At 41.0% G+C, this 143611-nt stretch overlaps 9 protein-coding genes, 2 long non-coding RNA genes and 1 other non-coding gene across 23 annotated transcripts in view; 4 read left to right on the top strand and 8 right to left on the bottom strand.

Annotated features, from left to right (window-relative positions):
* Window positions 1-3931, top strand: part of eya4 (EYA transcriptional coactivator and phosphatase 4) — a 45224-nt gene extending 41293 nt beyond the window's left edge. For 4 of the 10 annotated variants that reach the window (XM_069158310.1, XM_069158308.1, XM_069158307.1 and 1 more), the window contains 2 exons: window positions 1210-1490; window positions 2964-3931. In XM_069158310.1, coding sequence (XP_069014411.1) covers window positions 1210-1490; window positions 2964-3044 — 362 coding nt within the window. In that variant the 3' untranslated portion in view covers window positions 3045-3931. The remainder of the gene's footprint in view (window positions 1-1209; window positions 1491-2963) is intronic. The other 6 variants (XM_069158313.1, XM_069158315.1, XM_069158311.1 and 3 more) reach the window with 3 other exon arrangements.
* Window positions 3932-4481: 550 nt separating this feature from the next.
* rps12 (ribosomal protein S12) lies at window positions 4482-8124 on the bottom strand. Its single transcript, XM_069158317.1, has 6 exons — window positions 8063-8124; window positions 7892-7938; window positions 6573-6689; window positions 6274-6376; window positions 5787-5888; window positions 4482-4569 (listed from the first exon to the last, which is right to left on the bottom strand). The coding sequence occupies exons 2-6, from the start codon at window positions 7903-7905 to the stop codon at window positions 4507-4509; spliced, it is 399 nt and encodes a 132-aa protein (XP_069014418.1). The 5' UTR covers window positions 7906-7938; window positions 8063-8124; the 3' UTR covers window positions 4482-4506.
* On the bottom strand, window positions 6091-6173 carry LOC138203777 (small nucleolar RNA SNORD100). Its single transcript, XR_011178742.1, has one exon. It is a non-coding gene; the product is annotated as a small nucleolar RNA SNORD100 (small nucleolar RNA).
* A 2813-nt stretch (window positions 8125-10937) lies between the features above and the next one.
* LOC138203448 (scavenger receptor cysteine-rich domain-containing protein DMBT1-like) lies at window positions 10938-20043 on the bottom strand. The gene is made up of 13 exons (XM_069158304.1): window positions 19830-20043; window positions 19397-19711; window positions 18996-19286; window positions 17639-17953; window positions 17160-17459; window positions 15810-16118; window positions 15329-15643; window positions 13623-13931; window positions 13225-13518; window positions 12769-13104; window positions 12557-12664; window positions 11830-11914; window positions 10938-11731 (listed from the first exon to the last, which is right to left on the bottom strand). The coding sequence occupies exons 1-13, from the start codon at window positions 19960-19962 to the stop codon at window positions 11581-11583; spliced, it is 3261 nt and encodes a 1086-aa protein (XP_069014405.1). The 5' UTR covers window positions 19963-20043; the 3' UTR covers window positions 10938-11580.
* Window positions 20044-21835: 1792 nt separating this feature from the next.
* LOC138203450 (uncharacterized) lies at window positions 21836-22789 on the bottom strand. Its single transcript, XR_011178717.1, has 3 exons — window positions 22636-22789; window positions 22362-22439; window positions 21836-22016 (listed from the first exon to the last, which is right to left on the bottom strand). It is a non-coding gene; the product is annotated as an uncharacterized lncRNA (long non-coding RNA).
* A 4448-nt stretch (window positions 22790-27237) lies between these two features.
* On the bottom strand, window positions 27238-34521 carry sh3bgrl2 (SH3 domain binding glutamate-rich protein like 2). Its single transcript, XM_069158305.1, has 4 exons — window positions 34268-34521; window positions 30052-30237; window positions 28918-28998; window positions 27238-27782 (listed from the first exon to the last, which is right to left on the bottom strand). The coding sequence occupies exons 1-4, from the start codon at window positions 34310-34312 to the stop codon at window positions 27768-27770; spliced, it is 327 nt and encodes a 108-aa protein (XP_069014406.1). The 5' UTR covers window positions 34313-34521; the 3' UTR covers window positions 27238-27767.
* Window positions 34522-36161: 1640 nt separating this feature from the next.
* On the top strand, window positions 36162-44608 carry lca5 (lebercilin LCA5). Its single transcript, XM_069158303.1, has 9 exons — window positions 36162-36542; window positions 38744-39153; window positions 39546-39787; window positions 39969-40274; window positions 40691-40828; window positions 40956-41052; window positions 41311-41450; window positions 41553-41733; window positions 41839-44608. Exons 2-9 carry the CDS (start codon window positions 38766-38768, stop codon window positions 42744-42746), a joined length of 2400 nt encoding a protein of 799 aa, XP_069014404.1. The 5' UTR covers window positions 36162-36542; window positions 38744-38765; the 3' UTR covers window positions 42747-44608.
* On the bottom strand, window positions 39138-39573 carry LOC138203447 (uncharacterized). The gene is made up of 2 exons (XR_011178716.1): window positions 39505-39573; window positions 39138-39242 (listed from the first exon to the last, which is right to left on the bottom strand). It is a non-coding gene; the product is annotated as an uncharacterized lncRNA (long non-coding RNA).
* A 154-nt stretch (window positions 44609-44762) lies between the features above and the next one.
* Window positions 44763-52491, top strand: fam167ab (family with sequence similarity 167 member Ab). Of its 2 annotated transcripts, none has more exons than XM_069158301.1 (3): window positions 44763-44889; window positions 48949-49505; window positions 50774-52491. In XM_069158301.1, exons 2-3 carry the CDS (start codon window positions 49137-49139, stop codon window positions 51035-51037), a joined length of 633 nt encoding a protein of 210 aa, XP_069014402.1. In that variant the 5' UTR covers window positions 44763-44889; window positions 48949-49136; the 3' UTR covers window positions 51038-52491. The 2 variants fall into 2 exon arrangements, with proteins under 2 accessions (XP_069014402.1, XP_069014403.1); XM_069158302.1 differs by having other exon boundaries at window positions 44763-44929.
* A 3790-nt stretch (window positions 52492-56281) lies between these two features.
* Window positions 56282-65428, bottom strand: ccm2 (CCM2 scaffold protein). 2 transcript variants are annotated; one of them, XM_069158298.1, is made up of 10 exons: window positions 65071-65428; window positions 61032-61208; window positions 60540-60623; window positions 60141-60324; window positions 59871-60007; window positions 59520-59655; window positions 59016-59073; window positions 58748-58883; window positions 58489-58627; window positions 56282-58023 (listed from the first exon to the last, which is right to left on the bottom strand). In XM_069158298.1, the coding sequence occupies exons 1-10, from the start codon at window positions 65098-65100 to the stop codon at window positions 57719-57721; spliced, it is 1386 nt and encodes a 461-aa protein (XP_069014399.1). In that variant the 5' UTR covers window positions 65101-65428; the 3' UTR covers window positions 56282-57718. The 2 variants fall into 2 exon arrangements, with proteins under 2 accessions (XP_069014399.1, XP_069014400.1); XM_069158299.1 differs by lacking the exon at window positions 65071-65428 and adding an exon at window positions 61916-62024.
* Window positions 65429-69137: 3709 nt separating this feature from the next.
* On the bottom strand, window positions 69138-122648 carry xkr6b (XK, Kell blood group complex subunit-related family, member 6b). The gene is made up of 3 exons (XM_069158297.1): window positions 121702-122648; window positions 74874-75070; window positions 69138-74095 (listed from the first exon to the last, which is right to left on the bottom strand). The coding sequence occupies exons 1-3, from the start codon at window positions 122262-122264 to the stop codon at window positions 73125-73127; spliced, it is 1731 nt and encodes a 576-aa protein (XP_069014398.1). The 5' UTR covers window positions 122265-122648; the 3' UTR covers window positions 69138-73124.
* Window positions 122649-130652: 8004 nt separating this feature from the next.
* Window positions 130653-142015, top strand: mtmr9 (myotubularin related protein 9). Its single transcript, XM_069158294.1, has 11 exons — window positions 130653-130739; window positions 131126-131310; window positions 131831-131939; window positions 132114-132239; window positions 132385-132558; window positions 132713-132930; window positions 133165-133326; window positions 133439-133580; window positions 133848-134068; window positions 134485-134636; window positions 139659-142015. The coding sequence occupies exons 2-11, from the start codon at window positions 131129-131131 to the stop codon at window positions 139820-139822; spliced, it is 1650 nt and encodes a 549-aa protein (XP_069014395.1). The 5' UTR covers window positions 130653-130739; window positions 131126-131128; the 3' UTR covers window positions 139823-142015.
* Window positions 142016-143611: the final 1596 nt, after the last annotated feature.

The raw sequence follows: 143611 nt of genomic DNA, 5'->3' as shown, positions 1-143611 counted from the left end.
CGTGAAAGAGAGCGGGATGGAGAGAGGGCCTCGATCGGCCACAGCCCGTAGAGACGAGCCTGTCAGGCCGATAGGAGATGGATTCTGAGATTGCTCAAATCTTCTCAAGCCAATGAAGTATAGTCACGTAAAATGAAATCAGTATTTCAAAAAAAAAAATGTCATGGATTAAACAGTTGAAAAGACAACCTGAAGTGACATCACATCAGACCACATGCAATCGTCTATACACAGTTGAAATTAATGAATTTAAATTCACTTGAATTAGTTTAATTAATTGATTAATCCAAGAAGTAACTACTATTATTTCTACCATTTATGAACTATTACAGTTATAGCTGCTGTACAACAGTGAGGGGAAATAATGGCCGTGTTAAAGGACAGCATTTCTCTCGAGATGGCGCTACGGATGGCTGCCTCGGTGTGTCGGTGCACGTTGCTTTGCCTTTTTAGTTTTTGACTGTTGTGCACCACTGCACCAAGACAGATTCCTTGTCCGTGAAAAGTTTCTTGGCAATAATAATAATAATAATAATAATAATGAATGAATAATAATTCAATTGTGTTCACAAGTAAGCACAGCAGTGGGGATATAGGTTATAGAGAGCAAAAACATTTTAGGAAAGAAAAACCCAAGCCAAGTCTGTGTGTGTGTCCCCGTGTGGTTTGTGAGCTTTTCTTACACACAGTTCAGCCCCACAGGCTTGATTTAAATAGACATAACAATGTGGTAACCTTGACAACCTCGCAATAACATTTAGGACACTCATGGTTGAGGTCAGATGCCTTATCCTATACACTCCCAGATACATTATTTAAATGGAAATACTGGTTTAAGCAAAGGACATGATGTGTATATGAAATATGCAGTGTGACATCTGCCATTACTCACAATCACATCTGCTGTTCAGGTTGTTGTGGCAACCACATTGATTGTGTTTCTCTGAATTGAAGTACCTCTCGGGATGCGCCATGTGGGTGTCAGGATTAATCAGATTGAGCGATCTGTTGTGGGAAAATGGTCTTTCTAAATGTGTGCGCGTGTGTGTGTGTGCGTGTGTGTGTGTGCGCGCGTGTGTGTGTGTGTGTGTGTGTGTGTGTGTGTGTGTTCACCTTACCTCGATGCACACAGCTCTGCCTCTCCCTGTGTTTTTATCTCCATCTAAACAACAAAGGAAAAACCTGTGAAAGCCATTTGTTTGTCTCCAGGCAAGGAGAGCTGTTTTGAGCGTATAGTCTCCCGCTTTGGCACTAACATTACATATGTTGTGATTGGCGATGGAAAGGATGAAGAGCATGCCGCCAGCCAGGTAAACAAACGCCTTCTAAACTTTGACCCCTCTGACCTTGTGACCCTCCTTCCTCCCCTTGTTTATTTGTTTTTTGCAGGAAAAGAGAGTTGCTTTGAACGCATAATGCAAAGGTTTGGCAGGAAAGTAGTGTATGTTGTAATTGGGGATGGTGTGGAAGAGGAGCAGGCGGCCAAAAAGGTAATGGACCCGCAACCTCACCGTGACCCTCCCCCCCCGCCTACTCCGCGCAGTGTGAGCTCTGATTGGACGAAGCCTGCCTTTCTTTGCTGTTGCAGTTTTGTGTTGGTTGTTCACTTTTTAATTTCCAGCTTTTTGTTTTCCTTTTTACGACGTGAAAGAAAACTTTTGATTGTAAATGTCAGACTGAAAATTTGAGGCTTGGTTGATATAATATACCAAATTTGTAAGCCACATGCAGCTAATTTCTCAAAATGAAACTGGTTCATTTGGGTCATTCGTTCCTAATCAGAATTTAAGTGACATCACCTTTTCATATAAATAAATGGCTGACCAAATGTACACAGCTTTGAACGATCTTATTTGTTTAAAGCAACAATGCTGTTTGTTGTCCGGTAATGTGATGTCTTATTATACTTCTCAGAGAAACGTTGAGTTAAATTAACGAGAGATTATTTGTTTTACTCTAAAGTTTATTACACTAGGATCTATTTGTTTAAGAACACAAATCCTCTCTTCTCCACCTTTTGGGTTTCATTCATGATACGAGGTGCTGGGATTTTTATGAAACAATGGCTCGACATTTTGGCAAATACTCTTGTTTGCGTTCTTATTGAGAGTTAGATAAGAAGACTGATACTACTCTGATGTCTCTCTTATGTAAGGCAGCAGCCGGGTAACTTAGCTTAGCATGAAGATCAAAAAACACGGGGAAATAGCGAGTCTGGCTCTGTTTCAAAGTAAAAAGAAAATCACTCGTGCAGCGTTTCTAAAACTCATGAACACAATACATCTCACGGAGTTTGAACAAAAAAAACCAACGTGTGAGAGCAATTGGATGTTTTATGTCAGCTAAACGCGTTTACTCTGGTCGCTTCATTGTGACGTCTTGTTGCCCTTCTTAAAACTGCAAAGTTGTTTTACACGCAAGTGCCACTCAAACAAGATATTACATGATAATGAATGATCTTTGGTAGATTTTTTTTTTTATACCTTTTGACAGAGCCAGGCCAGCTGTTTAGCCCATATAGTTTCACATTAACTAAACAGAGTTAGAGAACATCTTTTTCAGGTTCCGTTATGTGCAATAAGCAGCTGGGAAACATGAGACCCGTTGTCATTATCCCATTAGGTGCCACATAAATGTGGGGAATACAGCAGGGACAGTTTTGCCTTTTCCTACTTTAATTGCTAAGCTTAAGTTCACAGGCTGCTGAATGTAGACTTCTATTGACAGGCAGACATCAGAGCGATATCACTCTTCTCCTCTTAACATGAACCTCTGAACAAAAGCGAACAAGCGTACGTCCCAAAATGACAAACCTCTTCCTTTAAGCCTTAGACTTGCATGGATTTTGTTTGCGGTGCTATTGCAAAGCAAGCTACTGTAGTGTAGCTTGCATCACTTTAGGTGGTGGTGTGCAACTATTACAACAGTACATGTGGTTTTAATCCTGTGTGTCCACTCCACAGCACAACATGCCTTTCTGGAGGATATCCAGTCACTCTGACCTGCTGGCATTACACCAAGCACTGGAGTTTGAGTACCTGTAACTATTATAGCAATATGGACTCATGCAACGTTACCATGGACAGCCAGGCAGCCCCCTTCTTTTGTATCACTATTTAAGAACAAAACACACTACACTGCAACTGTTTCTGTGATTTTTTTTTTTTTTTTCCCTGTCTTGTTTTTTTTGAATGTCTGGACTTACAAACTCTTAACGGTCTTAAGAAACAAAGAGGTAGAGAAAAGGACAGAGGGTTCAGGAATAACTGCAACTACCCAACGCACCCCCCCGCCCCGCTCAGCCCTCCTCGTCCTGATGCTGGGGACAAACCTCTGTGAAAACCCAGTCTACTGTCCATGCAGCTGTGGCAGACTGAAACTGTCCAAGGCAAAAGACCTCCCCTTCTCCCGGGAGGATGTTTCTCTCCTTGATGTCTGGTGTTTGTGGTCCGAGCACCCAGGTTACACTGAGGACTGGCTGGTCACCTGGGATGAACCATCCTCAACCGAAGCATTAATTTGAAGGGCTTCTCTGTACAGACAGCATTATGTATACTGGGATAATGTTTTTGTTTTTTTTAAGTGTTTTCTTCCTGGTGGTATAATAATCACAACACAACAATGCAGTCTGTGGTAGAAATTTGTGTAAATTATTTACATTAAACTTAAAGGACAGTGGTGGATGTTGGGGGGTTTTTTTTGTCAAGGGAAGGAAATTAATTTTGGGGATCTTGATTTTTTTTTTTTTTTCCTCTGGATTTTTGTATTTGTTTGTTTCTTTCTGGGTGGGGGGGGAGGTTGAAGATGTGCATCATGATGTGTTGTGCCTTAATGTGTTTGAATGTCTTTTCTTTATTCAGAATTGTCTATGTATGTAGATATAAAGGAGAAAACCTACCCAAATGACCTATGCATCTTCTTCCATAATGTGTTTCAATGAAATCCTGAATACAATTTGCAAAAGCATTCTAATGTCGTGTCACGTTGGCATCAACAACAGCAATCTGATGACAAAACTTCAAACCTACTTTTCATTATGGCATCAGATACCCCATAATTTGGACTGAATTTATATGCCGTCCCTTCACTGGCACAAATGTTCCCTTCGTGGTTTATACTTCATATCCATCAACTGATTCCCTGCACAAGCAGGAAGGCTTGTTGTACACATGCCGAAATATCACGTCAGACCAGACAAAACTTTTTCACGGAGACGCTTGATTTGTCACTATCGGTATTACATGGGCGTATTTACGATGGCTCAGTTCTATTGTGCGTCCCAGTAAGAAATGACTGAACAAGCATGCAACCGCAGGACCTCCCTTTAGTGAAATGCAGCCTTCATGAATACACCTTTGTTTTCCTTACAATGGTGATTCGAAATGACTGCTGTGGAAAAAAGGTCTGTTGGCCTGATTTGACAAAACTCACTCTTGATCTAAATATCAGATCAACGGTAAAGCAACACCGGAGGCAAGAACTTTGTTTCCACGTTTTATTGACACCTCATTTCTTGGCTTTGAAGTATTCCTCAATGACATCCTTGGCTTGAGATTCCTTGCCATAATCCTGTGGGCAGAAAAACACAGTTAAAGAGTCTGACTGCTACGTCGGCGTGGCACATAAAGGTTATCGCAGATACACCTGCATCGGAGTACGTCGGCAAACGAGTAACAAGAAATTTCAAAAATGGAAAGAAAACTAGGTGGGCAAAAGGGCTCTTAAATACAACCACAATCCATCTGCAATTATTAGACAATAGACACTATTACAAAACTAGGACTAAATAAAAAAAAAAAAAATAACTCCAAAACGTACAACTAACAAAATAAATACACTTATGTCAGCAATAACACATGTTTGCCATCAATATTGTGTTAAACAAAAATTCATTCTCATTCTTCAGTCTGTAAATAGCAACTCAGGTTCTGTAAAAAAAAAAAATATTCTTAATATATTAAAAGATACATTCATATTATCGTGAATGATTCTGCAAACTTTTCAGACAAAGTATGTTGGTATGTACGAGGTTATCTAGAAACTCATGTCAGTCTATCTGCAGGGAACAATATCCAATAATTTAACCAATATCAACCTTAATGTAGCCGTCAAGCTTTGGTTCATAAGACGAGCAGCTTCCCAACACTCACCAACCAGTTCACTGCATTAACAACAACTAATCTCAAACTCCAGACTTTCATGTCAAATTTCCACTGAGATGCTTTTAAATTTAGAGAACTTTGTGTTCATAATGTGTGCCGGCATCCCATACAATTTCTACATCTGCTTGTTCTTAGTTGCAGTAACTGTATGGATATGCTGCTCTGACAGTGGAACAGTTCCAACCTCTGACTCCATCGTTTTGTGGCTACACCACTGTAAAAAAAACAACAACAACAAGAGGAAACAGGCTGGACATCTCGAGCATCATTTTTCTTTCACACAGACTGACAGCACAACAGAGTTATTAAAGTATCGATCGCAATGCTCGCAGAAACCGTGTTTCTGTATGTAGCCATTCTCAGGGACCCCAGACACCACAGGTAGGTGAAGGGGCTCGTACTCGGGCTGTAATCTCGCCAGGAATTAACACCAGTTGCATGGCACGAGGCACAGCAGCTGCACTTGACTGGCAAATCCGTTCCAAACTCTCAACTGTGTGCTCAGCATTGTCAAATATCCCACTGAATTTTAAGAGTTACTCTACGCTAGTTTTCCTTTAGGTCATTTTTTTTCATTTTTTTTTTTAATTTTTAATTGGCACAAAGAAAACAAGCATTATTTACCTTGACCACGACGCAGCTGCAGCCCACCACCTTGCGGGGTTTTCCCTCACGGTCGATCTTGCACAGTCCGACCCACTCGCCGAGCTTCTTGTTGTCATCAACCTGCAACAGTTAAAAAAAAAAAAAAAAAAAAAGTGTTGCAACCTTGGACATCAATATGCCATGCAAGTTTCAGAAAGGACCCATTTAGAAATGATCATTATTTCATTTTTTATATATACTTATAACATCACACATTGGTCCTGATAAACACAGGTTTGACTCAAGGTATTGGCTTAAAACGGTGGCAGTGTGCGTACACGACTGGATCTCAGACAGAAATTGGGTAACAGTGGCAATCTCCTCACAGTGTTCAGTAGAGGGAGCCAAACTATCATCAGCGATACAGCAGTACACAGCATCATGCTACCATCATCTCCACCGTTCACGCACACCAGTGTCATAACAGCTGACCCTGAATCAGTGTGGTGTTGGACCAGTTCATTACCTTGATCAGGTTGATCTGATGCTCAGCGCAGAGAGCCTCCACCAGCTTGACGTACATGGGCTCGTCGCAGTTGGCGGCAAGGACGCAGAGATGAGCCTGACGCCTGCGAAAGAGCACTGAAGTAAGTCGCAGTAAAAAAATAAAATAAATTTTTTAAAAAAAGGCTTAAACAACGTCACACGGACGGAATTTATGCGTCAACGACCGGCTTCCACATTACTGGTCAGTAGAGGAATACATCACAGATGAGGAGAAGACAAAACACTTTTATTTTTCCTTTTCTTTTCTTTTAAACTTACTTGTCCAGGGCTTTAGCAGCCTCACGGATACCACGGGCAAGGCCGTCGTGGATGAGTGCGGTCTTGAGCACTTCGGGGAGAGCAGTGTTGACATCCATCACACCTCCAGCAGCAATGCTATCGAACAACATTTAAAAGACACAATAAAGCTCAATACTTTTTCAGAAAATGGGCACGATGAATTAATCATCCCGGTTGAGCTTCCGGCATGTCGGCTCAGTAGAGCGAAGGGGTATCCCGACAAAAGCATGCAAATCATCATTCACGCGTCAGAGCGAGGAGGCCTACAACTCAACTTCCAATTCCTTCACAAGTGCGACGCTGCTCCAGCACTTCAGTAAAACCGTGTTTACGCGATAAGCTTCACGTCCAACAAGCCAACTGCATGACGGTGGATCAAAAAAAAAAAAAGGGGGCACTGTCTGGTTGTACCTGAACAGTGAACACTGCTGTGATGCAAAGGGAAGCGTCAAACTTTTGGGTTAAACTCGGGGAACAATGATCCCACAGGAGTGTTTACAGTTGCAGGTCAAGAGGGGCAGAAAGTCACTATCCAAAAAAAACAAAAACGCAATCAAACACCGCCTCCTCATGCTGCCACAGATTCATCTCCCAGCACACGTTTGATTCACGCCTTCTGCTGAACTTCCAGGTTGATGGAGAAACCCCTGACACACAAAAAGGCACGAAACCGGCGTGCTGATGTTGATCAAGCAATAAAACTTTGAATACTTCATCGTCTGCGTTATTGTTTGCCCCCTTTCCCATCGCACATCATGGTTTTGAAACGTGTTGGTCCAAACTCATATTTCCATTTATTTTAAAAAATAAATAAATAAATAAATAAAAAAAACTGTTAAATTAAGTATGTTGCTGAAGAATTAAAAAAAAAGGGAAACACTTCTGATCAAAAACTGTCTTAACTTTAGTCATTTACATTCATTTTCCTGGATCCGGCAACACTCCTCGTTGGGTTTATTCTGCATTAAGAAAACCAATTAAAAGTTTTGATCCAGTATTAAGACTTTTTTTTGTTTGTTTTTTCCCCCTTTTTTGCTGTCCACAAATTATATTATAATCTTTTTCCTGGAAATCTCTCCACTCTTTCACGTGCACTGCATCTCGGCTAAATTAGCCACTTAGCTCGCGTAAAATAACGTTGGTGACGATTATTTTTACGCACCGACCAACAACCTTAAAAACGTTACACGACCGGTATTTTTCAAATTGCAAAAGTCTTGGTGCCGTTTAATTGGTTTGAAACGATAATAATAATAAAAAAATAAATAAAAAAATAAAAAAAGAAGCGTTACGCTCACCCTTCCTCGGCCATCGTAGATTTTGGATGGATGGTGGACTTAAAGTTCTGTAATAAAGAAGAGACACGGAGGGGGAGTTATTATCCGCTGCAAACGACTCACTCGGGTGAAATTTGAAGTGAAGATGTTTGATAAATCGTGCGGATTGTGCGATGAGTTGAGGAGACGCACCCGACTCTACTCTCAAGCAGCGGGTAAAGAGGACGTCACAGGCCCGCGACATTGGTTTCATACCGATGGACCCTCCCTCCCCCGTCTGCGCCCGTCTGCGCCCGTGCTAGTGGCGTCCGATGTGCTGCCTGTTGTCGTTTTTAAATTGCCAGATTAGGTTTAGGTTAGGTAGTTACTTTATTAATCCCCGAGGGGAAATTTTTTTTCAATACGATGATAATAATAGAATAATAGAAAAGCAATAAAATAGCAGCAAAAAAATATAAAATATAAAATGCACAGTATATCCAACTGTGAATGTATATTACTGATGACACGAGCTGTCTTTCAAATGCTATTGGCAACCCGCAAATAGATAAACAAGAAACTTACACACACAAAAAAAAAGAAAAATATGAAGCATTAACTGACAAACTGAATCAACACTAAAAAAATTAAATTAAATAAAAAAAAAAAAAATAGGGAATCAAAACCCAAATTTGCAATTCTTGAATTATTGAATTATTGAAGAAATTTCCCCTCGGGGATTAATAAAGTGTATAAAATCAAAAAAATCAAAAAAAATAAGTAAATTACAAGTTTTGCCAAAATATTCAGCTGTTCGTGATAAATGCTGCTTTGTCCCTACATTGAAATCCAAATTTTCCATTTTTCGATATAAAAAAAACTTGTCAATTACTAACCCGAACATTTTAGTGGAATCAACAATTCTAAATGAGTTTACAAAAAGTCGTGCAATATGTTAGTTCATTGCATCAAAGAGTTGGTTTCCATAGTTCGTTAATTCATTGTTTGTATTAGCTCCTTTAAAATGTTTTTTTTTTTTTTTTTTTTTTTTTACGTGTTTTAACAGCTGGCTTTATCATCCATTCTGTCAAATCTTCATCTGAAAAGTAACTAGTAACTAAATAAGAGTATTTCCCCTTTGAAATGTAGCCTAGTGGAGCGAAAGTATCAAATGTAGCATCAAATGGAAATAAGTAGTCAAGTAAGTAGCCCACCTCAACATTGACTGCTGCTCTGCTGCTCCAATGTGGAATAATAATTTAAAAAAAAAAAGAAAAACAGAAGCAATTACTATATAGTCTACTAATTAAATGAGTAACAAACCAGATTCAAACTGCTTTCATACATTTTATTTCGATAATACAAACTTTTCAGATGTGCAACTCCAACAATCCTGCCTTTTCATGATGGAACAAGTAGTAAAACATTTACAGTCCGTGAAGCCGAATTTGCATTCTCTCTGAGTCGGATAGATCAGACATGAGTGAGTAATTTCTCATCAAACAGAGGTGGGAATATAACCTCATCTTTTAAAAATCGAATTGTTGTTTATGCAGATATTGCGTTGAGCGTAGTGATGGGGTTGAGCGTCCTTACAGCTGGTCGCTGTTCATTTTAGATTTTGAGGAAGTCCTCTAATTGTCCCATCTCAACGGCATTTTCAAATGCAGTGATGTCCTGCAAGCAAAAGGGTGTGAATCGGGGGTTTGGGGTAGAGAGACAGAAAAAAGAGAAAGGGAATGAGAACACATCTATTTTACAGATATCTTTTTAACATATTTTATAATACGTTGTTGGGTCTTACAACGAAGCATGCCTTCATACCTGTTCAAGAAAAAAATAAAGTCAAACTGTGCACACCGTTGCATATATTGGTGGCATCTGGGGTTGCCATTTAAAACAAGTGGGCGGTATATTAAACTATAAATAGTTATTTTATCCCTTTGTCTACGGGTTTTGTTTCTGTGACAAGGACAGTAACCATGTAAATGGTTTACAATCACTCATAAGTCAAAATATTGCAAAGATGGCACACTGTTGAAACACCTTGGCATTACTTCTGCAGGTTATTGTTTGAGACTTACTCCACAGTAGGTGTCTCCATTGCATATTTGTGGGGGCAGCGCAGTCGGGTTTCCTGCCCTCTTTCTCATTAAATCCTTGGCTTCAGAACTCTGACAAATGTCCACAGTTTCAAAGGGGATATTCTTGGAGGTCAGGACAGAAATGATTCTATTTTGATTTGTTTTCATCTGGAAGAAAACAGCATGTCATCAGTTAATGGTTGTTATGAATATTAGATTCATATGTAACTCTTTGATTTGCCAACCAAGCTCTATTTTGCAATGAAATTTGCTTAACTGTCTACAATGAGCAGCAAGATTGTTTACAGAATTACATTGTAAATTGTGAATACTTCACAGTTAAACAGAAGACATGACGTGCCAAATTCAACATACCTCACAAGATTTTGTTCAGTGTAACAATTGCCAACAACTAAAAAGAACGAGACAAGGAAGAGTTCATACTTTACCTCGAGAGAGCCGCTGACGCTGGAAAAAAACACAATCAGTGACATACCCGCTGTCTTAACTTTAACAACCTCACACAGACTTACAGAGAGAAGTGGAGAGACAGAGAATGTTTCAGTATCCTGAATGCAGGTATGTGCTGCTGGATTGCAGCAACAACAGACAAGGTGAGCAGGTTTGGGCAAAGCTTGGCTGATTCCAGTCGTGGCTTGTCTGTCAAATTGTGAAACTTCTCTCACACACACACACACACACACACACACACACACACACACACACACACACACACATGCAGGCACACACAATAACTTGGTACTTTTGCTGGTACTATCCTGAAGCACAGCAGTAGTTGATTTGAGTATTTCCAGTTCATGGAACTTTATACAGTAAGTCTACTCGATCACAGTTTAGAAGGAAACGTTCTTATTTTTACCCCAAAGCAGATCTTTTCACAAAAGTAAGCGTGGGTGTATAAATGATCACATAAATTAGTTAAATTTAACTCCAAAAAATGCTTAAGAGACAGGCGTAAATTGGGTCAAAAACTCTGCTGAATGAAAGGTTTTGTAAGAAATAAAAATTTATTGATCAAAAGTCACAAACATCAAAAAAGCAAATAATCATGCAATACAAAGACAATGTAAAAATCAATCTATCCTGATCAGTATGTTCTATCAGGTGCTTGAGCCTGAGCTCTGTGATTGGCAGAAAATCCCAGAAATATAAAAATGACTGCGGCGATATGTATGAAAAAAAGTGTCAAACATTAGACATCATGCAGAGTATGTTATTAAAAAATTACATTTCAATTCTTGCAAACATTTGAATTTATATTAAAGTAAATAATGCCACATCTATTTGAGAAAATGTAAAGTCTGTAAATTTTTGAATTATTTATTTTAAAAGAGACGTAAAAACACACTTAACACAGCTCCCTCATGTCATAATGCTCTCTTTTAAAGCAACTGAACACCAGCTGAAAGTCTGATCTGCAAAAACCTCTCACTTGGCTGCTGTGATGTAGAAGTGTTCTGCAGAGTGTGTCGGCACGACATGACATCACTGTTTGTGTGGTTTCCACGTGAAAAATTAACTTTCCAACAGAGAGTAGTGAAATGCTGCTTTTCAGCCTGGTGCTGTGTTACTCTTTAAATCTCATACAATCACATGACTGAGGCCGGTCCTCAAGTCATGTTGTTATCATGAAAGAACGAGAGGTTCAAGCTCGTAACACACTCTCCCAGCCAGGTCTTCAGGGACTCGCTCTACAGTGTTATCAGAGTCAACCTCAGCATTTGTGTCCTTTGGGCTCGGACTGCGTTCAGGCTCATAAATTTGGTTACTGCGGTCTCTGAAGGAGATAAGAAGAGTGACAATTCCAATTACATTAACAGAGGATGTCTTCCAACTTGTCAGATCTTAAAACACGTTCTCGTTTTTTTTCTCTACCGTGCATCGAGTGCTCCATTGCTTCTGTCTTCTGTATCTTGTTTTATTGTGCCTCCAAACCGGTTACTAAACTGAACCATGACACCTGAAAAGTGAGCGTAACATCACCATGACATCAGCAGTCATTCCTCCAAACTTTGAAAATGAATCAAATACAAGTAAGGTCCAGAGCAACCAGACACAACATAGACAAATCACCATGTTGATGTATTGAATGTGTTAGTCACAGTTGCGAGCAGACATGGAGCAACATTAGCATTCATTTGCATTTAGGTGTTTCAGTGTCACTTCACACTCCTTTTAGATATATTTGGCTCACCAACTCTTATCTACGCGAGACAGGAAATGTCTTTAGCTCCTAAATGCTTCACTATGTTAACAAGGCAGTCACCCACTTTGTCTGCCGTATGATGCTGTGCAAATAATGTTCAGAGGATTTACTCGAGAAAGAACCAAAGCAACAATGTTACAGGCTGTAAAACCCAAACAATTAGCTGAAAGATTCACCAACACTCAATTCAATGATGATCCGTGGTTCACATTTTTGCTGTGTTCCAAATGGAGTACTTGCGTACTAACACTCACTATTTTGAGTGCATTAGTGGATTCACACTGTCAAGTGAAAACACGTAGTGCACTATAAGTACCCGGATGTTAAATATTGATCAATGGAAGCAAATTATATGACATTTAAAAGGGGGATATTGCATAAAACTTTGTGTCTTACCAGAGCCGCGCCATCTCCTTCTCCAGAGCAGGAAACCTACACCCAAAAGGAGTAGCAACACGACTAGCACACCCACAACAGCTCCGACAACTGAATAGGATGAGGCTGCTGTAGGGATTAAAAGACCACATAGAGTTAATGAAGAAGAAAAACTACCATAATAACCATGAAAATGAAAATAATGGCTTCTTTTCTTCTTCTCGGGGTCTTACGGATGACGGTGACTTGGAGTGTCTTCGAGGGAACGGAGTACAAGGACATCGAGGAGATGTTGAGGCCGTAGACGCAGCTATACTCTCCTTGCTGTCCATAATCTATTGCAGGGAATTCGAAAAATGCCAAGTAAAAGATGGAGTGGCCAAACGCTGACTTTATTTCAGTGGTGCTGACGTTGGACTTTGTCAGATAGAAGAAACCTCCAGGGTATCTGGAGTGAGTAGAGCAAGTGATGGAGAAGGTGTTCCCCTGGGTGACCGACACTTTGTCAGGAGAGTAGATCACCATCGCATGAGGCGATGACAGGGAGATGCTGGGCTTCTCCAGTTTCACTGCAGAGTAAAGGAAGATTTTCACAAACTCAGATAGACATTAAAACCTCACTGTAATCTATGTAGTCAGATTCCCATAAATTATACACAACTAGAGAAACAAGGTAGGAAGTTATTGACCTATGACAGAAAGCTCAGCAATGTTTCCTTGAGGATAGTAGATGATGTTATTGGACAGTTTCTTTTGATATTCGCAGAAGTACGACCCCTTTTGGTTGAAGTCCACTTCAGGGAAGGTAAAGGTTGCTGCTTCGTGTTCAGAGAATTTCTCCATTTCAAATGACCCTTGACTCTTTTTCAGGATGAACGTCCCACCCAAATGTTCTGTTACTACAGTGCAGGTGATATCAACTTTGTCACCCCAGTTTACCTCAGGAGCAGGACTTATCTTGATCTGGGGCTTCATTAGAGCACCTGAAGCATATAAGAAATTGCAGTAAATGGGTTGTGAAATAAGATCCAATACAGCTTCATTAGAGGAAATGGGATTAAGGTTCAAAATAAGCCGGGCCTCTTACCCAAACAGATAACACCAGCATCTTCACCGTGCCCACAGTTGTTCTCTCCAAAAGATGGATGCTCGCAATGAGACAGAGCCGGCTCCAGCCCTGTACACTGCACGTTATCCAGCCATATTGGACCACCGCCTCGACCAAAGTGGGCACTTGTAGGGGCTGAAACCGCATGGCCGCAACCTATTTGCCTACATACCACATCGGCATTGTTTATTTCCCATTCATCATCACACACTGTTCCCCACTGGCCTTTATAGAAGATCTCCACTCTGCCAGAGCATTCATTGGTGCCGCTCACCAACCGAACCTGTGCTGCATATGGAAACACAAATGTTGAGTTCAAATGCAAAGGACAGTCCTTGACACAAATATTGACACACAATTATAAAAGGATTTAAACCTATTTGTGTACATGTGTGCATTTCATATTGATACACACAAATCACATTAATACCCACTCTGTCAAGTTAAGACACAATTTAAATGCATCATTCACATTTCATATCCACACTTTCGTCATGCAAATTAACATTAATTGGGAAGTTTGCTTATTTGCATTTAACTGAGTTAGATTTGAAAATCAATACCAGTCACATGTCTGTAATAGAAAGAAAACCTAAGGAGAGACAGCTTGCCTCACTGTCCAAAAGTACAAAAAAAAAAAATTCCTCACAGCACCCCATACAGACCACTAATGACCATTTAATTTTGTATTACTTTATTGTAGCTGTTTTACACTATCTTCTGTTTTATGCTAAGCTATGCCAACTAGTTAGTGGCACCTGATACTTATGTATCTTAAAGGTAGTTTATAACCTACATCGGCGTAGCCTGACACATACCTTACCAGAAATGTAACGTTGCGCCGATGCTGACCACAAAAACTGTGATTAATCCACTTGGTCCAAAATATTTACATTTAGCATTGCATTTTCTCATCTACGTTTCAGTGGCAGGACGAGCGCAGAAAATTCACCCTCCATCTGTTTCATTCGATTCGAAGGTCGTACGCACCACCTCCTATGACCTCTCTTTTCTTCATCGCAGGTTGCAATTTAAGTAAAAGTAACTGTTCAACATTTATTAGCTCCAACTTCAAACATGATCCACTCAGTTTCAGTCGCAGTTGCTAGAAGTACACAAAGACTCTCAATCTCACTTCCCCGCTCCATTTGTAGATGAGCACGTACACCACAAAAAATATACAAGTAAATGAGCACAGGAAACGGGAGAAAAGCAGTTTAAGTAACAAGCATTGAGAAAATGAGAACTTTTTTTCTCACTGCGCCTCATTTTAATGCTCTATGTTTCCGTGTTTAATGCTCTGCGTTTGAACAAAGTCCAGTGAATTTGTAGGCTAATTCACAACTTGAACAACCGTCAGGATCCCTTTGGGTTCGCGATTATTTAATTGTTCTATCACGTCTCCGCTGCTTGGATCAGTGAATATTAAATCCGCCTCAAAGGTCTGAGTGCTATTGATTTTCTCATGTGACTCTCAACAACAAACAACTGTTTTTTTCTAAAAAAAAAAATTCTAACTACTCTTTTGAGTAGGAATTTGCCCCTAATCAAATAAATTAATTGTAGGAATTTTCTGCTTCATTGTTTTTCTTGGTTTTATTGTGTGCAAACAGACTTCACAATGAAACAAATGCTAATGATATCTGCGTGTGACAATTTTGAACACATAATCTAACTGGTTTTACCTGCACAGACAGCCCCAGTGTCACGTTCATGCCCGCACGTTGCTGTTCTGAAGCCTCCGAGTGAGCATTGCTGGAGAAAGGTCACGTTGTTAAAACATGAATCACTGGCCTCCACGACTGACCCACTGCCTTGACCAAAGTGGGCACCACTGAGGGCATTCACGGCATGTCCACACTCCAGTATATCACACACCACCTCAGCTTTATTTAGTGTCCAGTCTGCGTCACACACTGTATGCCACGTATCGCCATGACGGACTTCGACTCTTCCCGCGCACTCGTCCTTGCCGTTATTCAAGCGGACCGCCAAGCTTCCTGTGAAGTCAAAGAAACTAAAAATGTAGCCACAGATTGTAAACTCATAAGAATCTATATTGTACTGAGAATATTTCCGCTGCTATGAGGAATTGTATAAATTAAAAGTTACCAACAACACACAGAAGAGTATCTGTTGACATTTGTTGTATATGCTTTTTCTTACCTGTGCAGACAACACCAGCAATTGAGGTGGCGTTGCAAATTCTGTCTGTAAATGGTCTTTGTGGGCACTGATTGAGTGTAGACTCCAGTCCATTGCATTCAGTGTTTTCAATCCAGGTCTGCACTGTGCCATGGCCATACTCAGGCAATGTGGTAATCTTATGAGCACCACCACAGTCCAGCTGTCTGCACACCACAACCGCATCATTAATGTCCCAGGATTCACCACAAACAGTCCCCCACTGGCCTTTATCGTAATACTCCACTCTTCCAACACAGCGATTGGGGCCACCTGCTAACTTCACATTTCCTGCAAATGACAGTTGTTTTATTAATATACTTGGAATTCAACCAAGCCCTCCTGCAAATATCTTTTTTTAAGAAAGGTGTGTATATTCTTGGCATTTGTTTGATTTTTTTTTTTTACTTATTTGGGCAAAATTCCTGTTCCCTTAAAAAGAAAATTAAAGATGTATTAATTTTCCTGCCATAGTAGTCTCCTCTTCATTAGTATTCTCCAGAATGGGTGAATTTTTGGTACAATGACTCACAATGCTCCCAATTCACAATTTATCAGGCCATTAAATGGCTGTTATCATAACAGTTCTCATCACTCCCATAGTTACGCTTCAATTTTGAGACTTAACTTGCGTAATGTACTTGTAAATCGTGATCTTTTCCTGAACTCCTGAAAGCCTTCGAGCTTTGGCGGCTAAACCTAACCACAACTGTGTCACAACATCAACAACATGTTTATTGTTATTACCATTATTGCTAAGATCTGGTTACCCTGCTGGTACTCTTTTATACATGTCATTGATGACAGTCTTTATGACCAGGAAGGTGGAGGACAGCCCTCAATGCCATGTCAATGGTCCCAATAGCAATAACAGCCAATTACGGGGATGATAACATTCAAAGCAGGTGGACACTATTGGTAATGTAATTTGATTGGTGCAATAACTGTGAGGCCTGGTATTAAATATGATATTGTTTCAGTTCCAACTGGAACAGTGGCCTCCAGCTCGTGCTAACATTGTTAATATTCTTCTACCAAGTTCACTCTGTATTATGAGTGCTGAAGTTATTGGACTTTTTAGCTTCCAATATCTAAGTGAAATACAAACTCAATAGCTCAGTGTCAAATGTCATAAAGGGAAAGATGCTTTTAAACAAAAATCAACACCATTGGTGCTGATGCTTGTTCAAAAGGGAGGGAATCAGTATTCAGTGGCTTTATGGTAGGGCTGGAAACAGCATCCAATGTAAGCCCCATCATTTCAAAGAAGATATTAATGATTTTCTTTTCTTTCGAAGAATGCACAGATTGCCGTTTAATGTTGAGTGTTACCTGAACATTGGACAGATGCCTCCTCAATGTGATCGTGGCTGTTCCTCACATGGTCTATCAGTGTGCACTGTGTAAGAGAGCTCTCTCTACCAGTACAACTGATCCTATATCCTCTGAGATCGCCACTTTGACCAAATGATCCTGAGTTCTGGAGAGCATCTCCACAATTCATCTCCCTGCACACCACTGCAGCTTCAGTTATTCCCCAGTTAACATTAAATGCAGGTGACCATTGGATCCCATGATGTAGCTCTACCCTGCCTGAGCACTGGTCAGTCCCATTGATCAGTCTGAGGGTAGCTAGAAAGAAAAGTAAAGAGAATTGGCAATTAGTTTGTGTTTGGATATGTCTGTAAAAAAATATATATATATGTGATAATATAGCTGGTATAACTGTACTGTAACATTTTAGTTCTTAACAATAATCAGCAACAAATGTAAGAATAAATGACTAAACATAGTAATAAATGAGATTATACCTGAACAAACCACACCGGCATCTTCGCTGTGGCCACAGTTGTTTTCTCCAAAGGTGGGTCGTGTGCAGTGATGAAGGGACGTCTCATTACCGCGACAGTTGACATCATCCAGCCAGATGTGTCCTTCGCCTTCACCAAAAAAAGCGGAATTTTTGGCTGTCTGAGCGGTTCCACAGTCCATGGCACTGCACACCACCTGAGCATCTTTGATGTCCCACTCATCATCACACACTGTTCCCCACTGCCCGTCATGCAGAACCTCCACTCTGCCAGAGCATCGATCAGTGCCGTTAACAAGCCTTAGTGGGGGATTACCTGAGGAGAGGTAAAAGCACTAAACCTTGAGTAAAAAAATGTTATATTATGGTTAAGAATTTATATTCCCAACTGTTAAATGTATCTTATTAGTTTGTTAAGAATACAAGAACTACATTCATAGTGTGCAAAAACAACAAGATGCCTGAACACAAACAGGTGGAACAAGACATTAGCTGCAAAAAGACATATCTGTAGTTAAACATAATAAAAGAAAAACAACTGATCATCATTAAATGCTGTGAGCAGATATGCTGGCCACACTCAATATGAAGAGAAAACAAAGCTTTTTCAGGCCTATTTACATATTTCCAATATTCTTATTCTGTATTCCAATATTCTGTTGATGTCGATATTTATTAGAATCCTGTTTGATTTTGTGCTTCACTATTTAAACCTGCATCAACATATTTGTTTAGGCCACTGGGGGACAATCTTGGAACAAAGCACTGACATGAACTTGTATGTGGATTTGACAATTTGTTAACATTCAGATTTGCATATTCAGCAGACAGAGAAACATTAGCATTCGTTTCAAGTCAGTGTTTCTATCCACCTGATAAATGTGTCCAGTATGTCCTCTTTTGACCTCTGCTTTTGATTGCTGCTTGCGCCTGAGGGAAATGTCTGGCTCATTAGTAGCTAAATATCCACTACATTCAGCCTCTATACCACCAACTTTGTGGGCCATTTAGTGCATGGCAGGAGGTGTGTAGTGTGTTTGTAGAGCATGTTTTGCTGAAAACTAACATGTTTTGAAGCAAAGAAAATTACAATATATGAGCAAGTAGAGTGAATTAAAAACCCTGAAAATCCAAACTATGACATTAAAGACCATTTAACGCTCAATAAAACTAATTCTATGTGGTTTCATCACTTCATCCACCACCTTTTACATGTCACCCTGTAGTTTGATCTATTGTTATCATGTGAATATTTATTATAGACCTTTAGGGTGAAGAATTCATACGGTAAGTCACTCTTGTTCTTAATGACCATGTAAACTTTGCTATTGTAGTTTAAACTGATTATTTTGTCTTACCTGCACATGAAAGAGAAACACCTCCACATCTCCCTGGATGTTCTTCCAGTGCACACTGGCTGATTGAGCTGACGTTACCAGAGCATCTACTTAAAAACCCTCTCAGTCCAGTATCACCAAAACTGAAAATGTCTTGGTTTTTCTTCGGCTGTCCACAACTGAGTTCCTTACACACAACTCGAGCCTCTTTATCGCCCCAGTTATTATCACAGATCCTCCCCCAATTTCCGTTGTGGAAGACCTCCACTCTGCCAGAGCAGCTGTCAGTCCCATTGATCAGTCGGACTGTCTCTGGAAAACAAGCAGTTGCAGAAAAAAGGCATCGTGTTTAGAGTGGTCTCCAACAGAATTTCAAGTACTTGCAAAAATTGCACCAACAAACAGAGCAGGGCATGTGTTACCTGAACATATGACACCAGCATCTTCACTGTGGTCACAGTCGTGTTCTCCAAAACCTCGATGCGGGCACTCAGAGAGGGACTTCTCATGACCGGTGCACTCAATGTCATCCAGCCAAACGTGCTCCTCACCTCTGCCAAAGAAGGCCTTGTACTTGACAGAGAGGGCATTGCCACAGTTCATCTCTCTGCATGTGACAGCTGCTTCCTGTATCCCCCATCTGTCATCACAAACCGTCCCCCACTGTCCATCATGGTAGACTTCCACTCGACCAGAACACCGATTATTGCCATTAATCAGCCGAATGGGTTTACTGTCTGAGAAATTAAAAACATCAAGGGCTTGTTCTTCCGCCAGTCAAGAAGAAAACAGTCTAACAATGTTAATTGCATCACAAATTACTGATGTCATAGTTTGCGTGCATGTATGACTTACTTGTACAAATAACAGAAGCATCAACACAGCTTTCTTTGAGTTCTTGAACCGTACACTGGGACACAGAGCTCTCATTTCCAAAACAGTTGGTTTTGATTCCAGTCAGATCCTGTGCTTCTCCAAAATTAAGCATTACAGCCTGTTTTAAAGGAATACCACAGCTGATCTCTCGGCACACCACGTCAGCCTCTTCCTCGCCCCAGTCACTGCTGCAAGCTCGTTTCCAGTGGCCTTCGGAGTAGATCTCCACCCGGCCGGTACAACGATTGCTTCCGTTGACAAGCCGCACATGTTCTGCAAATAAAGTAGATCGAAAATGAAATCATGTCAAACCAGAATTACCACCTTGCGGTTGTATGTTTCCCCCAACCAGTCAAGTTCCAGTTTACATGTTGTGAAAACTTTGAAGGAATCCATGTGTCCAAACACTGGAACAATACATGTGATTGACAATAGACAATGCTTTAAATATTTGTAAGATGTGGATGTTTCACACATTTTAAACCTGACAGCACAGAAGATCGATACAATCAGCACTCCCTCTCTGTTTCTGAATTATGGTGTTGAATAATGGCAAGAAAAGCGTTTTTGAAGAACATTATAATATCAAAGTGAAGTTGACCTTTTGGAAATAAAATGTCATCACTTCATCATATTTTATATATTAGACATTAAAGTGAAATTTATAAAGAAAGCTAGTGAATCATGTTTTTTGTGAGTTTGTGTAGAAAGAAAAAAAACACTGTTGTACTTTGTACTTTACATTTGCTGCACTGTGCTGACCTTGCTGCCGTACTGCTGCAGCAGTACTACCACCACAGCGATCATCTTTTAAGTAGACAACAAATTGTAAACTGACAATCTCCCGGTTTTGGAACCCAATATAATGACAATTTAAGATAAATGCTGAGACAGCTGCTTTTGTCCTCAGTTGAAGTTCCCCTTTGTTTCTCTTGACAGTTCCACATTTCATCCCAGTTTTTGATTTAAACTGGGGAAGAGAGTTGCAATGCAAGGTTTTGTTATTCTGCTCAATTTATGACTCTGTGACCGCAGATTACCAACAAGCTGAAATTCAATGAGAAGGCTCAATATTTTGTGAAATCATTTCCGGAAACATATAAGAAGGCTTCTTTCAGTGGTCAGTGTTATGCTGGGTTCTGCTTTCCTACTGAAAACTGCAAGCCCTTAAAGGGAGAGCTGACGAGGAAGACTGGGAACGGGTAGAAACAGCTAGCCTGACTGTCTGAATGTGACAAATCCCACCTTCAAGCAACTGTATATCTCACTGTTTAAAATCGTTGTTGTTTTTTTGTTTTGTTTGTTTAATCCTTACCAAAAAAAATCTGAAATTGTTTACACTGTAATATTTCTCTGTTTCAGCTCCTCCCCTCTGGGAGGTGCTACAGAGCACTGTGTGCCAAGACCACCAGAAGCAAGAACAGTTTTTATCCGCAGGCTGTCACTCTGCTAGACACTTAACATTCTGATATTTATTATTCTAATATATACAATACATGTAACAGTTGTCATCTTAACCATTGTATCTTGTCAAGAAAGCATGTAATAAATGTCAAACTATTTCTTTAATGTATAATGTGTGCTATTTGATGAAGTTTGTGAAGTAAATCACACATAAGTAAAAGAAAAACTCAGGCTCACCTGAACACACAACCCCGGCATCTTCACCATGACCACAGTTATTCACGCCGAGTGGTCTATGTGGGCACTTGAAAATGGAGGACTCGTGCCCACTACATTGCACATCATCCAACCAGATGTTGTCCTTTCCCTCTCCAAAGAAGGCACCTTTTTTGGCCTCAACGACAGTTCCACAGTCCAGTTCTCGACACACCACATCAGCATTGGCCAGGCTCCAGAGGTCATCACACACGGTTCCCCAGCTGTCTCCGTGGAAGACCTCCACTCTGCCGGAGCAACGCGAAGGCCCGACGACCTGAATTTTCTCACATTCTGGAAATGAACAAAACAAACAAAAGTACAAACGTTGCAGGCTGCATATCCTTGAGCTAAATAACAAAAGCCTCCACTTTTTTTTTTTTTTTTTTTTTTTTTTTTTTTAATGAGATCATTGTGTAGAAACATATTCATAAATATTGCAAAGGTTTCAGGCATGAACAATTAATAGAACTTACTGACCTGTAAGAGGCAACAGACTCAGCAGACCTACAGCAGAAACATAGTAAAATGCTCCAGTTAAGCCTCATATCACGGAGATTTATCAAGAACATTTAAAACAACATTCTCCAATAAATACACAACAGCAAGTGTTCTGATTTGTCAAATCTATTGTAAAAAAGGAACTGAGGAAGAACCCAAATTGTGTACAATTGATCAAAAAATGAATATTTAATACTTTCAATATTAAAATATTACTTTAATTAAAAATGCAAGACTTTCACTTCTCCTTTCTCTCATGATTTTGAGAGTATGCAACCAAACTATATGACGATATACTGCACTGGAGACAAAAAAGTCCACAAGAAGTCAAACTGAAAAATAGAAACTCACCTATTGACAAGTGAAAAGCAAAATGTAGTTTTGCAGCAGGAATGAAGATCATACTGTTTCTTGAAAGTAGGTAAAATGCTGTCCAGGTACAGTAAAAATGAAAAAAAAAAAAAAAAAAATAACAACACAGAAAAGATTGTTATTTTTCATTGGAAAATAGTTTTACTTCTCCGTACAGAGTCATCTGAATTTCAAAGAGAAAGATATGCTTTGATTTTTAGAAGCAAATAAGTATTTCTTTTAAAACAAGAAAGTGATTAAGTACCCTTCTTACCGTTTAAATCCACAAAGTCTGGGCAGGTATTAAAAAGAGTTTACAATAAAAACTTGATCATATCTGAAATATCCAAAAGGTAGAAGCCCCATCTACAGATCCAGTAATTGTTATGAATAAAAGGGACTGCCTGGACTTGGACTGCAAACTGGACACATGTTGACATTTTGATCAATCATTAAAGACAGAGGGTGAAGGCAGATTTAATTTTGTTTTACACAATACCGACTTTTGGGGGGGAAAAAAAGATCCGATTTTTAACACCAAAACACACCAACATTTAACATAATGCTGGTCAGCAGGTGTGTATGATAGTAACAGTGATTTATGGACACTAACAGATCAGCTGGAACATGTAGATCAAAAGGAGGTTGTTGTGAGCAAATATTAAAAGGGGAACTTGTCCTTTTAAGTTGAATTTGTACAGCCATACAGCCAATTCCCCCCTTTTGTATTAATTCTGGAAAGAAGTATGGACTAACCACACAAACAGACAACTTTGCTGCTGAACTGTTGCATCTCCACAACATCAGATATGCTGATTTTGTTTTGTCGCAGACACTTTTACAGAATTATTTGTCATTTTGTATGAATGCTCAAATTTGAAAAAGTAAATCGTTCCTAGTTCAACTCCATTATAAATATGTGATTTGCTTTGCAGTACACCTAAAATCTTATGGCAGTAGCATTGTCATTTCATCCCATCCTGACAACATGGGCATAGTCAAATGAGATTTTTCAGTAAATCGTACACATAAATCTCGTTCATATTTTTGGCATTTTGTACTCATATTGTGAACCTTGGAACCGGAATTACATTACAAAACATTTAGACTTTATTGTCAATTCTGTAAATCTGTGCATTTCTTATTCATAAGAAATCTCATGTAAGGTTTGATGCAACAAACTTTAAATGGGTTATTTAAGCACAGAGTTATACAATTTTACAAAAAAATTGTCTTACCTTAAAAATGGATGGATGTAGCTTAATGCTCGTTAGAATGACAGATGTTTTTTCCCGTAAACGTTTTCTGCTTTATATTTCATTATGTCACTGGAACTGGTGATGAAATCCATTTCCTGTTGAAAAACTGTGTTTCAGCTACTTTTGTATTTAATCAGTTCCTGTTATGGGCCTTAAAATATTTGAATGCTGTACCTTTGAAGGCATATTTTATTTATAGAAAGTATGATAAGTGTCCCACAAATGTAAAGCAGTAGGATGCAAAATCAGCAATATCATTAAATAATCAGTGTTCATACTTTTAGAGAGTTTATTGGAATTATTATACATCATTTTATGTTTTTAACCAAGACTAGTTAGCAAACTACCAAGTGTGTTAATGTGTATTTCATTATTAATCAGAGGATGTGTATTGTAGTCTCATCAAAAATGATGCCAATTGATTTTGTCTACTAATTAATCAAAACTAAAATATTACAGGGAGCTGTTTGATTGGACAGCCACCAACTCACAAGCAGCCTGCAGTGAGGGGCCATGACTCAGCCTTGTTCAACAATAAAGTGTTGGTGCCACAAATATCGTAAAACAGTGCTTCTAGACTGTACAAAAGCAGCACCGCCAGACACTCTGTGATTTAGTAGAATAGTAATAGACCTAGTGACCCCAGTCTTCCAATCTATCAGTATTCTCCATTAGACAGAACTGGAGAACACTGAGGTTTGGGAAGGACAGCAGGTTAAGCACATATTGATGTCTGGGTAAATCATTACAGGCTTGGAGATATGCATCGTCCTCTGATGGGAAGTGACATTACAACTCGTGGGGTAAGGGGGCACTGTGAGTGGCCTAACAAACAGGGTGATCATGTCACAAACAGGATAATGGCCTGACAAGTTGAAAAGACAGGTAGCCTATATACAGCAATAGATCAAAGGTGACTCATATTAGAAGTTCAGCGTCTGTTGGTTGTGTAACTGTACTGCGAACACCACGACAGCGACAGAGCAGGAACTGAGTTATCAAGTTGTTGACTCATGTTCTGATCACTTCTGGCCTCCTGAAGTAAACTTATGTCCTTGCTATAAAAAAATAAAAATAAATCACAGTGCTGGAACACCTGACACAATAAAAAGCCTTTACATAAAGCATGTGATTTCAGCTTCTTTGATTGACACTGTTGAGGCAAAGTTTCACACTCCAGAAGCTTTTTGGAGAGCAAATAACAAAGATGGTGACCATTGAAGTTCAAAACATCTCCATTTTAATCTTCAGTATGGTATAAATAGCCAGGACTTTAACCTGCTGGATTTAAAGTCGTGGGTACACAAGCTTTAATGCTGTACATAGAAAAGTCACTATGCAGCCACTCATGTCAGACTATAGGGACTTGCGGGCGTACAAACATTGATTCACCTGCGGACACAATTCAGTTTTTCCAAAAAGAACTCTTAAATATTTCCCTAAGCTGTAGAAAATGTTATTCTTCAACAAATCTACAAATACATTATTATTTGCGTCATCCTTTCCATACACTATTTCTTCCCCTCTGATTCACTTGTTGATGTTTAAGGTCAAGGGACGCTTGAAACCTCACGAAACGTGTCACATACATCCGGCTTGGTGAGACGATACAGCTGATGTGTTTTGCGAGTGGGCGTGGTCAAACGGCTCACCTGCGCCCCCTAGACTGCAGCTCCGGCACCGAGTTTCACCTACATGCACCAAATTTGTTGGACCTGTGTATCACACCGAGATGTACCGAAAAATGTCTCGGCATCGTGAATTTGTTTTCGTCGATCACTTCATCACAGCAGTCCTGCCCTGAAGACACCTGATTGTAATATTCCGTCATAGTCGTAGCGCCCCCTGCTGGACACAGAAAACGAGACAAAAATAGTAACTTTAAGCGGGGATACGCGGCCCTTCGTGCACTGCACGTCGGGGAGACGGCTTCGGGGAGGTGGCGCGCAGAGTGCGAGGGCCGGTTACCACTGCTTTCAGTTTTAATTGTCAATCTGTTTCGTTTATTCATAAATACTTTATATTCTAACGTACTTGTAAAAACGAGTTCATTTTTCTATTGCTTTTGAGTGAAAATGACTTACTAAATATTTGCACATGAAAAAATACACAGCCAACTGAACTTAAAATATTGGACTCTGCATTGCTGTGCAAAACAAACCCACAAAGTAATGTGTTATTGAGAATAATTCTAAAGAGCCTGTTACAAACACAATTAACCAAAGAGTCACACACAAGTAGGCAAAACATAAAGTATATTTAGTAATTTTGTTGTCCAACAGACTTATTTGTATCAATTCATAAAAAATTACAAAAAAAAGGAGAAAACAAATCAGAAAATATGGTGTCAGTGTCATCAGTGATGAAAACACAAAACTATCTAAAGTATTTGACTTGTGTGAAAATTAAGCATCCTTTCACACAATGACACAACGTGTAGAGAAGAATGGTTTGCAAAGGTGTATCTGTTCATGTGTGTTCTCCGTGTGTAAACATAGAGGAATTACTCAATCACCCATCCATGATAATTTAATAGGGAAGAGAGCCAGATAGACAAAACGCTTAGTGGTGGTGTTTGGGAGAGTGAATGAAGAATACAGACTTAGGGACAAGACAGGAGAAAGAGTTGGACCTAGTCTATGTTCATTTTATAAAACACACAGAGAGCAGTCTGCTCACATATTAGCATCGGTTTATTTGGAAACACACAGAGAAGAGGAGGCAGATGCTGTGGATGCAGGGTTTAGCGATTTGCCACTTGATTATCTCTGAGCAATATTTTATCTCTTAGATCCACTAGTCAGATAATATTAATATGAAGTGCACTGATAGTTAATGTGACCCTGATGGCAAACATGCTTTGTCTATCTCAAGTCTTGATTGGAGGATAAAGCTGGGGGTCATGCGGCCAACAAATCCCACTTAAAAAACCAGACAAGTGCTACCCCTGCTGCCAGACTGTGATATGCAGTTTTATAAAAACACACCAGTGAGCCACATCACTGCACTGAGTGACATGTTCCTACAGTATAAAGAAACCTGGGCACTGTACTGTGGTTTGACAGTCCCACATTTATCCTGCTGCTGTCAATACTCAATAGAGCACCGAGTGTGTGCGTTAATCTATGGCTTAAAATAGGCCACGCAGATGCACTACTTCTGTTTGAATTATGTTCGCTAAAAACAACTGTGATTAAGTGTATACTGAACAGCCCAAGAGCTCAATGTCACAAGCAGGGTGGGGTGGTCAGAAGGTGTTGATAGGAAGTCATGGCTATTTCTAGTTTTATTTAATGGGATTTATTGAATATAAGACAAACAAATTAGAATGAGTTATGATGTATTGGAGGGAGTTACTACAAACTAAACTTGAACGCAGGCAATGATATTCAGCATGATTATTTATTCTTCAGTTGTTTTAGAAATCATAGCATTTGGTCTCATCTTCTTTGAGGTCAGCTGCAGTGTCACTCCCACACACACAAACACTCCCACAGCCGGGCATAATGGTAAAGGTTGTTTCAGGTTGTGTTAAGTGCCCCCTCTCTGGTCCCCTTCACTTAACCGAACCTTCATTAACAACTGCTGTTAATGCTGTTTATGCTGCTAAGGCATGCGCGCACACACACACACACACACACACACACACACACACACACACACACACACACACACACACACACAGACAATACGGGTGTGTATTCAGGTGACATGTGCTGCACTGCTGCACCTGACTGTTTCTCCCTCCATCCACTGCATTTAGATTGTTCAAAGGGCTCTATTGATCTGCTACGTGGTCTTCTGGTTTGCGCTGAATTTATGCTACTGCATTTTTGAAACAGTGTTCAGTGTCACAGTGTGTTAAACATAAAAAGGAAACACAAATTAAACCATCATACAGTTAATTCCTGCTTTCCGTGATCATCTCTGAGGTTTGTTGAGAGTCTCACACTTCTGGGAGATTCAGTGATGGTGGAATGTTGTTTAAGGAGTTCTTTATAGTCAGGGGAAGTCAAACAGGGAAAAGATCCACGTGGGCCGGTGTTTGGCAAAACGATGGTGCTGTAGAAGCTGTATCATGGGAAAGGAGGTGACGCAAACTTAGACCTCTTCAGGTTTCCTGGATGACACATGCCAACAGTTTGATCTATGACTCTGAATCCTGAAAAGGGTTAGGAAAAACAATTGTGCAAAAGTTAGTATTTATCTATTAATTTTATTTATTCAAGAAATGAAACTTGTATCCTTGAGAAAACGCTTCTTATATTTTCTATACCAAAAATGTTATACTGTATAGCCAGAAATCCCTGCTCAACATGAAACTCTGGAGCATTTCCAGACTGAATGTTTCTTCAATATCCTGTCAGAGCAATCAAATCACTTCTAACCGAGTTATCCAATGAAGCTCTAGAGGAGGAACAGAAAGGGATGTGACTGGGGGGGAACCTCAACTAAATACTCTTTAGTCATGGTTGGAAATAGACCCCTTTGATATTCAATCACTAAATGCTTTCTGTAATTTTGCATTCTTTCAAAATCACCACTGTAGTGACTTGTATTATAATGCATCATATGAGTTTCCTTGATAATCTAAGTACTAAAAATCAAGTCTTCATTGGTTGAGGTAGGAACTATGATTATAAAAATTCTAAGAGGATCTTTGGGAGACGCATCAGATTAATCTTTGACATTTGTGAAATAGATTGCGGGTAGGATGCAATGCCACTGAATAAAGATATATGGGATTTGATGTTTTAATCCGACTTCTCTTTTTCCGACCTCCCAAAAAAGCTGACATGCATGAAATACGGATAGATCATGAATCAAATATGTCAAAATGCTGACGGAAAGAAGAGCTGCTGATCAAGCACTGAGTCAGAGAGTAGTGTTTAGCTTTGGAGGAAGTTGAGAGTGATTGCAAACCATGTTTTTTTTTTAATTTTTTCATTTTTTATTTCACTTTATTAATCCCCGAGGGGAAATTTCTTTGCTACAGCAGGGGGGTTCTCAGGGGGGAGCTGCTGCAACAGGCTGCCACTAGCGCGGCGCCAGGTAACCTGACCTGAGGTGCATGTTTTTGGATGATGGGAGGAAGCCGGAGAACCCACACAAGCAGAGGGAGAATATGCAAACTCCGCAAAGAAAGGCCCAGGACCGGATTCGAACCCGGAACCTTTTTGCTGTGAGGCGACAATGCTAACCACTGCACCACTGTGCCACCCATGTTGGTATTTTGATTTACAGTGTACATAGAGAGCAGTGTATTTCAGTGTTTATGTGTGTGTAAATTCACTTACCTTCACAGAGGGTTGTGAACAGAGCCCAAGGAATGCAAACACAGTGTTGTTTTCTTTTGACTGGAAGAAGTCCTCATAGTCCTGCAGGGTGGGAAAGAAAGAAATGAGGATGTTGAGTGTTATACAATCTCTACAAGTGTGAAGCATGGTTGTAAACGTCGCTGCCAAATAGGCCTTCCAGTGCTGCTTTTAATATCATTTAATGACGGTGACATTTCAGAGTAATGTTGGATTACCTTGGCCAGTGAGAGTGACGGCAGGCCGATCAGATAATCTGCCCTCCCACCCCCCATGAAACTGGATTACGACAGGATTACGCAGTAGCATGCACTCTCAGCGGAGTACACAAACTGACTGATGGGATTCATTCACCAACAAAGGTAGCTTTACCTTACATGACTTATGTTGTTTAACCCTAACCCTTACATTAATGTGAACCATTGGTATAGCAATCTTGGACATTCACAATCATCCACGTGTTTAACGAGTCACTTTAAAATAGTTTTCAGGTTCTTATCCTGTGTTTTATCTTGTTATATGGAAAATATACAGTCTGTTTGTTTTTGTATCTCCACTTATATCATCACTTTACACCCCTTTACTTTTCCGGTAAAATGTAAAGAACCATATTGAAAACCCATAAAAAACATTTGAAGTGAGCCCTTTATTCGCATTAACAGCAGCTCTAAGAACTGACTCTTCAGCTCTGTATTGCTCCATATTTGCAAAACCACACCCATTTTTGAGTGAGCCAATGAAGGATCTGATTTTATATATCTCTTGTAACTAAACCATGTGTAAATACCGTTTCAATTGACTTTAAAGGTATCGTTTAAAGGTTTTAACTGCTAAAGTCACTGCGGATCAGTATTTTGATGAGGGAATCCGTGTATTATTTGTATCTGATGTTCCATCAGCTCCTGTGTGATCATTTTTAATATTGTACAAATGCAGGAGGATTCATTGGGCAAACAAAAATTATGAAAATATGATGTAAAATGATGTGAAAAATAATGGCATTCAAATAAGGTCTTGGTAAATGTTTAGCAATGTATTCAAAATGTGTGTGTGTGTGTGTGTGTGTGTGTGTGGGCATGGGCAATTATAAATATTATTAAATGATATCTATCATACACCACAGTATTGATCCTCATTGAAGATCTGTGGAGGCAGTGGGTTGCCTTTCTCTGGGTGCTTGTCCTTAGGTATGTTGCGGTACATCCAGAGCCTCTGCTCCTCCAGCATGGTAATGTCTATTGCCTGGAAGCTGATTCGATTGGCCTCCAGGAAACCCACCACTGACTGTTGATGCTTCTTTACCTGGACAGAACAAAAGTGAATAAGAGAAAAAAAAGAGGGTAGAAGAAGGTTAGAAAATAAGGGGAGGATAAAAATGTATGACAAGGATACAGCACTTTATAATAAGCAAAAGTGAACAAATGCACTACACCCAACACCCCCCAGTGGCATAATTGCATATTGCCTTTATGTATGCATATGTATATCCTTGTGTACATAAAGTACAGGTGGACACAACTGTATGTGTGTGTATATAATCCCTACCATCTCTGTGCACTGCTCCTAGCCGGCTGGGCATTTAATACACTCCTGCAATGACAAATTGTAAACTGACACCTATCAGACCAAGAGGGGTTTTCTCTCCCACTCACCCACACGCATGTAGTGTACTGTATGCATTGATCGCACATCCACTCTGTGGGTAATAGGGACATTAAGAAGGATTACTGATTAGCAAAGGAGTTTAGGATTGTAACCTGGAGGCTGACATTCTTCACTACAGTATGCTTCTAACCTTATCTTTCATCAAAACAGTTACTAGACTACAGGGCAGGCTATAGGCAGCAATTAGAAATAATTATTTATCAATGAAAACTCTTTAATAAGTTGGGAAAAAAAACAAAAAAACTACAGGAATGTATGCAAGAGAATACCCTCTTCTTGAGAGTATGGAGCAGACTTTGCCTTTTGTGGTCTCGGATGGATGCAAGCAGCTCCCTACAGTATTGACCTGTGTGTGACTTGGACTGCATGACAGTGTTTGTGAATTTTGTGGGAAAGCAAAGTCTGAGGATAATTTTAGAAGCCAGAAAACTCCCACACTAGGTCATAAACATAAACATCAGATAGAGAGAGACAGGCCAACTGTCTTAGACCTGCAACTGTCAGTGTTTCTGTCTTCTCCTCTTTGCCCTGATGGTCTGCAGTTTTAAACCATTGTTGTGCCATTTTTTTTAATCTATCTTTCGATCTTATATTGCGTATAACGTGTGATTATTCAAAGCTTGTTTATAGCAGTTATTAATTTAATATTCAATAACAGCATCAAACATCATGTAAACATGCTTTTTATTCACAGCATCCAATTTGTTGCAATCATTCATTCTCTTTTGTCTCCATTTGAATTATCTATGCAAAGGTGACTTGAATTCTACCAAAATGCATGAGGAGCATCATTAACATCACAAAAGGCTAATTAAATAATACAATTTGGCGGCAAGACAGTGTGAATAAATAATAAAAAATAATTGGGCTTTCCCGAGACTAAATGTTATCATCTATAATCCGGTTCCTAATAAACATTTTCTAGAAATTCTGTCTTTGAAGCAGAAGATGAAAAGTAGCAAAATAAAAGTGTATGTGTGTGTGTGTGTGTGTGTGTGTGTGTGTGTGTGTGTGTGTGTATATATACATGGGCATTATTTTAGGAAGACTGGAAGGCACACTGATGCTATTGTTCTACATAAAAAGACAGTGAAGCATTGTCCTGGATATTCAGTTATAGACACAAACCCAAACTAGACTGCAAGTAATCTGTTGTCTACCTCTAAAAGCTTCCCTGTGTGTGATCATAAAACAACTTTGTGTGGACTGTCGAACCCCACAAGAAGATAAATGATAGTTACAGAGTGTCTTAAAAGAGACAAATGGCTGTTTTGTTCTGGTCAAAAGGTTAAAACTCCATATAGTCACTGGTAGTAGTTTATACTGTGCGTCACAGTGCTGGTGAACGGCATAAAAGATACGGTCGTCCTCTGAGGTGAAAGGCAGGCAGCATGGGTCTGAATAATGAACGAGGTGCCCACTGTGAGTGAGAGTGTGTTTCAGGAGGGAAGGATGAGTTCAGATTTTGTGCGTGTGTGTGTGTGTGTGTGCAGGATTTAAATGTGTTGTTTTCTTGTTAAGAAACATAAGTAGGAGGTTAAGTGTGATTTCCCCTCTCAATTTACCCCAATAAACTACTTTCAACCTGCACTACACATTCCTTGTCAAGACAATGGGATCATTATGTCTTCTCAGAACCATCATTTCACCATTTATTGGATCAGATGATGTGAAGATATGTCACTGTGACCATTTTTAAATGAATAAAACTTAAATTCAAAACACAAATCACTAAATGTAAACACCACACACATACTGAAGAGAGGGGGATAACCTCGTTTGCACTCATTGTGGGCGGATCATTTCCGCCCCACTAACCTACTGACGATAAACCGTGAACTGCTCCTTTTTTATGGGGACATGTCGTCCACTACTTCTTTGAGTGTGTCTTTTCCTGTTTACATATCCCTGCATTTGTGTGTTATCCAGAGTTCATCTCCTGACTTCAGGCTTTCATGTCGTCTTCCTGCATTTCCGTTTAACCCGTCTACAACTATAATATGTCATAATTCTCGCCTTTATGTGCGTACATCTACGGTATGTCACATTCAATCAGCTGAAGGGTCCAGTCTCACCTTTCTTCTTCATTCAATCACTTGTAACTCAAATCAGAAGCATTCAGAGTAAATTACATTCACATGAGCTCAACACTCACTTAGCTGACCTAAATGGTGGACCTACTCAAGCGTGCATGACTGTACTTTGTGTGTCAGTGTGAGAAAGAGAGTCTGTGTTTTTCAAATGTATGTGTCCTAGGGTTAAAAATAACTCCTTTCTAAACACTTGGAGATTGGGCTGCTCTCTTCTTGACCCAGAGCATGTTAAAATAAATATATTACTCATTTGTTCCATTACATAATTCTTTGAGCATTCATGCAGGAGTGTTGTTTGATGATTTGCTGCTCACGCTCAGCATCAGCTGGGCTTTCTCCATAGTATGTGTGGTTTACCAAGAGGCACAACAGGACTAGAGCTGCAACTAACAGTTCTTTTGTTATAATAGATAATGAAAAAAACTGTTAGTTGCAGCTCTTGTCCTGTAACTATAATCAATAGTTTTTGATCCATTCATTTTTAGAAAATAGTGAAAAATGGAAATCGCAATGTCTAAGAACCAAAAGTGATGTCGTTGAATCTGTTTTTTTTTTTTAGCCCAACCAACATTCTTCATCACAAGCATCTTTAATTTGTGATATAAAAACAGCAAATGGGCAAGGCTATCACATTTGAGATGCTGAAATCACAGCATTTTAATGATTTAGATTATCAGCTGGTCAGTTAATTATTTCAGAAGACTACCAATCAAGTGTCCAGACATAAAGCGTTTTGTGTTTAGATCAAGCCCAGCTGCTGTTCAGCAGTTGTAGGGACTCTTCCTAGATGTTTAGCACACATGAGAATAAGATTCCTCCAAAGAAGTGAAGAAGCATATTGTTCCTCAGGTCTACCCGTCCTTGATAATGCTTTCAAAATAAAACAAAAAACTTGCTTGAGGCTTGAACAATGCCCCGAAAGCTTGAAACTCTAACAATGCCTTAATTGCTTTTTTTTTTTTTTTTTTTTTTGGAGTATACGCCGATGAGTGTTTAGTAGCCATCCATCTCCTCCTCAATTTCCTGGTCACACACATGTGATCTAAAGGCTGTTTGGGCATCCTTCATTATTGTTGTTAAGACTGTGTAAATCACATAAAACTCGATTATTGCCTATTATAATTGTGAAGACTAATATCGGCCTACTGTTGTTTGTGTTATTCTGCCTCGTACATCCTAATTCCGAAGGGATGCAATTTGACCGTATTTGTACTATGTTCTGAATACAGGAGGGAGTTGTAAAAAAAAATTAAAAAAAAAAATATGTAAAAGAATTTATAAATTTATATAAAAAAAAATTCTTTAAATGCAGCAAAGATAAATTCAACAGGCTAAAATGACACGTGCACTGCCTAGACCACAGAAGAAGACGAAGTCTATCAAATAAAAAATAAAAACATGCATGAGCAATCTTCCCACCTGTCTGAATGATGCTGGTTAATTTTCCTGCTTGTCAAGGCGAAAACAGGCGCACTCGTAAGTCCGGTTGCATAATTACATCAAGGTTTTCTAACCGCCTCCAATCTTTATCAGAAACAGTCAGCAAGTTTTATGACACATTTGCAAACACTCACCGCGATAGAGCCAGTTGAGGAGGCGATATACAGCTTGATGACCATTTTAATCCCAAATTGATGTCAGGCAGTCGACAAAACAAACTGCTCGGTCGCAGCAGCAGCAGCAGCGCCTCGCTTGTGTCTCGAAAGACGGTTAAATAACTTCAATCTGGTCGATGTGCTTCAAACGAGAGAAGATACGCGGCTCCACTATTTAAACGGAGCCATGATAATATAACAGCGTGCGCTCCTGCTCTGCTGACTGTGGTACTTAAAGCCCGTCAACACACACATGCAACACTCCTCACAGGAACGATACACTTCCGTCGTAACTTTCAAAATAAATAATTAGTCAAACGACATGGATTCTCTCCAGAGGAATTGATACCGCTTTATATATATATTGCATTTTGAAATTGTGGGCAAATTTCAGATCTAAATTAATATTGGCTACAGTTTTAAGTATATAAACCGATTGTGTTCCCACACACAACCATGTACAAATATTATTGAACCTACTGAAGACATAAAGTTTGAATTATAATCTGGTTTCAGGATCCCAAGCATTTTAATAGCACAAGTTCGGCTACCCGTTTATTTTGAAAGGCATACTAGCCTACTTCCTACATCTAATTTGTTTAGGATTATGTTCGGGAACTTGACAGTTATATTCCCAAAATAGTTTCAGGTAGCTGCATTATAAATAGGAAAATGTAGATCTCGAGATTGTAGTAGCTTTCTGGGAATCAATTCGATTTTTGTTCGGTTTGTGACTGAACAGCATACTATATTACCGGTTTAAATTAAATTAGGGACTGTCTCAGTCTGTTTGTGGATACGCTTTACTTTAGAGATGGGGCATTTTGAGCCTTTCCATTTGTTTTCATGTGTAGTACGACAACGACATTAATAAAAAAAAATCTAGCCGTGCATTTCACCAGCTTTGAGTATTTTATTCATATTTGGATGCAAATAGAGATCATGAATATCTAAACTTTTCTTTTTAATACCATAAAAAAATTTGAGGATATTTTATTTTGCAATACATGCTGCTGCCAATCAAATAAATGACAAAGTTTGCATATATATATAGGATTCAAAACATATATAATTGAAAGCGTCTTATGTGGTTTCTTATGCTGTGCATATAAGTGTGCTTTATATATATGCAAACTTTGTCATTTTATTTTATTGGCAGCAGCATGTATTGCAAAATAAAATATCATAAATAAATAAAATAAAATATCCTCAAATTTATATATATATATATATATATATATATATATATATATATATATATATATATATAATAATACACAACCCGCTGAGATGTGCGGTTGGTTTCAGCCAACACATTTCGTTGTCTTCACCAGTCAGCTGCTCTTGACAACAACAATACACCTGTCAACAGCACAAGGCCTACTTTAATCCAATCATAGTAAGCATCTCTTTTCTATATTTGTATATATATATATATAAATTTGAGGATATGGTGCTCTGCATTTTATTTTGCAATACATGCTGCTGCCAATAAAATAAAATGACAAAGTTTGCATATATATATATAAATTTGAGGATATGGTGCTCTGCATTTTATTTTGCAATACATGCTGCTGCCAATAAAATAAAATGACAAAGTTTGCATATATATATATACACACACACACACTTATATGCACAGCATAAGAAACCACATAAGAAGCTTTCAATTATACATGTTTTGAATCCTACACAAACATTAAACAAATGTGTGGTGCCAGTATATTCTTCTTTATCAATATATATACAACAATAATATGTATTGACACAAGCATGTTTTTTTTTTCTTCTTCTTCACAACACGTACAACAGCGCCACTCTGGTGGTATACCGGTATTGCAGGGAGTGCTGCGGTTGCCATGGTACAGCGTCAGCGGCGACACTCCAGCCTCGAGGCGTGGACGGGAAGAAAAGGTAGCAGGACGCCCCTGACCCAGCAGGACTCATTTTTGCGTCCGCTTTGACGTGTCAGTGCGGATAATCACAGGACAGCGCATTGTAAAACGACAGCCGTGACTGTTTACTTCCAAAAAAAAAAAAAAAAAAAAGGGCGGACGACTACGCGCTTTGTTTCTAATGGTTGCTAAGTTAGGTAAAAAAAAAAAAAAAAATTCAAGCTAGCTCGCGAGCTATTGAAGCTATGTTGCTCAAAGTAGCCGGTCGGGTCCAAACAAGCAGCTGGAAACGACGACAAAGTTTACGGGGAACCGAGCAGCACCGGCGATGCGTTTAAAGCCAGCGTGAAAACGGACGGGTCGGTAAACGCTAAAACACAAGTCCACCTGTTGATTGATAGTCGTCTGTTGCTAGGCTAGCTGTCACTCACCCAGCCACGTTAGCTTCCTCGAGACACTTGCTGATATTTGTACACTGAATTACTTCTCTTATCTCTTAAATATACATATATATATATATATTTTATAATACACGACCCGGTTGGTTCCAGCCAACACATTTCGTTGTCTTCACCAGTCAGCTGTTCTTGACAACAACAACAATACACCTGTCAACAGCACGCGGCCTACTTTAATCCAATCAGGAAGCCGCTTCAGTAAACATCTCTTTTCCAGATTTGTTTTCACTGCAGAGCTATTTTACTTTAGATGTGATTTAGTGTCGTTTAGTTGTTTTTTTTTTTTTTTTCACAATAATCACCTTTTTTTTTTTTATATCGTCAAAGGTTTGTGGTTTTGTTTTTTTAGCATCAAAAAGTTTACTTTGATTGTAAAGTCTCTGTTGTTGTAAATCTATTCCTGTTTGTAGGTGTTAGGTTAGGTATTTACTTTATTAATCCCCGAGAGGAAATTTTTTTCGCTACAGCAGCATACAGAAGCAATAAGATAATAATAGAATAATAGAAAAGCAATAAAATAGCAGTAAAATAGCAGTAAAAAAATATAAATATAAAATGCACAGTATATACAGTACATTATATATCCATATATATTATATACAAACAACCAAGAAACACAGTCAACAGTGTTATTGTTGTGTGATGGATTTTGCCAGAGGTGAGTTATTGTACAGTCTTATTGTGGTCGGCAGGAATGATCTCCTGTATCAGGAATGATCTCCTGTATCAGGAACGATCTCCTGTATCAGGAACGATCTCCTGTATCAGGAACGATCTCCTGTATCAGGAATGATCTCCTGTATCAGGAGTGATCCCCTGTATCAGGAATGATCTCCTGTATCAGGAACGATCTCCTGTATCAGGAATGATCTCCTGTATCAGGAGTGATCCCCTGTATCAGGAATGATCTCCTGTATCAGGAACGATCTCCTGTATCAGGAATGATCTCCTGTATCAGGAGTGATCCCCTGTATCAGGAGTGATCCCCTGTATCAGGAATGATCTCCTGTATCAGGAACGATCTCCTGTATCAGGAGTGATCTCCTGTATCAGGAGTGATCCCCTGTATCAGGAATGATCTCCTGTATCAGGAACGATCTCCTGTATCAGGAGTGATCTCCTGTATCAGGAGTGATCTCCTGTATCAGGAATGATCTCCTGTATCTGTCCTTGTGACAGCGGAGCTGGAGGAGTCTTTTGGAGAAAGTGCTCCTCTGTCCCTGCAGCAGGTGGTGGAGAGGCTGGACAGGATTATCCAATATGGACAATAGTTTGTTCAGCGTCCTCCTCTCCACCACCTTTTCCAGACTATCCAGATTGTAGCCGATGATGGAGCCGGCCTTCTTCACCAGTTTGTTAAGTCTGTTGGTGTCGCCGGCTCCAATGTGTTGCTGTTCATTACGATGGGTAAAACAGGAATATAACAAAGCTTGCAAATGTTTATGAGTGCAGATCATGTGTTCATGATAGCGGACCCTGTTTGACCCATAATGATTGTAATAATTGTAAGTATTCTAGAAAGATATGTAATATTGTCGAAAGATAAATACAGAATGGGGCACCCTAAATATTAAATATGCAACACATACTTACTTAAAGTTCTACAAGATTATATGTCTATATTCTGTGAGTATACATGTGCATCTTACTGCAGTGAAAGGGAATTATCTAACTCTGTAGTAAGTCACCGGGGCAGACGGTGGCAGTATAGCAGTTTATTTTTTTAATTTTTTTTTTGCAGGAGCAGTGGTGTGGAATAGTGATATCATACTTCATTCAGTCTCATGGAAAATTCCACCTCCTGTGTTGTTGCTTAGTGACCAAGACATAAAATACAGAAAGCCTGAGAGAAACCAATCGGCCTCGCTTTTTTCTAACTGTTTTGGATGAATTTAAAGATTTTTATACTTGTTGGATAATAAAAAAAAAATCAGACAGTTTACCGTGTTTTTTTAAATATTAGTCTTCAAAATCAGTTTAAGGGAAATCGTGTACTGATAAGACTTTGTTAATGTTGAATTGTAACTCTGAAAAAAAAAAAAAATCCTGATGTAATTCAAAGTCTGTTCTGTTTCTCTCCCCGTCTTTATTTTTGAATTCAGCACGGCCTCTTAAAGTGACAACATGGAATGTGAAAACAGAACTGACCCGCATGAAGACAACCGGGATCTAAGTCGCCAGTCCCTCCGGAGCGCCAAGAAAGATTCTCGATCGTCATCCGTGCAGAAACACAAAAAGACATTTCGAGACAAGATCCACAATGAGGATGAAAAAGAGGTCAGTGTCGAGAGCAGATCAAAAACGAGGACATGGCATTCGGATCCAGATCGGGACCGGATGTCAGATGGAGAGGGAAGGAGAAACAGTAAGTCATTTTACTCCGAGGATTATGAGAACGAGTCTCCTTCGGAGCGCTCATTTTCATCATACTCGCGGTCCCGGACTCCATCTCCTTCCCCACGAAGAGGTGTGCGGGGAAAGAGGATTTCAAGCAGCTCTCTCCACAAGACAGGTAAATAAATGAAACGTAATACTCACCAGTTAACTTCACTCAACTGTCCAGGTGATGGCAGTGTTAGGCAGATTTTAACATGGGGATTTCTGCAGAAAGAAAAAAAAAATATATACAGTACTCGTATTAAAATCCGATTTTTATGAGCACTATTGTTGCATATACATTGATAAGCACAAAACACTTTCATCTGGATTTTGTAGTTCTGCCCCAGCACCCCGGCCGCGTTCTTACGATTCAAATTTGGTTTTGATGAGCCTTTAGCCACAATCAGTATTTCTACTCGTTGTGTGTCGCTGTATGTGTCCATGTTTTTAGGTAATGACCTGTAAAAGTAAGTGTTGTCGTTACCTTTTAAATTGTTTCTCCACAATGTGTTTCTCTCCCTTCAGGTGTTCTGGGGCGCCGGGGTGTGCCTCGCCCACAGCGTCCAGGCGGCCTGGCCCTGATCCAGCACCATCGCAGGGGAGTGCGTTCACAAAGCAAGGAGTCCTCACCAACCAAAGAGCTGGACCTGGTGACCAAGCGCATGCTTTCGGCCCGCCTGCTAAAGATCAACGAGTTGCGTAATGCTCTTGCCGAGCTGCAGCAGCGCACTGATGAACTGCACAAGGAAAATCGAATTCTCAGACAGGTAGGCCCGACTCTCCACTTATGTTCGGGTTCAATGTTCAATGTTCAGAGTTCCGACGACAGCAAACACGCACACCTTCGCAGGAAAATCAGCCACAACCTTCGACCTTGAGAATATTTCCTTCCTGATCACCCTCAACACTTTCTGCAGTTAAGAAGTGCATTCCTTTTGCGTACCGCAGCTTCAGATGCGTCAAGAGAGAGCCCTGAAGCGCTACGACGACACGGAGAGCGAGATCTCCCAGCTTCTGTCGCGCCACGCCAACGAGATGCACGTGCTGCGCGAGCGACTCAAGCGGACGCAGGAGCGGGAACGGGCGGCCGAGCGGCGGTGGAAGGACAGCGAGGAGCAGCTGCAGCGAACTCAAGCGACCAACACACGGCTAAAGAAAGTGGTCGACCGACGAGAGTTAGGAGCCAGAGACGAGCTGAGCCGCAGCCTAGAGGAAGAGAAGACCCGGACCCAAGAGGCAGAACGCAAGATTAAGGTAAATTTATCACGGAGGACCCGTTTACCAATTTATTTTTTTTGTCGTAACTGCATTTGTTAACAGGCGGTGCGCTGCGACGCTACAAGAATGCAGGAAACGCTCAAAGAAACGTCATTAAGCTGGAGTTACAGTTGAGAAAGTTGTTCAGTGTGAGTGTCGACAGCAAAACTGGAAACACACACTTTTGGCTCCTGTGTAGCAAATGAGAAGCTTCCGGTTCCCAAGTTTTTACAGTCATTTTGCAGGTAACACGACACACTTTAATCAGGCCCGCGTTCAGGTAACACGCATCGACCTCCCTCTTCCGCGAAACAAATGAAATGGTAATTTGCTTTCATTCATTTCATCTATCCCGAGTCTTGGTTTCACTTTCCCCAACGGAACGGTGTTCGTGCGTGTGCGTGTCTTTGAAGGAGCTGGAGCGGAGCGTGGAGCTGAGCAGCAGCAGCTACCAGAGGCAGCTGGTCGCAGAGAAGAAGAAGACCATCAGCGCCCAGGAGGAGATCAGGAGTCTGCAGGAAGAGCTGGAACGACTGACCAATAAACTCAAGGTGCGTAATACACCACATCACGGCCGGTTTGAAAAGCAGATCGCTGATTATATGACTTTTTTATTTTTTTATTTTATGACTTTTTTTTTTTTTAATTTGGTTAATTTCTTCTGTTTTATTTTCTCAGGAGAAGGAGAGAGAACTTGATGCTAGAAATATTTATGCGAACCGCATGGTGAAACCCTGTGCAAGAAAAGATGCTGACAGTGGCACAAAGCGGAAAGGTACGACCTAATTGTCGATTGCTAAAAGCTTATTTGTGCAATTATCTGGAAATAATAAACTCCCGATTTCAGTTACGTCGCGACGAATCGCTGAATGCAATCCTTTGCGTTTGCAGTTGTACAAGCTTAAAGAGCTGGGAGTCAGTGGCGACGGTTCCCGGGAAAAATCACAAGAGAAGCACAGTTGGTGACGCGTCAGGAGCAGGACTCCTAAAAGTGACTCTTAATTTATGCACCTGTTTTTTGTGTAACATATAGTCCCCAGCAGGAACAGCACCAAGGCAGTGCAGACTGAAGGCAGGAGGTCGAGTCTGGATTTCCCCACGCCGCCACCCGCCGTCGCCGATGGCAACGAATGCAGCGAACGGGCGAATACCGACGGATACCTGTCACTCAAGGTGAAGTGTCTGCACTAAACTTCTCCCCAACATCCACACCGCTCCTACCCGCTGCCGTTCAACTTCTTTCACCTGTTTCACTCGATCAATTTCTGCCAACAGGAGCCCGACAGAGTGGACAGACAGACAGAGACGGAAGACAGGCCTCAAAACATGGAAGAGCAGAAGAGGAGGGAGAAAGAGAGAGACCGGGAGAAAGAGTTGGTGAAGGAGAAAGAGGAGAAACAGCAACTCAACCAGGAGCTGAATGTCCTCGAAGAGAAGACAAAGAGACAAAGAGACGGTAATGACAAGCCGAAGACAAGACACTATATATTCATCCAATAAGAAGCATATGAAAACAATAACAGTGACTTTTACTGAAATCTGACACGCACTTTGTCCACAGGTTTGGAGAAACAAAAGGACGAAGAGGACAGAAAGAGGACGAGTTACCTGTTTAGCCAGAAGGAGGAAGAGAGCTACAGGAAGCGTGGTCATGTCCAGGAAGAAGTGGGGAGGTGGAACCAGGAAACTCTGACCAATCAGCGAGCAGCGGAAGAGGCCCGTCGCAAAAAAGAACATTTGCTGGCGAAGATGCGAGAAATAGACCGTAAAAACCAGGGAACCCAGGACTCCGAGTTTGTGGAGTCAAGTCCCTCCGAGTCCAGTAAGGTTACCACTGACCAGTCTTCTCCACGTCCTGCCGAGCAGAGGAACCGCGACTCGATTTTCGGCCTCACGGAATCAGAGGAGTCGGGCGGTTTGCGTGCCGGCAGTAGAGAAGACGGAAGGAGGAGACCGGGCATCGAGGGTGGAGCAGGTCCAGCGGGGGCGGGGAGGAGAGCACCGCGGTCGCAAATCCCCAGCGACGACTTGGCATTTGGAGGTTACGCGCCCTCGTTCGGACACTCGGCTTCCCGTGCCTCCTCCGGCTTCCCTCCGTCTCCGCCTAAAGAAGACAGGGACTCTGCATTGGAAGCGACAGGGGTTCTCGATCTCAGAGGAGGGAAGACAGAGCCGGATAAGGGGTCAGAGAAAGGAGCGGGGAAGGACAAGAAGTCCAGCCTCATGCAGCAGCTCTTTGGCGCCGCACCTGCTGCCGACAGCACGAGCACCCTCAATAAAATGGAGGTCCTAAACGGGCCTCCGACCGCCAACGGGGTGCGCTCAAGAAGGGAAGGACTGCTCAGCTTTAGCTCAGGGTCGTCCACTCCTCCAGCGTCCTCCGTTAACACCTTACATGTTGCAGACAGCAGACCCGCCATCCGGGCCATCGCGTCATTTGATGATGACATAGAGGAACTGACTTTATAAAGTTTAAGATTGCAGATAGTCAGGCAATCACTTCTGCTATTACAACTATTGATTACCCATTAAAGAAAAAATATATAATCAGAAGAGTCAAACATTGAAGGGAAGAAACTTTCTGGAACGTATCCAAAATACCACAGGACGTTATGAACTGTCTTTAACGTTTTATCTCACGGGAAACTTGGAACTGAAGTTATTTCCAACGATTCCGGGCGCCGTCGAGTCGACAGATGGACGACAAAGATGGGTGTCGCTGTTGCCGACGCCGATTAGGAGCTGGTTTTGGACTTTTAAGACGGCGGCTTCTACAGAATTCACTTGCACTTTGTTCGATTTCAGGAGGTTTGTGTCGTTGCCTTCCAGTTCTTTTCTGGCACAATATAACTGGCAGTTAATTTAGCTAATCGAAGCAAAGACCAAATGCGTACCGGGAGACGGTCACGTTGAGCAGTTTTTTGGATACAGCTCACATTACATTGCATTTTTAGCACTTAGCCAGGTTTTGTATAGTTTATGAATGCCGTTACTATCGGTTGCTTTATGAGCCCTACATTTTTTTTTTTGAGTATCTTTATGTGGGCAAGATTCATTTTGTAAAGTTTGCGCATGCTATTTTTTTTTTTTTTTTCATCAAATTTTAGAGTTCACGCCATAATAATGTACCACCGAGTGATATGACAATCACAGTGTGCGTAGAGGGCTTGTGGAATGTCTGACAATTACATAAAATGAGTTACGTTTCAACTTCCTAAAACATTTGTGTTCCTGCAGGGTTAAAGTTATGAATATTAAGAGGAATGTATGATTAAAAAGTCATCCACTACATGGATAAATTTCAATGTCTTGTTAAAAACAGAAGGGCAAGGAGTTTTATTGACACTTAAGTTGTATATATATGTGTGTATTTATGTATCCAAACCTTTGTTTGAGGACACAAACGTTATTATTATGTATTATTACATTTGTAGGCGATGTTACAACCACTGTCCCTAAGTGCTACATGAAGACCGCATGCTGTATTAAGTTGGAGGAAGTACGTGTGGACTTCAACACGGTAGTCGTGGTGTTTATAATGGCCTATGTTTTTCCACTATCGAACTTTACCACCATCTAGTGGACTTTAAGATGCATGACATTTAAGTGGGCCAATATCGCGCAAAGTTAATGATAGTGACAAATATTTTGTGGATCCGCCCCGTGATTCAGATCCACTTCAAAACATGAGTGGGTCCTTCCTCAGTTCACGCTATCGTCCACTAAGTTTCATTAAAAACAAAAATCCGGTTGGTAGTTTTTCTGTAATTCTGCAGACAAACGAACAAACCGCACCGAAAACAAAACCTACTTGACAGACGTAATAATAAAAGTATCAGGAGACTACAGTGGTTTGTGTCCTGCACTAATATGCCTCATGTGATGGTTGCCTATAGCACTATCGCCCAGCAAGACAATCAGCACTAAAACAAACTATCACAGTCCGTATTGAAGCGAACTAACAAAATGCCCTAATTGTAATGTTTATTTATTTACCGAGTCCTTATTAATTTACATTTCACGACTCAAAACTTTCTTACTCTTACAGCAACTCTTAATGTGGCACCAAGCTGTTCCTGCTCCGAATCAATAAGATGTAAAATAAATCACATTTAATTTACATTTTGACATATTTTTTTTATTTATTCTGGTGGAATTCAGAATACTGATTTTGGTATGAAATGTGTAACCAATAAAAAAAAAAATGTGTGTTTAGTCGGCCTGCATGTGAGGTTTTTTTTTTTTACATTTTGTACTCATCCAGTGGTATTGTTTCCAAAAAAAAAAAAAAAAAAAAATCTGTTGAATGACAATAAATATTTCCAAGATAATGCCTTGTTTTTAAACTGTGGCGCACTCGCACCGATATTCATGCAGCGGGAAGTCTTGATAGGGATTCCTGGGACGTCTCCAAGCAACCGGAACCTGACGCAAACACCACCCCACCCACCCCACCCTCCCACCCCGGTAGGTTTCTGCTCAAAAACAAGTGGACCGCGGAGCAGCAGAGAGGAGGATCATGTCAGAGCGACGGAGGGAGCGGAGCTGCACTGATCGGGCTGCAAAGATTCGCGATGGCACGTTGGACCGCCGCGGGGAGATTTCTTCCAAGGTAATGGGAGCCCGAGGCAGCTTCTTCCACACGATAACCGGTAACGAGTCACCTTGCAGCACGCTGTCACAAATGCAAGAAAAGCTCACGCGTACTAATAATATGCGGACTCACCATTAGACTCGATTCGCCCCGTGCTGTAATGTTTTACGAGTTCAACTCCAGCGTGAACGTGTCGGCTTTTATATTTACAGTACAAAAAAAAAAATTAAAAAAAAAAATGAAAGCCTATTTTCTGAGGAAACCAGTGAGAGCCACATGTCTTGCCTTAATGCTGAGGGGAAACTCAGTGCAGTGGGGGGGGGGGGGGATTAAGTATTCAGATCCTTTACTTCAGTAAAAGTACATGTGTAGATACTCAAAGAAAAAAAGTCCTGCTTGAAAAACCAAGGAGGTAGACGAGTATTAGCAGAAGAATTAAGTATTTGAATAAAAGTAGGATACTGTTTTTTTTTATTTTTTATCCCTCTGACTGATATTATATGACATCGTTAGATTATTATTACTTTGTTTAAGCAGCATGTTACTGTTGTAGCTGCTGCAGGTAGAGCCAGTTTGAACTGTATTATATCCCGTTTTATATCCAGGGACAGCGGATACATGTTGATAGAGGGTTGTCAGATGATTACTGGGACAGGAAAGAAGAAAAAACGAATTTGTGATTCAAAAATCTGTTTTCAGTTTTCTGACTTGGGAGAATTTTCTTAAAATTCCTGATTAAGATATTGCGTCATATTAATATTTAGGTGAAATTAAACTGAGAAGTTTAGTGTGTGTGTGTGTGGGGGGGGGGGGGGGGGGGAATAACTCTTCGGTGGAGACGTTGACAAGTAATAATCATCTGAAATGTGACCTCGACTACACTGCTGTTTTCAAGATGCCTGAAGCCAAAAAGGTTGGAAACTTTTGACAATGTGTCATATTTTAAAAGCTTGTTATCCAATCTCTGTTATCAATGGCGTCAAATCTTCATGTGAAAAGTAACTGAAGTTGTAAAATAAATGTAGTGGGGCAGGAAGTACAATATCTTCCTGTAAAATGTGAAGTGGAAGAACAAAGTCGCATAAATGGAAAGGTAAATTGTACTTGAGCAGTATTTTTTGGGTAAATGTACTTTATTACTTTCCACCCCGCCACAAAAAGGGTTCATTCCTCAAATACAGGTTCAAAAAAAAGTTAGTAAATTCTTCAAATGAATGTCTTCTATTCCCGCATTCTTTCAACAATTTAAGTCTTTCGACAATACGATTTTAATTTGTGCCACTGCAATATTTAGTGTTGATTCTTTCCTCCCATAAAAAAAAAGATGAAACGAGAGAAGGATGTTTGAGCCTTCCTTACGTTGACTTGATAGTGTACTCTGTGTACTACAGATGACCTACCTCACGTGTAGATATAACATGTCAGGTTGTATCACAGTGAGGCCTGCTTAAGTTCGGAAGTTGAGTTTAGATACGATGACGTTATCTGAATTCATCCCTTCTTTTCTGAATTCAGTTACTGGTTCGTTTGCGGCTGCTTAATGCTGTAAATGTGGCGCACTTTGAATGTCAGACTGTTTCATTAAGCTTCTGTTGCCACAACGAAAAGAATCCAATAAGCTGCAGCGACTGGGTGTTTACCTCCCATGAACAGCGTCTGTGTTAACATGAGCCGGGCGATGTGGATCATGCTTATGTTTCGCACAGTATAGCGGCACTGAAATTCAAAACCCCTGAACGGAACCGACCTACGGGCGGGTTTGTGTTATAGATCGAAGCCCGATGAGCAACTCTGCGGTCGTGTTTATGTAGACGTGACTGCATGTTCCAGATAGGGGAGCCAGACTTCCTAACCTTTTCAAGCCAGACCTGGTTTTGGCAAATCACAGTCCAACACCACAAGTTGAATTTTATTGATGTGGCAACTGGGGAGGAATGTCTGGGTGATGCCTGATGTCTGTCAGGCCTTTAAGGATAACGGGGATTGGTGGCCTCTTTTTTGACAGTATTTTTTATGTGGCCAGGCTGCATTTGATATTCAGGATGTGAAATTTGGCTTCCTGAAGAGGCAGACTTCCTGCTGGTCTATTCAAAAGTGTCTGGGTTCCCCAGCTCAGCCAGCAAAGATGGGTTTGAGTTTTTTTTTTTTTTTTTTTTTGCTATGCTGTTAAACCCTTTATTTCTATATAACTATGACCACAGCTCGTTATATAATATTTGCATGCGTGCACGCACTTTCCAGCATCCTTTCAAACCGTCTCGTTCTGCAGTTGCTATTCACACTCTATCACTTCCTTACTGTACACACATGGTCTTTACAGAGTCTTTAAAAATGCATGCCTCCCGCTTTCATATTCTCTCCTGTAACAGTTAAATCTCCAGAGACGCATCGATTCCTCTAGTGAATAAGAAGATCATCCATTCCCCGCGCAGGCATTTGTAAGTCAGCTATTCTGCAAAGCCAGAGGTCTATTTTACCTCGCAAAACAGCCCAACCTATCATTAGATACAAGGGCAGGGACTTCACCACTGGTCTGCTGTGCCCATTATGGAATAACTGAGGGCTAACCACTTATTGAGTGCTTAAAGACTTTGTAAGAGGACACGGAGCAGAAAGGCTGGTTTTGCTGCCGTTGCCCATTACCAGTGTGTGTTTGCTACATTATTTAAGAGGCTGTACTAACCATTTAGTCCGTGACTTTTATTTCCTAAGTAGTGTTTACAGTGGCACTCTAGACCCTCTGAGTGTTTCTGAACTGCTCGGACTGAGATTTGGATGTCGTATTCAGGGAGTGGAGGTATTCTGCGGTGTTTTGTCAGTCTGTACACCACTACTGGTGCAGACTGAACTATATTTTTACTGGTCGTGATCACTAAAGGATAAGTACTTATCCTGAAATATGTTAATATCTACTAGATGGATCAAATTTGGTTCGACAAAAAGAGGTGGTCTGGGTTCCGGATCAAACGGAACCGTAGTTCGGTTCGTTTGCAGTGTGAAAACACTTTAGGACCAATCACAGGAAGTTGAGGCAGCTTATCGTTCCCCATTAAAAAAAATACAAGAAAAAAAAAAAATCGAAGATGTATTAAACATGAGCCATAGTAGCAAATGGAGAGAGAAGTATTTAACTGTATTGCATGGAAAAATTGAAATGGAGAAGTCTACGACCTTTTTCTGAGGAAAATAGCTGTTCCTTATTTTTTATTTTGTTTTTTTTTCATGCAAATGGGAAAAACACGTTTGATTCACACCGTCAAACAAACCAATCAATGGCCAGTCTAGAGACAAAGGTACGTCATGCGGAGTACTTGTAACGTGAAAATAAAACCAACTGGGTCAAATGTTCATGCTGTGAAGCTTGGTTTGGACCTCGGACCAGACTTTCAGGTGTGAAAACGGCCTAATATGGTAAACATCGTATCTGATAAACATCGGCATGTTGACATTGTCAACGAGCACGCTGAGCAAGCCGACTTAAGACTCCTTCTCTTGTTAATTGCTGCCTGGAGGACAAAATGCACAGAATTAAATAGAAAGTGTAGAACTGAGTATACCCATGTCTAATGAGGAATATACTTAAATATGCCCACAGTGCTCTGGATCCATTAAAGTCATTCCTGAAACATCATCTTTAATATCGTGTATATTTTAGATGTATATAGAAGGGTTTCTGCTGTGCTCTACGTCCCAGTGGTCTGTCGCCTCAGGTTGGTAACGCCAATAATCCCTGTGGATAGGAAGTGGAAAATTGCTGATTTATTAACAGTGCCTGTGTCGTTGCTATGGAAACAATTTGTTTCCGTTAAATTAAATCACGGGAGGGGGGGGGGGGGTCCTTGCAGTGTACTGACCCTTTAATATTTGATATTTGAGAAGCCAAACGCTTGATCTGAATCAGTTTACAGAAATAAGGAGAAGGGGTACAGATGTTTTGTCTTTCAGGGAAGTAATCTGATACGATACTCAAACCGAGGCCTTTCTGTCAATTGTCCCATAAGTTTATGTCTCTTTAAGATAGTTAACAGTAATGTTGTCAGCAAACGCTTCATTACCTGCATCTTTTCTCCTTTGCAGTTCTAAAGATGATCTACCTTTGAAACATCAGTGATCCATAAAAAGATCCTTTAAAGGCCGACTCTCCTGAGTGGATGGAAACACATGACTATGGACATTTATAACAACAAAAGAGGCCTTCTTCGATGCAGACCAGATACTTTCATTTTGACACATTTTTTTAGGAGCTTTTTGCATTTAGCAGATAAATGATGGCCGCACCCTCAGCTCCACAGATCGTGGTGGACAGGGCAAATGGCCTGGATGAGGCAGACTGTGAGGAAAGTGTAGATTTGCCTACAGATGACCATCTCACGACCTTGAAGGCCCTGACGGAGAAATTAAGACTGGAGACCAGGAGGCCTTCTTATCTGGAGTGGAAAGCTCGACTGGAGGCAGAACGCTTCAGGGAGGCCGAACCGGGAAAAGACCCGATCCAAGTGGAGCCGGAGGGGAAACTGGTCACGGCCAAAGAGACCGTGGTGAGCTCAGACGGGATTCAGTGCAAGCTGCCATCAGGGGTGCTGAAGGGATTCGAAAACATCGACGAAGCTCTCACTTGGCTCCGAAGAGAACTGGTGAGGCACCGCTTAAATTCTTCATATCGCTTTTCTCATGTATTTGTTTTGGCTGCTTCGTATTTGAAGTGTTGTTCAGCACTTGAGATTAAAAAAAAAAAAAAAGAAACTTCATGCTACTTGGCTAATTAGAATTTAACAATCCACAATGTTCAATTACTGGCCCAAGAATCCCTCGTACGAGTGAGCGATATTGATTGCGACTCAAGCAACAACGTCAGACCAGTTTCTGCCGGTGTAATCATTTTTACTCTGCACACTCAGCCGCGCTTCATAAACTGGGACTGGGCGCACAAAGACGCAGTGACAGAAGCGGACTCGCACTCGCACAGTATGTGGCCGCAAATATTCTGCACAAAGACGGACGAGAGAGATGACTGTGATCTTTGCGCAGACGATTGGACACGGACAGCCGACAAAACCGATCATCCTGATTTAAAAAAAAAAAAAGTGTTTTTGGATATCCCACCGAGTTTTCTTTGTAGATTTTGTAACGCAATCAGCACACGAGGTCCATCTAGGCCAGAGGTTCCCAAACTTTTCAGTCCCCTTAGCATTGAGCAGCTCGTCTGACCTCTTGGACCTTATTTCAAAGTTCCCCTCAGTCCACTCACTGAAATTAACAGCCGAGGAGTCCGAATCGGACCGTAAACCCAGCAGTGGTTATCCTGTGTCGGATGTGAAGGAGACGTCCCCCTTCGTGACTAAACACGGGCACATTTTATTTGTAAAATGTTACAAATTCTATGATTAACAATTAATTTGACACAATTTGAACATGATGTGTATATGTAACAAACATTGTTTGTAATAAAATGACTTTTTATTTTGGGGACTTCGGTCTGTTTGGCCTTTCTGCAAGGCTCCGTGGACCACCAGGTGGAGCGCTGCGTGCCACCAGTGGTACGCGCACCACAGTTTGGGAATCGCTGATCTATGCTGCGTAATATTTTTTTTGCTGGAATTGAATTGTCTGGCGAATAAAATGATGATTTCTGGAAAAGTTGATATTTTTAGAAAAATGCCGCTGTCATACGTGTCCTTTCAAAAAAATAAAGCTGGTGCCAGCAGTCAGTCATCCCAGCAGAAAGACCGAAAACAGTGAAACGACTCGCGTGGTTTTGTTCAAAGATAACAAACTCTACCGACACTTGAGTTTTGGTGTCGACTGAACAAACGAGATGCGCGTGAAATGACTTTGTTTCCTGCCTTTATGCCGTGCTGCTCCCCCGTTTATTTCCCCTTCGTCTCCATCTTCTCTTACGCAGACCGATATGCGCCTGCAGGACCAGCAGCTGGCGAGGCAGCTCATGCGGCTCCGCAGCGACATCAACAAGCTGAAGATCGAGCAGACGTGCCACCTGCACCGGCGGATGCTCAACGACGCCACCTTTGGCCTGGAGGAGCGGGACGAGCTGTCCGACCTGCTGTGCGAATGCCCCGTGACCCCGGGCCTCGGCCTCTCGGCCCCGCTGAGACTCATCGGCGTCACCAAGATGAACATTAACTCCCGCCGCTTCTCGCTCTGCTAGTGGCAACGATCAGGCAAACAAAAATCCTGAACACGCACACACAAAAAAAATAAATAAATAAACTTTAATATTTACTTTGCTCCAGTGCCAACACGCCAGCCGCGGCCATATATCAGACAGTGGTGAAATGAACCACATCGTTGGGAGAAAGATGTACAGTCCCTATAATCAAAGAGAGATTTAGGTCATGTATTTTACTTACGAAGAAGGTTTTGACTTTAGTCCATATATAGTGTTTTTGCTCCTAAACTTAAAGTGGCAGCTAAATACAGCAACATCTGTCTTAAAACCGCAGCACACTTCAGACCTTTAGGCCATCGTGACTTGAAACGGAGTACTTGCAGTTTTTACACTCACGTCAAGCAGTTTCTGTTGACTCTTCATCAGCTTTATCATGACCGATGACCTGATGTATTTCCATCTACATTCTCAGACTGACGCCAAAATTGATCACAGATATTTAATCATATTTTGACAACATACACTAGAAACTCTACTCTGTATGAAGCTTCCGGTGACGGTCAAGAATGGTCTTTGTTCCATATCCTGAATGTTAACACGAGTGTTTGCGCTTTCAAAAAGATGCCTTAATAGTGATTCAAATTGGATACTGTATACGCAATATATATATATATCTTTGATTTAGACTCAATGTAGAGAGCTTTGTTTTTGTAAAATATGATGGCAATGATGTATTATTTCTAATGAGTGTCAAACTGCACTTAGTTTCAGAACTCGTCATGGTTTCTCGTCCTTTGCTAAACTTCTCTAACTGAGGCTGTCTTGCACAGTCCTGAGCTTTGCCTTTTGCCGTAACAGTAAACATTTAAGATGCCATTGTCTGTTTGAAACAATAACATGTTTTTGTTTTATGGATAAACACTGAATTATAACTCCTCCAGACCTCCGTGAGCTCCCAGTAACGTGATTATGTGGATCTTGTTATGGCCCTTCTCCTTGTTGTGTTTGGAGTTGCGGCTATAATTGGATGTACTGTATCATTGGAGGCAACATTGTCTTTCCAAGAAATTGGGTTTGCATCTGAAGAATAAGCATTTGAAATTTGAGGCCACACAGAGGGAAGCTGAAGATGCCCCCTCCTAATGGGCCAGACATACTACAATACAAAATCCCAGATCCTCACACACACCTCGACAGAAGACTTATTAAAAACCACTTCTGAAATGAGGAGAATTACTGCTCCTATTGTTCCAACGTGATATGATTTACTCTCTGTACAAACACAATCCTTGGCCTTTGTCTCTCTTAACGCTGTCTCCTGAGCAATGAGGGTATTAACGCCTGGCAAGATATCAACTGCTTTGTCGACTTGGCACTAAACCTTATAATCAACTAGTACATACCTGAAAACTGGTTTGTTTAAAAAAATATATATATTACATTTTAAATGGCTCATTTGTATGTTTTTACACAAATAAATAAATCGATCAAGATATCAGATTCGTGACTTTTTCGGCCTCTAAATTGCTGCTATCACAACAAATTCTTACGAGTGGCTCTATATTTACTCGTTACTCAAACCCGGGATAAGAAGGAGTCTTTTTATCGGTATACTTTGTGTTAAAGTGCTAACTGAAGCACAGGCAGATCTGCAACGAAGATGCTTAAAGACACTGAACCTGTGATTTACTGGGAGGTAGGAGGCTGTTTACATCGTCGACGCTTTCAGGCTATTAAAGCACGACGAGATACTGTCGTGGCTTTTCAAGGCTGGAGGCTTCATTAAAGAAAATATCCTGCTGTACATTACAGTATTCACACCTGCTCTTACTTTTGAAAGAACTGTTTCAGGATTTCTTGTCATAGCAGACGTACAGTACTTTAACAGGAATATTTGGACATTTTGGAAAGTTGCTAATTTGCTCTTTAACAGACATTTAGATGGGAAGATATCGTTGTCACACTCGTCCCGTCAACAAGCTACGGCCAGCATCCAGTTAGCTTAGCTTAGCATAAAGTCAAGAAAAAAAAAAAAGAAAAAAAAAAGGGGGGGGGGGGGGATCTCCACTGCTATCAGTCTCCTTACTCCCCACAAAATGTCAAATTATTTCATTAAGGCCAATGAAATGAATATTCCCCTCTTTCTTAAAAAAAAGAGACCTCTGCAAAATAGCCGTTATCTACACACACGGCAGAGGAGCAGTTTCGGGGTACATGTGAGGACAGGACTTTTGGGGAGGGAGGGGGGGGGGGGGGGTCACGAGCATTTGCATGCGAGAGTCAAGTGTACGCCGTTCGCTGCCTGAAGTGGCATGTTTTGCTGAGCCTGAGATTTTCATGCATGAGCTCCAGCTTTATTTGGGCTTATTGCTGCTGAAAGCCGCAACTCTCTTTCCGTGAACGGCTGCCAAAGGGGCCATCGCAAACACTTTCTAACAAGTTGGTGCTGACCAAGATGGTCTCATTACAAGAGTTTAAAAAAATAAAATAAAATATTGAAATAAAATGCTGTAAACACAAGTTTGCGAATGGAAAAAACAACCTACTTTGTGATTGTTAAGACTCCAGCTCTGCCCAGAAGCTTTCCCCGGAGTTCACCATCTTATTAATTTCATGCCTAAACCAGCTCATTAGCATGACAAAATGACGGGCATAAAAGCAGGCGAGATCTACTTGACAGGCATAAAAAAAAAATCAGGCACTACATCAGCAGCTGAAGCATGGAGACGAGATATTGTACGCGCGTTGTGAAAATAAGGCCACGAAAGTTAAATAATATGTTGGTTTTGGGGGAATTTGGTTCCCAATTATGAGAAATAATGCTGTGTCTGTACTCTACAGAGATTTTTATGAACACTGAGGACCAGAAGCTTCACCACTGGAAATGTAAGCTGCCATCTCGTTCCAGGAATATAACAGATGTGACACCGCAGAGAGAGAGCGAGAGAGACACTTCTCACCATGACGAAGCTGCAAACTCAAGCATGAATAGCTGACAGAAAACTCACCAAGGTGAACCACGGGGTGAAGACGGGCGAGAATATCCCAGACTGCATCTCAAGCCGAGCTTTTTGCGTAGGAGTGTCTCGGCACATCTCATCTCGAGGATTCACCTTGAGGACGAGACGTTTAAACACCACAGCCCACAGAAGAACACAACAAACACACAAAGAGGGTTGAAAGACGGTCTTTCGTTTGATGGGTTACTCACCATTCTGGTTTTTTTTTTTCTTTCTCCGATGTGATGAAAGAATTTCCCACTCTGTCATTTGTGACACTTTCCAGAGCAAAAATGTTGCTTCACCACTTCAGTATCGATTCACTAGAAATCGTATTAGACTATTGCTATTTTGAATGGTGTGGAAATAAGAACTGCAGCAGGCAGTTCTGACGGAGAAACGAGACGGACAGCAGACTTCTGGGGCTTTAAGTTTGAGCACACGATGAAACCCCCTGAAGTGTCGACTCCGATTCTCACTGTGCCGGGTGTTGGGAAATAGATTTACAGGTTTGAGGAACACTTTAACCAGCCCTTGAACACATCTTAAACATGTCCATGAGTGGAAGAAAAAAAAAAAAAAAAAAAATACCAGCTTTTACACCGTAGTGTGGAAAATATATTTTGGGAAAAGCTCCTTCCAGGCAGATTCTTTTTGAATTCGGTGTTATGTTGTGAACTCGAGACCTGGAAGTGAATCACAGGTTACTGGGTTCCCTCTCAAATCTACTTGGCACAAGTTACCTTCTATTACGTGCAATGGCCGTGACCCGGGTTGGGACGCCCTAAGAAGAAATACAGATATAAATAAATGGATGAATACCAAAATGGATAAATACATGCAAAAATACATAAAGAGACCGAAACTTAGAAATACAAAATTAGCCTAAATAAGCTAATGCATACACTCAACGCAGTAGTTTATGTCCTTTTTTTCACAACTAACATATTTTCCTCTATACATTAAATTATTTGTATTCATACTCAAGTGGTTTTGTGGAAGTTCCTACTGGTCCATTCAGGTTCAGGTTAAATTAACCTCGACCAGTAACTACAGCTAACAAAGCCGAGGCTGGTTCTCGTAGCATCATTTGACTTTATTCCTGCGAAACTTTCACAAAACTCAAAAAATAACCTATAGATTTTTTTTTTTTTTTTTTAAGGACTAATCTATCTGAATGGGCCTGTCGCAGCCTTTTACGTTGAATTCACTCATCTTACAGTAACGTCCACCTCATTTTTCAATGTGAAGCATGCAAGGTGATGGAGGCACTGCAGGGGCTCTGGTCGTTTGTTGTACGGATAATTGGCAAACTCTTAAGAAACAGCATGGGATCTTCTAATGACTTAATTGGACCAACTGATCTATTTAATAATTACTTGCTGCAAATGAGACGCTGCACTGAGTAATTCTCAGTTCAGTCTGAAATTGGATTAAGAAGAGAGTTTACAAGAGGCCACGTAGGATTCCTTCAAGCACTGAGAAAACACGGTTCAATTATACTGAAGTCATGTCAAGAACAATCAAGTTTCTCTTCTGTAGCAAAACAGTGAGGCTACATTTTGACAAACGGGCACGGCTAAGCAGCCATAGTGTGTTACAGTGTGACGAGGGGAAAAAAAAACCAAAACAGAGCACTCGGGTTATCTCATTCTTCTGTTTAAAGCAGACAGCGTCTCAAGCCGAAGAAGTCACCCGAGCCCGGGTGTAGTGTTCCACTCAGCCCTCCAATACCTCCGCTGCAATCCCACAACCCAGACAACGGACCGATTCCAGTTTGTTTCGTATTCGTACTCACCCCGAGATAAAGCATCTAAAAGTAGATCTGTGAGGAACGTGGGAGGAAAACCCCGCTGAGGGGCTTCGGAGAGCGGAATGTGCTCGACTCGACCCCGTCCTGCCCAATTTCCCATCCCCAAGACTCACAAAACTAATCCCTCACTTTAAGGGCCTTCATCAGCATCCAGCGTGATTGCTTTGATGAAACTCGGAATGAAGGTCCGCGGCAGCTTAGGTGCATCCGAGCAAATGATCGGTCAGAGGATCATAATCAGATTACAAAACCTCCACCTCGTGTGTCAGTTTTGCTGAATGAAAGTCAAATTGAATGAGGAGGTTAATCTCACTTCAAGCTGGGCACCGGTGAATGCCGATAATGCAGCGGACAGCGTGTACGGGATTAGACCATCGTTTCCTATGTGACACCGGGATGCTTGTAATTTTGCAATATCAACATCCATCAGTTTAAATTATGTGTTATTTAATAACCATGATTTGCTGAACAACTGTAGTAACAGTCTGTAATTAGCTGTCTGTGTCTGACAGACAGTTGGCAGCAGTACTGCAGTGTAAAGGCACATTGACAAATAAATGTGATGTCACAAGACGCAACAAGATGACCTGCATGAGAAGACCAAATATCAAAAATCATAAATTTACATCAGCCGTCAACTAACCGGCTTTGTCACATACAGTCCTCATTCAATTGCTTTAAATGAATGAGAATGTGTTTTTACAGCATTTCCTTGGTCAGTTTGAATAAGGCAAATATATATAGATATATATATCTATATATAAATGAGTAAAAACTGATAACAAATGATAAAGTAGTACACAAATCTTACAGAAAAACAAAATGATATATGTAGCAAAATGTTACACTCTCACAGCAACGCACATTGGTGTGAAATAAAAGATGAAAACCAAAGTTCTCCTGGTGGATGAAGCTGATCGATCTATAGAAATACAGAAGCACAAACCACTACGGCCTCAGTCTCAACCTTGTAAAACATGCACACAGTCCTCTCCACAGTCTTTGAGGCTATTCAAAGAGAAATACTCTGAAAGACTGCCGAGTTCTGCTACATAGCTGATAGCAGTGGCAGATACTGCCAATAAACGAGTACAAAACCAAACAGCGGTTTTTTTTCTAAATAAATCGCGACTGTGAATCTGTGTGAAATGCAAAACAAGCCAACTAACTGCATGTCATCTACAGGGACTGCGTAAGTGCATTTGTTGAATTAATAGTTGCAAGCTGAGGTTTCCTTGAGTTTGTAGGGACTATGGGATGTCCTCTTGACAATTAGAGGAAATACAATTAAAGGGATAGTTTGGATTTTTTTTTGAAGTATGAAGTCATTTTCCATAGTCGCTGCAGTAGAGGAGGGTCGCCATGTCCCCAGTATGGAGAAGCTGGCAGCTGTCAAGGATGGAAGCCAAGTAATGTACTGCTCTGTATTAGTTTAAGTATATGCCATGTTTAGAATATTTTCACTGCTTTATCTTGCCGTCAGACAGCTCTTTCTGATGGGGAACTGAAGCCATTACATCTCTCTCTTCAAACCCACCAGACTCCCCTGACAAAATCAGTCATTTTACCTCAGAGCACTGGAGTTTCTGGTGCTACTGCCTCGATCGGTTACGTTTGTTTGCATCATTGCGTGTCTTTCATGGGGCTTTAACAGGTTTGTTCAGTTCCAAATATACACCTGCTTTCCAAATATGCCGACCCCCATCCACTGCAGGTAATACACTATTGATAAGAACCTCATACAAACCCATTTAAGCAACAAAAAAAAACAACTATCCCTTTAACCAAATCTTAGGTCAGTGCTAAGGACCACCTTCATCTGATCCATTCAGCTCACACCTAGTGCTCATTTGAGGAGTGGCCATCAGTTCATGTCTTCAGCTCTTCTACCTCCCTTTGTTCCCCACGTCAGGGTGTCACTCCCTCCTGGTCCATACTACAGCCCAGGGCTTCAATGTCATTGCTGATATTGGTGATCATCCGGTCCCACTCGTCCCCCTCGGAGGCCTCCTGGCCTTCGTCCGAGGCCGTGCTGTCTCCGCTTCCTCCCGCCGCTCCGTTGCCGTTGGTGGTGGAATCGGAGGCGGAGCTGGCTGTGCGCCTGTAGCGACCAAAGCTGTCGGTGATGATGCCTCGGCCGTCCTTCACACCGATTGTCTCGAGGAAATTCTCAAAGTGCTGGCTGTCCTTCTCTGGTATGAAGGGACGCAGGCCTGCAGGGGAACGGAAAAGCTTAACTCATGCACACTTTGGCACTCATCACCAGGATGAAGCTGAATTTTATAGTCAATTTAAATGATCATTAACTGTTACATTTGTCTTTTTAAGCACATAGTAACGGGCACTCACTTGACATCTGGTTATATTGACATAAATCTGTAATTGATGACAGTTTGAAGTTGGAATTTGACTCATTTAGTATTTTCTGTGCTCTTTTGCAGGATGTACTAAATAAAAGAAAAAGCCCGGGCCACATTTTTCATCGATTAGTTCTTAGTGGATTCACGCACTCGGACAAAGCATTATAATCTGGAAGAGTGTCTGCTTCAATTAACACCATTTCTATGATATAAAAAAACAAACAGCATACTGATCTTTCTCTCTGACCGAACGTTGTGCTTGGTGATGGAGACGGAGCGACACGTAGTTATGAAAGAAAGGTGAAAGAGGGGCTGTACCAAGTAGGAGGAATTTCCTGCTGTCACCATAGAGTTGTCGCAGATTAATGCAGAACTCGTGAATGGAGGCCCCGTTTCGGTATTCATGGAGCAGAGTAGCGAACTGCTGGATCTCCTGTGATGACAGCTTTGTCCGCAGCTCGAAGGGGAAGAAAAAGATATTGAAAAATCAAAAAGGAGACTCAATAGAACTTAAAAGGAATTTGTCTGAGAAAAGCTTTCACTAGTTTCATTCACACAAAACAGAAACGTTATATACTGTGGTCATGTAGTCCTGCAACAGCTCAGCAGCTGTGGTACTGAGCTCTCCTTCGCTCGCGGTCTTCGTCTGAGGAGAAGCCGGGGTGGAAGCGGGCGGAGAGTTTCCACCCGTCTCCGAAGTCACCTGGAAAGGACTGAGAGAACCCACCCGTTGGAAATCACAAACAAAAACTGAACCACTTTCAGAGATTAGTCTGAATACGTCTTCGTCACTGAACTTGAAATGAAAACATATTGTTGAGGTAGGACTTGAACTGAGTACTTACAATGTGCTGGCATCCACTTCAAATGCCTCTTTGACATCCACTTTGCTTGAAGAGTCATCTTCAAAAATTGACAAATATTTACAGGTCCATAAGCAGTGCTGGAATTCCACTACGTTTGGCAGTAACTAATTACTTTTTTTTTTTAAATAAATAACGCAATTGCAATTACTGAAATTGAGGCAAGTTTGTTATTTGCTCCTTTTGTCTTGTGTGTAAATAGTAATAGACAGCTGCAGACAAATGCAGTTCACTCCTCCAATTCCCTGCCTGCCCCCGACCGCGGTGAAGCTGCTTGCACTGTGCTGCGGTGCGGTTAAGATTCCAAGTGGTCGGCAAGTACCGAGTGACACCGGACGGAGACCTCCGCACGCACCTTGACGCCATGTCTGTCCGCCCGTGGAGCGCGACGGACAGACAGACACGAGACCCTCGGCAGGGAAAAACTCACGAATAATCGGTAGAGTTTGTTTTGCTCCAGAGAGCAATTTAGCTTGGTTTCCTTACCACTGTACAGAGAAAGGTGTCTGGTGGGTGTAGTTGCGCCATCAAAAATGGCTCTGTCCAAGAAGTCGATGGTTGATTCGGTGTAAACAATCTGAAAGACCTGGCTCAGCAAAAGACACAACTCCTCTGCTGCCGCCTAAAAGACAAAAGAAAAAGTTAGCAATTAACAAGGGATTTTTGGAACCGACATAAAAGCATGAGGAATCTCTGGCCTGAAGTTGATTCAGGTTACATTCTGAGACTCATCAGCATTGCGGTACGGCTCAGAGCCAACATCGAAATCTATGATGTAAAGCGCCGCCGCTCTAGCTAAAAATATGCTTGCTGTTAGCATTACATGCTAAATATTACCTTATTATCAACAGCCAGCACCAGCAGACAGCAGACCTCCACCAGCACAGCTCCACTCTCTGACAAGGAGCTCAGAGTTTGGGACTTATTGAGATCAGGACACGAGCTGGGACAGGGAGAGCCCCCTGACTCCTGGGCTGAAAAACAAAGGGAAACACATGCAGCTAAATTAGTCACTTGGTACTTCAGCAATGAAATAAATTCTGAAACTTCACCTTAATATCTCAACTGTCACAGGGACGTGTGTGTGTGTGTGTGGTTTTTTTGTACCTGTTTTTATCACCACAAGGTGCAATGAATCATCCCTGATGTAGGAGACGGCAGCGATATCATGGATAGGCACTCTCAGGATGATGTCTTCTCCATCACGCCACACAAGCTTGATGTTGTATGCCGACAAGCTCACCACTGCATCCTGCTCTGACGTCAGCTGGCCTGCCAACTGATGGGACTTCTGGAAACCGGAGCGTTATTTACTCGTACCAGTTGGTTTCAGCTTGAAACGATTTAATGTAAACATCCTTCATTTGTCGTGTCAGTAAATGTAGAAATGATCTAATTTTGACGGATGGTGTAATTTCAAACACATTTTTAAAAGAATGATGAAGACAGAGAGACGGTGAATACAACTGACAGGATGAGGTTAAATCCTCTGACTCGGATACTTACTCTTGCATTGTCAATGAGCTGCAGGACTTCTGTCCTACTTGACGGGTTCAAGTATCCTGGAACTGATGTCAGCTGCCCCAAATACTGCACGGGACAGAACGTGTACACACTTTTTTATTACAGAGAGCTGTAGAAAAGTCCAAACGATAAAACAGGACCTGATATGTCAGAGATCAAAAGATTTAGAGCTGCAACGATTCGTCAATTAATCAGCCGTTCAAAAAATGAAGTGGAAGCTCAAGATAAGAATTTGCTGCTTTACCTCTCCATATCAAGGATTATTTGCTTTATGCTTGTTGGTCAGACCAAATAAGAAATTTAATGAGTGCTTCATGGACCGTTTTGGAAGCTCATAAAATATAATCATTGATGGATTAATTAATAATCACAGCAATCGTAAAATTTAAGACTTCCAGCATTTCCTCACAATTGAATAGTACTGAAACATGAGTATATGGGCAGGGGCCTTGCATGTCTATGAGTCACGCTCACTTTGACTTCCTTCTCGATGTAGTCGTTCAGCAGGATGTCAGGGTCGATGCGGTGGTCAGGCTGAGAGAGTGAGAAGGTGCGGAGGGCCCTGCGCTCTGTGGCTTTCTCCTGGGCCTTCTTGTCCCTCCCCTTCTCCCCTTTCAGGAAGACTCGCTTGAACGGAGACACGATACCAGGCTATTGAACAAAAGATGAAGAGAGCGGGGGATGAGAGGAATATGGAGATTCGTGTCCGTGTTGTAGTCCATCAGTAACTCGTGTTTCTATTGTCAGGCTGCCTTGCTCGGTTTGTGTGGATTCACACGTCGTGGCACGCTACGTTCTGTAAATTATAAACTTGCATCAAACTGATTTTCTGCAACTCCAATGTAGGCATAACGAACTATTTTATCCATAATATGTAATTGAAATAAGCCTGCAACAAATGCAGCAAAAGTATTAATGTAACCTCAAAAGAAGAACATGAAACATCTGTTGACAGCGCTGCCTGCATGCCTTGTAATTTCTGCTGACTCTGCTTGCCCTCTCTGTGCTGGGAGCTGCAGAGTAAGACGCAGCCCTCCGTGTTACTCACTACGAGTTCCTCAAATATCAACATTTGCATACTCTACATTTTGCAATAACGCTGTAAAATATGGAGAATCATGCCTCTAGATCGTAACCATGAACATCAACAATAAAACAACAACCAGGAAAAATAGAAAATAGAAAAACAAAAAAGTTGTTTTGCGTTTACTTTACTTCATTACTCTATCAACTCTTCGCTCTCCTCACTTGGTAAACTAGCAGCAAGAATAACCGACAGAAACCCTGACATGCAAAAGTCTCAGCGCGAAAAAGAAAAACAGCCTGTATCTGGATTGAAAGCATTTTCAACACCGTACCTCGTTGTCCATGAACCCACGCCGCTGGAGGACCGGCCTACTCGACAGCGAGTTCACAGCCTGAGCGCCTGATGCTGCAACGCTGTCTACACTAGTCACCTGTTGCCTGCACTCACGCACGGTGACAGCTGCCGACTGGCGAGAGAGACGCAAGGCTCAAACAACGAAGCTGCGTATGCGAGGGGTGTGACTCCGACCACCAGCGGAAGGAAAGTGTCTTCGACTTCATATTTGAGCGCAAGAACAGGAACAGGCACCCGCCGCAACTTCCTGTGATGACACGTGCAATCGGTGCTTTGAGTGCCGAGACGCTTCTCTGCAACGGACTTCTCGTGTTGTTGAGAAAAGAAGGAAAAAAAAAAACCGCTCGGCAGATGGTGAACGCAGGCGGGACTGCAAATGTGATACATATTACTTTTCCTCCGCACCTTCACATTGATGCAAATTGCTTCTCTCCGGTCTCTCGGGACTCTGCGACTCAAAAGTCTGTACGCATCACTGCAAAACCAAAAGAAACACAAGGACCTTGTATATTCAACTGCGCTTACCGCAGCTGTCACCTCTGCAATGCTGACTGCTAAAGACATACTTTCTGGTTTCAGACACTACATGATAAAGGTTTATGGAACAACTTTTATTGCAATCGTGAAATCAGTCAAGAAGATTAATGAGCATCATCTAGACGTTTGCCAGCGACAACAGGATGTAAATAAAGTTACCTTTTAATGATCCATACTTCTCAGTAGTTATATTAACTCTTCGGCTCACAGCTGAGCATCCATAAAAATCCCTGGTTAAGAAGAAGCACCCATGTTGAATAACTGGTTATGGACCAAAAGGTGCATCTGACTCTTGAATCTGGTTCCTGCCTGATGTGCTGACATTTGATCCGACTTTAAACTCCATAGAACAGCGCGACCTGTAGGACCAGTGCATTATTCAACAGTTCCCCACTACTGAAGACAAGCACATTAACATTTTAGGGCTATTGCTGGTGAAACGCGAGACCAGAGCTACCACCGCTGACCCCAGTGAATGGCCACACGATAACGTACCTTTCCCCCCCCCCCCCCCCCTAACAAAAGCCTGTTTACAAAGAAGTTAAGTGAGGAAGCTGTATGGCTTCTTTGTGCTGTGATGGCTGGGCAGACATCAACAAGTGCGGGTTGAGTTTCAAACTTTCTCACATGAAAGAACATCGAAAGAAAATGTAGAGCTGCTGTAAGAAAAGATAAAACACTGCGGTGAACCATATTCAGTAAGAACAATCCAGTCCTACACATAATAAGCATTTCATAGTCATGAAATGACCTATTCACAGTGAAGTAAGTATGCAATACTTAAATTTGCATGTGGAGTATCTGTCCTCCGATGTGAAAGAACGATGACCGTGTTTTCCACAGCTGCCCTGATTTAAAAAGCTCCGATCTTTCCCGGCCAACCCAGAAATAAGCTGCAGCACCTCTCTGACATCAAGCTGTTCTCCATTCATGATTTGGTTGCATTTGTAAGATCTTACTGTTCCAACTGGGCTGAAATAAAGTCACTATAATGTGTGTGCGCGCACGACGACAGCAATCACTCTGCTATGTTCCTGTAAGACGAGACTTTAGTTGTAAAACACCTGCCTATTTCACCAATTTCTGACAAGGATGAGGCATGTCACTCTATTATGTTTTATGAAGGGACGCGAGATATCCAAACAGTGAGTCTAAAATACATCTGGAACCAAATGCTATCCACTGTCAGCACCAAGTGGCCCAAATGAGAACTGCGTGCACAACAGGGGCGACGTCCCTCGAGTAGGCAGTAGGGAGGAAAGCGAAAAGGCAAAGCAATTATCTGCCATGTGCCTTTACCATGAAGATCTGGCTCCGCATCAAATGGGAGCAGTATCCTGTATGTGGGAGAGAGAGGCCGGGTTGGTTGGCACAACCTAAGTGCTTATTCCCTTCAGCGTGACTGACACCGATAGCCGCTGCCTCCGGCGTGCTTTCATTACCTTTTTGGTGAGAACTGAGGAACACCAGCATCAACCTCACTGTTTGAAATCCAACATTGGGAAACATATTAACCTAATTAATAACACAACACTGGTGGAAGAAGTATCCCAAGTCCTTTACTAAAGCACAAGTTACAAATACCACAAGTTAAAGAACGGCCATCAAAATATTACTCAAGTATTATCTGCAAAATGTGCATAAAATATCAAAAGTAAAAGTACACAACATGCAGTGCATTCTAACTGTATGTGTTTTACTATGATATATATATATATGATGTTTTTGGATTAATACCAGTGCTGCATTAAATGTACATTTTAGTGCCGTATTTATTTAAAGGTTGCAATTATTTTTTTAACAACTTCATATACTGTTGGTGAACGTAATTCATAGTAATGCATTTATATTCCACAAGATTATCACGTTTGTCTCGTTTCTCCAGAAAAAAACATTTCCCAGCTGGTTCAAGAGGGTTTGAGAAATAATCAATTGAGGCGTAAAAAGTAAGAATTATTCCAATTAGTATTACAATTATTTAATTATTATGAAAAACGAGAAACCAACGCTGTCTGCGGACTAAAAGAACCAAAGTACATTTGCCTCCGAGATTCAGTGGAGTGGAAGTATTACGTTGCATCAGATACGAATACTTAAAGTACAAAATACCTCAACTTTGTATAAATATACCTCTTTTTTTTTATATTTTTTTAATCCGACTAATGATGCACAAATTGCCGGAATACATTTTCACAGCGGACACGAACCACTTTGTAATGAGCGGACGAAGCAAACAGCGCAAAAGTTGATATTATAAAACAACGAAATTAAAAAAATAAAATAAGAAATAGATTAAAAAAAAACAAAAAACATCCCGAATTTTTAATCCTCAATGGAAACGTTTCAAACTTGCTTTAAACACGTCACTCCTTCAGTCAATCTGTCTGCGCTTAACCTCTATTAATATTTATACAGTACGTTTTGTATTTTAATCACTTTATTGGTTCGATTCTTTGTAGAAATGACAGAAAAATCGACGAACTGAGGGCAAACTTTGCTTCACATTTGGCTGCTTGACCCAGAGTCAGCTAGCGGCTAGCGAGTTAGCACGAAGTCGGCTTGCTGGGGGAAAAGTGTGTCATTTCCACGACTTACCTTCTTTACTTTTTTCACATCATCCTCCATTTCTACGTAAGGATTCTCTTCTTCATATTCCGTTTCAGCTCGGAGATATCCAGGTTTAAGGCGACTTTGCCGGAAGCTTTTTTTTTTTTTTTTCTAGCCTAGCCTAGTGATGCCCGACTTTGAGCTGACAGCAAAACGCCATCCTTAAAAAAAAAAAATCTTCCCTTCTTACCGTGAAAATGAAAACAAACAAAACAAAAACAAACAAAAAAAAGCCAGTGGGGGAAAAATAGGAGGTTCCACGTGGGAGTTTAAAACAAGGAGTGCAATAGTCTGGAAAGGAGACAAACTCGGACAAAACAGTCAAAACTTTTCAATCGTGCCGCCATTTTGGGCGTCGAGCTGCGGTGACCCAGCATGCTTTGCTTCGGCAGAAACCAAAACAGGCAGCAAGCAGCTGATTTACACGGTGGAGACGAAGCAGCGTGGAAAAAAAAAAACCCTGTGGTCTCTGCTGCCACTGCAGGTGAACACTTTCAAGTTGGTAATTTAAATAGGAAAATAATTTAGTTTAAAAAAAAAAAAACAGGGTCTCAATTCAGAAATCATTAAAAAATCATTTGGCTTTTGCCTTTGTGAATATATAAGTGTTTTCATTATTTAACTTTTTTTTTTTATTATTTTTTTTACTACTTTTATTGCTTTATTTGTTTTGTTTGCTTGCAGGGTCCTTCAGCTTACCCTTGGTAATAGCTTATTTTATTTAAAAGACCTTAAAATCTTGATACTTATTATTCTTATTCTATTATTTCTATTGTTATCTTATTGCTTCTGTATGCTGCTGTAGCGAAAAAAATTTCCTCTCGGGGATTAAAAAAGTAAATACCTACCTACCTACTTCAGCATTGGTTTTCCTTTTGGGAACTCTTTGTTCATTCTTAATAATGCACCAGATTTGTAATCCGATTTGTATAAACCTTTGATCAGTCAGTAACAGTCAGATTGGCAAAGATGATTTAGTCACAGTTTCCCTCACTGCTCCATTTTAATAAGTCGTGGATACTGTACAACAAGTTTTAAGTGTCTTTAAAAACAATATCTCGATGACTCACTGTTTACGGTTACTGTTTTCTGTCTGTTTTTATCAGATCAAGACTGTGGACAGACAGTTAAGACGGCAACAGAGAAAGAGGCCGGTGAGACAAGTGTGGAAACATGCACACAGCAGGACGACATGGAAGTGATGAGCAGTCACAGACCAAATCGACTGCACGAGTGTCAGCTAGTGAAGGGTAAGTTCTGCTCAGACATAGTAACTGCATCACTATTTACTTTTTAATAATGTCTCGGTTATCTGTCTCTATTTTCTTAATAAAGCAGGTGTGTCTGCAGGCGTAGAAAATAACTTGTGATAAGATAATTGCAGTTTTTTTGCCATATCAGACACAAGTCTGCAGAGTAGTTTTATAATGGGGATCTTTAAAGGTTTGCGTTCAAATATAAAAAATACACCTGAATAACTGAAAATTGCAATAAGGGGGCATCATGGGCATGGTGAAATACGGTGAAGCAGGATCTGAAAAAGTATTACATTTAGTTATATATTTTGATTTGTGGGGTCTTATTTTAATGTCAATTTCTAAAAAAAAAAATATTTTTAAAAACTATATCAATAAAATGATATATGTACATATAACATTTTAAATTGTAATTAGTGGTAATGGTTGAAGGAAATTATTGGCACCCATAAGCCATATTAAAAGGTAATTTATTTTTGCCTGCCTAGCCTTTTCTCAGGTTGATTGTCATCTCTCTCTTTTTTTTTTTTTTTTTTTTTTTGCTGTTTGGGTGGGACAACTTAGACCTTCACATTTTCTATAATTACACAAGTTTGTTTACATTTCATACGGTAATTCTACTGAACAGCTTTGTGGGTGTGCAGGGCTTAGACGAGCTAAGATGTACTAATCACAAGCTATTGGGTCCTATTCAAAAACGCCTTTCTCTTTGTTACGCTAGCAGGGAACATTATACATCACTTCTTACACCTTTGAAGGTGATAAATTGCAGTCACTCTCCTCTGTCAAAAATGTGAGACGGGCATGTACATACACTACTGATATATTGCACTTTCAAATACTATATTTATTTTTCTCTTCTGGGATGAACAGTCTGATATATGAATCTACAGTAAGGCTTAACATTACATTTTCAGCATAATATTTCTCTTTTCATCTAAAAACCAAAACATACAAAAAGAACTTCAGCACCATATGTTATTAATAATACTCATATTGTTCCCAAAAATAGGGCGTAAGTACAATACTGGACATCAGTTTTGCTTTTTTAAAGAACGGGGATTCCATGAAACAATGTACTTACATTTTATATTTAACAACAACAAAGAAATCATTCCTAATAGGTTCTCAGTCACAACATAGGTTGCATGAGTCCACTTTCAGTAAGATGCTACATTTTGTAGCAAAATTTGATTACTAACATTGTGCCAACTTTTGGAATACCCCAGATAAATCATATAGCCTAGGGAGTATCCTGATAGTTTTGTGAAATACACCAACAAGCTAACACAATCTATAAATTGACTGAATATAAACAAAGCAATATTTCCCCACACCTTTGATAACAATTCTGAAAATCAGCAGCAATTAATATGACAACCATAGTCGCTTCATTGGAATATCAAATCCATTTTTAAACAAAATAGTACAGCCAATTCTACAAGAACAACAAAAATAGATACACACAGATTAAGGACATATAGATGACAGGAATTTACAACACAGCAATCACGTTCTATATATATATATTATTTTTTTTTTACCCAAATTCCAGTAGCAGAAGTACATTTGTGCTCCTGTGCGTTTGCTAAAAAGATGCATTTTGTCATCTGCCAGTTTCATTCTCTCAGAAAAAAAAAAATCCTAGTGCAAATTAAATCAAAACAAAAGCATACTGTATGCTCAAACCAGGATAATAAACTAAGTGAGTAAGAGTAGAGTAACTGTTGTTTTTTTTTTGAGCAGATTGGAAAATCAAAATGGCACCATTGAGAGTTGAGTTCTGCTGTAAACTGTGTGGATTTGAGCTGTGCTGGCTGTAGAGCACTCGGAGACTGCTAGTTTGTGGGATGCAGGCTCACTCAGTCAACCGGAAGGCTATGCTCTCAGAAAGCCAAAAAAAGTGGACTCTGTGGCCCACAGTCATAGCACCTTTTAAATGCATTTATTCAGCACCAGGTTAGAAACAAAAGAAGAGAGGAAAGTAAAAGAAGAAAATGCACCATTTTATCATTTGAACATACCGCCCCTGTGGTCAAACAGATGGTCATGACACAAAGGTAGAGACTTAAACCAGGTCTAACACTACAATGGCCTGCTGCTACACATTAATGCAGAAATCGGAGGGTTTGTTGTGCAGTTGAGAGCACTTCCATGCTAAATGTTGAGGGTCACCTCACGATGAGTTCTAAAGGCATGCTGGGAGGTGGTAGAAAGACCGGGAAATGAGGTTATTCAAAAATGAATCCGCTATCGGGCCTGTTTCGTCATTTTACCGTAAGAAAAATGCAACGTAAGGGATTTTTTTTTTTGCGCATTTTGACGCCAACTTCTTCCACGTTGTATTCAAACCGCAGGCATTATTGTTTTGGCTAGAGGATGTATTGTTCACACGAGACACAAACGACACTGAAAGTTTACGTCTTGGCACTACAAATCATTCATAATTGCAAGACAGAAGAAGATGTAAAGGCATAGACAAAAGTACAAAACAATCATCGACCAAATCGTTCAGCATCGTGGCTGGCATCTGCAATGACTCTCCATCAAACAGTCCAAGACTAACGCTTTTGAGCTCAGTCTAAACTGCTAATTATGAGCTTCTGAATCAACTGGGGTTGTAGTGACTCAGCTTTACTCGGACGTTGTAAAGCTGAGCAACCCTACGTTCAAGTACAGAAGACGTTCATTATTACCTTACTTTTTCTCCTGTGTCTCTGACAGATCTAATAACCGGGTTTCGCACAGCACCCGTCACTTGGTTCTGTCACACTGTGAAGTTCACTGTAAACAGTGCCGTCCTGTAGATGACATCTTGGATGAAACTGTAAGACTAAAAAGCATCGTCGACTGAGGTGTTGTAAGCTGACAGACTCGAGAACTTGGCTTGATCTGGTTAGGGGGACACAGACGGGAAGAAATATTGTTTGGTGTTGTCATCATCTCGGTGAGTGTGCTGGCACATGAAACTGAGTAAAGAAAGACATTGGCGTGGTTGTTTGCGGACCTGGCTGCCATGGCTGGATCGAAGCACCCTAAGTAACAAGGCACAACAAGGACTGAGAAGAACAAGCTTGCTGTTCATGCTCTTGCTGTGTGTCGTGGCTGTCGAGGGATGTGGAGTTGGGCAGGTAACCTGGCAGAAACAATTCTCTGCAGGGGGTTTCTTTGTGACCTTGTTTATGGTATTACGTGTGGCAGTCTAACACTATACACTATAGAAGCTGCTTCCACTTAAACTTTAGTGTAGCTTAGCTCTTGAGACCCGTGTATAATTAAAAGAAAACAAGGAAAATATATAAAAACGTAAAACTCTCTTATTATCTGGCTTCTAGCTAATCATTGTTACTAGTTACAGAATGTGGCAAAATGGTGATTGTTCTGTAGAAATACGTAAAATATACTGCATGTTTCATAAAAATCCAAACTACATAGACTCTTTGAAGACGATTCAAATCAATTCGTTTAATTAACTGCTATTCTAATGACAGTTACGCAATCATAAATATTCTGCGTTATACAGCATTAAGCACCACTAAATAAAATGCAGCCCAGTTGTACATAATTTTGTTCATGAAGCTATGCAATACCATTGTTCCACACACACACACACAAAAATGAATGAATCACAGTGTATTTGCACCTGATTTGGACGTGTGTCCGTGTCTGGAAAAAGGTCAGCAGTGTTTAGAAAGGATGCGCTATACGCCAGGCAGCCAACTACCACAAAAAAACTGCCTGTTAATACGAATGAAGAACCATTCCCAAGAAAACAAAATGTGCAAACCATAATTTTGTGGTACAGTCCCAGCCGAGGAGTGGTCCAGGATGCAATATGTTAAGGAAAAAATGGAGACCCTTGAGGACATGCCTGGGGATGAGAACTGCATTGAGACACCCCTGAGTCAGCTGGTTCAGTGGTCTTGTTTCTTGGTCCTGAGGAACCCCTGTATTGGCTGTTTTGCTTAGTTTTTTCTTAGTTTAACAATACTTATTAATCATTATTCACTCAACGACTAACTATTAACATGGCTGTTCATTCACTACAACATAGAGGAACTATTCTGGCTACTATGGTAAACAATGAACAAGTTGGTTGTTTGCATACACATGTATATCTATACATATGGTGTGTGGGATGTTTGCTCCACCCTAGCTGACCCAACAGTTCTCAATTACTCAGGGCTGAACATCGCTTTTAAGCTGAAGGGTGGCAGACCCTGGATGTTGAAGCTCTTGGTTATGGCAGTGTACCTCATTGCATGTTCTCATGTCAGGATCTCCGTTTGTTCAGCCTCAACCCTTTTGTTCAGTTACCAGAGAGTGTTTCGTCAGGAGTGTACCAAGGCCCGGCACCGTAGAGATGTGGGAAGAGGGCAGAGCAGCAACCAGGGATGGAGCCGAACAATCGGCAAGAGAACAGAACCGTGGGAAAGGGCTGAGGGGACACACACACACACACACACACACACACACACACACACACACACACACACACACACACACACACACACACACACACACACACACACACACACGGACAAGCATGTGTACACTGCAACAACCATGCAAGCAGATAACAAGTCATACTGTAGATCGTACAGTGCATGCTAAGAGGTAAACACTGGCCTCTCTGACACAAGCACACAAGGAATCAGATGTAACTCCAGTCAGGCCCTTTAGCAAGATCTGTCCTCATGTTCTTTTCCAACCCTGGCAAAAGCCCTCTTTCACCTTTAGCCTAGACTTGCATGGCGTCTGCATTTTACAGTACGATGTTATCAGGCATGTGAGGCCACAGCTAAGCAGGCAGCCAGTGAGCCAGGCAAAAGGAATCTCTGTGTTGTGCAGGGCTCTTGGTCATCCCTTGTTGAGTGCATTTGTACTAATGCCTCATACTGAAGTCATGCCAAACACTACAATGTAAAAAACACACGTTATATATTCTGATGACTCATTGCGTAAATAGATAAAATTGGAGTATGAAATGCATTCATTTTTCTCATGGATTGTTCTATAGCCCTCTCTGGAAATTTTAGTCAAGCTCCTTTGACTGAGAAGGCATGTTTTTATATTTTCTTTCCTTTTTTTCCTTTTGTTTTCTGGAGTGAATACAGTGGTCGTATCTTGGGTATCGGTGGTGGAGAGCTCCCGCAGATTCAGCTGGGAGATGTATATCAGTGTGTAATTGCTGCACAGCAGGCCATAGATGGCACACATTTTAGACGGACTCATTCAACTGGTTCAAGGGGGGCAAATAAACTGGAAAGACAGTACTGTATGATACGATTTGGCTTTGTTTCAACTGCGCCAGCAGTTGCCAGAGCAGTCGTCCTGTACTCGTATATAAGAGTATCACCGCTTTGAGGGCACACTGATGTTAAGGAATATACCTTTTAACACTGCAATGTTTTGTTATGTAGAAAAGTGTGTGTTCTGGCAAAATACAGTTATGTCAATGACTATAAATGTGATCACAAATTCGCACTGAAGTATAATAGCATAGAAATACTTCTCAGATTTGTCCCTTTTTTTCAAGAACTTATTACAAGGTCTTTGCACCCAATAAGTATTCATGAATCTAAAAGATTTTTGGTAAGAAAAAAAATAGGGAGGTTGAAAAAGGGGGAACTTTCTAGGATTCAAAAGGGAATGGTGGAGGATTCCTTGCAGGCTGTCTTTGCACCTAAAAAAGTGCATGTTAACACATATTTGTACCCTTCTACATATTCTTAAATATTTATAAAAGTCTTTGGAATGTTTTTAATATGATTCTCGACTTACCAATTTCAAAAGGTTGTGCTCATTTCTACTACATTCCTTTCATTGTGTTTTCTCTCTCAAGTGGTTGTCTTAATATTTTGTGCTGACACAACTACGATGGGCAAAGTCATTCAGTAAGGCGTGCTGTCACAGTTTGCCTCCACTGGAGGGCAGTCTGCACTGTAAAAATGGAATATAAGGGTGAAACTGATTGAAGGTCAGTGTGCTTCTTTTCTCTTCCGAACATGTTGCAGTTTCGATTTAGGATTATTGAACAAAAATAGTACAGCCAGGACACTCTTGAGCCATGCGAGCTCACAGAAGGAAAATTGATTCTGAATTGCTTCTCTTGGACACATCTTTGATTGTGTCCATTATATAATTTACAGTATCGGGATAGAAATTTCAGTGCTTTTTTTTTACATTTACGGGCTAAGGACTACGTAAACATTATCATATATATATCAATGATTTACATAAAGAATGGCAGTAAATGTTGGGGTGTGCAAAGACCTGCCTCCTCTGAGACTCTCCTCCAACATTCCCATCAGGCTTTGCGCCAGTCCCATGTCACAGGGACATACAATATGCCCTTCACAAGTATTCACAGGTTCAATCACCAATACAGCATAATGCATTAAACACATTTCATAATGAAACATTCATATGTTATCTACACACTCATACAGAACCGTCCTCTATCTGTGTAGAGGGATTTATATGAGACGTCTGTATATATCTTGTAAGATACTGTAGGTTCATAATTTTATCTCTGTACTTTATGCTTTTTTTTCCAAAAATAAACCATGACTGTGTGTTTAGACTGTCTTAACAGATTTTTCGGCTGACAAAACACACATCTCCTGCAGGAAAATGTAATGATCATAGAGGAGAGAAGGAGAGAGCTGAATGCAGAATGGAAAGAGATAAAATCTGGAGAGGAGGAAGAGTAGAAATGAAAGAAAAGAAACACATGTGCATCCTTGTGTATAAGAGGTGGTGACAGAGCTGTGGGAGATGCTTTCAGAAGGAGGATTCGTACTGCAGGAGTTCATAAAGAAGCGGACCGTCCCTATACCTGATGCCCACCGCGTTAGGGCTAATGTACTGCAGCACATTTATGGTCCTGCGCAGGCGCCGATCCACAAAGTGTGCATCCCAGGCTGGGTAGCGTTTTCTGGGCATGTCTATCTTGATGAGCGGACCTTCGGGCTGGATGGGCCTACCGGCTGCATCTACAGGTTCTGTGGACCTCACCTGGAAAACAGGAAGACAGGTGTCCGTGGCTGTTTCATCTGACTCCATGTGTTCCCCTGCCAGACCCCGTGTGGGGGTGGCCTGGGAACCACGGGGCCCTGGAGTGGGAGCCATAGGCTCAGCTTCAGGGGGTAATGGAAGGCCCCACAGCAGCTCAGCACAGCAGGAGCTGGCTAGCACCCTCAGTCGGGGGCCCTTGGGGTGTAGGACCCCGTAATAGAGAACCATACAGACCACACCTGAGGCAAAGCACAGGAAGACGCCACAGAGGGCTAAAGAGGCATAGGCGTCAGTGGTGTCTGGGTCACGGTACGCATACCAAAGGGAGCTGAGGATGGCGTTTTCTAACAGTACTACTGTGTAATAGGCCACCATTCTGTACCGCGTCCGGCCCTCTCGTACATTGAACCAACAGAAGACATAGACCACGCCCACCACCATATTGAACAGTACCTCCTCCCATTTGGACATGCAGAAGTCGGTGCCGCCATGGATGACCCAGAAAGCCATGGCACACCAGTGGACTACCACAAAAATGCCAAAGTAGATGTGGAAAACAGAAGCAAATAGGGCAAAAGAGAGCACCCGCGAAGAGATGGTGAAAAGGCGCCAGAACAGATGCACCAGGGCACCTCGGTAACTCATGCTCTTCTTGTCGTCACGCGAATCCCGCAGGAGTTTGTGGTAAGAGGCTAGCACCCAGGCCAGGGACAGGAGGGAGGACATGGCAGAAAGACCTGCGAATACAGACAGAGAAAGAAACAATAGAAACAGAGAAGGACCAAGAAGGGCAAAAATGAAAGATACAAAGACATCTGATAAATGGTTCTAAGAACATCTGAAAGTGAAAGAAAAGATCAAGTTTGATCTTTACGTACAAAGCACAACCCAAAGAATGTTTTTTTTTTTTTTATCTTGACCTGGCTGCTGTTCCATTTACAGTAAACAGCAATTTTTTTTCAGCCAAAGCAATCCGTCGCATTTTTGAAAGTCATATTATGACGGAGATCATCACACGTCAGCCAGTCGACAGCCTCCATTTAGTGCCCCAATTCGGTTTCCTTAAGACATGTATAATAGTAGAGACAGCAGAAATGTCAGAGGAGTAACCTGCTGCATGAAAAATGATAGAGGATTATCTGCAGAGCAGCAACATGGTGCCTCTCAGCAAATGTATTGATGGCATTTCTATAGACACCCCGACCGAGAGGGGTATCACTTGTTATGATTGAATTGCCTTCCTTGGGGGAATGTATTGCATGAGGAGGCTGGAATTGTAAAAGAGGTTTCAATAACAAGAGTGATGAATGTTGGTAAGTGGATACAATGGAGGAGAACGTTGCAGTCAGTGAATAAAGTGATATGAGAACTTCACAGAAAAGCAAGCTGTAGAATATGGAAGCACCTCATGTGACACCCACAGCTCAAGTGTGACAATGTAAAAAAAAAAATGACAGCAGGATGTGTTGAACTACATGCAAAGAGTTGCTCGTAGAGCCTTCGGGAGCCCCTTACACTGCAGCCACTCCGCCTTGTTGCTCTGGATCATGATGCAGAGCTGCAGCACCAGCTGAGGGGCGCTTTCTAAGAAGGTCTCCAGCAGTCGCAGCATGTTGACATCGGCATACTCATACATCATAGCCCAGTAAAAGCGCCGTTGGTTCTCCTTCTGCCGGTGGCTTTGTATGCCAAGGTACATGGTGCGGATGTACCTGCAGACAGAGAGATAGGACAGAGAATTAGACAGGTCCAACATCTTTGTGTCTTTAACCATGGCCACAATAACATTAATACAACAGACAGTGAGGTTTTGTTACCCACAGAAGTGTACACTGTAAAGTCACTTATCACGAGTTTTGACAACACTAGATGGCATTCTTAGCTACATTTCTAATACACAGAGAGCATATCCAACGGCACTGGTAGGCGTGTGTTGGAGTATTTGTCGAATAATAAATAACTTATTACTTGATTACATTTCAATTTTAAAGAACTTTCCTCAACACAAACAACTCACTCGCAAAGCAGGAAGTTGTAGGGTTAAAACCACAATAAAACACAGGGGGGGGGCAAGAAAGTACCTAACACCAATGTAAATACAAATGAGAAAAATATTTAAACTGTGAGACTGGAAGAAAAAAAAAACATACCCAAATCTAAATAAACCCCACCTCTTTCTACTTTCTAATAACCTTTAGCACACGGTAAATCATACCCATCTGCATCTATCAGTGAGTTCTGAATTATTTAAAGTACATTTTCAGATGATTCAAGTCAATAAAGTTGACTTTAGTGGTACAAACATTTTGAGGATCTGGCAAAAATGAGTGGATTTTGAGTGATAAAACTGCTACAATGGAATAGAAATAGTTGAATCCAAACAGAAGTATGACTTGTAGTATGTAAGAAAGCTGGAACAGAAAATCCCACCTCTTCCTCTGCCAGATTCAGTCTACATCCATCTCACAAAGTCTCCTAATCAAAAGAAGTGTTTCCCTGTTTCCCTGAGCACAAAGCTACTTACTACTTGCGTGTCTCGGAAACTCCACAAACTGACACTGCCTTGAGTAAAACAGCAATGAGAAAAACTTCACTGGTATGACCTGATTAAAAAAAAACGTTTTACAATCATCTCTCTGGCCTCTGAGGGTGTGGTTATTGGACTTATTAGACGATTTATATAGTAAATAAGGCAATAATCATCCACTTAAGTGCATCACATGACTCATACGGACAAGCTGGTGCAATGACTATTTTCCTGAGGGAAGGGGTTTCATAACGGTGAAGGGATTCTGGTGAAGCCAGAGAGATGGTAGGTAATGCAGCCGAGAAGTGGCGGCTAATTGAATCCCGCTCATGTTGCAATCAAAGCCGCACCACTTCTTTTTTCTTTTAAAGGATAAGGCTCCGAAAGTCATTGCGTACTGATGAACTAAAAACGTAAGATGTTCAGGGCTGAGCTATAGCTAATTAAGATAATGATCTCCTTAGGGTATGGATTTGTTTTGAAATGTAATGCTGCAGTTTGAGCTGCCAATTACCATGCACAGAAGAAGGCAAGTAAACAATGACGAGAAAAATGTTTAGCAGATCGAAGATTTGGGCAGGAACGTCACAACAGCTTAGAAATCCCCCCCGTAAAAATATCAATCTGTCCGACAAAAGAAAATCAAAACACAACATAATGAAGTACAACAGCAGTGCGGCTGGTTTTTAATGCTGTGCAGCCCATAAACAAATTTTAACCCCTTAAATGAGTTAACCCAGTTTTGGCAGTAGAGAAAACGGTCACTGGAATCATATATGATAGTTATAGTAGTTTAATGTTATCTCAACAGTGACTTCAACTACTGCACACTGGGTGGTAGCTACTGTTGAGATAACATTAAACTACTACTACTGCAGCTGCAGGGTCTATCTGCCTGAGCTGGCAGAGTGGCCAAATAAATCCAGCACTTGATGTGAAGGCAGTCAGGCGAAGACAATAGTGTAGCAAGGACAGAAAGAGACTAGACAGTAGCACTCCTCAAAACAAATTGAGAGGCGAAAGATCTAAATCCAGTTCCTAACAGTGAGACATGAAATTCACTGCAGCAGAACAAACAAAACCAAAAAAATGCTTATGAGTGGTTTTCAACATAATTAGCTTTTGCATTGGCTGTTGGGTGTGAGATTACTGTTTAATTTCAAATGAGGTGGAGAACAGTGCACTGTAAAGAATGCATTGTCAAGTCACTTATTGTTTTGACTGAGCATTAAGTGTTAACCAGCTCCTATTTACCATACAATTACAATTAATGCACTAGACTTTCAATTAATCGTGACTAAACATGGGAACATAATACACATGTGGTACATAATAACATACATGTTTACTGGAGCTCATGATAATTAATGGCCTTTCCATGGGCTATTGTTTTCCTGGAATGATAAATACATGATGAATATAATTACCCTGCAACATGAGAACATGGTGAGACATTAATTTTGATTTGACATATTTCCTCTGATCTGAAGAAAATTTATTTATGGTGGATATTTTGCATAATTATTATTTACAATATAATTTGTTCGTATGGAGAGGTTCAAAACTAAATAAGAGATATCAAAGCACAAACTAGGAAGCTAAATTGGATTTGTCTGGATTTTTTTTCACCTTCTGCTTCCCTTTTCTTTTTCTGACACAGCTGGCAACCCTCTGCACGGTCCAGTCAGTCAATTAGTTTCATTAAAACTGGGAAACAAACTGAGGAAATTAAACAATGGGGTGCCAAAACTTCCACACACAGTTACTCTAGCTACAATATCACATTAAAGCCTTGAGAAACTAGACATGGTGCATTTTAGTAGTTGAGCTTTCACGTCAGAAGTGTAAAAGAATTCATGTTAAAATTTGGTTGACAAATGCAGAAAAACAATGTTTTGTCATGGAATGTAGAGTACACAAAGTTTTTGTCAGTCTAAGGTCTATTGTGTTAACACTTTGATGGTTATATTCTCTTCTACTGGAGTTGAGGCTGCTAATGCGTAGAGTAATCAAAATCAGAGAAATGACTGGCCAGGAGAAGAAATTTCGGAGCGCACGGTCGGCGTTTTTTTTTTTTTTTTCTCAGGACAGTGGACAAGGGGAACAAGAGAGGGGGCAAGATGGACAAAAGTTTTTTGGGATCAATGGCTCTGGGCTGTAAGAGGCACTATTATATCCAGAGGTAAAGGCTGGCATTCGGTGACATTTTCAGTCAGACTGGTAAATGTCAGCTGGAACAAGTCAACCCCACTCCCTCACTAATGACATGCCACAGAGACCTATGCAGGCCCTTTGTCTCCAAGCCCCGGTTTCCATTAGTCTGCGTTCCACTGGTACATCTCACTGGTTTGTAGTGCCTCTGTCAGAAACTGTAATCTTCATGGCCTCCGTCGCTGTCCCGCTTTGAAGAAACTAGATTCCACAGCCATGTTCGAAGCTTTGAGAAGCTGTACTTTGGCACAGCGGTGCTTCGAGCTAAGTGCTAATGGCAGCATGCCAACACGCTCCCCCTGATAAAGCTAACAAACTGATGCTAAGCACGTTTACCACCATCACCACCTCAGTTTAGCATAGTAGCAGGCTGACTTTTCTTAATTAGCATTTTCTTTTTCTTTTTTTTTGTTGACCTAATTGCATTAGATGAAACCACAAATACGGTGATGCTCGAGGAAAAGTCAGAGAATCCCCAAAGTCAACAGGGTAAATTAGCTAAGAACCATAAATATAAACAATTCTGTTACAATCCATCTAGATTTTGAGATACCAGAGAGAGATTAGAGATAACACAACTGATGATGGAAAGTCAGTGGATTAACGATGGGATTTATTCTCCTGTCATCATAAATATCAGTACTAAATCTAGAAGCAATCCATCTGACAGTTGTTGCAACATTTCAGTAAGAACCAATAATGTGGTAAAGGGTTATTTCACAGCTCTGTAATTTAGATTTTGTTTATTAAACAATGTAATTTGTTACTATACCTGTAAGACAAAAGAGACAATCTTCTGTTATTATTCAAAGAATAAACAACAATAAAAACAAATAAATATTCACTTAACTTTATATTGACATTTTTAATTCAAATGTTCATATATGTTTTACCAAATGACATCTTAGTGATCTGCACTTACAGTATAGAGCGCCTTTTCACCTCAGCAGTCTAAAAGCACTTTACAATTTCCATGCCAGGTTCTCGCCTGCCATCGGCAACAACTTGGGATTCAGAATCTTCCCGAGGACACTTCGGCATGTGGACAACCAAATGATTAGCAGACAACCCGCTCTACCATCTGAGCCACAGCCGCCCACCGTAAAATCGGACAAGCACTGCCAAACCTAATACAGTAGCGGGGTTGGAAGAAAAGTTATTAAATATTTGTACAACATTGTACAAATTTCATGGCAACCTGTCCAGCAGTCGGTGAGATATTTCACTTTTTCCATAAATCTTTGATTTGGTGGACCAACCAACAGCCCGGCAATGTCACTCTTTGAGCCACGCTGCAAATAGTTAAAAAATGTCTTGGATGCTACACCAAGGTATGGACGCCTGGTCTGATATTTCCTGACCACTAGCAGTATTAGTCAATGCTTGAGCTCATCATTTCTTTTATACTTCCTGTTATGCAATAATTCATACTTCAGCTCAAACCTTAAATAAGAGCTGTCATTTACTCACATATGCCCCTTCCCTCTCTGATAAATACACTTTGTTAGTTCATATTTCCTTAGTTTCAGCAAAAAAAACTTGTACAGTTAAACACTGTGGGTTTCAGTGCTGTCAGAAAAATCGGAGCTCACTTCATCACGTCTGCAACACACACGGGCGCATTCCTTCACAAGAATCTCACACACATCCTGCGATTGTGATACACACTGTTAACACTCCCACTGAGCCTTTTCAGATGTAGTAACACAAATGGCTTCCGAAAAAAACAAGCATACACACACACACACACACACACACACACACACACACACACACACACACACACACACACACACACACACAAACACACAAACACACGTCCTGTACAGATACACACATGAACGCAGAAACATGCCAGCGCTGTAGGTAATAGGGGATTTCCTTTCTATTTCAGACACATTTGTCAGATGGATCCCCGGCTCTGTCATTCCCACCTCGCCTCCCACCCTCGCTCCACTTAGGCTGTGGTCTCCTCCTCGATGCTCCTCTCTCCCCACTTCCCTTTTAGCTCCATAGCTCCTCTACCGGGCTCCTCATGAATTATTTGTGGCGAGATCATAGCGATCACTCATGGCTCGTTAAGCAGCGTATGCACGGCCTAACAGCTCGACGCGGTGCCGGGGTCATGTTCCAAGCCCAGCCGTCTGCCATAGCTGTCACAGTCCACAGTCCACCATTAACCCCCCCCCCCCCCACCACACACACACACACACACACACACACACTCCTCCATCACCACACAAGACACTACACACGCATGTAATCACAAACAAGTTTGCCTGCATCCTAAATTGACCAATTGAAGAAAGAGATGTGGTGTAAAGCCAATATATGAAACTGTAATAACAATGTTTGCATGAGTAGACATCTTGAGATCGAAGCACGAGCTGCAGTGAGCGACAGTTGGGAATGACAAACACACACCATGTGGAAGACTTGGCTACGTTGTCCCTTCCTCTCCTCCAAAGTCATTGACCGGTGAGTCATCCAACCACCCTTCCACTAATCCCTTGAGTGGGTGGTTAGAAGGATCACACACACACACACACACACACACACACACACACACACACACACACACACACACACACACACATACACACACACACCTAGCCAAGTTTAACAGCATCTGTCTTCTATGTCATGCTCGTGGGAAGACTCAGCAGCTCAGACCACATTCATATCTTGTCATAAGCTGATTCATAAGAAGATCACAAGTACTATTACAGCAGCACGAAGCAGAGTTTATGCATCATCTGTAACAGGTAGAATCTCGTAGAATACTGTGCATGGGGGACATATAACATATGCAAGGCCTGGGGCTTTATTAAAAGTGTGTGTGTGTGTGTGTGTGTGTGTGTGTGTGTGTGTGTGTGTGTGTGTGTGTGTGTGTGTGTGTGTGTGTGTGTGTGTGTGTAAGGTGGAGGCAATGCCAGCTGCAATGAGTCACACCCTGAGTCACTCCGAGGGGCTGCACATCGACTCTCAATGAGGTTTAAACCTCCTTTATCAGGGAGATTTACATTTCTATCCCTCTTTTGCCGGGTATCTTTACTTCTCCGTGTCTGTCTCCCTTTTCATAACTCTCCCCAACAAACCGCCTTCCTCCGAGGTCAGAATTCAATTTCTGTGTGTGCCAATTTTTCTCCTTTTTTCAATGCGGATTTTTCTGAAGGAAGTGGCATGGGGTGTGTTTGGGAGAGGAGGGGGGCACTTACAGTAGGCACTGCCTCCTTCTTGCCCAGTTACATTATATCAGCAATTCTATTCATCATGAATTCAACTTCTTATGTTGTCCAAGAGTATTGTTTGAAAAAATACTGAAACCTTTTGACAAAGCAATTACATTACATTACATTAATGCAAACTCCATAAAACAGAGCAAAACACCTTGCAACAATCAGTTAATAACTAGATGATTGACAGAAAATAATTCGGCAGCTACTGTAATAAATGATCAATTGTTGAAGTCATTTTTTTGAGCCGAAATTCCAAACATTTGATATTTTTAGCCTCTCAAAGTTGAGGATTTGCTCATTTTCCATGTTTTATACTGTAGTAAATTTAATAATTTGGGGTTTTGGACAGTTCATGGACAAAATGAAAGATTTGATGGCATCACCTTATGCTATTTCAAATTTTAATGGTTATTTTTTTGATAATTTATAATGTTTTACTGTCTAAAGATAATGTTCAAGGATACCAGTGTATATTACGGTCACTGTAAAATGTGGAAAACTGACATGATAAAGATCCATTATTTCTCAATTCTTCTCAACCTGGTGCTATCAGACCTAAATTCACTGCATGAATATATGGATTTGGCCACACCCGACAGGAAAATGTTTCCAGTCATCGCATCCACATTGGCGTAGACCTTGGATTAATTTTGAAACTACTGAAGCAGCCTTTAACTAATCAGCAAAACTTAGCGAAACTCCACCAATTAAAACTATCAATCAAAAAGAAAAACACGCCCGACTTCAACATCATCGCTCCTGGTTGCTGATTGGTCCAACCTTTAAAGTGGCTGAGCAAACTACAAAAAGGATTCCAGACTATAATTACAGCATAGAAAACTGAAGCCATGAGCAACTCTCTCAAGTCTGTCTGTTTCAAATACTGCGCCTTTCAGTAGGTTTCCTTCTTTTAGTGGGAATAGCCAGAATTAGGAAGTAGCAATCAAAGTAGAGAAATAAAGACATAATCTTCTTCTCTTCATGATCGTGTGTAGCCTTTTTGCAAACACTTACATACTGTTTGTAAGTGCAACAACAAGTCCTGTTGTTGCTTTCTGTCAAGGTGTGATGAGGAATTTTTTTTTTATTTTTTTTTTTTTTATTTTTTTTTTATCTCCCACAGCTCAGTTGCCTCACTCAGATGGCAGCAATGGGAACACACAGATTGCTGTACGTACAGTATATAGGAATGGCTAATTGCTTTTATAGCGAACCTTGATTTTTAAAGGAAAACATCATCTTTTCACTCAGCCGTAGTGAGGTCAGCAGCACGGGTCAGCTGAAGAGAAACTGGCAGGGATTGGTCAAGGGCACTTCAGGAGGCAGGATCACGAATCAGTGTTCTTTTACTCTTTTCAGTGAATGAAAGCAACGTTGATGCCAGTGTGGTGTTATTCATCAGAGGCCAATTCGTACAATGCCACAGAAAACATTGGTGCATACAAAAATGTGAATATATATATGGGATTGTTTTTAAGGATTTCTGCACTTTCCGGAAACACTTTGTGGCTCAGTGGGCTTCAACTTTAACAGCACACCACTGATCCTACATCAGATATGTCCTTATCCTCCTTATGGCGGTGAATAGCCCTGGATGAAAGGCTGGCTGAGTCTAGATCTAAGTCCCACAGGCGAGTCACTCACATACAAACACACAACGATGTGCGACCAGCGCCTTTGGGCGATTCCTACACCGGGAGCTGCTGGAATGTTGAAAGGAGAACAGGTTGACATGATGCAAGCTGAAAGCGATGGGGAGCGGCAGGCGGAGATGAGAGATGCTGTGTCAACTCTGTTTTGCCCTGTCAGCTCTCGGAGTTCATAATGATTAACCAACGCTGACGTCTTGACTAAATATTATCACTGTAATTATAACACGTCAAACATACACACCATTTTATTTGGTCTGATTCTGATTCATTATGGACTTTTTGCTTTTCAAATGAATTCATTTGAGTTAATCTGAACTGGCTTTATCCAGCTGGGTTTAATCTTGAAACTGGAGACAAGACAGGTGGCGTTCACATCCAATCATTCAGACTGGTGGGATAAAAAAAAAAAATTCAATCAGCTTTCTAGTTGCCGTTCTGACTCAGAGATATCAAAAGGTAACCATAAAAAATATAATAAAATAAATAACCAACTCAATAGCATCCCAACGCAGGTATGACACCCATTGGTTCAGTAGCAGACACCGTGTGAGTGTCACATTTTGCTTCGACTCTGCGTGAAAAGGCGGGTGCTTTACGTATACGCATCGAAAACCAGGTGGTTAAGGTTAGAAAGAAATTATGGTTTAGGTTAAAATAATTAATTTCCCGTAAGTATTGTTACGTACGTCATGAAAATGACCTAATGTGAGATAAATTCTGTGCATAATGTTGCTTAAAATATATTATTTTTTTTTTAGCTTTCTCACTGACTGGAACACCAGTCTCCCGGGTAAAAGACCTGCGTTTGTTGCACCCTCTTTACTTCTGTATTCTTTGCACTTTGTCACATGACCTACATCACAAGACTTCCTTCTTCAACCCTGACCACACATACATGTACTTTTTAGGCAAGGCAAAACCTGACACTGACATGTTATTCTCAGACTCAGATGTTAAAGAAAACGGATTTTGTTTCGCAAACAAATGTCGCAACATTTGATGCCACGCATCTTTTTGATGAACGGCAACATCAGAAAGCTTCCTCGTCTCTCTTCTCTGTCTGTGCAGATAGCAACCACCACGTATATTAGCTTTCCTCTGGGCTGTACCCTTTCTCTTTTCAAAACTGCATAGTCAGTTATTAGTCACTATTAGCAACGATCCTCAGGTACCCCAACTCATTGAGCTGTGATCATGTGACTATGTGTGACCACTAAGATGAAAGAAAAGCAGGGAGGAGAGGAGGGGAAAATGAAAACGAGAGGGAAAGATATAAGGTGCACGTTTGACAGCGGAGGATGGAGAAAAGAGAGGAATAGGAAAGATAAGAAAACGGCGAGAGGAAGGAGAGCACACAAGACAAAGAAATGAGGTCCACGAGTCACATGATCAAGGCCTCTCTGCCTTCAGATGGATGACACCCAGAGATCCGGGCTGATTGAAGATAATTTCAGCGCGTTCTCCAATAATGGACTGAAGCATGATACGGATAAGGATGTGCAGATTCGGTATCGGTGCTAAGCCTTGCCTTTCAGATACAAACGGCCATTGATCACTTCAGCTGAGCATTAGCAGCTATCAACAGCTCTGGGGCTGCGCTATCCAATATCCAAATGGGTAATCAGATGACGGGGAAGCTTAATTAAGTGATTGATTTGATTCAACACTTAAAATTAAAAGTATATAATGCAGCTCGGACCAATATCATCAAATGGAGATGGAAAGTATACACCACACCTGCAATCACCTCAGTCTGGATTTGAAATCTGAGAGGTTTAAGAAGGAGATCCCACTTGTGACATTTCACCAAAATCTTACTACAGACATGTTTACAGCCTTTTCTCATTCAAAATTTCAACAGGCAGCGTGGCAATCAGTCTCAAGTTAGTTTATGACTAATTAGCTGAAGGTCAGCGGGAGAATTTTCAGCTCTTCTGCCTAAAAGTAACTTGATTTTTGAAAAATGAGCTGCTGCCAATTAATCAGCAACTGTTTCAGCTCCAAAACGCTTTTCGAAAATTTTTATGTTGAACAATTTCAGGATTTTGCCGCTAATAAGATCCGCTCTCACTCTCCATATTCATTAGTATAGATTTGAGTGTTTTTAAGGACTGAGCTTTGTGATTTGTTGTTTGCTTTTTAAAGCTTAAAGCTGCAGTAACATTTCTGAATTACCCTCTGAAACACGGCATGTTGCGGCTAGTTTCACATCTTTATATCGAATGAAGAATTCTAAACCGTAGTGCGCGCATACGCACACAAGCACACACACACACACACACACACACACACACACACACACACACACACACACACACCATGCTGCTATATGACTCCTTCCATTACTGAGAAAAATGTGTCCCTCTGAGCTTAAATATTAGGAGAGGAGCTTCTTACAGTAACAGCAATTTGTCTCGCTGCTACCTTAAAATGCTTTTTTTTTTTTTTTTTTTTTTTGGGAGAGAAATACCCTGACAGCCTAAAGTGAAATCCTCTTTGTCTCTTCCTGTCCTGCCGTCTGTCTTTCACTCTCTGTCTCCCCACCCCTCCTGCACTGTTTTGTGGCTGCTCTTCAACTAGAGGAAGGGCGAGATTATGTACGGATTAAGAAGAAAAGGCTTGACCCACTTGCTTTTCAAAGAGTACCAAACCAAAAAAGGGCCATGTGGAGGCTGGCTTTCACTCTGCGTCAGCACTTCTGTTGTAATGTGCGAGACACTTGAAGCTCATGTTTATTGCTCTTAAGACTATAATTAGCAGGCCTGGCTTATGGTGTTTAAATGCTTCCCTGACTTACTGACTGATTGAAAGTTCTCTGTGTAAATCTCCTTTGTGACTGCTCAGTTTTTTACTACCCCCCCAAACAAAAAAAATCCTAATCACCTCCACAGCACAATTTTTTTTTTTTTTTTTTTTTTTTCAAGGTTTGATGGTTTTGCTTGCAGGTTAGGTGGCATTTTACATTTTTCAAGCCCCGAAGATAACACGAGAATGGAGGCGAGAGCCAAGTCAGCACACAAGGAGGAAGGGGGAGGAAGGAGGATGGGAGGGGGGTCGGTCGGAGATAGAGAGGAGAGGCAGTGGAGATAACCGCCAAGAAAGTGGAGGAGAGCAGGCAAGAGGAGGAGAGAATAGAGAGAATGACAGTGTGATGTAGTGACAGAGGAAGTGGGAGAAGGCGAGAGAGGCAGGGAAAGTGGCGAGACAGAGACACAAGGAAAAGCTACTGGGAAGTGAGAGGAGAGTGAGAGGAAGGGGAGTGAGATAGAATGAGACCCAGGAGGTAAACTAATCACCGAGCACGCAATGCAATTTTCTGGCTGTGTGCCTCCACCCCACCGTACTCCTCCCTCCTTTGCGCTCCTTCCATCCCTCCATTCACCCCCCCCTCCCCCCTCTCCCCCCTCTCCCACACACACACACACACACACACACACACGTCTCGGGGGCGCTTTTTACTATTCCGCTCACACACACTGTCTCTCGCTCCTCTATCTATCAGACTGTACCATTTCACTGCTCCCCTCTTCTCTTTAGTACCGCTCTGTAATCCCCCTCTGGCTCCCAAAAATGGATCGAGCCACTCTGGCCATTAACATTTAAAAAAATATATAAGCTGTAAATGAAGGAAGAGGGAGTTTTAATGGAGAGGTTTGGGTGACCCTGTATAATTTTCAATATGTAGTGCTGAATAAGGTTTTTTTTTTTAGGTTTTTTTTAGGGGTTTTCATACGGCTCTGTGATGGGGTTTGCGTGTGACAAGGTGAATGATGGGAAAATACAACTACAGTCAGTGAGAGTGTGTGTGTGTGTGGGGGGGGGGGAAATAATAAAACGGCATCTGTCTTTTCGCATCTGTGCATGCGTGTGCGTAGCGTGCGTTTCCCCCTTAGGTGAAGGCATTTAAGAAACGTTTGATAAGGTTTGAAAGTGTGTTGAGTCTTTCTCCCGAGAGCGTCGGCGGCGCCTGCCTGCCTGCCTCACTGTTTTGCAGCGCCTTGATGATGATGATAGATGTTCACTCCAGACATGCAAATAAAGGAGGCGGCTCCCCAGAACTGCGCACATGCTCTTACTCTCAAACGCACGCACAGGCAAACACGCACACGCACGCGGGCGCACGCGCACACACACACACACACCAGCACATGTGTAACTATGATCAAGTCATCCATTGATATATTAATCTTCCTCTTTAGGGAATATACCCCCGGGAAAATGCAGAAAGCTCCCACACAAAGCAGTCTCCAAAAAAAAAAGAAATGCCCTATTTTCACAGGCGCAGCGACTGGAGAGGAAGATTAGTCACATAACACGCTCATTTGAAAGATAGAAACCTTTCTCTCAGCGAAAGGTGCGAAGGTATGAGAGGAAAGCGAGGTCTGGCTCATTATTGACATGCAGTATGTCACCTCATCCATCATAAGTGACACTGCTGCCGCACCACCGAGGCTTATGGAGACACACAACTAGACAAACACACACACGCACGCAGACACACACACAAAAAAAAAAAAAAAAATGCAGAGGGACGCACAGACTACAGGATCAATTTCAGCAACGTTATCAAATTGTCACTCTTGCACAACAGTATCGCTGCGCACATCGTCTCTGTCTGGCTCACACAACAAACAAACAAAAAAAAGCAGCGCGCGTACGCGCACAAATTAAGCTTTAGCACAGATGTCAGCCCCTAAAGCACATCATGGACACTACTCATGCATAAAACACTCATAAATGCTCACGCATACACTCGTGCGCACACAATCACATTTCTACAGCAGACTTCACACCATCGCACTGTGCCAATACGGGAAAGCCCCGAGCCCTGTGCTAACCTGAGGGGATCCAAATGACACAAAGCATACGTGTGAGCCCCCAACTGCCAGTCACTGACAGGCCCGCTGAGCAGGACTTGTTGTGACAGATCAAAATATCAGCCGGGCAGGCGCCGGGAAGGAGAAAGACAGGCAGACGATGAAAGAGAAAGCACATTGCGTGGCCATCGGAACAACTAATCCTGAGATATTTTAGCAATACCGGGGTGGTTTGAGGTCACAGACGGGTACTATTGCAGCCGGGCTGCTCAGCAGGCTGGGATATATAGTTACTGACGGTGAGGGAGAAAAAAAAAAAAAAATGAATAGTCATCATCCTTCAGGAACACACAAACACTCTGGCAGAGCTGTGTTGGGGGTTTGGGAGGGGGGGAATACCGCTCCTGCACATTGCAGCATTTTCACCCCCATAAACAGCTTCCTCCCACCACCCAAACACCGGCTAACACAATATGATATAAATCCTCTGACACAGTAGCCGAGATTCACGGTGTCAGCTCTTAAAAATGCACACACACATGCAAACACACACAGGGGAGCAGACATAACACACGCGTAACTAGAGTGAGAAGTCCTGGGTCTGCTTCACCTTTCTGGGCTGGGGGGATGGTTAGATGGACGGCAGGAGGGAAAAGAGATGGGGGGGGGGGGATCGATAGAGGTATCCTGAGAACCCTTCCTTATATCCATGAATCTATGCAGGGTAGACCGGATGCTGACAGGGCAAAGCCCCCCCCATCCAGACACAGGAGCTAGTCCTCCGAAGGGTCCTTCAATCAGGCCACGGACTGACTGGCTGTTGGAGCAGATGCAAAAATCCCCTGCCATCAATAACAGCAGTGTGTGTACGGTATGGTCGCAGCTACGTCTTCTTGTCTGTGTCTTAAGGCTAAAAAGGAGAGGGCAGCGGCGTGTGATAAGATACACACTGTGTGTTGGAAGAAAAAGAAAACAGCAAAAATACTGTACTTCGTATCACGTGTTGACAATATGACAAGAGGGATGTGTGTTATTTTATGGAATAGCTTAAAGACAGTGTTGTTTGTAACCTCACCGGGATGTCAAAAAAAAAAATACACCGACATGTCTGACAGGTGCAAAGCGTGTATATTTGTAGTGTAAACAAAATGCTGGATCGTGAGCTGGCGTTGAATTTAAAGCTGTATTTCAGGAGAAGCTGAGGATATTAAACACTTCTCTTTCTTTAATTATGATGTTAAAGTCATAAACCTTCACCGGGCAAGATTCAATTGTCAATACAACACTGGCACCGTAGATACAGACCTCGGGAGGCCATCACTCACAGTACGCCAGTAACATGACATCTGTTTAAATGAAGGTCAATGAGTTCTTCCTGTTGTAAACACCTGTCATCACTACTTTGTGTGCAAGGCCTTTTCTGAAGTGTTTCAGCGACAGCATTTGACAGTTCTTCCACCGTTTCTGTGCTTAAAACATCTTTCATTTATTTATTTGATTTACTGTTTAAAAGTGACATGCGGCAACCAAATCTGGCTACAAGGTGAATGTATGTCAGTCATTGAACAGCAGATAACAACTAAGAATGGGAGAGGTTTTTATGAATATTTGAATAGTCATTCAAATCGATTAGTGTATGTGACTTAAGCTTTTCCCTATTTCCGTGTTTTTATTGGTACCTGGTTGGAACGAGTTACTCCCATCAGAAGGTGGAGGTAATGCACATAAAAGCCGTCTGCCAGCCGCCATTAAACAACGTATGGATGCTTCCAGGCTCCGGAGCTTTCCAGGTAAAACTGTGGAAGATTACATGCCACGCTGCGAACAGCAGAAACGACTTAAGCCATCAGAAAGTTCTGTGTGGAACTCCTTCAAAAAAATAAATGAAGATAAGATGCAGTGCAAACTCTGCGGGTGAAGCCAGCAGATCATCAGTCTACTGCAGTTATACACAGTCTTTAGAAAGTGAAGCACTGAACCACGATCCAGCCAGTGCTTGATTAATAGTCGAATAGTTCAGAGCGATTTTCGAATAGTATTTTTGTTTGAAATGCTCATAACTACTAACAACTAACAGCAGGGACAGTAGACTGAGAGGGTGAACTTGTCGACCCTAAAACCAAAACATTGGCCGAATATGCGAAAAAAAAAAGATGCAGAATTAGTGCTAAGTCTCTGTGGATTCATCACTGTGAATGATATGTGATATCTTTCCCATAGTTATTTGATCTATTATTCATGTAAATTAGCATTCCAAGGCCATTCATGAACTTGATGGCTAGGTGTGCCCTCTCTTCTCCCCTACACTGATTTAAATACTCAAAAGTCAGGATATATTGCTCAGCTATGATGTCCCAAAGTCACTGTAACTGCCACAACACTTAACAGGGCAGTTTCCACCCCCTCCAATTGTACAGATGTTCCATCTGAACAGACTAATGTTACACTGTTAAACCTGAGTGGAACCATGTTTCTCTCCATTAAAGCTTGTTCCACGCCATGTGAAACACAGGTCGGCCATTACCGCCGCAGAGCACTTTAAAGTTCAGGGGTGGACAGAGAGAGATAGGATGAAAGAAGAGAGGGTCTGCGGTTGTTTAGACGAGAGCTGAAATGAGGTTGTGTGTTTGTGTGTGTGTTTGTGTGTGTGTGTGTGTCTATGTTTGTGTATTTATCTGTGTGTTTGCCTCTAGTGTGGCTGGGAAAGTGAATGAGAAGCTGCCATAATACTTGGATATTATATCACGTCTATAGCTAAATGTATACATTATCATATCAGCATTACTTCTCGTAATTGGCTGCAATTAACATTATGAATTAACCAATAATATGACATCCAAAATTAAATATAGAAGCTTCATAATGAATTTATTTTACAAATTAAAGGCTCCTGATAATGTTATAATTGTAGTTGCCTTGGTGCACCATTTACATGTTTTTGTAACACAAAAGTTAAGCTTTAGTTTTACCATCAGGTACATGTGGTATATAAATAGCAACAGTATATTTGAACAACAATTTAAAGTTTATTTGAGATACGAAATGGCATGAACAGACAGAGAAAGAGAGATTGAGGGAGCGTCGGCGAGAGCTGCTGACTCCTGGGAGTTGCTAAGTGATGGTAACTGGAGTCCAACATGTTGCAGTCTGGGAAGTCTCCTGATGAATAGGAGGGAGAGAGAGGGCAGCGGAGGAGGGATGGGAAGGAAGGCAGGAGAAAACCTAGCCGTGTGATGTACGGGCACCGCGCCAAGGCGTCCATTTCATTCACAAAACCCCCGAGCATGTCCAACCTGAGGCTGAACAATCTGCTCCTACTCAGCCCAGGGGAGAAAGGAGAGGAAGCTCTCCCCCCTCCTCCTCCTCCTCCTCCTCCTGCTGCTCCTCCTTGTTTGCTTTCATCTTATTCCCTCCCTCCTTTGTTTTTTTCCCCCTATTTTTGTTGTTGTCATTAGGCCTTCCCCTGCTTTTATTTTCTTATTATGCAGCATCTCTTTGGATGTTCCAACTAGACCTACCAGCCAAACTCATGTTGCTTTGGGAATCCCTGGCTCAGTTTAATGATGTCTTTTCCAAGTCTGAAATGAGTCGTTTGGCAAGAAACGCAATGCATTTCTTATGTCTTTCATCTTTAATTGAGAGGAAATAAAATGCTAACTGTACCTGAACACTGACCATCAGCCACACACTTGTACTATCAGGGCCAAGTAACTGCAGTAATTAACTGAACCAAAGTGGTCTACGTGCCAATATTGCATCCTACTAAAGTTACAGTAGAAAGTAGAAGTAGAAAATGTGGTTTCATTTTTTTTTCATAAAAAGCATTTAGTCTGACATGAAGCTTCTCAACTCACCCTGACCCTCGGGTAATTTGAGTCAGAGGAGCTGCTTCAGTTTTTCGGGTCATCGTTTTGGAGAAGAAAAAAAACCCAACAACAACTGCATATGCAAAAAAAGATGAGTCAGTAAAAGATGATCAGAACTTGGACAGTTCTGTGCAGCTCTCTCTCCACTTTACGAAGCACGCAGGGAGCCTGGAACCAGCAAAAGAGAGGAACTAGAAACCCTGACGCCGAGTCAAAATGTGAAAAACTTTACTGTTCATAGTTCAGAATTCGTGTCAAGAGCGCATTGGAAATTCTCATTACACACCCAAACAGTCACAGGTGCAGCCCACACGCTGCAGTGATATTTGCTATGACTCATGACTGTTGTGTGTTTATGTACATGTCTTTTGGTGTGTAGGAGTATGATTTCTGAAAAAAAAAATTTCTGTCCTCATATGAACTTTTGTGCCTGCATGCATATTCTGTTCAGACCACAAGTACTCACACAATTACACATCATTTGTGTGCTTTAAGCTTTGTGCTTCAAGAAATATGTAAGTGTCCATTTACTTTTGAGCATTTGCATTTCAGGCACTGTGCGTTAAGAGAACTATCTCCCACACAGTTCTTTCTATTTTCATGCAAACCTGCTCAAATTACAGCTGACACTTGGCACTTTAATGTAGTATGTATTATTTTAGTTCAAACTGAATGTGCTGAAGCGTAGAGCCTGAAGCGCAAATAAATGTAGAACTGTCCAAATACTTATAATCTGGGCTGTCTGTATGGATTTTTCATTTACAAGCTAAGAATTCTGCAGATCGCATCACAGGATAAGAAGTTAAGGGTGCACAGCCAACTGCAGTAAAAAAAAAAATAAAAAAAAACACGAAACAAAAAAAGACCTCGGGATGTAAACAAGGGACATTTTGTTATGGAGTATGATTTTGAGTCCAAAACAGCAGTTGGAGCATGACTTTAGGAGCAGGGGAGAGAGGAAGATCAGGAGGAGGAGGAGGAGAGGCAGAAAAAGTAGGACAGAGATGTGTGGGCTTGGCTCTGGAAGGACGATGGCTCTAATCAGGACTGAGCAGCTGCTATTACTCCAGCACTCTCTCAGGGAGGGAAGGCAAAACCATACTCATGCTTTAACATCAGGGAGGAAAATCTAAATGACGCAGAATCCTGTTAAGAAGCAGCGCATAGCCTTTGAAAAATCAGGAGTTGAATTTGGAGTTTCTCCTGTCGTGCTATATAAACGTTGTGATAGCTTAGTAGAATGCATCTGCAGATAAAAATGATCAACGTGGACCTAATGAAAAACCTTCTATGAACTTTACTGATTTGACTGTCTCTTTCAACAAAAAAGCAATAACTGTCACTCAGTGAACCCCCGTCAACTCAGGCCTGTTAAGTTCTACAGTTTTCTCGCCATGTTGAACCATTGTGCATGCGGCTATTAGTCAGTCCCCCAAAGACTTTGTTTTGTGATTGTTGCGATTAAAAATGCTTTCAAGTGATTTTCTTGCAGGAATTGATAAAAATTGCCAGTCAAAGAAAAATATACATTTGATTTTTTAAACTACTCCCGAATAAAAAGTCATATCTATTTAATTCACAATAATTAACAAGCATATTGCAAATCACTGAAATATTTTAAATAATAATATCACAACCAGCACATTCACCGAAGAGTATTTCCCAACTGTGAGAAGCCAGCAGCCTCAGCCAGCTATCAGATTTTAGGCTATTAGCAGCGCTATTCAGCTGTCTGTTGGATTTGGGGAAGTTTACTCTCGAGCAACCCCGGCCAATGTTACCCAAGATAGAGTTTTCATCATCCTAAAACCCTTTTTTTTTTTTTTTTTTTTTTTTTTTTTTATCTTGTAACATTAAAAGATAACATCTAATTTTTAGTGATAAGTCTGCCACCACTTTGACTTTAAACTGAATTTGTGCCGTGCGAGAAGACACAACTTGACAGAGCTAATAACAGCTGGGGTGCGGAATTCAGCTAATAGTCAGTTTGTCGTCAAACCCAGAGCTGTTACATTTCACACAGTATCTTAAATACAGAGACATTTCTTGATAACACTGAAAAGCATTGTGTTCCAACTACCTTCAAAAAATACTTTTTCATTCCAACTTTTTCACACCAGGCTCTACACAGCACACGTTGTTTTTCAAGCAAGTCACCCAAGCCCAATACCTAAAGCAGACCCTGCAGCAACAACACCCAGAAACACCTCGCACTGAAATATTAAATAGCAAATGGGAAGCGACGGTCTCTCGAAAACTCAGCACTTTGTGGGGAAAAACAAGCTGTCAATATCAGTGCCCTGGAAGCACGCGGAATTTAAAAGAGACAGAGCGACAGACAGACACTGACAGATGGAGAAACGGAGAGAGGAGGAGATAGAGAGACGACACATTGACGTCTTTTTCTCCCTCACCGGGAGCTAAGGAGCTCGGCTCTGACAAGGGAATGTCGATCTATATCTAAAGTGGACAGCTGAACCGAGAGAGCCACAGTGTGTTGGTACTTGTGTTTGTAGGAGGCCATGCAGGGTTGAAAATCCTACAAATCTCTTCACTCTTTGCTCAAAATGTTTGGATGGTGAAAGTGGCTGACTATGAAGTTTTAAAACTGTAAGACTTTAATGTGACTGTGTATATAACATGGTTCCTGTGGAAAACTGCGCATCAACAGGATACAGTAAGCTACATATTTACACTGTATTGTTTGATATGCATACAGTTGTGTGTCATCATTCTCCACCTAAATACAGCCAACTATTAGGTCCGGGTAAACGTTTACGTGTGTCAGACATCCTGAATAAACATTCCAAGTTTATTCATTAAGTTTCTGTTTTGCAAAAACAATAACCTTAAAAAATATATATATATTATCATTGAATTTATCTCAGAGGAATTTAGGAGATGGGGCATTCTCATGAAAGTTTAAATGGTTTTTTTTGTTTGTTTTACTACTCATGTACAGTCCCATGTTGTTTTAAATTTTCTGTAAATTTTCTTTTATTTCTTTAATTGTTTTCAATGGTTTAACACGATGTAGGTCAAAAAGTTCAGAGACTGCTCGAGACCTGTTGCGCGCTAATGGTGCGAAGGACGCTATGATCTCTGTGATTTAGTTTTCCAAGTTTCATGTCTTGATCAACGTCAACACCTGAGTTAAGCGAGTGCTGGTCCGGGCGCATGGTGATTTCGCCATACATCTGAACTTGAGCTTGAACAGAAAGCGCACGTCAAAAGTTTGGCTGAGAATTCTTTGGGGAACAGAAAGAAGTCGCAGCGAGCCAAACCCTGTGAGTTGGAGTGTTGGGAGCTTTTTGATGAACCCTCGTAGTTTCAAGCGGAGCGAGAGAGTCCAAAATAGACATATTGGTTGTGTCACACAACCGGCAAGAAGTCTGTTTTCAGCACTTCCTTATTTTAAGAAGATGTGAAAGAATTCTGGTGTTACTTTCATGTATGATGAAAATATCCGTAGTTTTAGTAGCAAAGAGTACTTCATGGAGCTGTATTTGTTTGTGTGGAAATCTTGAATTTCTTTTTGAGGCAACTCTTTAAGGGATGGATTTCATGCTGTGAAAGTCAGAAACTGACCCAGATCCTCAGAGATGCTGAAAGCACCAAGCATACCATGTGTCAACTGGCTTGTGCTAATTAAATTGAAAATTTGTTTGGGAATACGCACCACTAAGGCACAATAACACCTGACATGACAAGTGTGGCTACTGCTTTATTATCTGATCTTGATGTCTTAGAAAGTGTCCTTGTATTGAATTCAAATTTTGAGCCCTCTGTTACTTTTAGATTTCTGCTTACATTGCATATTCTTACATGGTTTAATAACCCCCCCCCCCCCACCCACACACACACACACACACACACACACACAGAAAACTGGACATATTGATCAGACAGTGGAAGGAGCTTTAGAGGTTCAGAGGGGTTTAGGGCCCTATAGGGAGCCGGACATTGCTTGGTGGCATGAGTGGTCATGACCCTGAGACCAATGTTTTGAGGCGTCAGTTAACCTCCTTTGAAAGTAGAAACAAGACTGTTCAGTGAGTCAAATGAACATCTAATGTGTTCGACCTCGATGAACATTTTCAGGTCTTGTTCTCTCTGCCAGAAGCCACCTCGCTTCACTCACACGCTTCACACGTTTTCTCCTTTTTCTGTTAATAAGCTAATTCTGACGACCTTTGCCATCAGTGTCCCTTTATATGGCTCCCCACTGTGCCGGGGTGGCAACGCATCCCAAAAACTAAACATCTGGGAGTGGGTAATTAGCTAGTGTGCATGCGCCTGCTTGTGTCTGTTTGCACCCGGGTCACCTCCCCAATTCACATCAGACCAGATCAAACGGCTGCATCTCAAGTCTGTGACACACTTTCATCAAAGGCAGCACACAAGAGAGAGAAATCTCTTCAGAAAGGCTCAATATGTTACGGTCGGGTTGCGTTCCTGAAGCAGGCCGGGATATATGCAGCACTATAAAGCACACACCATGGCACGCACACACATAGCTGTAAATGGAACCAAGTTTGAAAGAGAAGAAACACACAAGCTGTACTCAGTAAACACACAGGACAAAAACAGGCCTGTACACAATGCAACAGATACAGTCGAAGGAAAAACATACAGTATATACAGCTCAAAATGTAAGGCTTTCTCAAAAGAGAATTCTCCATATAGATCAGCTACTGTATATGACAGCTGAAATATTTCGGAACATCTTCAGAGGCTTGCACTTTCCCAGTTTTCCCTGAGTTGCTGTTATTCTCTGCAGTTTCTGTTTGTGTCAAGACAAGGGAGTGCTGACTTCAAACAGCCTTGTCCCGTCGAACAACACATCACAGCCTCGCCAGCTTTACCTTTGAAGCTCCCTAGACAGAGCATGCTCAGTGGCACCCTGTCAATAAGTCATTAGTGGCGACTTCAATGGCAGTTGCTCACCTTGTGAGGCTGTGCACTGACCCAGAGTCTGACCAGGGACCACGGCCGTACCACCCTGTGCACAGCTGTATGTCACAGATCCAAAGGACAAACAGGATTGGAAAATGTCTTGGAAGATAAGATGAAGAAGTGGCTTCTATATAGTCTGCTTTTAAAGCTGCTAATGACTAAAATTGGGGGAAATAAAAGGGTTGAGATCAGACTAAACACTGCAGCACCATTAGTTGGGCCTACAAGTAAGCACTAGCCAATAGAAGTTTCATAAAGCACTATATTCTATAGTGGTGGTTATAGCTTGTCAGTAAGTCACTTTATATGCATGAACTCACTGCACACAACTCCCTGTATTCTCATGCCTCCGTGGCAGCGACAGCTGTGGCTGTCTGAGATATGCTCGCTGTTCTCCCCATTCCCAGTATCTAAAGCTAAACTAATCATCTGCTGGCTGTAGCTTCATATTTATTACACAGATATGAGAACGGTATTAAATACAAGTCTGGGACGGTCCACCGCTTTTTCCCTGACTCGGTCAAGCTATTAAAATCTTAATGAAGATCAACACCATTTGCACATCTGAAAATGATCAACACACATGTAACTAATACAGCTGTATTATCTCATCCTGAAAAACAAGAAACCCCTATGAAAATCCTCACTGTCTTACAAGTGCAGTTCAAGACTAGAAATGAAATAAATAAATATTATCCGGGTCAAGTCATGCTGTGCAGATATTGTAATAAGATGTGCTAGCACCATTTATAAGTAAAAAAAACTCAGAAAGATCAGTAAGCATTCATGAGGATTGGAGACCAAGATCAAAACCGGTATGCAGAGTGCAGAGAGGCTTCAGAAAATCTCCTTCATGGCTCCTCTGGTTGCGACCCACTCTGAACACATCTGTGTTTTTACTCTCAGTTCCTTGTTATTTTGCTCCCCGCTCCCAGTCATTCAAAATTGGGTTTCCTTTCTTTTCTTTTTTTTTTTATCCCGTGTGTTCCTCTCTTTTCTTCCACATTTCTCCCCTTTTGTTTTTCTCGGCCCTTTTACCCACATTTTGTCAATGAAAGAAACTGAAAAAATCTGACAAACTGCTTTGTCGCTCGACTTTCCTTGTTGTTTATGCTGGAAAAGTGATGAAACAGCATGCAAATGTTCTTTTCTGTATAAAGGAGTAAACATCAATAGCATGTTTTATCATGACAGTAGCAACAGTTTAAGCTCTGAAACAATTAGTCAAATATTTTCTAGGGCAAAGAAAAGTGCACAGACTCTGGTCTTTCACCCATACTTTATGAGAGATCAGACAACTATTGTGGCCTATTTTGTAAAGTATCTTGTACCACTGGGTCACTACTGAGGCCTGTGGTAAATCCATATAAAATAGTCATTGTGGGAATAGTGCATAATACATATCTTTCATACATTTTGCACTTTATCTGAACAATAGGACTTTCTCCCACAGCTGAGTCACTATTAATTAGCTCCTCAAACACAAGAGGATCTGGTAAAGGCAAATTCAAATTTAAATTGAAAAGAGCGACAATGGAACACATGTGAAGCTTTTTTTCATTTCTTTTCTTCTTCTTTTTAACTTTAGTGAGATGCATTTGCTTTTTACCCTCCTTTCATTTGGTGTAGTCATATAAGACTTTTATGTATTGACGGTCTGCTCAATCAAAGTGTAGTTCAGCTAAGGAACTGATGCTTAACATAATCTACAGACTTTTAAGTCTAACCACAACCTGGCCCATACTATCTAACTTCAAATTATCAGTTATATTATAAAAAAATAAATAAATAAATAAAAAAAAAGCCAACAAACTAACTAACATCAGGGCAAGAATATACAAAATTCAACCAAACTGACAAAACTCTGAGAGCCGGACTGATGGCAGACTGGACACTACAGTAACTCTATGGCCTCTTAACATACTAAGTGGTAGCCTATTACAAGACATGAGTTAAATGTTACATATTGCACCTTTAAGTAACTTTTTTTTTTTTTTTTGAGTAAACTGTACTTTTGGAGTTGTTTCAATGCTTTTAATGATTTTTTTACTCTTGAGTATATTACGTCAATTAAATCAGACACATTTATCCTATTGCTTTTACTGTTTTAAGTAAATTCTATGTACTCCGTTGAGTAAGAATAGAGTCTTGTTTGATCATCATATTATAGATTATTATGTTCTTTTATATTATATAATATTCTATTCTCGCTGTTCAAGTAAAGTACTTTTACTTTAGTTAAGTTTTGGCTACACCTCAATGTATTTTACTCTGAAAGTGGTGGACTCACCGAGCAACCGACTGACCAACATTAACTTCCATATATCTAAACTGCTGGTAATGCTGAAAAGAAATATACTGTAAACATGTATATCACGACTGTGATCTTCAAGTAAAAATATTACTCTTACAGTCAGTGTCACACAGCTAAGTTTACATTGCATATTACTATATTACATATGTGTGATTTCACATTAATAGTTCCACAGCTTGTGTGTTAAGTCCGTCATCAACCATCTAAACCCAGATCCTTTTGCCCTTTGTCAATTTCTTCTGTCTTCGCAGAGTTGTATTTGAGCAAGCGCCTCTGAGAGAAACTGTAATTTCTGGTTCAGTATAACGGCACAGCCTCAGGCCCACCAGCACAGCTTACCCAGTTCTCAGAGGAGCAGCCTGTAACCAGAACGATACCTGACAGCTACAACAACAACAAAAAAAAGTGCAGGCCATGCATGTAATCATGGGTGGAGCCAAAAACGTAGATGCTCCGTCACAAGATATTCCACCACCCCTGTTGCAGTGTATTTCAGAAATAAAATTAAAATAAGAGTGAACTGCTGGAATATTTTATGCAGCTCATTGATATAGCCAGTCAGCCACAGTGGAGGCACATGAATAATAGGCCTTGGTCTCCATTCAAATGTAAAAAAAATACACCATACCTAGCTTCAAGTATGATATTTATTCAGTAATCTATTTCATTTAATGTCTGATGCTTTGAATTAGTCGTTTTAAAGTTATGGAGACAAAATGACAAACTGTTTTTGTTAATATCAGACTCAAACCAGTGATTGCCAACCGTATGTGCTCCAGAAAAAGAGATCAATATTACTTTATCATACCTCCGTCAATGTTTCTGTATCTTTATGAGATTTGATCATTTTATGGTTGATTATTTTTAGGTAACTAGGAAAGCAATGTGGTACTGTATTACATAAGGGAGAAAAGCCTTAAACCATACAGTATATTACAAAGCTCTACATGTGCAAGATGGGGAAGACTTTATAAAACACACCAGGAGAGAAATACTCATTTTGCATGATTCAAATTCAATAGGAGCCTACCCTCATTCAGTATCAGTTCAAATTTGTCTTGCTTCCACTATACTGCATATTATTAAAAAAAAAGTACTGTGTATCAAACCAATGAGATAGAGGCCATAAAAATGACTTCAAATTATTGTCCAGAGGACGTTTATAGCCCTGTAAGCAGAGGGCAGAGCAGCTCTGTGGGAGGCTCTCACCTTTCATCAACCAGCAGAATAAGCAGGACAGAAAACATCTTTTGAAAAACACCAAGCCTCGTATCTGCCTGCCCCGATTCTACAATAAGTTGAAAGGACTCCTGCTGGGTGGCACATTGGAATAACACCATCTGCAGAGGACTCGAAGTGCCCCTGCAGTTGGTCCTCGGCAGGGGTCTTGGTGCTAACAAGGCGACGCTATGGTAACTAGATGTGACTCTGGTGTGAGTTGTTGAATGTTACCTGGAGATGAAGTTGAAAAGTGTACGCGTGTGTGGCGGAGAGAGAGAGAGATGCTGAGCAGATACAAAAAAACATTTGTTGCATTGCTCTTCAGATTCTTCGGGATTCCCCTCCTCCCACCACCTGCATTCCTCTCTTCTTCCAGGAACAAATGTCAGAGCGATTGCTCATCTTGCTGTTTGTTCACCAGTTCACACCGACTCCACACCTTGTGCAAAGCTTACAAGATGACAAGTGTCTGAGAGCAGGGAGACAACAGAGACAGTGACAAGAGGCGAAGGCAGAGGTACGAGTAATGGGGGACAGTGGCATGAGTCAACACTGTACATAGCCAGATCACAATGCAGCGACAAACACCATCTGGAAGCCGGAGAGTGTCGCCATCATCGTGTTGTTCCTCTGAACCTGAAATCTGCCACGGAACCTTGTAATCAACACAATGCCGCTGGAAGCCGATGTCCCATCGAGAGAGGAAACAATTAGCGATGGTGCTTAGCACCCAAATCGTTGCTGCAACCAGGCCCTCCAGAATCCAACAAGCGTGTGCTGATTGTCGTCTAACACTTAATCAGGACTCGCAGCTCCATTTGAATAGTGGGTCAACAGCTGGTTGGGGGGGTGAAGGGACAACAGGGGGAGGGGGGTAAACATCTGCATAGTGATGCAGGGTTTAGGAGGGCTTGGGAGCAGTCTCCTTAGATGAAAGCAGTGGAATATACGAGTCCTCGGTCTCCTCATTTCTTGCAACCTGGCAACTAAAAGCTCTCAGGGGAGCCTTCACTTGCAGCCCACTTGTTGCCATGGTGATTAAATGTCAATCAAGAGATGGCGGGACTCTATATTGGATTTTACACCCACATATGCAGGCACTAGGTCTCACACTTGCCTTATTTAATCTGAAAGGACTACAGCAAATAAACATAAACATACGTCTGTAGGTGGGGTTCATGGATCGTGTCATGAAATTATCCAAACCTGGTGTTGAAAGGATTCATTTTTTCCATTTTAAACAGCAGGAAGTAAAACATCCAGTGCACTAGAAAACAATGTAATCACCTCACTTTACCTCAGATGCTTTTTTGTACAGTACTTTATTTCACTCATAAGTGTGATTTATTAATATTCTCTTCTTTACAATTCTCTACCCACACATACAGTAAACAGCACATATACATGACATCTAGATCAGCATCTATCTCTATGTATCAACATATATCTATATGTCTCTTTCTATATATATATCTATAGATATATATATCTATAGATATATATACAAAAATGTATTATCCAGTCTCCTATCTCTCACTGTTTTTCAATATTTTCCATTTACTACTGCCCATCTTCCTCCCTCTTTGTTTCTGTTGCTCAGATGGTGTCACTGAGTCTCAGTGGGGCTGAGCCAAAGTGACCTCGAAATCGACTGCTAATACAACTGTCATCGCCTGCTGCCCGCAAAGGCCCACCACGGTAGGTCTGGGTAAAGGAGCAGAGGAATGAGAGACACCGGGGAAAAGGAAACAGAGGAGCGTATGAGTGGAATTGTGAGAGAATGCCAATGTGGCCCAAAAAAAGGCCACGTAGGAGAGAACGCAGAACAAATGTGAGAGTGGAGAGCAAACAGAAGAGCGGCAGACGAGCGTGGTGAGACACAACTTATGTCAGTGGGTGAGGAGGAGCAGAGTGGGCTGCAAAGGCAGACTGCTCAGACTACGGTGAGTCACGGAGGTCATCCTGTGACAAGGCTGCACATTGTAGCATCATGGTCAGCGGGTCAGACAGGTGGATGGCTGGGAGCTGACGATGTTTTCCATCTCACCGGACACAACCGGGTGCACATGATACCACCGTGCACGGAAACATGTTCATGTTCACCTAGATACACTAATCATTCAGCCTTTTTTTTTTTTTAATTTTGCATTCAGTAAAACAATACCAAGGCAGTCATGGCATATGACAAACAACACTAATTTAATTAAGTAAAAAGATTGGCTCTAAAAAAACAGCAAGAAAGGAGATGAGGTGTCTTTAAAATGTTTGATGTTGTCCTTGGAGATAGCGAGGGATTTTCTGAACTGGTTAGAAGACTGAGAGTGTTGGTGGTAGATAGATGGGTTCTGTCCTTCCAGTTAAGTAAACTAGTCTGTTTGGCTATTGTTAGAGCCCTTAAAATGAATGGTGTGAACTGTTATCTGGCTTGAAGTGTGGAAAGACACCCAGAAGACAAATGAATGGGCAGGAAGAGATGCTGAGACTGAGGATATCTGACCTCAGACTAGAATCTCTGAACTTCAGTGCAGAGTCAACCTATATTGTATTACCCGAGTTTTAGCATGTTGTGGTAAATATGTTGTTGCCAACTGATGTTTGTGGTATGATGAAGTCAGCTGTCCATTTGTCTGTCTGGAAAGACGACGGTATTATCGTGACTGTACAGGAGTGTACATACTTGTTATCAAATGTTTTCTTTTGTTTGTTTCAATGAGTTAAGTTTTTGATTATTCCTCTCACATCTTGTCATTATATCAACACGTTCTCATACCTTAACGACAGAATAGCTTATTTGCCAAAATTACATGAAAATTGGGGAGTACATCAACAGGTGCATCCAGCCTTTGTGGTAACCTTTGTAACAATGACAAGCCTGTGGTTAATGTTGTGAAAGGGCTGTAGTTTGGTTAGGTTTAGGATTAAATGTAACACGTTATGTAAATTAACGTATGTTTGGTTTGTCTCCTGGGTTAAAGTTCTGTTCTTGAACCATCAAACCACCCCCAACCTCTTTCCGACGTGGACTTTGTTGCTATTTATACTGTATCACTTGACTTCTTCCTTTGATAAAGCCACTAGAGGTCACACTAAACCTAACTATCGGTCAAGTTAAACTCGTCTGGTGTTACCAGACTACAGACCACAGTTTCAGTTCTCTTTGCTGTGATTATAGTCTGGGAACCCCGTTCGCATTAACGTTTGCACAGCCATTCTGAAGGGTAAACCAATCAGTGACCAGTAGGGGTGACGAAGTATGACGCTGAAGTCAAGCGTTACGGATTGGTTAAAGGCTTCTCCAGTACTTTTCCCAAGTCTATGCCCATTAGGATATGACGAGAAATAACGGAGCGTAGTCAGACCCATGAATTCACGCAGTGATTTGGGGTCTGGAACACCAGGCTACAATTAAACTGCTTGCATAGAAAACCTATATGACCGCGTTTTAGTGGAGCACGGTCTGCTTTATATCTCTATGGATGAACTTGCTTCAGCTATTTTTTTCACACTCAAGTCTCCTTCATAACTTCCACTTTTCCATGCTGTCAAAGTCCCTTACACTCTCTTAATTTGACCAAGTCTGGACAATTGTTCTGGCAGTGTTACTTGATCCGATTAGTCCTTGCATGAAGTTGTTCAAATATCATTGTGATCCTTCTACTGTTGCCTTTCAGACCTACTTACTTACTTACTGGGCAACCCAGTAAGTCCATATCATCACCATGACTTCCAGGATGTCAAAGCAGATTTATATTTCATCAAGCACTTGCAGGCTTTACTCCGCCATCTATACCAACATCTAGATTTGGGGGGATCCTCTGCAACCTTCCATCCTCTTATGGGCTTAAGTTTCATGTGGGATGCTTCTCCCCGAGTATGCTTACATGCACTTTTTTTTTTTTTTTTTTTTTTTTTATCCTGTATTTGATCATATTCAGGATATTGCGTTTACATGGTACATGAAAAACCTGGTTATCCATAACCCTGAATACAAATGATTGTGTTGTAATTATACAAATGATTATCTGTGGACAGCAATGCCTTGCATTGTTTAATTTCAGCCACTATCCTCTTCAGTAGCAGAGAATGGTCATAAACATGGATAAGGTGTTTTACATGCAACGGTATCCCAGTTCCCTAAAACCCAGGATAAGATGTTTACACATGCGTGCATAACCAGGATCCTCGAAAAATCTAAACATCACAGGATACTAATTCGCCTGTAAAAACACTCACTAATAGAGTCTAATTGTGTCTGTTGCTAACCTTGCTACACTGTCATACACTTCTTACTGACATATATTTTGCTGAAACATAAGGGCAGAGAGTAGGAGACACAGGGAGTGAGCACAAGAGAGGGGTTGTGCTTTTTGTTCTTCATTTTTCTACGCATGGTTGGAGCTGTTTCAAATGAAAGCAGAGCACTGCCACTGTACAGCAGCGTTGGTCTGACTGGTCAGTGCTGGACTCTACTATAAATCTAGGTCACAGTTTGCAGCGGGGCATTGCCTAATTAACAGTTCTCGATACTCACATCTACATTTCAGCTCTTTAACTAAAGGGTATATAGATAGTAAAAGAAAAAAAATATGGAAAGAAAGAAACTTCACCACCAATTAATGGGTTTGAAAAATTTGACTTTTTAATAGGATGAATTTGACTATGCTAAACACTGTAAATGCAGATATGTCAAGACTTTCCTTCTTCCCCTGTGGGAATTCATGGGAACTAGTGGAGATGAAACTTAGCAGAAGTTCAATCTGGATAACTATCCTTCATGCTCACTCTCTTTATTTAGTCTTTTTTTTATTTCTACAACTCAAATGGGAGACTGATGGCATTTGCAATTTTCACTTGAACCAATCAAGACTTTGCCGCCAGTCATCTTGTTGCTATTAAAGGGTAAAATGTTTGAACTTTTCTGCTGCTGCAAGCTGACATTTCAGCTACTGGCATGGCTACTTCCTGTAAAACCAGGACGTCCAATCACCGAAGACTCCATACATATCTCTTCAATTCCTATGTGCACACTATAATTAATGAATTCATTTTTTAACTCTAACCTCAAGTCATAGTTTTCCAATTACTCTTTCCTACAGAGACATTTTTGTTTTATCAGTTTTATACAGAAACCGTACTTTTTGCATACAAACTGATAATAGCGGCAAAGTAAGAGAACCTCCCCTACTATAGTTCCTATATCATGTCACGAATGGTATCTTGGTAAGAGGAAGATTTCAGGAAATGTGTCCAAATCCATCATCACAGTGGAGTTGCATTTTAGATCATAACAAAAAGTATCTGTAGATCCTGTATGGTTCTGGAGCCACATATCCCTTCTACATTTAGTCACAACTTGAAAACACATGAAGCTAAACAAAAGCCATGGATGTACTGTGTCTCCAACAGTTTGTGAAAGTATAACTGTCATGAAAGATGTACCACTTTTTTTTAAAACTCAGTTTAAAATCAATGTGAAGTTTAAGTACAATGATTTAAAGAGTATATATATAAACCTGTATAAACACAATACTGTAAACTGCATTCCCAAAGTCCCCACACTTCCAAAATGAAAAAAATCAAATCAAATCAAATGCAGAAATTGTACCTCGACAGCTTCATTAACAGTTCATGTGTTCTCCACCAACACCATTATAATAAGTTCCCCCGCAATCCTAACACTTGGAAAATAAAGTGTCAGATTTTTTGTTGTAATTATGATGGACAGATGCTATGCAAAGAGCTAATTAAAGCTGTACAGTGAGTTCAGCAATGAATAATTAATGTCATTATTACTGTACTGCCAGATGATCTATTTAATAATTCTCACTAAAGAACAAATTAATTCAAAAAGTCTCACTCAAAAAGCAGCAGACAGAGCGTTTCTACAACCTGCTAATCAACATCCACTGCAGCATTTTGCTGTGATGTCTCCGTCCTCTCTGTCTCTCTGTCCTTCAATCACACATACATCCACACACAACACAGATACTGTATTTTGCACTGCTCTGGTATTTCCTCTCTCCACTGCACACAGATAAAATAAAATTAAAAAAAACAAACACTCCAGCTTTGATGCGAGGCATGTTAATGACTGGTTGGACGTTTTGAGAAACCTCAAGCAAATTAATGTTTTAGCTCAATTCATTTCACAGCGTCTCTGGCACGGACAGGTGTAAATGAAACCTGACACATCAGATCATCATCGGCGGTCCAAAACCAGGACAGAAACACACAACCACACAAGTCAGAATGTACACACTGAGACGCACAGTCATCTGAAGTGTAAAAATGACTGCACAGCACTTACTGCGTTTGGCTTGTATATTAATGTAACAGATATAGGCAACTATCGTGGAAAAAAACACGTATGCAATGTAATGTAATATAATAATGCAATCACAAGTTGTGTTAAAGGGTTTAAATTAAACTCAGTTAAAGTGTGATTATAGACTTTGTAGATGAATCTTTCTAATTGAGAGGATGAACCCAAACATTTATTTGTGTGTGCTCTAATAAGCTGAACTGCAAATACAAAATTCACAGCTAACGGCGAGCGTGTTCCCCACAGGCACAAATGCTTTTTGTAGCACAAAATAAAAGTGAAAAATTGCAATCCCACGTAATAAATCATGTACAAACGGTTATTGAACATTCTCCATGAATTACACATAAAGGTTTCAATAATTCATAATGATTAACAATTAATGTAAAGACTTTTCTCTCCAAGAAACAGACAGACTTCAAAGCTATCGTTCTACTGTGTACTGTTTTGTGTGTGGCACAAATTACAGCCTTGTGTTTTGTGTTACACACAAAGGTCCACAGCAAACACTGACTTCATGTCTTCAGTATTGACGGTGTAAGCGGGAGTTTGCGCTGCCTGTCAATTTTCAGAGGAAACCAGGTGTGAAAAGACGATGAACAATGGCGACATCAACATATATATTTGAAATGGAGGCCTCCTACTACTATATGACAGTGCTGCATATTGCTCCATGTTTTGCTACATTGACTTGTCTTCAAAGGGCAGAGATTTGTGCCCAGTGGGAAGGTGAGTGAGAGGAGAGCTCGGCCATGCCAAAAAAGACAAAACCCAGTCCGCAATCTCTCGTGGCAGTGAGGGAAAAATGCCAAAGACGACAAAAATAAATAAACAGCCGTCTCTCTCTGAGATGAAAATGGTGTGGGAAAAGCTTCAAAGACCTGCACTTAAAACCTGTATCAAAAAAAGTTCCGTATAAATCAATAAACAGACATTCAAACATTTGATTTTTTTTTTACTCCCATGGACCTTTCTCCAAAGAGCAGACGAAAAGAATTCCCGTGCTATTTTTTTCCCCGCCTTGCGCTCGGATAAATGTTAAGCTTATTTCAAAAGGCTCCATGATTAAACATCCTGCTAATCTTGGCGCGCTCTACATAAAACTCCACAGAGCATAAATCCATTTATTGCAAAATGTGAGAGAAGGCAAACACAGAAAGTGGGGTTGCCGTCAATTTCCAGGGTGAAAATGGCAACTATAAAGACAAGGAACTATGTTTGCCTGGAACAAGTCACTTAGGGTAAAAACCTGCAAATTAGCCATAGCACTAATTAGTTTGACTAAATTTCTAAATATATGTACATTTTCTCATTGACCATTAAAACTCCAATTTAGGGTACGTTACGGCTGCGTCGAACACAGAACATAATAATCAACATAACACCAGGGTAGACGTTTACCGCATCAAAGTTTGACAAATGAAAAGAACCAAAAACCACGAGCCAGCACAGGCACTCGTTCATCGGCTGGTTAACCAGGAGCTGTTAACAGACACCAAATGTGAAGATTGGACAAAAAAGGGAAAATAGTGCCATGCATAATTCTTATCAATCAGCTTCACATGATGTGCAGTAAACAGAAACAAAATGAACTGGATCAATATTTGGTTTGCATCGTATTTAAACGGCAGCTGTTTTCCAAGTACACTTGCACATAGTTTTCACTGGTATCGTCAGATTGGTTGTTCCAGACATCGGGGAACTTCCCACAGTTCCCTTGTGGATTTAGGTTGTCTCAGGTTCTTCTGTTTAATGTCAGACTGATTCTATGATGTGGAGATCAGGGCTCTACAGGGGCCATACCATCTGTTACAGGACTTCTTGGTCTTCTTGTTGCTGCAAAGTTCTTTACGACTTGACGATGAGGTCGTCGTCATGCACTAAAGAATGAATTTGGGGTTCTCCTGACGTCTTTTAATGCCGCATAAGAATCTAAACATCTAAAACGTCTACAGCTTTTGTACAGTACTGTATGAGATGTTTGTGGTGTACTTCTTTGTTGTTTTCTCCAAACCTGTAATCCATATAAGAAGCAAGGGAGTCGCAGAGGCAGTTTTTAAACTATGTCCCTTAAAGGAATACTGGCCTAATCCACTCAGACACGGTGGCTGAAAATATCTCACTGACTCCATTTCATCTTCAAACCAATGCAGAGGAAGTACTAAGTGGAACAATGTTCGTCTACATCTTAGACCTACTGACTCGTCATATTGTATAAAATCACACCTTATATACCAGATATATACATATATATCACTTAGTATATATTTACCTATCATTAGTTTGTATTATGTTTCAGTAAATGGTATAGGGTTGGGTGTCAATATTAGATTTAGTTTCTTGATATGTATTCAGATTTTATTATAGTTATTGTTATGTACAGTAACATCAAGACTTTGAAAATATTTGTAACTACATATGAGGGGTTGAATCTTCTCCATAAATGATTACATTTCATCATCATCCCCTTAAGTATGTGTTGTGCCATGAGTGTCAGTTCTCTTTCAATCCTGACCTCACATACATTAATTCATTGTTCTGGGTATGTCTTGTAACTTTTATGCCGCTGTATCTGTCTGTTAATCACAATAATCTTTTGAATCCACACCTGATCCGAAACTGTCCTAGTGCGACAAAGTAGGAATTAATGGACGAGTCAAAACTTCCTAAAGCGTAACTGTAAGAAAAAAGGAGTTTTTCAAATGTACCCGTGTTGACACATCGCTTACGTCTAACTAGTCCAGCAGCACAATATGTCAGGTGCATTGGATTCTCTGGTTCAGTCCTACTTTACCAAACTATATAACACTGCAAATCATCACATCCCTCCTTCAGCCTAAAGTTTTGGAAAAGGTTACCCACTGTTTTGACTACCTGACATCTTGTTCACCTGCCTCAGCACATCTTCTCTAGCTCAAGTCCAGCGAGTCCAGAACTTTACAGTGAGGCTTTTTAACAATTACACATTACTTTACTGTTACTTCTCGTTAATGGTTTCCTGTCACTTCAAGGAATACTTTCATGAATTTACATTGGAAATGTAAAACTTTGAAACTAAAGGTGATGGTGCTTTCGCTGTTGTTGTATCACAACGATGAAACAACCACAATGTAGCCACATCAGTGCACAACTTTGAAAACATGTTAAAACTAAGTTTTTCCCTCTTTATTTTACACCTTTTATACTTTTATTTTTCAAAATGATTTTCAACTTATGGGGATCTTTAACCATCTGTTTAACAAGGTTACACCCGTTCTTTCTGCAGAGCAAAACTTCACAGCAAAGCAACAGGTGTTTTACACTGTACCATATGAGATGAGTTTAGCGCTTCTCAAGACTCATCATAACATAAGGCAAAAGAACATTCACACCTCCTATGCATGTATTCGAGCTCACAAGTTCACATAGATCCATGCGTGTAAACACATTTACACATATTCAGTATGAGTAAGAAACAGGTGGCTTAAATTTTAAGGTGACACTTTTTCTTGCACGTGTATGTTCAATATGTATAAAAGGGTAGTGACAGAAGAGTGACATCAATCAGGTCCTGTTGCTTTTGCCACAAGCATACTAACCACAATGTATTTAAATGCCCTCCTGGGCCCAAAGAATACAGGCTGCTGTTAATATGTAATTTAGTCTGAAGGCAAACAGACATTGCGCGAGGATGCAGCGGAAACAAAACAAGAGAAAAGAGAAGAAAAAGAGGGAGGGAGGAGGAAGAGGAAACAAATAGAAACAGACAGAGACAGACAGAGGGACATGAGGAGGAACAAGAGTCAGTAAAAAAAACAGTAAACAAAGCTCTGAGTTCCAACATGTGAAGTGCACTTTAGTGAACCCATTCCCAGTCAGGCCTGTAGTGGAAGTGATGTATAACATCTAACAGAACACGGTCGGACTCCTGAGCTGATGACCTCCCTCCTGTGATGATCTCAGGTCACCCACAAGGACCCAATTGTTCTCTTCAGCGAGGAAAAGGCCATCCAGCCACAATATTAAGAAAGAAAAGAAGGACAGAGGAAGGACAGCGATGGACTAGTGAGCAGGAGGTCTGAATACGGGCTGTCCTTAATATGAAGGGGCCCCTGACATTATGTCAGCCAGATCGGATTTTCCTGACAGGAAATGTCACATATGAAAGCTCAAAATTAATTCACAGCACTGGTATACATGTTGGTTTACATATAGTAGTGTAAATATGTCTGTAATCTCTTTAAAGGAATAGTTTGACTAATACTTATGCAACTTTTCGCTCTCTTTGTGGCAAGTTAGATGATAAAAAAAAAAAAAACTTTAATATGTGTGTGTTTACAATCAAAATGGAATGAGGAGAGAAACTACAAACGGGGGAAGACTGTCACGTTGATCGCTTGTCGTCTCACTCTCATATTAGCAATACTGACTCCCCGCAGAGCGAGCTGACACTGCACAACAGCACGGATTTTCTGGAAGGAGTGCACTCTTTTGACTTTTGCATGCAGCATATCTCCGTATTCCCAACTTCTCAGCCAGCATACCAGCTCACTAAGCTGGGTATCACCACGCAAATATGAGAATGAGAAGAGATGACTTGAAACCCTGCGAGTGTGACATTGTGAGAGCAAGAGAACTAACGGAGCTGTTCTATTATTTATAAGCAGAGATTGTCTGTTTATCAAACTGACGCCTGGAGCGTCGGCCATGATTAGACTCAAACAATGGTGGTCTTCACTGAACACTGCAGATGCAGATTCCAAGACACAGCAGAGATATGAATAAAGCGCAGACAGTATCAAATAGAGCAGGGAAATGTGTGGGTGTGCGTGTGCGTCTGTGTGTCCTAACTATCTAATACCATACTGTAAAAGATTAATTACTGTTTATACACAATTTCACACATCATCCTTCTATCTGCTCATAACTGCATTGTGGTGAGCTGTAATGTGTACCATGTTTAAACCATGTAATAAGTATTTAGCATGTTAGCAGGTCCTTGCTGCCTGGTAAATTATGAGTTATCATATATTGCTGCATGATTGATTGACAACATTTACATACAATGGACTGTGCTTGAGACTGCCTTGTGGAAGGGGCACTGTGGTCCCACTTTGTATCATCTGATTGCCCTTTACACAGTAGTGTGTCTTACTACTAATTCTTACAGACAGTTTGGGAAAAGGACAACTATATAATTCCTTCAATATAAACGGAGTTATGGGTCAAACACTTCACCTGGCAGCAAGGGGTTAAGGAGCCCTACCAGCAAGAGAGCTTCCTCCCAAAACCCCACAGTCCTCTGTACAGGTGCCCTAGCAAAGTGACAGAAACTCACACTGAAACACCAGTCTGTGATCCCTCACTAGCTTCCCACACACAAACACTGCAGACTTTGCTTAATGGAACTCCTCGCTAAGCAGAAATCCCTGCTGCTCAGGATTTATCCAAATCTCAGTAGCTGCACCGAGGTGCCTTCACCTCGTCTCATCCACAGCCAAGCTGAGACTGCATATATGTCTTTATACCAGTTTGTTCGCACTGTAAGTTAGACTGTCCTGACAAATATTCCTTAAGACAGCATTAAAACAAATTTTGTCCACTAGGGGCCAGAAAAACTTGTAGCAAATAGTTTATATCAGGACATTATCTTACAGCTATACCTTTGCCTACTTACTCAACAACAGAGGATCTTATTTATGCCACTGGAGTCCTTTTGCCAGCTAATCACTTACACTTGCACTTTGTTAATATAATTAACATGCAAATGTATGTATTTTATTACCATTATTATTTTTATCATTAGGCAGAAGTTCAGGTTTCTCTCTGATTTTATCTTTAGTTTTGGGGTCAAACTGCTGAGAGAAATATCTGCTCGTATTTATCTGGATTTTTGACTGTCTTTGATTGTTGTTATTTTTCCTCCACTTAAACCTGAACATGTTTTGTACAGTCACCTTGCATGATCTCCTGGGATGAAAGAACCTTCTCATAAGTGTATAATTATTTTGCCTCGAGTTGAAAAGTGTCTAAAAGCTGTACCACACTGCGTGTTGATTCTCAGTGGGAGCCACAGTACCAGAAACCCGTCACAACACAGGAGTAACTTCATTCAGTTTTAATATTATTTCATGCACCTTTAAAGACTCAAATTCTATCACCGAGGTTATAACCTCTCCTTTTTTCGAGCATTTGTATTGATCTGCTCTATTGTGTGCAGTCTTTTCAACAGAGCATAAATAAGTGCCTGTGAGGAGCTATGCATCTGAGGGAATGGCATATAGTGTGAGAGGAGAACCATTAAGCCACAGTTTGACTCATGATCTGAGGTGTAACAGTTTCCTGCAGAAATGAGACGTTTTGTCAGAAAGAGGGAGCAGAAATGAAGAAGGGAGTGCGGGAGATCTGAAAATGGGCTCTGTAGGGAGTATAAGATGGGTGGTATGGCAGGATAAAGGAGGTAGGGAAGGAGGGAGGAGGTGTTGAGTTGTAATGGGGCAGGAGCCAGATGCTCTAGTTTCCTTGACAGAAATGGAGGTCAAGTGCAGCTTTATGTGAAGGCAACACAGGGAGAGAGGCATAGACACAAAGAGAAAGATGGAGGGGAGGGAGAGCGCATGATGACTTTAACTAGTGGTAAGGGACACAGCATTTCAGCACATAGTGTAGAGAGCCCTATCGTTCTAACTATAGCAAATAAGTGGAGGATAAGAGCAGCACACAGTGTGGTGTCTCCTTCCAGGATGAATGGACAGCGATAACAGACTTTATGAGGAGTCTAGGAACATTAATAGTTGGAAGTGAGAGCAAGGGATAAAAATAAAAACATATGTTAACTTTGTAGGGAAGACAGATGGTAACCCAGTGGCTTGAGCTTATGGAGAGCACTAATGGATAAGGAAAGTATACAGGAAGAACACATGATGATCTCAAATGGTACATCTGGGAATGTGTGCCTCACCTATTTCAGGAGAACAGCAAGCATTAATACAGATTAGGAATGTAAGTATTAAGTGTGTGTGTGGTGGTGGGGGTGAGTGAGATGAAAAATAGCCTCTGTGTGTGAGTATTTTGAGCTCGCACTGGATAACCTCTGCCCTGGTAATTATCTTCTCTAAGTAGAATATGCATGTGGAAAATACATACAGTACATCATGCATGCGTGTAGTTAGGGCTTTTTAAAGACGTCAAAGGAAAAGTGTCAACGGGGCCGATTTAGACTTCTGTTTAGAGGAGAGAGGAAATAACAGACGGTTGTAGGGAGGACTGAGAATTGAACTGATGCAGCCAACATAATTGCCAAACAGAACAAGGCACACACCGCGCTGAACAAACAACAGACTTCAAAGTCAATAAATCCTACATCGTCATGAGCCAAGTTCCACAAGCGTGCAAGCTACAACTGTAGCAAGCAGAATGGAAGAGTGTAAACATGTTAACATACACGGACGCAAATTGAAAAATGACTCGGAATCTGGCAAGTACATGTCTAATCAAATATAAAAGATAAGGATGGGTTTGAATAAAAAGACCAAAACCAAAAACATGTTTGTAAATCGCTCAATACCTTCCTACCCTGTCTGTGGTACTCACTACTCACTGGTTCTCTACATAAGACATTATTTTAGGATGATACATGCGTGGTCTCTCTTCTTTTTTTTTTATATAACTAAAAAAAAAAAAAAAAAAAAAAAAAAAAAGACCTTCATTAATTTCTTAAAACAGCTGAGCACTTTTTTCTTTTCTTTTTTTTTTTAACTAAATTTAAATCAAAACTAAAGAGCGCCTTTGTTGAGCAATACTTTCAACTGTAGATTAAACACATCTAATGCCCTTTCTGGAAGGACAGTGCGTATGGGATCAACTAATAATATGGGATTAACTAATACTATTTAATAAACTTCAGTGCATCTGTGTTCCCTCGCTAGACAGGCAATCCTTGGTTTTAGTTTTGGTCTTTACATAGGATTTCTCTATAATAAGCAAACTAGAGGATATACTGTACTTAATATAGGAAGTACTTCATTTATGCGTCTATATCATGGGTCTCCAGCCTTTTTACCTTGGAGAGCTACTTTGACAACTCATGTAGCTCTCGGACACTGAAACATGTATTCACATATAGCTGAGTTCCACCTAAACAACTGAATAAGCTTCTTTTATGCGAACAATAACAAAGTGATACTGAACACGCATATTTAACCAGTAGCGTGTGAGTTATCGGTTTAGGACCCCTGGTTTATATCCACAATCAGGCATCACATTGTCACACCGAAGCGTGTAATACACCTGTCTGTGCAAGAGAGGATACTGTGTCAATGTCATGTTTTCCCTCGCCTGGTACACGAAAAGTACACGCACAGTATGACCAAGGGGAAAAAAGGGAGCCATGTGACGGAGGTCAGTTGACGAAGTACAAACACGCTAAATTCAAAATGAGGAAGTATATGTTAGGCGGTGGTTGGTTTGAGTCCACGAGAAAGTGACGTGGATTTCTTTAAAGAAACTTTTTCCTGCCAAGTAGTTTTGTGCCGAACCCTAACAATGTGCCTTTGTTTTCCTAAACCTAACCACATTGTTTTTCAAGCCAAGTCGAGACAAACCATTACACCGTCAAAGGATGCTGACGTGGACCGACACACATTGGCGTGATATTGGGTTGCATTCAGAAGTCGAAGCCCGGTGATGATAAAGTCCGAAATAAGAGGTTGGCTTGTTTCTCTGTACTATGAAGAAGAGAGTGCAGAAAATAATTTTTTGCAGAAGGAGAGAGCAGCGGGAGGGTAGAAGTTCATTGTCCATTGTCATCTAAGTGCCTGAAGAAACAGGACATGGAAATGTGTAACTCTGCCAAGGTGTGTGTTTTTGTGTGTCTGTGAGTGTGAGAGACTGCATATAAAGAGGTATATATAAAAAGGAGTTACTCTCTGCTCCCCTGAGGTGCAGTTTGTGTATCTTCGCACACACATATGTATGTGATCCACATACAAATCTCCGTCTGCCTGAGTGTTTGATATTCCTTCTTGAGACCGTCTCATTCTGCTGACCAGTGTGGAGAGGCAGCGACAGTGTAACATCAGGGCCTTCAGGCTTCTACTACAAAATATTATTTTGCTCAGGAGGCAGGCCTGAGGCGGTTAAATCAAGCATCATTGCAGGCTTTTTATTCCCATTCATTCGCTCTGCACTGAACTTAAGAGCTCTCTGCAATAACAGCTGGTGTTATCTCCCGTAGAAATGGGATCACAATGAGCTGACATGTTAGCTTCTCATTTAGCGGTAGAGGTTTAACCCTTATGTACCCATAACCCACACTCTTTTATGATACAGAGTTTATTCATCTAGAGGTGAAAGATTTAGATTTAAATACCTCACACTTGCGCAAACATCTTCTATCAATACTCCGTAATTCAACAGCCGAGCCTGAACCAAAATCCTGATGACACAGAACCAAAACAGCAGTTAAATCTCTTTTTCAGATCTCTCTCTCTCTCTCTCTCTCTCTCTGCTACTCAAGTAACTGAAGCACATATTTCGGTGCCATTTATGGCTTTCTGTCTCTTTACCCCCAGCTGTGATACTTTCCCAAGAAAGTCGGCTTTTCTTGCATTTTGTTAGGCTCCTCTGTCACATAATTGGAGGGTTTGCTTGGAGAGCTGCAAAGGTTTGTTCCCTGTTATCATTGCTAATGAGAAAATGAGTAGCGTTCGACTGATGTGCTCCAGAGCAGCAATGGAAGTTTAATGTGCTGTCTGTAAATAACACACAACAGAGTAAGATGTGTGCCTTTACAAAGAAAAAGAAGTGTTTTGTGTCTATGCCTGTGTGCTCTGTGCTTTTTGTTTTCTGAAGAACAAAACGCATTTACGTGTCTGGTATTCTAGATATTTGAATGTGATCCGTATCTTAGAAAATGAAGCATGTGAGGATCAATGCACAATATTCTTTTCATTTGCCTTTACAACAATGAGAAACAATAGGATTTTTTTATGGAGATTTCGTGCCTTATGTATTCTGCCCGCAAAGAATATATGCAGCCCAGTAAGACGCAGGCGTCTATCAGCCGTTTCCTTCGCTCCAAAAATACTCCAGTGTCTCCACTTTGGACAGAACAAGATGTTCCCATCTTTCGCCATTTTAAACTCTCAATACATAATTATATGGATTGTCAACAATTCATCCAAGCTTTCATCTTTTCCCTCTTTCACCCCCTCAGCTGTTTTTTTTTCCTTGACAGGGCAGCTGGTTGCATTGTATCATCTCAATGTCTTGCTCCACTGCATCTACAAACCTTTTTTTGGCAACTACAAGCTGCCCCGCCAGCCAAGAGAGGCTTTTGTTGACTCCTTTGCAGCCTGTTTTAATATTTACCAGGCTAGGAAACAGTGGCAGATGTCAACCATGAGGCAATTTCTTCGTGCCGCTTAGTGGTGAGCCCACTCTTGTTGTGGATTAAAGCGTAATCCAACCAACCAGATATGTGGTGTTGAAACATTTTGTACAACTGCGAGGGGGGAATCCCCCCTTCTTTGGCTTCTGCTCTTCAACTGGAGAATTTCTTAATAGCCAAGATGAATGTAATTAATTCTGATGGACATCATACAAACTCAACCTAACAAGATTGACAAACTGACAAACACTGTCATGGATTGAGTATAGATGCACGTCCAAAGTCTTTTTCACTTTTCACAGGAGTCCAAATGTGCAACGAATACATCATTAAACTGAATATTTCTTAGCATATCAAAACATGACGTCTTCCAGATATTATCTCCATTGTGGTTACGACCGACCTAGTGCAACAGAGTGCTGTATTTGCCCGGGAGACAGTAAAAATCAATACACACTCTCATGTATACACACCCTACAATATTCAGTGAGTATAATTTGACACAGGAGCATTAAAAATACCAAGAAAATGCACTGAAACTCGTCTTTGTGCTCGAGGCAGAATTTCAGCACTGGACAGCTCCCACAAAGAAGACAAGAGCAGAGCAGTAATTTCAGGAGGGACAGCTCCCTAGTCTCTCCTCTAGTCTATCTTTCAGATCATCTTTCAAATGTCGGTTTTGGTAACTAAAACCTATTAAAAAATATGGAGAAAACTGGGGATAACCACCACAGACAAATCCCTTCAAAAGTGATCTGTTTTTATTTTCACAAAGCAGAGAGCACTAAATTTTAAACTTTAAATAGCCATATTCAAAACATATCACTGGGCTGAACAACACAGAGTTCATATAGTGAACATGGATGTTTTAGACTAGCAAAATGTTGTCCTGATGCACATTTTCTGAATATATGGGCATTGAAAGGGGCCTTTCAGACAATTCCTTATTGCAATTCCATAAAGATTTGGGAGACTCACAAGAAACCATTTTAATAAGAGTGACCAAAAATTAAGCAGAAGAGGCTGAAATATCCTTTTCTTCGATCACTAGGACTGGTTAAGACCTAAAAGGGCTGGATCATGCATTTCCCATGATGCAACTCAACCTCTATACCTCCCTAAAAATGCACAACACCCATTTTAAACCCAACACCTCAGTCTGTAATGCACTCTTTCTGCTGTTCTTTCCCAGGAGCTACAGAAGACATTATACAGATGTTTTCACAGATGTCGCACTCCCTGTAACATGTAAACGGAGCTTTGTGTGTAATATGCAGAATGCTCCTATTGTTCAATCGTGCTGAAATATATACTTACTGTTCGTATGTTGTATGTTGCAGATAGGCCCTCTTCTTTAAAGATCTGACAAATATGTCATATATATGTAAGGACTACAGAAGAATTTTTTTTTTTTTAAATGCTTCTTTTCAGTGGTTTGTAACGGACATTCAATTTGTGAGATGCTGCAGAAATTGGCCTGTTGTAGCCTACAACATTTTCACTCAGCCATTAGAAATTAAAAAGGAAGACAACATCCCAGCCATTTCTGCTAGGGATACCCAACAACAAAGAATTTCCAAAACCTTCTCCACAGATCTCTTCAGGGGGAGAAGATGGACCGAGGTCCCTTTCAGTCAGACACTAATTTGGGTTTACACTGATTAAGCTGTCCATCGCACAGCCAGGAAACCTCTGTGTATGTGTGATCCACTGTGTGCCTGAGTGTATGTGAGCAGAATCTTTAAAGCTTAAGGAGCCACCAGCAGCAGTGCCAGTGATTCACAGGGAGGCAGGACATGAAAGAGCCGTGGAAAGCCAGTGACATAGTGGGATTACAGATGGGAGAGGAACCCTCCCCATTCTGTCAACAATTAACAAGGCGATAACTGCAAAACAAGCTCGGCGATTCTGTCATCAGCCCAGTCCTCAGGTGTACAGAGGGGTGGGGGGGTGGAGCTAATTGAATGTAGGATTGAAAACAGGACAGAGTAATGAGACATGATGAGGCAGCGTTTTTTTGACTCCTGTCGGCACTTCAGCTTGTTAACGAACGCCAAACCTTCCACAAAATGATACTGAAGCATCTTGCCTTGCCTATGATAAGTGCTTTGAAATCCTGTCACTCTAAAATATGATTTATTGTCCATAAATAGCCAAATACACGATTAAATTCAAATATATCGTGAATTACACGTCAAAAAAACTCAAAACTAAAGTGAGCAATGTACAGTAGTGTTTGAAATATACACAGCCCCCACAATACACTGTAATATGATAACATATGCTACCAATTGGCAAGGTGGCCTCACGCACTGTCGGCTAATCTCCATATCAACTGTTAGCCATGTGGGTCTTAGGTTGTGAACTCTCACTAAACTGACAAGAGCAGCTTTTGACCCTCAACTCCAAACCAGCAGCCAGGCGGATCATGTCCAAGGGGAGAAAGTGGCCTGACAATGATCCCTCGCCCTAGGCTTTGTGCTGTCACAAAATACACACCAACACATTGTGTTTTCTTATAAGCAACATTTCCTTGCTGTGCTTTCTTCTTTTTTTTTTAAATTATCTTAAGCAACGTTTAATTTTTACTGCTGCTCCTGTAAAATTTAAATGATTGGCGAAAAGTAAAGCTCTTCCTCAGTGCAAAACCGAACTTAGCAATTTTTTTTTTTTGCACCCTGGGGTTATGAGAACAGTTACCAGGCAACCAGTGGAAATTACAGGACGAAATCTATTGGTGAGGTTTATAGGTGCTGGTATATTTTGTCAGGCTAGGTTTTTCCCTGTTTCTAGTCTCTGTGCTAAGCCACGCCAAACAGCTGCAGGTGGAAGCTTTAAAATAAATAAATAGCCGTCGATGTAATTAAACTTTTTGCAAGGGAGTGAACAATTTGTGGGCAGCAATAAAACATAGACAAAAAAATACCGTCTTTATAACAATGGCTCAGTTCCTTATAAGGGGCCTCAGTAAGACAAACAAGCCAGCATGAATAATACCAGACCTAAGAGGAAAACAGGCACAATTAATGTCATTGTTTACACTTTTATTTGTGTCATAATGCCTGCAATGAAACTGGTCTACATGGTCTGCAACATGGTGACCATACAGTGCATTATGCATACAAGAATGGTGTGAGGCATGACCAAACATCACATGTGCCAGTTATATGTCATGTGACTCAACAGCAAATGCATTTTGCCTGGTACTGGATCAAAAGATGGTTCGTTCAAAAGAGGTGAGGTGTCTTGAGATACTCTTTTAAGATATACTACTCGTGATAAATCAACCACTATGACCACCAGCACAAGCAACGACTCTGACTGGGCACCGGTTAAACAGCAATCTCCATGTCTCCTCTTCCCACAACAGATATGAGCCAAAATAATCAATTGAACCACACTGGAGTAAATAAACTTGAACCAATGCAACTGCAGCAAATCAATATAACAGCCTTCCGGTACAGCTCAGAATGAGTCTGATGAGGAATGCGCTGTGAAAAATTGGGATCATTTCTTTTAGACCAAACTGTGAAATAAAATTGGTAAAACTGGATGAGGAGATATCTCCTTTCAGGCTTGTGGCAATTTTTTTTTTCTCAAAAAAGGTCAGTGAGTTTCAGTTCCGATTTTTTACTCCTGGCCTCACCATGAGTAATTCAGCCTGTAGCACTAATGTTCTCATGCATTAGACTACAACACAATCATGGCTTAGAAAATCCATTTGTCTGATGAGGAGCAAAAGCTGCTGTCAAACACAAATACGACAATAGAATCGGTGACCGGTCTCAGTGTCTGATGTCGACTGTAAACATCAAAGTCAGGATCAAAATCATTTGACCCATTCCGCTGACTCTCGCTGTGCTGCTTTACATTTTTCTCAGTCCTCTCAGAGCAGCCGTCATGCGTTACTTTTTTTTTTTCTCTCCATTAAATGCCAGCCACTGCGTCTGTCTGCACCAAAAACAACTCGCTGCTCAGAAGCTCCGACTGAACAGCTTGAATAGAGTAGATCAGCTACGCGCACCTGTGTCACATTTTACTACTGTGGCTGCTACATGTCACAGATTACGCGCAGAGACGAACACTGAGTATCTCCGCGGTCCCCAGACGCATCAATTTGTATGGCTAAAAAAAAAAAAAAAAAAAGCGTATTTGGGGGGGCAAAGATGTCGAGCGTCGCAGAGGAATCGATGACATCATGTCTGTGAGGGGGGGGGGGGGGTGAGGGCCGAGGGTGGGGGGGTTGGAGGGGAGGGGGGGGGGTAGTTTTGGGAGCCGGGAAAACAGATGCTCGTCTGGCCTCTGGTTGGAGTAGCCTATCTGATGCGGAAAGGGAGAGAGAGTGAGTCGAGGCGACTGTGCACTGTGATGTGAGCTGCGCGCCTGACACACACTCAGACACACGCGCGCACCCCGCACGCGCACGTAAGCTTTAGGCTACTACCTGCCCCTCTTTGAACAAATAGCTCCCTTCCCTCTCCACACAAGCGCAATGGCGCACTGTGATGAAACAATCACGGCGGTGCAATTTGTGTGCAGATGTGGCACTCTGGTCTGGATTTGGCGGAGGGGATAACATTTGTTGCTAAATATATGAACACGCTGTGTTGCAAAATACAGGCATGTGTGCCACAACAGTGGAGACTGGGGAGGCAAGCGTAATGGCATCAGCACGGTGCTGATTTTTTTTTTTTTTTACCCCAGTCATGTACACATCGGGTTATACCAGGTGACAGTCAAGAACAGGTTAGAAGGCTGGCTGAACGGAGTGAGTGAGAGGAGCTGGAAACACTGTGCTTTGGGGAGTTTGTCAGGTTATTTTAAAGGCTTAACACAAAGTTTGTCTTACCTCCACACTTGTCCCATCTGAAAGATGTGAATGATGGTCTGCCAGACCCAGACAGAGAGGCGGCAGCACCTGTCTCTTTGCAAACAGGCTGTAGCTCTACGACTACTCAGCCCCTCCACGGAGCCCAGTCCGCCCCCAGTGTAATCCTGGACAAACCACCTGAAGCTCAGGATCTGGACCAGAACCGAGGGCACCAGCACGAAGAACAGAGTCAGGCCTGACCACAGGAAGTCCTGCTTGTGGTAATAGTCGATGGCCAGCCACAGATCGGTCCCCACGTCCCAGAAGAACACCAGCAGCGCCAGGATGATCCACAGGCAGTCCAGCCAGAGGCGCTCCTCCTGCGGTGGTCGCCCAGCTTCTCTCCCCTTCCCCTTCCTCCGGAGATAATGCAAGCAGGCGCTCCGGCAGCCCCAGTAGCACGATGATGTGTTGCAGCAGTGGCAAATGTGGAATGAGCTGCCGTTCCTTGTGTCGTCCTCTCCCGTCCCCACCACCTCGTCCAGGTTGTGCAGCTGGGCGAAACCGGTGACGACCCCGCGACCATCGGATTTCGCTGCCATCTTTCCCTCTGATGTTCCCACCTCCTCCGGCTTCCGGGGTTCGTGACGACACTTCCCTGACACCTGTTTTGCACCCCAAATGTTGGAGCCATCTAAAAGCGGGGTGTCAGCGCGTCGCCGTCGCTTTCTCGGTCCCCAGATAGCGCACCAGTGGCGCTACAGACGCAGCACATCTTTCCTGGCTTTCCCTCCACTGCAGATCTATTCCCACCTGGCAACAATAATCTAATCTGCAAGTTCAAACAATTTAATTTGTAACTCATGCATCCAACTGTGACCGAACAATTTTTACCTGTGCATTAATCTCATTCCCCGCTGTTCAGTTGTTTCCCCTCTCTGCAGCTCGCCTCCAGCTGCAAGCTGAGTGCCATGAGCAGACCGTCCCTCCACTGTCCCACGCCGACGTAATTCATCTCCCCCAACACACACGCGCGCGCACACACATCTCCCCTCCCTCTCCCCTCTCCCCTCTCTCACGCGCACTTTCACACACACACACACACACACACACACACACACACACACACACACACACACACACACACTCGCTGTCTCTCCCGCTCAACTTGGTTGCCATCTAGTGTCTCGTTTGAAGCTCTCGAATATGCAGGAGAGGACTGCATGATGCAGATGACGACTGCATGCAAAAATGCCTCTACACCACCAAAGGAAGTCTTTCCTGTTGTTTTAATATTTGAATCAGTCACAGTGACACAGTTTGGGGTCACATTTTGTTGGAGAAAAAAACAAAAACAATGTCCATGTTTAAATACATCCTGCAACGCGTTTTACTGCTTTTTTTTTTCAAGTTTATTTCTCCTCTGGCATGAGTGCATATAGTAACTTTGATGTTATCAGAATCGGATACATGATATAGATATTTCCTGAGAAAACAGTATTACATTAAGTGCCTTTCTTCATAAGACAGCATATTTCAAGTTATCAATATGATAGACCAAACTATAGGCAACGATACACACCGGTGGAACTGATATAGCTCTACAATATACTAAGAGACATGTTGGGTTTTTTTCTCTTTTCTGCCCCATTGGGGATTTTTTTTTCAACAGCAATCAAGGGGTTAAGCCTTTGCTATAAAGTGCCCCCCCCCCCCCCCCCCCCCCCCCCCCCCACACACACACACACCCCACCACCCCAAACCTTACCCCCTCCCTCCGGGTTGCATGTGAGTGCAAAGAGCTGGTGAGTCCGCTGCAGGCTCAACAACTGTGATTAGACTGTGTCCACAGAGCTGCTATGCAGGGTCATATCCAGTGTGAGATTGATTGGATCATGTCAGCTTCACCCCTGATGCCTGCTCAGCTCCGCTCTGCTGTGCCTGTTTGGATTTGATGGGAGCTGTCTAGTGCTGATGCCAAGAAAACTCCCTCTCTCTCTCTCTTTTTTTTCCCTCTGAGGGCCCTCATTAAAAATGCTTCCCCCTAAACCTTAAGCCTAAAGCTCTATTAGTCCTAAAAACAGTCTGAACTCCCAAACGGTCCCTAAAAAGTGTATTTCTTGAACTATACATGGAGTAACCCAAACACTTATTTTACTTTTGCTGTTCACATGTCTGGATTAAACCAAACATTCATCCAAGTTCAGATATATCTTGGACCTCTAAGATCCCAAAGAGTTATGTCGCCAAGGAGCCTTGACCCAAATTTCAAGAGTTCTTGAAATTGAAGTCTTAATAATGTGGATTTATGTTGGATTTATGCTTCTTTAATATTGCATATTGTCATCCAAGAAGAGATTCATTCAGATTGCTATCATTTGGCAATAATTTATATGCACTGTTGTCGTATTTACCCCTACTGGCTGAGCTAGTATCACATTGAAACCAAATGTTACCAAACGGAAGGACACTGCCTCTCTGGCTTACAAACTTTTCACTCTTTGTTCAAGCCGAGTATTGGACAGGGAAGATAGAGTCCAGGGCTACATTCCTTAATTTAATTATTTCTGTTTGGGTTCATTAGGCCAGGCCCTCTCTAGATTCACATCATAAAACTTGTGTGTTATCTCGCAATAGACCTCACAATACATAAATTAAACTCCTGTGTGTGTTGTATAGATCACATATATAATAAATCTATCACAACTAAGGATATTGCAAGGCTTGGCTATAAACTACTGTCTACAAAACTGCCTGTACACACATACATCAAACAGGATTGTATTGTTTTCGGTTTGCTTTTATCCCTGTACCCGTCATGGTGACTTGTGGTTTGTTTATCTATCAAGCATGGTGAACAGTGGGCGAGGGGAAGTCTTTTGTTTTAAAAGAGCAGATGATTTACAGTGACACTGGATGAAAAATAAACGGGCCATAACTGTTCCTCTGGGCCAAATCACTGAAAAAAATAGCATTAAATGTGATCAAATGTACACAAGAGAGTCCAGTTGTGTACCAGGGACAGGCTGCATCCTCTGTTTCATCTGAGTAGCCTTCATTTTCTCTTCTTCCTCAGGGATGTCAGGCCTGCAAAATGCCTTCTGAGCTGCACAGTAGATGCACACTCAGGTTTGGTGCTTTGTGGTAAGCAGTTTAATGCTGAAAAAGGTCTCAGCCAAATAAACAATCAAATCAAACAACAACAAATTAGGAAACACTTATTAAACAATTTGTCACCGGCTGCATCAGGCATCACACAGGTAATAGTCATTTTCTACAGACCTGCAGCAGTAGTGTGTGTGAGACAAATAGCCTGGGTGACACAGGGATATAAGGCAGGAGTAGCAAGGCCTTTTGAGATCATGAAGGCTATTTAAGGGGGAGATGGCCACATAGCTCAAATTTGATTCCCATCCATGAAAAAGGAACACACAGTTCAGTGTAGCTTTTCTTCAAATGTCAATTCTGCACCCTGTGAGCCGGCTGCTACTGCCGGTTACCACAAGCTTGTATTTAGGGCTATGCTTCCTACTGTCACACAGTCGGCCTGACTTCCCGCCTGCTCTGGTCCTGCAGGGGGACGGCTCACAGGGGCAACATAAGGTCGGCCCACACTGCCTACCGTGGCCTGATTAGGAACCTCAACTAATGGGTTGTTTTCCATGGCGCAGAGCCTCCAATTCAGTTAGCCTAGCCCTCCAATGCTGCGAAAAGACTACATTTATTACAAATACCATTATCGCTGAAGGAGGCAGAGGACAAACTAAAACTCTGATACAGTGAGCAGGACGGAGGAGAGACTGAAGCCACTGCTAATCTAGCAGACCTGAAATACCCCATTAAGTGTAAAATTAGCAGGAAAATCAGCAAAGCACAGGCGCTTGAAGAGAGTGTGTTGCAATTTGAAATTCGCCACTTCACGGACAGCTTTAGTTTTGGTGAGCTCAGATAAGTCCATAAACAGTGCACTAACAACAGGAAGTGATACAACATGCGTATCATGACATCAGACACGACGCGCAGGATCTACGATTAACCATTCCCTCCTGGAAATCGTGATCTTGCAATCCCAAAAACTAATATAAATTCAATCTCCTCTATGTTTGCAGGAACTTGCAATTTTGCTCAATTTCCGCAATTTCTCAACAATTAAAGTACTCAATAAAAGGTAAACTGAAGGCCTTACAGCGGACAGTAAGCCTTTCCAAACAAGACTTGCTTTACCAACAAAAAAAAACCTCCCTATATAGTAAACGAGGCTCTTCATGCTTTCTTTCTCATCATCAAAACAAACTGCATGTAGGGTAGGCCAGAAAAACAGCAAAACAGGAAGTTGCTTTTGACTTGTTACCAACTGCTAAGAAAAAAAGAAAGTCGACCTGCTTTGGGTTGTTTTTTTTTGTTTGTTCTATGAAATACTGTAACCCAGGAGTACTTCTTAAAATAAAAACAGAATGAATGACAGAGAGAAAAAGAAACCAGCTCTCACTCCATATGAAAATCTGGTGAGAGCAAATAGGAAAGCATATTGCTCAGGTCAAGGTTTACAGTAGCACACACGTGGCATGTGTTACATGTGCTAATGAATGCAAATATTAGTGATGAATCCTTCAGGAAATGTCACAGTCTGTTCCTGATTTTCCCTTTGTGAGATGTGTGATGATAACTGTAGCTGTCAAAGATGTAAACATTTCACTGCGAAACTCAAAAACAGTGACATGACTGAACAAACTCAACTTAGAGCTACATTCAATTAAAAAAATCGGGAAATGTAGTAATTCAGCATGCCACCATTATCTCATATGCTAGATACGGTACGCAATAGCCTTTCAAAACCTTCAGAGGCAATAAGGCTACCGATGGCGCACAGAAGAGGAGAACTCAAGACATTCCTTCCTGTTACAACACTGATTTTGGTATAAGTCCCTGCAACCACATCTGAGACGTCATTATCTGCCTTGACTGTTCTAATTCACTGGACGTGCTCAGAAATAACAGAATAACATCACATAAATAGGACTTAGAAAACAACAACCATATAGAACAGAAGGTCAAAGGAAAGGAGTGAATCATAGATCTTTATCAGAAACTGAATGAAGAACTTGAGTCACTAATGATGTAGGTGTGGGTACTAATTGCCAGTCCCCAAAATACGCCAGATGACGTTCCAAAAATGTTCAGAGCCCCGTCACTAAATGTCAAAATTTGATCTATAATGTGATTATGTGAGTTATGTAAACATTCAGTTTACTCACGACAGATTTAGACACTCACACTGTCACTGGCTGTGGTTACTCATAGAAGACTACTGCCTTTCATCAAAAATATGGTCCTCAGTAGTTTCCAAAATTCCTTCCAGTCAATTATGTTTCATCCAGTTTTATCTTTTCAGCATATTGTTCAGCTTCTGTGATAAAAAGATAACATTTTAGAAAATTCATTCTTTTATAACAGATGCTCAAGTAAATCATCTTCACACCGCCAACGCATTTTTCAAAGTATCCTGTTAAATAAAAGATAGAGGTGCTGTTACTCCATTGTATCCTTCATAGAGCTGTCAAGTGAATATTTGCTTTGAAAGCTATTTTTATCAGCTCATCTTTTGTAAAAAAAAGAAAAGCCAAAGCAAAGCATATTTTTCCCAGAAGAAGGGCAGTTATTTGGTTTGTAAAGCAACACTGGGTTTCACATTCAATTGAGCCCTGGCGTCGAAACAGCGTTCTCTATGATGTGGGCCCGAAAGGCCCAGAGCAAACCATCTATTGTGAGGCTCAGACAGGCTGCAACTGAAGCAGATACTGTGCTGATTTGAAATCCATCACAGACACCCACACACAAACACACACACACACACACACACACACACACACACACACACACACACACACACACACACACACACACACACACACACTACTCTGACAATAATATGTCCAAAACAAACTGGCTCAGTGTAGCCTCAACCGAGCCATCTGCTCTTCTTCTTCTTCTTCTCTTTCCAGAAGTGTTCACCTCTTAAGGGAGCCTGCCATTTAAGGTCGATGTGTGTTCCTTCATGTGCTTTAAGAGCTCAGCGGGCAGGCCTCCTCGTGCTGCTGAGAATGAAGACAAAAGTCCTGAGGCAACTGCTTTTTCCTACCACTCCCCCTTTCTTTAGAATAAACCTCCAGCTGCCGTTGGGGGAGGCAGTTCACTTATGATCTTTAAAGCTCGACTTAAGCTGTTTTTTATCTCTATTCTATGAGGGAGTGTAGCTTCATATTTTCCTGATTATTTAATCAGTGTGTAAAGTAGAAGAGTGCTGTTTCGGCTTAGCTCATGCTCGGCTTTGAGAGTAGGTCCCCTCATCCTGTGTTAATTGTATGGCAGGGTACTGAAGTGTGGTCTGTGTGGTCTGACACTTGACTGTGTGGTGCTTCCTCCTCCTTAGACAAGCTATGACCTCTCCTCTCTCTTCTCTCTGGGACTGTTTAGAAGACCTGTGGGCCTCCAACGGCGAAGTTGTCTTTAACTTCTGTCTTACCAAGCTGCCCACAATCCTCCGAGGTATTCAATCTAGAAAGTGGTACCAGGAGAACAACCCTCTCCTCAGCAACACAAAGGAGATGATAGTGGACTTCAGCAGAAGAGGGGAGGAACTACCGGCCTCTTACGATCAACAGCGCGCTGGTAGAGAGCGTCATATACCTGAGTGTCCATATCACATAGGACCTATCTTGGTCCTGCCACATTGACGAGCTGGTGAAGAAAGCCCGCCATCTCTACTACATCAGACACTTGACAGACTTCAGGCTCTTTCACCTCAGGCAGTCAGACCACACATATACACATCACACACACAATCCCATAAGTTACAACTACCTCCATTTGCACAGTTCATGAATTTCACATCCATTCACGGTATTTTATTCTTGACTACCTTTACCGTCTCTGTATATATTTATACATTTATACATCCAGATTTTTGTATCTATAGACGGTGACAGACACCAAAACATTTTATGTTGTACGGTGCATGATTGTGTACATGACCAAAAAAAAACACTGCCCTCCCTCTTAAACTCTACTGCACCAACCCAGCGCCGTCTACTTGGGAACAAAGACCAGACACTGAACCTGTTTCTTTGGACCTTCAAACTATTTTACATATTTGATCAGATATCTAAATAATTACATTAACTGTTAAAACTCCTTAACTCTTACTTTAATTGACATTTTACCATATGGCTCCTTATCCATACAAATCAATGGATTCCTTCTCGCAATGCGTCTTTGTTTTCTCCTGTTTTACGCTCTGGAATTGCTTGTTAGTGTATTCACTTCAATTCAATTGTATTTATTGTGCCAAATGACAACACAGGTTATTTCATTCACTTAACACATTAAATTCCTCAGAACAGAACTATACAGCATTACACATGTATAAACTGTAAATTCTGATATACTTCTTTCTTTTGGGAAATTGTCTGATAAACTCGATATTCTTGCCTTGTAGTTTACAGCCTGTAAATGTACCTGACTTAATGATGTCTCATCTGCCTGCTATTTCTAATATTCTATCTACCATTTTCCTGCCTGCTTGGTAAGCTATTAACTGACCTCTATCATCAGGTTGAATCCTGTTTACTCCTTTCACAATAGCTTATTTGTTAAACATTAATGTTCCTTTACCAATTGAAATGATTAAATTCTCATGATTGGCCAGGCATAATCAAAGTGATGTATTTTAGGTCTCAAACATCAGAAATCTCTCAAAAATGTTCCGATATCACCACCTAGTGTCCTTTCTTGATACTAGTTGATGGTTCATGTAGCAGGTGGTGTACATTTGGATAAGTTTTTTTTTAAAAGTACACCTTCCCATGTGAAACAAGAAGGTGTAGATATGTGCCATGTGCAGGCTTTCATTTAATTAAATAAACAAACCAATGAATACCTGTGAGCTTTCTCTAATCATCTACTCCGCTTTCAAAGTGTGATGTCTTCCACAGCAAAAGGTTATGTCCACATTTGAAACAAATGTTTAAATGTAACCCCGCTATAAACTACACCAAATATTCTGAACAAAAATGTCCTTTTCTGAAGTAGAGATCTGAAATGACAGCAGATGACTGATGACAACAATGGGGGGGGTACGAGCTAGTACTCACCTTTTTCAAATGTTGTGTATCAACAGGTATCAGCCAATCATTGTATTCCATTGTGAAATTATACAGTGAAAACAAAATATGAGACATTGTTGATGTTCACAGTATCAAGGACAATTTCAAATATTCGAGTAACAAGACCAGGTTAAAAACTTTATATATGGGCCTACTGTCTAAAGTTAAAAACTTAGTATATGGCTGGACCCTGTATAGAATACTGTAGAGCTTTTAATTTGAAGCTCATATAGGAAGTGGTGGCGTACCCACCAGTGACTTCAGCCTTTCCTTATATGATCTCCATAAATTGATTAATTAAATCTGATTGAGTCATTTATGGCATCTTAAATCCAACAGGGACACGACATTTTGGGAGGACAAACAAAACTGTTAACTCACAGTAAAACTAACGTCACTTCGACTCGCCGAAAAATAGAGAACCCAGTTATGCGAGAACGGAAATAGATGAAAATCACTGGGTACACTCTGGGGAATGAAATTCATGAAGGGGGCATTTGGGAATCGGCAAGATAACGTAACCATAAAGGACAGAAAAGTTTATTTTAAAAGTTTATCGACGCGCAAGAAAAAGTCAATACATCAAAAAGTAAAATGTAGAAGTACAGGTACTGGTGAAAAACGTGGAAAACTTTGAACACTTGATGAGAATCCAGGCATACTTTGTTGTTCCAGTTGCTTTACTATAATGCTGAATTTAATATATAACTGTAGTGTTAATGTTAAAACGCATGCGGAAGCACCGACGATTTTTTTGTTGTTGTTGTTGTTGTTCTTCCCATTACAGAGACGAATTGCGCAATAGTCTATGCAAATTAACCTAGGCCAAATTTCACCCCAAGTCCGTTGTTTCCAGTCGGCGTGTTTTTGTGAACGTACCAGTCTCGCCCTCCACCCAAAATTAAAGATTATCAGGTAACTTGTGATGAATGTTTATAACAACGACGATAAAGGTTGCATCTTTGCTCTGGATGCATATAATACGTGTGATGTTGACATGAAGGTGTACGTTTGAAAATGACGTTTTATGGCCACGCGATCCTGTTTCTCTCACGATTAGCTCCCGAGCTAACGTTAGCCACGTCGTTTCCGGAATCGAGCTACCTGGCAGGAGTTTTGCAGCATTTATGAGTTTTAATTGAATTGACATCGATCTGCAACTTGGGTTCGGTTCGGATGTCGTACTGATACTAACACGACCTAACCAAGTCGTGTTGTCCATCTGCGTCAAAAGCCTCGTCATTTCTGTCCCTGTCCATTTCTGTCCCTGTATCTGGGCTGTTTATTTTGTTTCTGGTCAGATCATGGAGTTTGCAGAGCTGATAAAGACGCCCAGGGTGGATGGGGTTGTCCTGCACCGGCCTGTCATGCCCACGGTGGAGGGGACTCTGTGTTTGACTGGTCATCACCTCATTCTCTCCTCCAGGCAGGACAACACAGAGGAGCTGTGGCTGCTTCACTCAAACATCGACTCCATCGAGAAGAGGTGATCATCCTGCTGTTACTCCAGTTGCGATGGGCTGTGGTTGCACCTGTGTTTTCAGTGCAATTCTTCTGATTTGTGCACCTCAGATCAGAGCATTACGCTGCAATAGATTTATTTTTTATTTTTTTTTATGTGTCGATGTGCTTTACTCACTTAAATTGACGTTGGGTAGAGGAAGTGAAAGAGTTTTTACAGGAAGTTTGAGGGTGACTGTTGGCTGTTACTGCCGTTTTCCCACAAAAGCTTCCTTATTGTTGTCCTCGGGCAGGGTTGGGGTGCGTACAGCCTGATCACTGAGCAGGCTGGCTGTAAGAATGATTACCGAATGCACACGTGAACTGTACATGAATGACAATCCACGGCCCGAGAGAGAAACCTAACATGAGGAGTCATACAAAGGCCACCGTCAGCCTCATATTGATTCATACAGGGGAATTATTGCTGTACAGCAGTGTCAACCCTCAGCTTTTCTTTCCGTCACTCATCTTCATTACCTTTTGAATCGAATCTTGTCTTTTAGATTTGTGGGATCTCTGGGAAACATCATAGTAAAATGCAAAGACTTGAGGGTGATCCAGCTTGACATTCCTGGCATGGAGGAATGTTTCAACATTGCCAGCTCTATTGAGGTAAAAACAAACGCTCCAAATAATTCTTTTGTCCAAAAGGAGAGTAATTAGAACTATTGTTAGCAGCAAGATGTTTTCCATTTACTGTGTACTGTTTATATCTGCAGTGTCAGCGGCAACTCTCCTTGGGATTAAAATTGTGTGTAACCAGTACATATTGTTATTCCTCTCAAGGCTCTGTCGACACTGGATTCAGCCTCCCTGATGTACCCTTTCTTCTACCGACCCATGTTTGAAGTCATAGAGGATGGATGGAATTCATTTCTTCCACAGGATGCCTTTAAAGATTTGGAGTCCATGGTATGGCTATCACAGACAATACGTTTTGAGTGGTTGTACTCTTAAGTAGGCTGTGACATAAGAAAATAATTTGCTTAACCCAGGGCTGTGAGTCCTAAGCTTTCTGTCATTCCCTCTCTTAATATGCCACTATCTCTTCTCTCAGACAGATGAGTGGAGACTGAGTGACGTCAACAAGGACTTCAGCGTGTGTCTGTCATACCCCCCTCTAGTTGTAGTGCCCAAAGACGTTGATGATGACACACTGAGGAAAGTAGCTACTTTCCGTCACGGTGGCCGTTTTCCTGTACTTAGCTACTATCACAAGAAGAACGGCATGGTGAGCACAAAGGAAATGAAGCCGCCTCTGGCTTTAACTGTTTCTTTTGCCCTTCAGTGATTTGAGTATTACAGTGGCTGACAGTAACATAGCATACCACTCCTTGTAAATGGACATATTTCTTGAAAAGCCCTCAAATCACTTCCTCTCGCAGGTGATGATGCGAGCAGGTCAGCCACTGACAGGCACCAACGGGCGACGGTGTAAGGAGGATGAGAAGCTGATCAATGCCACTCTGCGGCCTGGAAAACGTGGGTACATCATCGACACACGCACCATCAATGTTGCCCAGCAGGCCAAAGCTCGAGGTGGAGGGTTTGAGTCTGAGGCCAACTACCCACAGTGGAAGAGGATCCACAAGGCCATTGAAAGGTGAGATGTTACTACAGAATTCTGGGGCTCCATATAAGTAATAACTGATCTTAGTGCAGTGTATATCAAGGGCCAGTTAAGTTTTTCACGTTTGAAAGGTAACATCTGTTGAGAAGAGTGGATAAGATGGATACTGGATGTGTATTTGTATCATTGAAATCAAAGCATTCAATTTATATGAACGATTCAGACATTTCTTTTATCATTGTAACATACAGTATCTATTATTTCCAGATCTAATATCCTCCAGGAAAGCCTGATTAAGCTGGTGGAGGCATGCAACGACCAGTCCCACAACATGGACCGCTGGTTAAGCAAGCTCGAGGCCTCCAGCTGGCAGACTCACGTCAAGGAGATCCTCACCACCGCCTGCCTGGCTGCCCAGTGCATCGACAGGTCCGGGATCTATGTTTTATATGCTTGTTATACTAATCCTGGAGCAGTAAATGCTATACTTGAAAAAGCCGGTGACACGTTGACAAAGTGTGAGCGTGTGTGTTTGTCCCAGGGAGGGAGCGTCGGTGCTCGTTCACGGCACAGAGGGGACAGACTCCACGCTGCAGGTGACCTCCTTGGCGCAGATCATCCTTGATCCGGCCTGCAGGACCATCAAAGGCTTCCAGAGCCTGGTTGAGCGAGAATGGCTGCAGGTGACCTTCCCTGAGCTTTAATGCTCTGCCTGACTTTTTCTTTTCCTCCCTTTTGGTAGAATTTATTTCTGAGCATTAAAGTACATGGCAGGACATCTCATTTGGCAAGACTGAGTTATATATATTTACTGCATGTTAGTTCAACAAGGGACATTGTTTGCCACAAATTAAGTTACAAAAACATCCAGTTAGGATCTGGATTTCTTTATGGGGACAGTTTTGGTATTCTCCTCATGGCCCCTCTCACCTCTTTGAACACCTCCCCAGGCAGGTCACCCGTTCCAGCAGCGCTGTGGCCAGTCTGCCTACTCCAACAGCAAGCCACGCCAAGAGGCTCCCGTCTTCCTGCTCTTCCTGGACTGCGTGTGGCAGATCCTTCGCCAATTTCCCTGCTCCTTCGAGTTCAGCGAGAGCTTCCTGGTGCTGCTCTTCGAACACGCCTACGCCTCTCAGTTTGGGACTTTCCTGGTTAACAGTGCATTGGAGAGGCAAGTCTGAAGTCAGCTGATGTTGGACCACCATCTTGTGCCAGCCATTTGGGTCTTTAATAAACAGTGTCACGTACAATGTCTGTCTACGAAAGTAGATAAGTCATTGCTCTGTTAATCTCCTATTTGTGCCATTTATTTAGGAGTTACATCTTCCAAATATATATGATGGAGCTTTTCATCACTTAAGCTGTTTGCCATGAACAGGCTTTGTTAAAGCTGACGTGGATAAAGTCACTTTCCCAAAGTCACTTCTAAAGTTTTTATTGAAGAAAAGGAAAATAGTCCCTTCAGTTTGGTTGTCCTCTCTCATTCACATACATATGTGTTCTTGAGGGTACAAGCCCACTGTTAGAAACTGTTAGCAGCTTCTGTTCTTACTCGGCAACTGAACACCCTCTTACCTTTTTCCACAGAGCCAGATTGTCTCTGCCTGAGAAGACCGTGTCCCTCTGGTCGTGGGTGAATCGGCCTCAGGAGCTGGAGCGTCTCACCAACCCACTCTACGAGGCCAACAGTCTCGTGATCTGGCCCTCTGTGGCCCCTCAGAGTCTGCTGCTGTGGGAAGGTAAGAAGAAAACAAAAAAGCATGTAGTGACTGAGATCATATACAGTAGGCGGTAGGTAATGTCAGAGTGTATTATACACTGTAACAAAAGTAAACTCAAAGGGAAAGAATGTAGAATACTGATCACCTTTTGTCCTTATATCACTGATAGAATGGGTGAAGATACTAGTAAGTGAGCGTAAATGGATTTAAAACCAGGTTTCAGGTCAGTAAAGTGGTTGAGTGGCTGAATCAGAGCAAAAGCGGATTAGAGCCGCCTTAATCATCACAAAGCCTATTGCTCAATGTCACACAAAAACAGTTTTATTTCAGCTAAAGCTTGAAAATGAAGGTCACACATTTTATACTTTTATGACCTGTGTATGAAAAATGTTCACCTTTTTGAAGTATGTAAATGTGGAAAATGATTTTAAACTTTAAAATACATCTGGGAAGTTTTGTTTGGGGCAGCACAGTGGTGCAGTAGTTAGCACTGTCAGCTTCCAACTAGACGGTTCTGGTTGACTGGGGCCTTTCTATGTGGAGTTTGCAGGTTCTCACTGTGCTTGCGTGGGTTTTCTTAGGGTGCTCTTGCTTCCTCCCTCAGTCCAAAGACTAACATGCTAGGTTTATTGGCAAATTTAAATTAGCCAAATATGTAAATATGAGTGTGAATAATGGTCTATCTTTCTATGTTGGCCCTGTGATAAGCTGGCGATCTGTCCTGAGTGTCTCCTGCCTTTGCCCATAATGGATAAATGGAAGTTTTGTTGGTTTTAATGGAAATTTTGTGACTGGGAGTGTTCTACTCTGCTGGTTTTATTGCTGATATTGTTTTCAGGGACAGACAGTCTGATCCTGTGCGTCAACCATTAAGTCTACATGCTGGGAACTTAGACCATGACGCATTAGTTGTGGTTTTGACTCATGCTTTGGATTTATGTGCAGACTGATGGCAGGCTTAAACCTAAAACCTGAGTAAGTTATTGGCTACAAACCACCACTATTAATTAATAGATTAAAAAATTTCCCCTCGGGGATTAATAAAGTAAATACCTACCTACCTACCTACTATCCCAACTATAATTAAATTTGAGCTCAGAGAGACGTTCTAAAGTCTCACCAGCAGAGGGCACCATTGATTTCACTATTTGAACCCTTGATAAACTAGATAAACCCTATGAGCCACCAGTAACTATCCCCACCTACAGTGATTCAAAGTTACATAAATAACGACAAGCATACATATATATTATTTTAAAAGTAAATTTGTCATGGCAACAGCAAACCGTTTGAGATTTGATAAACAACACAACATGCTTAAATTTCTCAGTTTTCCTGTTACCTTTGATCCTCTCCAAGCAGACAAAACTCCCACTTCTGTAAAGATAAACATTTAATCTGAACTTTAATTAATAATGAAAGTATATTTGGTTGCAGCTCTGCAGTGAATTATAAGCATTGGAAATCATTTATTTAAAAATGTAATATTGTTCTGTCTAAACAGTTAAAATGAAATAATCTTAAAAATAATTGTGGCATTTTTTAACGTGTGTTTGTGGTGAACATCCTGCGATAAACTGCCTTTATGAATCCTGTTGCATGATTAGGTAAAACATATATCTTTCCATTTTCAGCATTGCTCAGATTGCGCTTAGGCCACATCAGGGATTTGTCTTATTATGGGTTGTACAGAACGTGTCCTCCTTGACACCTCAGCCCCCGTAGCGGGACAGCGAGGAACGTTTTACTACCAGATCTCAGTTAACAGTCACATGCACGCTAATCTTAGTCCTGTGGCACGCCTCTCTAAACCTGACTGCAGCAACAGTATTACACAACACAATTATAAATGTAGGCAGAGCTTTCATAAGGAATAGGTTATATAAATATATTTAGTTGGTGTATAAGAAGAATTTATGTTGAAATATTGTGGGAAAGGCCCTCAAGTGTCAAAATGGTGGTAAACAAAACAAGCAGTGATAGCAGGCTAATGCAGCCGGATTACCACAGCAGTCAATAGTGGTTTATTGAAATGTTTTGTGCTCTTTTCTCTCGAGGTGCATTTTGAGTGCGAAACTACCAGGCAGCTCACAGCTGAGTGTAAATGAATGGGATCTAAGATTTGTGCAATAGTCATAACCATTTTCATTAATATTAGTAGGAGAAACTTGCGAACCCTAAGAGTAGGCAGCTAAGAGCAGCATGGTGTTAAATTTGAAAGGATATGCTGTTTTTTTTTTTTTTTTTTAATTAAAATTATTTTTTTTATTAAATATAAATGCACTTAAAGCTTGGGTTTGCAGTTCCCTGTTAAAGGCAAAACCTTTCTGCCTTAAGCCCTTCCTACCAGAAGAGCAAGGTTATATGTAGCGCTTCATATGAGCATGAAACACGTGTTGCCTGCCTGAACACGCAAGCAGTTGCACCCACCACCATGACCTAAGCGATGCACTCCTGGCTAACTGCCTTAAGGACTGATGCTTTAATGTCTGGGTGCGACAATCTCAGCACAATGCAGAGTTTTGCCACAGTCATCCTCGAAGAGTTGAGCCGTGGAATTGGATGCTTCCTAAGTGTTGCCAATGCTTGATTAGCAACTTTTTCTCCGGTATTTTCTGCCACCGAATCAAACTTAATATCTGAAGGGACATATACACACATCTGAATTTGTAGAACCGCAAATAGGAATGCCCTCTCTCTGAAATGACCCACGATTGGCCTGAAGTCTCCGTCATGGGCTAGATTTTATAAAGCCTGAATACAGAGCAAAGACGAGGTGCAGTAGTCTTGTGCTCTCTCAAACCGCTTGAATTACAATATGCTTAAAGGTTATTATGGAACGTTTGCCCAGTGAGTGTAAAAATAACCCTTGCCTTTCCCAGCTTTAATTGAAAGAAACATAAGAAATCAGTACGTATTGGTTGAAATCACAACTTTTAATGGATGTACTGAAACTGAAACAATTAGTTGATTGACCAAAAACTTAACCAGCAAGCAAAAATGTCTAAAAAATGGGGTGTTGTGAGTTGTAAGCGGTTAGTGATGGTGAAAAGAACAGGGTTTTTTTTCTTCACCTTTGAGTTAATTTTGATGGGCTCAGTATGGCAAACTTTGAAAAGGTCGCAGGGGAATCTGTGTCAGGCTATACGAAAGGGAAAGCTGGGGGTAGGGGGTCTAGATGCATGATGGGTCATCAGGTTCAGGCTTTCTGTATGAGAGGCCTCCTTTACTACCCAAAGCCTTTGAGTCACAGCCTCATTCTATACGAAGTGGAAAATGACATTTGAGAACGGACTGAGCACGTGACATTCTGCTAACACAGCTCTTTCATAGAAAGTGACACACACTGCTGTGCATACTTAAAAGAACCACATAGGCGTCCAGATCTCTCGCTGCTGATGTGGACACTTGTGTGGACTGTTAGTGTGCTTAAATTCTTTACATACCACATACTCCTGAATGTTCTGTCGCATTTAGGGCAAAATTGTCCTCATTTAAATTCGACAGGTAACTTCAGGAAGAATATAGAAAATAGATATTGTCATGAATGAATGACGCAAGTATGTGACGGTGTCATTTGCGTGGAATTAGACCGGAGGTTGATGAGTTTTAGTGTATTTGCTAAAAATGTTTGTTTGTAAAGGTTTCAATTTCTTTTAGTGGGGTAACTTAAGCTGCAGTTTTCTATTGCTTAATTTGTATCCGTGTAATTCAAGGACAAAGAAGTTTTAAGTTCCTCTGTGGGCATTGATTAAACTTGTAAAACTCATCTCTGGTCATCAAAACAACATATGCAATTTTTTTTCCCCCCAAAACAAATTCCCATATTGCATTTGAATTGTCTTAAATGTAACTCAACACCTTAATGTCCCTTAATACGTCTTAATTCATTAGTTAGCAAATAATCCCCACCCACCCCTTTGCCGCTTGCCTGCTGCTGATGTGGAAAGCCTCATGCCATTTGACTGCACTGGTTCTTTAGGTTTGAGGCGTATGAAACCCTGGTTGTTGGAGTCCGTGCTTTCGAGACTTTCAGACTGTCAATGCAAGTCACAATTCAAAGATGTTGACTGCTTATTTCACTCTTGAAATAATGGCATATAAAAAAATTAAAAAAAAACACCATATGAACATTTTAACCAGGTTAAAAACTTGATTTGTAACAAAGTTGAAGTGTAACAAAACCATCTTCTACCCGATAATAAATAAATGACAAGAAATTGGGATCTCGATATCTCAGTAAATCTCTGTAACCCACAGATGTGTCACTGTCCTCTCAAAGAGTTTTGATTTCACAAGGCTCAGGTGATTTTTCTCAATATGACAAACAACTCCCTTCCATCCAACGTGATACATTCCAGTCATATTGCACATCTCAGAGGTCACATTTGTTCCTCTTACAGGGCCGCACCCCGTTGTTTTGCAATCGGGTCACATGTGCTCTGTTTATAAAGATATCAATTCACATTCACATTCGCTTCAGTCTCAAAACTTCTAAACTTAAAACTTTTATGATGAAGTTTACAACTATGCCAAGCTAAAATGACCTGAATCATCGTCTCGCTGTGCTCTCCTTTGCCCTCCAGACATTAACCACTACTCTGCGTTGTTGTAAAATTTCCTTTAATAATGACATTTAATTAGTGTATGCATTCTTAGCTAAGTCTCTTTGCTCTTCACGTTATTGTTTTTCTGCCTTCGATATTTTAATGAAGTTGTCCTTTGTGTTTGTTTGCACTTTTGGGTTTTAATATTTCCTATATTTTAGCGAATTGAATCAGTCTCGGAGAACCACTCCCAGAACGTTGATACACACTGTCTAGTTCCTATTATTTAGGTTTTATGCAAGTAACTAAGTTAATATGTATTAAATGTAAGCTCTATATTGTTACATGTGTGTGCTGTAACTGCACACGCCACCTTTATTGTGAAAATCGGAGGCAGTATATCTAACCCAATAAAAATAGGAGAAACCACTTTCTCATAATGTTTTGGTCCTTTTTTAATCACTTACAGTGCCCTCCTGCTCTTCTATCACAGGAGTGTTTCTTCGCTGGAACCGATCCTCCAAGTGTTTGGACGAGGCCTTCGATGAAATGGTGCACATAATTGAATACAACAAGGAACTTCAGAACAAAGTAAACAGCCTGCGCAGGCAGCTGGCCCAGCTGGAAACCGAAGATCATCTGCTGCATACGCCATAGAGAGAGAGAGAGAGAGAGAGAGAGAGACCCGCTAAAGGAAGCGAGATGGAAGAAAGAGGTAGAAAGTGTGAAAATAACTACTTACAAACAGGTCAGTGTCAGCCTGGTTTTAGGCATTTTTGTTCATCTGAAAACATAATCTAGAAAATGAACATCATCATCAAGCTCTTCAATTTTTAAAATCTTATAGTTATTCTTCACACAGTGAACATAAATTAATGTACTTAAAACTGTACATCTTTTGTAGTCTCTCTCTTGGAGAAAACATGTAGACAAACAACCTCAACATTTCTCAGAATGCTGCTAAAAACTGAGCATCCTTCATCTCAATGTCCTCTTATATCAGCTTGCCTGCAGTACACTTCATGTATACACACCAAAATGATTTTCTTAAACTACGCTTCACAGTTGCTAAGCTTTGTCAAACTCCCCCACCCACATGGACTGTCTTACATTTACACACACACACACTTCTTCACATTCAGCGAGTCCATCTTCTCCCAAAAAAACGACATATTATACTTTTATTTATTTGTGGCTATTTTTTTTTCTTTTTGAGAATATGTGGCGAAATTTCGAGGACAGTTGAAGAGAAACAGTGTGGGGATGACTACAGGGTTCATATTTTCACCAAACATCCAGCTGAATGTATACGGCGCTGAACCACTGCAGAGTAACTATGGCAACATATAGGGTACTAGAAGGCAATATGTGACTTTGCTGCATGTTGAGATGACATAACAAGTGTAGGTAGGGTCACCACCTACTGTACAATGAGAGGCGAGGTTTGCATAATATATATCTGACCAAAATATCGTGATTCTTGTACATTTATCAGATCATTCCAATGGACAGAATTTAAACAAACTAATTACACAGAAAATTGATTTAATACAACCTCATAAAGCAGAAAGGCTCTTGAACGTCCAACCTCATTATCTGAAATAAATATTAAAATATGTATAAGAGAATGAGGCTGAACAAATGTAACGATTGTGCTCAGGGTCTTGTTGTTATGGTTACAGTAACAAGGCCCTGGTTATCAGGGAGAGTTGACAAGAGTTGATCAATTACACTAAAGTGTGATATTGCTTTAAAGACCAATCTATATTTTGGTAATAAAAGTTATACAATAATTGTTGCGTTCAAGTACGTTATTCAACAAAACGCATATGAGTTTTATAGTTTCAGAACTGATGCACTTTGTGTGAAAAGTATTTCAATTTCTTTATGTGTATATATGTGGGTAAACATCGTACGATACTCCAGTTTCAGAAATATACTCTTCTTATTATAATTTTTGTTGTTAACATATTAATTTGTATGTGATCAACAGCTGTTGCCATATTAGACTAAAGAGTTCTAAATGTTAAAGGAAAAAAAAAATGCCAATACGTTCACCTCAGGCGTCGTTACATCAGGTGTCATATTTTTGTCAACAACCCCAAAATCATAGCGAGTTAATGGTCAGTAAAGCCACATAGAAACATAAGGTTTCAAAATCTTTAACTTCGCCGTCATTATGGAGCAGTGAAAAATTTCTAAGACAGTGTCCCTAAATTCTCAGCTTTCAATGCTGTCCATGGAAATACTATAAGCTGAAGCAGCACTGTAAATATAAAAATGTCTTCATGTTTGGCCCGTTTTGTTTATTTGCCAGTAACGAAATGCTTGTTTCAATGTCATCTCAATACATCAAAGCTACTTTGCCTCAAGAAGGCTGTCATAATCACACTAAACTGAACTTATTCCAGCCACCACTTTAAACTGCTTTAAAAAGAGAAAGTTTACATGTATATTTCATGTGTGCACTATTTACGTTGTTTCCTATTCAGCCAAAAAGACACCCCATCTTGATGCTTTCTGTGTGCATGAATGGAACAATGAGTCCAACCAGAGTAATAGTGTGATTTATAGTTTTACTACGTTTATTCTGCTTGCATTATGCAGAATATCGCTACATGATTGCTGCTTTGTCAAAAAGTCGGCAAAACTCTAAAAAGAGTACTTTACTGTGGACAAATAATCACTTTGTCTGTTGTACTTATTACGTTTGTGCAATGCCTTACTGTAAAATCAAAATAAATATGGATGTACTTTTATCACTGCTAATCAAACATCTATTATTGCTCAAAATATTTAAATGTTTTTTTTAAGTTTTCAAGCCATTAAAATTACAGAACAAAATATGAATCCCGTGAGTTTTTTTCCTCACAGCATGTCCTGTGTAACAGAGTCACCAGTTTAGTTTCATTCTTAGCATTTCGATGACCCAAAATAGAACTTTATTTTTTAACTTTATGTCATGTGAAACAGTGACTCTCAGTTACCCTCAGCTTTGTGGAGTCTTTAATTGTCTTGAAGCTCATTGTTTTGGTTTTACCAGTATTTTAGTTTTGATTCTGTCTCACCAATCTCACGAACCCAATTTTTTGGCACGACATGCAGCTGTTTCTACGAAAGAGCTCTAAAATCCCTTTCCACCTGACAAAGTTACTGACTATCTGTGAACCTAGTGGAGTATGTAGCAGAGAACGAGCCACATATGTTCAGGCATTGACCATAACAACTTTTATAAGGTAAAAATATGTCAATTTGTCCTAGTACTCCCAGGTGGTAGAAGAAAATCTACTTAAACAAATTATTTATTAATTATTAATATAAAATAATTTTATAATTGTTTTATTTTATTTTTCTTTCTCAAAACAGCAAACTGGATTTGAAATACATGATCTATAACATGTAACATGACACTTCATTGGCAGTGACCAGATCATATGATGGAGGAGCTGTTCTCCACTATAATGGCAGGTGGCATGGAATTCAATTTTCCCTTTGCCTGTCCCCTAATAGCTTCTACAGAGATTGGTAAACAAGCACCCCAGCCACCTCACTGAATATGTTGCCACTGCTGTGACAAAGCACTCATCTGATGAGGTGATGGGAATAAATAGCCAGAGATCAGCTGCTTGTCATGTAATGACAGCCACAGTGTTTACACTACTACCATTCAGCCATCACTCTTTTCTCCTTATTAGCGTGACCTTGTGTCTCTCACTACACAGATTTTATAGCTGAAAGTCTTGCTTTACTAATCACACAGGAGCCTTTGATGGCCTCTTGAAACAAAGAAGGACGGTGTGTACCCTCAATTAAGTTTGTTACTTTGTGAAGTAGCAGATTTGAATTATGTTAAACTTTTTATCCCTATTTTAATGGCGAGCTGGCTAATCTCATAGTTATCAGGTATCGTTTTCCTCTCGTGTTTCCTGAGAATGCACAGGGGAGGATCGAGGTTATCTAAGTTCATCCAGCAAAATATGTATTTGAATTTTTCTTTTCTTTTTTTTTTTTTTTTTTTTAAATGGAGGTAATCGAAACTTTCCTTCGAGATATACAGGTTTTGTTTTTAGTAAAAATGTGCCAGTTCACAGATTAACTTGTTTTTGAGGTAGTCATTTTCTCTTTGGTGATGACAGGCGTGGGGGAGTTTACACGTCCACCACTCACATTGCGGCACATATCTTAAGCCCCACCCTTCGGTCGCTCCATTAAGAAACATCGTCAGTCTCTTTGGCCCGTACTGCAAACAAACCTCAAAGTCAAACGGGATGTGCACATATTTGCATCATACTTTTTGCTGATAAACACAATTAGATTCTGCCACATTCAAATTAAAGAGGCTGTATAGCTCCACCTTTTTATTTACTGTCATAAAACCTGCAGTGCAGCCTTAATAGTTTTGTGTGAAGTGCCTTTTAAAGTCATTAAAAGTGTTTGATTGCACAA

The sequence above is a fragment of the Embiotoca jacksoni genome, unplaced genomic scaffold, assembly GCF_022577435.1.
Source record: "Embiotoca jacksoni isolate LCO1_2020_lvr unplaced genomic scaffold, fEmbJac1.0.p SCAF_23, whole genome shotgun sequence".
Lineage (NCBI taxonomy): Eukaryota > Metazoa > Chordata > Actinopteri > Embiotocidae > Embiotoca > Embiotoca jacksoni.
Note: the sequence above shows the minus strand (reverse complement) of the source record. Positions and strands in the feature narration are given on the sequence as shown.

Coding starts and splice junctions, on each gene's coding strand:
- rps12 (XM_069158317.1), bottom strand. Junction 5,889..6,273: donor ATCAGATCAACCTGATCAAG/GTAATGAACTGG, acceptor TAACTGTTGCAG/GTTGATGACAACAAGAAGCT. Junction 4,570..5,786: donor GCAGCTGCGTCGTGGTCAAG/GTAAATAATGCT, acceptor TTCTGCCCACAG/GATTATGGCAAGGAATCTCA.
- LOC138203448 (XM_069158304.1), bottom strand. CDS start 19,962: ATGCTTAATTTTGGAGAAGCACAGGATCTGACTGGAATCAAAACCAAC. Junction 19,287..19,396: donor TGCTGGTGTCATATGTTCAG/GTAACACATGCC, acceptor CTTGTTTTCCAG/AGACAGTCCGACTGATCAAT. Junction 11,732..11,829: donor AATGGAGCACTCGATGCACG/GTAGAGAAAAAA, acceptor TATCTCCTTCAG/AGACCGCAGTAACCAAATTT.
- sh3bgrl2 (XM_069158305.1), bottom strand. CDS start 34,312: ATGGTCATCAAGCTGTATATCGCCTCCTCAACTGGCTCTATCGCG. Junction 30,238..34,267: donor CCTCAACTGGCTCTATCGCG/GTGAGTGTTTGC, acceptor TGTTCTGTCCAG/GTAAAGAAGCATCAACAGTC. Junction 28,999..30,051: donor ATGAGGATCAATACTGTGGT/GTATGATAGATA, acceptor CCCACCCTGCAG/GACTATGAGGACTTCTTCCA.
- lca5 (XM_069158303.1), top strand. CDS start 38,766: ATGGAATGTGAAAACAGAACTGACCCGCATGAAGACAACCGGGATCTA. Junction 39,154..39,545: donor CAGCTCTCTCCACAAGACAG/GTAAATAAATGA, acceptor CTCTCCCTTCAG/GTGTTCTGGGGCGCCGGGGT. Junction 41,734..41,838: donor GACAAAGAGACAAAGAGACG/GTAATGACAAGC, acceptor CTTTGTCCACAG/GTTTGGAGAAACAAAAGGAC.
- fam167ab (XM_069158301.1), top strand. CDS start 49,137: ATGATGGCCGCACCCTCAGCTCCACAGATCGTGGTGGACAGGGCAAAT. Junction 49,506..50,773: donor CTTGGCTCCGAAGAGAACTG/GTGAGGCACCGC, acceptor TCTCTTACGCAG/ACCGATATGCGCCTGCAGGA.
- ccm2 (XM_069158298.1), bottom strand. CDS start 65,100: ATGGAGGATGATGTGAAAAAAGTAAAGAAG. Junction 60,325..60,539: donor AGCTCATTGACAATGCAAGA/GTAAGTATCCGA, acceptor TCCGGTTTCCAG/AAGTCCCATCAGTTGGCAGG. Junction 58,628..58,747: donor TGCAGGACTACATGACCACA/GTATATAACGTT, acceptor TTCCCCTTCGAG/CTGCGGACAAAGCTGTCATC.
- xkr6b (XM_069158297.1), bottom strand. CDS start 122,264: ATGGCAGCGAAATCCGATGGTCGCGGGGTCGTCACCGGTTTCGCCCAG. Junction 75,071..121,701: donor CAGATGGGACAAGTGTGGAG/GTAAGACAAACT, acceptor CTCTGTCTGCAG/GTACATCCGCACCATGTACC. Junction 74,096..74,873: donor CAAGGCGGAGTGGCTGCAGT/GTAAGGGGCTCC, acceptor CTGTATTCGCAG/GTCTTTCTGCCATGTCCTCC.
- mtmr9 (XM_069158294.1), top strand. CDS start 131,129: ATGGAGTTTGCAGAGCTGATAAAGACGCCCAGGGTGGATGGGGTTGTC. Junction 132,240..132,384: donor TTAAAGATTTGGAGTCCATG/GTATGGCTATCA, acceptor CTCTTCTCTCAG/ACAGATGAGTGGAGACTGAG. Junction 134,069..134,484: donor GTTAACAGTGCATTGGAGAG/GCAAGTCTGAAG, acceptor CTTTTTCCACAG/AGCCAGATTGTCTCTGCCTG.